Genomic DNA, 144,179 nt, shown 5'->3' with positions numbered 1-144,179 from the left:
TTACTAATCCTAAAGCTGGTTGTGTGACACTGTATCTTTAAATACTTTCATACACATTTTGCAGAAAATTACCTGTTTTGTTAAGGTCTCTGTCTCTCACTCACACACACACACACCATCACAGTCTACATGATATGAAAAGCAATTCTCAGCACATCAGTAGAACTATCTGCATATTGTACATGCATATTGAATTAGACATACATGCAAATCCCACAGCTGTAAAATTGTTAACACTTAGACTCTGATAAAGACATTTTATGGGCATGTTCAAACTCCTTCCACAATCTTCCCAATCTTCTTCATTGGGAATTTAAGCTTCGTGATGATTGATTTGTGCAATAACGTGTCAGTAAATAATCCAGTTTGGAAAAGATATAAAGGTTCAATATGGTCTTCAAATTGTGGTCCTTGATATTTTATCTAAGGTTGTTTGTGCTAATGTGGCAATGATGCTTTTCTTTTTCAGTAACAGTTCCACTGAATCCTATGGCCCTTTTCCACTACCCTTTTTCAGCTCACTTCAGCTCGCTTCAGCTCACTTCAGCCCGACACGGCTCGCGTTTCGACTACCAAAAACCAGCACGACTCAGCTCGTTTCAGCCCTGCTTAGCCCCTAAAACTCGCACCGTTTTGGAGTGGGGCTGAAGCGAGCCAAACCGAGCCGAGTGAGGCTGGGGGCGTGAGCAGACACTCCCCTGTGCACTGATTGGTGAGGAGGAGTGTCCTCACATGCCCACACACGCCCCGCGAGCGCGCTGGGATCTGTAAACACCGCAAACCCGGAAGGAGAAGAATTACGAATTACGAGAATTTCTGAAGCCTTATGCGCCTCGCCTCATCTATACGCTCTTGCCAGTATCTGTCCGCGTTGTCGGTGGCAACAAGCCACAGAACCAAGACCAGCAACACTAACGACTCCATGTCCTCCATGTTTATTGTTTACTATTCGGGTCGTGAGACTACCGCTTAAAAGATCACTGATGTCACTGTTTGCGCTGCTTAACGACATCACCTGACGTCCACCCACTTTCGCTAACTCCACCCAATGTGTCCACCCACTTCCAGCCAGCACGGTTCAGCGCGGTTGTAGTCGAAATGCAACTCCAACAGCCCCGCTCAGCCCGACTCAGCATGGCACGGCTCAGCCCGACTCAGCCGCGTTTGTAGTGGAAAAGCGGCACTAGTGTTTCCTTACTCCTTATGCCAGTTAGTGTGTGTGTGTGTGTGTGTGTGTGTGTGTGTGTGTATACACACACGAGTATAAAATAATATTTTTTCTCTTTTTTCAATCCTATGTTTAGCACTACAGTACAAGTTTCACTCCTTGTCACTGATTATTTTGTTAAAACATTGAATCAATGTTAAATATAAATCCTCAGTTTATTGTTTGTGTGCCAGCTTCAGCTGCTGTGAGTACACAATGTCATATCGAACAGAGAAACGAAATAATTCACAATAGTTCTTTCAATTTTAATAGATTTAAAATATTCAAAAATTCATGTCATTCTGAATAATAAAATCTGTTCATAAAAGCGCTTATAAAACAAAAAGCTCTGAGCAAATACAGTGGTGCTTGAAAGTTTGTAAAACCTTTAGAATTTTTTATATTTCTGCATAAATATGACTGCGGCAGCGGGGGCGTGGTCAAGCGTCGGTCTGTGAATGGAGGGCGGAGTCAGGGAAGGTAAGTGGCGGAATCACTGCATCTGATGGGAATTAACCTGTGTTTGTGTGTCTTCCCCAGTGACCGCGCCCTATAAGAGGAGAGGGAGAGCGGAGGGAGTTTCTCCCCAACCTGGATACTGGTGTGCGTGCGTGTAGTTTAAGCTGAAAAGCTAAATAAAGAGTCTTTGAGAAGTCAGTTCTGGCCTGCTGTGCTTCTGTGCTCCACCCACCTAGAACACTTGTTACAGTGGTGCCAAAACCCAGGAAGGAGCGCAGGAGTGAACAGCCCCATGGAGTCCTCCCCCTTCAAGGACTTGATCCATGCCCTCGCCACGGCCCAACAGAACCAGCACCAGGCCCTGGTCGCCCACCGGAAAGAACAGGAGCAAAGGTTCGAGGCCCTGGTGTTGGCGCAGCAGGAAGACCGCCAGGCGTTCCGGCACCTACTCGCGTCAGCGGGGTCCACCACCTCCACGGGCCCTCCCCACCTCACCCTTACAAAGATGGGCCCGCATGACGACCCCGAGGCCTTCCTTGCTCTTTTTAAGCAGGCAGCAGAGGCGTGGGGTTGGCCGGTGGAACAGCGCGGCGCACCTCCTCCCCCTGCTCACGGGCGAGGCGCAGCTGGCCGCGCTACAGCTCCCCGCCGACAGCTGGCTGGTCTACGTGGACCTCCGCAAGGCCGTCCTCCAGCACATGGGTTGCACTCCGGAGCAGCAGTGGCAGTGCTTCCACGTGCTACGCCTGGAGGAGGTCGGCCGGCCGTTCGCGTTTGGCCAGCAACTCCGGGACGCCTGCCGCCGGTGGCTGAGGGCCGACAACCGCGATGCTGAGGAAATCATCGATCTGGTGGTGCTGGAGCAGTTCGTCGCTTGACTTCCGGAAGGGACCTTGGAGTGGGTCCAGTGCCATCGCCCAGCGTTGCTGGATCAGGCCATTGAGCTGGCGGAGGACCATATGGCGGCCGTTCCAACGGCAGGACAGCATGTCTACCCCTCTCCCCTCCTCTCTCTCTCCCCTCCTGTTCCTATCCCTCGCCCCATTCCCCCGCCGTGGAGGCGGGGGCCGGCTCCACCCCAGCCGGCCCGCCGCACCCACGGTGTCCTACCGTTTCCTACTTCCGTGTCTGTGTCTTCCCCCCTCAGGTGAGTGATATCCGGAACACTGGTGCAGAGAGAGAGCCTGGGCCGGTGTGCTGGTGCTGCGGGGAGCCGGGGCACCTCCAGCATCAGTGCTCGGCGATGGAGGTGGGCGCAGTGGTCCAGATCCCCGACATGCCAGGAACCACCCTCCATCGGGCCGGAGGATATCGCTTTATTTTAGTTCTGGTGGACTATGCAATCTCCCGAGTTGAAATCCCCAAAGAGATTCTGACTGATCAAGGCACTATGTTTATGGCATGCACACTGCGCGAACTGTATGGGTTATTGGGAATCAAGCCGATCCGCACCAGCGTTTATCACCCACAAATGGACGGCTTGGTCGAACAGTTTAATCGCACCCTCAAAAACATAATTAAAAAATTTGTAAGCGAGGACACGCATAACTGGGATAAATGGCTCGAGCCCCTGCTTTTCTCAGTGCGAGAGGTCCCACAAGCCACCACGGGGTTCTCCCCGTTTGAATTATTATATGGGCGTAAGCCGTGTGGCATCCTAGATGTGCTGCGGGAAAATTGGGAGGAGGGACCTTCCCCGAGCAAAAATGAAATTCAATACGTTATTGACCTGCGCGCAAAACTCCACACACTCACACACCTAACCCAGGAGAATTTGCGGCAGGCTCAAGAACGTCAAGTCTGCCTGTACAACAGGGGCACGCGCCTTAGGGAATTCACACCGGGAGACAAAGTACTCGTGTTATTGCCCACGTCGAGCTCTAAATTAATCGCCAGGTGGCAAGGACCCTTTGAGGTCACACGGCGAGTTGGGGACGTCGACTATGAGGTGAGGTGAACGGACAGGGGCGGGGCATTACAGGTATACCACCTCAATCTGTTAAAATGTTGGAGTGAGGAGGTCCCCATGGTGCTGGTGTCAGTGGTTCTAGAGAAGGCGGAGCTGGGGCCGGAGGTTCAAAAGGGAAAAACGGCATCACCCACCGCTCCGGTCCCCTGAGGAGCCCACCTCTCACCGACCCAGCTCGCGGAGGTTGCCCGGTTGCAAACAGAATTTTCTGACATGTTCTCGCCCCTGCCCGGCCGCACCCACCTCATAGAACACCACATTGAGACGCCCCCGGGGGTGGTAGTGTGCAGCCACCCTTACAGACTGCCCGTACACAAGAAAAAGGTGGTTCGGGAAGAACTCGAGGCCATGCTCGAAATGGGCATTGTCGAGGAGTCCCACAGTGACTGGAGCAGTCTGGTGGTCTTGGTTCCCAAGGCCAACGGGTCGGTCCGGTTCTGTGTGGACTATAGAAAAGTCAATGCGGTGTCTAAATTTGACGTGTACCCAATGCCTCGTATTGACGAGTTGCTCGATCGACTAGGCATGGCTCGTTTTTATTCGACACTGGATTTGACAAAGGGATATTGGCAGATCCCCTTGACTCCACTATCCCATGAGAAAACAGCCTTTTCCACACCGTTTGGCTTACACCAATTCATCACACTTCCATTTGGGTTGTTTGGGGCGCCTGCTATGTTCCAGCAGCTTATGGATGTGTTGTGTTAACATGTGTTAACATGTGTTGTGAAGATCAGACTTTGATAGATCCCTGTTCTTTAAATAAAACAGGGTGCCCACTTACACCTGATTGTCATTCCATTGATTGAAAACACCTGACTCTAATTTCACCTTCAAATTAACTGCTAATCCTAGAGGTTCACATACTTTTGCCACTCACAGATGTGTAATATTGGATAATTTTCCTCAATAAATAAATGACCAAGTATATTTTTTTTTGTCTCATTTGTTTAACTGGGTTCTTTTTATCTACTTTTAGGACTTGTGTGAAAATCTGATGATGTTTTAGGTCATATTTATGCAGAAATATAGAAACTTCTAAAGGCTTCACAAACTTTCAAGCACCACTGTAGGTGCCAAGTTTAGTGAAGATCTGTCGAGAGTTTGTGTTGATAAATGTAACTTGAAAGGCACTGAGGGAAGGGATGGGTGGATGTTGTGCCCCCCCCCCCCCCCGCCCCCCCCAGGGACCTCCCTGGGGCCTGTACATGAATTTTGTTTATAGCTGCAAAATTTCGGATCATCCCCGGACCTACTTGCCAAAGTTGGTGAAAATCTGTCGAGAAATGGTGACGTTAGCTCAAGACAAACAAACAAACAAACAAACAAACAAACAAACAAACAAACTGTGCCACTTATTACAGTATATAGATGGACACATCCATCAAAAAATACACAAATTAACCAAAAGAATTTTAATTTTGAAGCAGTTAGCCATTTTGACAACGCATGTCAAGTTGGTGGGAAAACAGTGTTAGCGACGTCATTGGCGTTAAATATCGGGAATTATTATACATACAGGACACTATTTAAATGGAAAAAAAACATGTATTCTATTCCCTTCTAGTGGGTTTCATTCATTTGGTTTGATAGCATGCAATATTTTTTTTATCATATCACTTATCCTACGTGTATTACACCACTCTCCCTAATGGAGAATGAGTGTGCATTATTCTTACAATATTCCACATTGTTAAGACAACATGATGTCACACGTCGAAGTGCATGCAAATATCCAATCACAAAACTTTTCTGCTGCGCATGTGCAGAACCATTTCTTTGTCCGCTGGGAAAGAGAAAGACGAGGGTTATCCAGTGCTACTGCTAGGATTAGCTATGCTATAATTAAACACTAAATAAATAAACAGAAAACTGAAACTAAAGATGCACTGAACACCCGAAAGACTACCAAAACTTCATTATATATTCTTCACACATATTTACAAGTGAAAAACATACCAACTGACATCAAAAAACTGGAAAAGAGACACGTCAGAGACATAAAACTTCTGTGCTAGCAAGCGAGTGTGACACTTTGTAAACAAACATGGCCACCAAGTTTGCTTTGTTAAAAAATGGAAGATTATGAGAGAATTTTGGCTGCCAGGTAGCTCTGTTGTGTGTAGTTGTCAATGTTGATTTTAAAAGTAACAAAGTAAATTACACAGGGAAATGAATGCTTAAGTATGAGTGAAAAATACTGTGTCAAGGGTGCATGGAAAAAGAGTCTGGAGAGAGAACTCTTAGTCTCTCGGTTGTTAGCCTGTGCTACTTGCTCTCAATAGCACTGCTTTATTAGCATTTGCTAAAACTACTGATGAATGAAGGTAAAAAATATTCATACAGCACACCAAATATTTGGGTAAAATGTCTCTTCGCAGAATTCACCTTGACCAAACATTTTTGTTTACCATGAACAAGCTTCTGGCAGAATTCTGGTTGGATATGTCATGACTCTTCATGATAGAATTGGTAGAGTTCAATTTAATTTGTTTTTTTTTCTTGGCATGGACTCAACTCATAAGCACGGTCCATATATTTTCAATAGGGTTGAAGTCAGGACTTGTTTTAAGCTTAATGTTAGCCTGCTTTATCCTCCACAACCAGCTCTGATGCATGTTTGGGTTCACTGTCCTGTTGTAACTTCCAAGTCCCAAGTTGTGTTCAAGTTTATGATGGTTTATGCTGAAGAATTCTGAGGTAGTCCTCCTTCATTATTCCATCCACTTTGTGCAATGAACCAGTTCCACTGGCAGTAAAACAGCCCCAGAGCATGATGAACCTACCACCACCACCAGCTGGTACAGTGTTCCTCTGTACATCATGGTCATTGTGGCCAAACAACTGAATCTTTGTCTCATCTGACTATACAGCTTTCCTCCAGAAGGCTTTTTCTTTGTCTGTGTGGTCAGCTTCAAACTTCAGTTAAGCTTGAAAGTGTCAATTTTGGAGCAGGGGGTTATTTCTTGGATAGCAGCCTCTTAGTCCATGATGATGTAAAACTCACTGAACTGTAGACACTGATCCATCAGCTTCCAGTTCATGGCAGGGCTGTGCCATGGTGGTTCCCAGGTTGTTCCTGACCATCCAAACCAATTTCCTTTCAGTTGAGGATGACAGTTTGGGTTTTCTTGAAGCAAAGTGGCTTGGCAAAGTGACTACACCTCACAATAACTTGGATACAATTGTTTGAACTGATCTTGGAATTTGCAGTTGTTTAGAAATGGCTCCAAGAGAAATTCTGGAGTTGTGTACATCAGTGATCCTCTTTCTGAGGTCTGCACTGAGCTCCTTGGACTTTCCCATTGTATTGCGTGATCAATCCAATGAGTGCTGTAAACAAATCCTTTTTATGAAGACACAGAGAAGCTACCAGCTGTAGTCAATCATGATCACTAACAGGAAGTTAAGAGACCTCGGCCTTGGCAAGATAAGAGACATTTTGGAAGTTTCAGCACCTCTGAATTAATAATCTAAGTGAGCATATGTAAATTTTTGACCCTGTATGTATAACTTTGACCCTGCGTTAATTTCAGAAAACCCAAAGAAAATTAAAACTTGTGCACCAAATTCTTCTAGTTTTTTTTAAAATTAAAGATGTATGCTGTACACATACCACATAAGATGTATGCTGCCACAGAAAAAGAACAGTTCAAAGAAATTACTGAAAGCCCAAATATTGCCATGACATTCATATCCAAGATGACATTCATGTCACTGTATGTAAACTTCTGACCGCAACTGTACATGTATGTTTCCTATTCACTCTAATTAATGAATAATCCAAAGTTGAAGATGGAACTTGGCTTTCTCTATATTTATTCAGCTTATTAAAATTGCACATGGAGTTTGCCTCAAAAGGTTTTTTATTTTTTTTGCATCAATCAATCCTGTTTCAAACAAACATTTGACTTTAAGATAAAAGGCAATCCTGGGTTTGATCCCCAGGATTGGCAGAAAAAATGTGAGGGGAGTTGAGTGAATGAACAGCACTTTCCCCTCCCCGTATATGAGCAATTCCAGCGTTATGGACGTGACACTTGAACTCAAAATGGCAACGAATGACCCAGTGCATGTTTTATTGTCTCCCAGTATTTAAACAGGTGTTGCATATTTTAAGGCTGTACCATACTGGAGAAGTGATAGAACAAGAACAATTCCCATAGTACATCTAGGGCATGCCAGAAAATGCCAATAAAAGATGCGTTATGGATGTGACAGAAAAAGTATCACTTTTCTTGGGTGACTGTACATTTTTATCAAACTCTGTGAAATTGTAAACCTAATGTCGAAATGGAGATATCCGTTTGATGGAGGGGTCCAAGGTGAATATTAAAAAATCTTTGTTTAAAATATTTTGTATTTCATGCAGAGTTTCGGAAGGAAAAGTCAGCGTTATGGATGTGACGAAATTCCGTTATGGATGTGACGCGTCTGAAATGGACATGGCATATGTTTAGAAAATCAGCAATTTAACCACCATAACCCTTTGAAAAACTCTCTAAATATCAGCTAAAACTATCAAAGTTCTTAAATAATATTTAGGATGGCTATTGTTTTGCTGTTTTGTGGATTTTTGCATACATTTCTGTGGCTTGTGGGAATAATATAGAATTGTACATCATCAAAGTTGATTTTAGCTTGGGTTTTACATTATAAGAAAGAAAGACTGACAGTGACATATTAGGTTGGTTACAAATTGGTTCAACTTATTCACATCTGTAAAATACAGGCCTAGGTGAGATCTCTGGGAGTGGTTTTGATGTATTACATGTTGCTTTATTTTTGCATGGTGAGGTTGACATTTACATGGAATTGCCCATATCATGGCTGAAGTGCCCTTGAACAAGGCATCTAAACCCCAACTGCTCCCCGGGCACTGTAGCATAGTTGCCCACTGCTCTGGGTATGTGTGTGTGTGTGTGTGTGTGTGTGTGTGTGTGTGTGTGTGTGTGTGTGTGTGTGTGTGTGTGCTCCCGTGTGTTCACTGTTTCAGATGGGTTAAATGCAGAGGAGGAATTTCCCTGTTCTTGTGTACAACCTCAAGTCCAAAAAAGTTGGGACGCTGTGTAAACTATAAATAAAAACAGAATGTGATAATTTGCAAATTTTGGAAACCCTATATTTCATTGAAAATAGTATAAAAACAACATATCAAATGTTGAAACTGAGAAATGTTATTGTGTTTTGAATAATATATGCTCATTTTGAATTTGATGCCTGCAACACATTTCAAAAAAGTTGGGACAGGGGCATGTTTACCGCTGTGCTCAATCACCTCTACTTTTAACAACACTGTAAATTTTGGGAAACTGAGGAGACCAATTACTGTAATTTTGAAAATGAAATGTTGTCCTATTCTTGCCTGTTATACAGTTTCAGTTGCTCAACAGTTCGGGGTCTCCTTTGTCATATTTTGTGCTTCATAATGTGCCAAATGTTTTAAACGGGAGACAGGTCTGTAGTTTAACAGCCGGACTCTACTTTACTATGGAGCCATGCAGTTTTAATATGTGCAGAATGCGGTTTGGCATTGTCTTGCTGAAAGAAGGAAGACCTTCCCTGAAAAAGATTTTGTCTGGATGGCAGAATATTGCTCTGAAATGTGTATATATCATTCAGCATTAATGATGCTGGGCGGCACGGTGGTGTAGTGGTTAGCGCTGTCGCCTCACAGCAAGAAGGTCCGGGTTCGAGCCCCGTGGCTGGCGAGGGCCTTTCTGTGTGGAGTTTGCATGTTCTCCCCGTGTCCGCGTGGGTTTCCTTCGGGTGCTCCGGTTTCCCCCACAGTCCAAAGACATGCAGGTTAGGTTAACTGGTGACTCTAAATTGACCGTAGGTGTGAATGGTTGTCTGTGTCTATGTGTCAGCCCTGTGATGACCTGGCGACTTGTCCAGGGTGTACCCCGCCTTTCGCCCGTAGTCAGCTGGGATAGGCTCCAGCTTGCCTGCAACCCTGTAGAACAGGATAAAGCGGCTAGAGATAATGAGATGAGATGAGATTAATGATGTCTTCCCAGATGTACAAGCTACCCATGTCATGTGCGTTAATGTGCCCTCATACCATCGCTGGCTTTTGAACTGTGCACTGATAACAAGCCAGACGGTCCCTCTCCTTTCTAGCCTGGAGAATGTGGTGTCCATGATTTCCAAAAAGAATTTCTAATTTTGATTCGTCAAACCTCGGGACAATTTTCCACTTCGCCACTTTTGTTTAAGTCGTTTGCCACTCCACTTTATTCTCGTGGGTTCACATGCCGCTGCCGTTATTATCCCCTTATCACGAGTTTGTTGGTCTTCCAAAATGGCGCAGGGTCTGTTTACTTCCGGTTTCGGGTGACGTCAGTGAAAGGGGTCTATATGTGTTCACAGGAAGTCAGTCGAAAAATAGCACATAGCACAAATTAGCATGTTTTGCAAAAGTATAACAGAAAAGGAGCTACTGAGGAGGGGGAGAAACAGGAAGGACATTCAGACAGTGGTGGGAGTGAAGTTGTGTGTAACAGCATTTTTCCTGCCTATGAAACACTGCAAGAGCCCTAGAGCATGAAAAATTAAGCAATTTGTAAGAAAATTTAACGACTTGTTACACAGAGTGTTTAAATGTTATGCGAATTGGTTTCTACATGTTTTAAAGGTTGTTTTTTTTTTAAATGTATGCATAAGTACACACACACACACACACACACACACACACACACACACACACACACACACACACACACACGTAGAGACCCAGGGGAAACCTGATCCCAGGATCAATAACTGTTGGGGGGAGAAATCAATAGGATCCAATGAGTGCATGAAGGAAAAAACAAAACAATACACTAATAGAGAATTCAGTAGGTCATAGGCTCATTAGCAAACATAGGAAAGAAAAAGAAATTGTCTGGCTCAGAATAAGAAGCAGCATCAGCACTAGCAGACTAATGATCATTACACTTACGTATGCTTTAACAATAGGGACCTATGAGCTGAAAGCCCAAAAATGATAAACCAAGAACAAAATACACCTTTTTGTGCTTGGATCTCCTAAATTAAAGATTGTAGCATTTTATATTTGTGTTTATTTAACCATATTATTATAGCCTTGGTAACTTCAGCATCAGACTACAGCATGACTGGGAAGGAAGGGGCATCTAGCCTCATGCTACTTTACTGCCTAAGCTGCTAAAGCAGATTAGCGTTGGACAAAAAAGTGATGCCATCTTTGTTGTTGGATATGTAAAAGGACATGACAGCAAGATAGCATAAGTAGCATTAGTGCATTCACATTATGTAGTGGTTAGCACTGTCACCTCACAACAAGAAGGTTCTGGGTTTGAGCCCAGTGTTTGACAGGGGCCTTTCTGTGTGGGGTTTGCATGTTCTCCCCGTGTCTGCGTGGGTTTCCTCTAGGTGCTCCAGTTTCCCCCACAGAGACATGTGGTTAGGTTAACATGGGGCAGCCATGGCCTGAAGGTTGGGCTAAAGTGCCTTGAGCAAGGCACCTAACCCCCAACTGCTCTCCGGGCACTGTAGCATAGCTGCTCACTGCTCTGTGTGTGTGTGTGTGTGTGTGTGTGTGTGTGTGTGTGTGTGTGTGTGTGCGTGCGCGCACGTGCGCGCACGTGCTCATTGCTCACTTGTGTATGCATGTGTGTGTTCACTGCTTCAGATGGGTTAAATACAGAGGAGGAATTTCACTGTGCTTAAGTCTGTGCTGGAGTGTACGTGTGATAAATAAAAAGCTTCTTGTTTACAACCAAAATATGGACTTTTTCCCAGTGTGTCTTAAATGAGGTCTGTGTGTATTAATGTGTGTGACAGAAGTGATGGTAAGCATCATTAATCAGTAATCAAATATTACAATACTAATCAAGTACTGTAAAGTCATACATGCAGACTCTAATAATAAAATAATAATAAAAATACCACCCCAAAATTTCCTACTCCATGGCCTATCTGTAGTACAGATCTATAGATACAAAGATACAATGATACACAGTCACACAAAGGTATGGTGCAAATCAATCACAGTTTGGCTGGCACAGTGGCAGTTCACTGAGGATTTGACTGAAATAGGGAATATCTGCATACCGTTTGTTTGTGTGTGTGTGTGTGTGTGTGTGTGTGTGTGCAGGGCCGCTGACAGCTTTGGCTGGGCCCGGGACAAAATGCTCTGAATGGGCCCCCCCGGGCCAACCCCCCCCCCCCCCCCCACACACACACACACACACACACCTCTCTTATCCCAGTCTCTACTCACGCGATTGGGGTGCTCTTGAAGGAGCAGCGATGGACGGGGGATTTCGGGCAGGGCTGGGGGCGAACATAGTATACTGTGCGTGCGTACTGTCCAGTGTGAAAAGCAGAGAAGAACACACCGCTCAAGAAACGGCGGGATATGATTGCGGGCTAATGTGAATATTCTTAGCTTCAATCAGATATATGAAACACAATGTTATTAAGCCGTTGTGGTTATGAAATGATTCAGTGCCCTGTGCGTTTGATATAGTGTTCAGTGTGACTTGCTCTCCCCTCGTTTGTAACATGAATTGCATGCCGTGCGTGCCTTGGTTGGGGTTACTTTACGGGGCTGGAAAAAGTTGGCTGTGTCTTACCTGGCTCAGCTGCCCCATTGCCTTTGCTAGTACCTGCTGCATCATCCGAATCTTTTTTAAAATATTTATGCAGTGAGCCCCTGAGTCTCTTGGTTTCTTCCTCTCTTTTTCTCTTTTCTTTTCTGTGCTCCTGACTTGTGCATGTTGGCAAATGGCACGCACGCTGATTGTCGAAGGGCTACGATCGAACGATGTCGGTTTTTTCCCCTTAAAGGTGGAGTACGAGATTTTGGAATAACGGTTCCCGCAAGCCATATTTTGAAAAGAAACACGCCCGCCCTCGCCATGCTCCCACCCCCCGCGTCTCCACCCCCCTCCCCCTTATAAAGCCTGAGAAAGTCAGACTTTATAATGGGTGTCTATTGCGTTACACACCAGTCGAGCTCATTAAGTTAGAGTGTAGAGAGCTTGGAAAAATAGCTCAAACTTTCTCATTTAAACTGTGTTTTCAGCCCCAATTTTCACTCCACACACATAATTTCTCAAAAAGTAGTAGCCACACTTGTCCTGATTCACACAATGTGTCTACCTACACGATAGGACTTGCAGTTTTTGAATGAGAAGCCTGAAAGTGAGGAGAGGACAGCTGCCCAGCCACATAGACTCCCATTATAAACTTGGCAGAAAAGTCACTCGTTTTTAACTCGCTCTAGTGACCTCATTTTTTTACACTACAGACAAAAAAATTACATCAGTGGGTTCAGGAGAGCCTTGTGGCGCTCACTGTGAAAGAAATTTGTGAATATCTCCTTCCGTTTTCGTGTAAATCCCCGTTGTTTGGAGGGAGCGCACTGAGAAAATCCTGTGACACTCTGCTCGCAGCGCGCGGGTTGGGGGAGGGGCTGCTCGCTCTCTCACACACACACAGAAGGGATGGGCTGAAAGAGTCAGACCAAACCATTTTTGCATTAGGGGTGGTAGGGGGTTCTTGATGCCTTTTTCAAAGACAATAAAGGCAAAAGATCTAGAAATCATTTATTGAATGCAAATATAGCACATTTCTCCCCCAAATCAACACATTTTGAAATGAAATAAGATAATCGCAACTTCATGAGACCCCAGTTCTGGGCCCCCCCCATTCCTGGGCCCGGGACAACATATCCGTTTGTCCCCCCCTGTCGGCGGGCCTGTGTGTGTGTGCGCCAGCATATTATTAGAGGCTGTATCCCTGGACAAGACAGATTCGAAAAACACAGGGAACCGAACTAGACCTGCCCTCTCACCTGTCAACCAAAATACATGAGCACACATACAGATATACAGAGACAGACAGATGTGCGCGCACGCACGCATGCACACACTCTCTCTCTCTCTCTCTCTCTCTCTCTCTGAAACCCCCTTTCCTGACACTTTCACTCAACAAAAACCCCAAACCACATCCATCAGACTGTGGTTTGACTGTGTGTTGACTGGCTCCTAATTGCTCCAGTGTGCACCTTCTGCCTTCCTTTATACCACAGTCATCTCTCACAAATTCATTCATTAGATTTGAAGATTAATGTTTGAAAGCATTTGGGACTTATCTCGTGTACCATCTGAGCTTGTTCCATTCTGTTAATCTTTAGCTCGACAGAGCGCTTTGTGCTTTTACATTTTGGACTTGTTCACTATTGCATTAGTGTAAGAATTATTTGTTGGTGTGAAGCAAGATGTTCTATTTCATCTGATATGCAGTCTAGTAATTTAACCATTTTAACCCTTTCACACTGAGATTACAGCACTTTGCCTTTTTTTTCTTCTGTATATTGTACATTACAATATTAACACAACTTCAGTGACTGAATCAAGTCAAAATAGGAGCAGTGCAACTTCCCCAAACTAACAGCTTCTAAAATGTTTGTAAAATTCTCACTCATTATGGTAACTGATAACAGATTTATATAGCGCCATTTCCATGAGTTCAATAGTGCTGGAATAATCCTTTCTTACAGCTGAATAGCTGAATAATGAAGGACACAGCTCAACATGGCCAAGTCAAAGGCATACAAAGGTGCCGCTGGCAGCCGCCGTACTACTCATGCTCAGATATTCACACCTATGGGCAATTTAGAGTAGCCACTTAACCTAACTGCATGTCTTTGGACAGTGGGGGAAACCAGAGCACCCGGAGGAAACCCACGCAGACATGGGGAGAACATGTAAACTCCACACACAGAAAGGATTCGAAACCCAGAACCTTCTTGCTGTGAGGTGACAGCGCTAATCACTACACCACTGTGCCGCCAAAATATGACAAATATGGAAGATGAAGACTGAGCCATGAATGGAAATACACCCCTCCCCCATGACATGAGCAAATGGAAGTCATAAGCAGGCATTAAAAGAAAAAACCAAAATGAGACACATGGGGAAAAGTTTAAAATAGTGAATCAGACTGCTGTACAGACACTGAACACATTACTTAGCAAGCAAAACTGAATGCCAAGCTTAATGTAAGGCCTATAGTGTGAACTGGATGAGAAGATTACTCCATACTGACATTTGCCTGTGACTGTCACCAAGGATGTGCTAAAGCCTGATCAATCATCCTTACGCATAATAACCCGAGTGACATAGAAATGCACAATTGTCCTATTTATTACTCATAAACCAGAACCACTGACAGAGCTGAGCCAAGCATAAGCTCAGTTTCTGTGTTTAAGCTTTGGGAGATTATACTGTGAAACTAAGAGGTAAAGATGTTCACAACATTTAATCATTTAATTAGCACACAGATAATGATTGACTATAAATAAAACTATAATATTGAGCTATGTTAATATGAGTATATGAGCTATGTTTAAATATATGCTGCTTATTGATGAAACAAATTCTGGAGCTGTCATAAAACCCCACATATCAACACCAAATACTTAACCATTTCTTGGTGTGGTGGTACTGCCACCTTAGGGTTACAAGCTGTAAATGCAATTAGTTCTTTGAAAGGTTTGTTTAAATAATATAATATAATATAATATAATATAATATAATATAATATAATATAATATAATATAATATGAGACATAAGAAACAGAAAATTTGTCTGGTTTTGTACGCCATCTGGTGGTTATTTTATAAATGACATGAATCAGAGTCTGTTCCTGAACACAGACTACGACATTAACATGTGCTTTCATTTCTCCATCTAGTGGCAGGATATTAAAATTGCAACTGAATGAAATTAATTCTCTGGGGACATCGACAGCATCTTTATTTATTTTTCATTTATATACAGAATGTATATATACAGTACCAGTCAAAAGTTTGGACACACCTACTCATTCATAGGTTTTTCTGTATTTTAACTATTTTCTACATTGTACAACAATACTAAAGACATCAAAACTATTAAATAACATATGGAACATATATGGAATTATATAGTAAACAAAAAAAAATGTGTTTAAAAATGTTTCATATTTTGGATTAATTGCTTATGGTGTCCACGCCGCCATGAGCCCCTGTAATATATATGCACTGTGTGTGTATGTGTGTGTGTGTTAGGTTGGAGGGCATAAGTAGGATTTTGTTTTATGACCCAAAAGGTCATAAACAGTACTGCACCGATGTCTGGTTAATGGTTTGTTTGTTAATTGCTTTTCGAAGATATTATAGACGAAGTTTTCCTTTTAGATAATTCATTGCCTTATCCAGTTTATCTTAAAGGTATTTTGCATTGAATTTCTCCTATGTCTCAGAGGTTTTCAAAGGTTATTATTATGAATAATACATAACAAATGCTTCATTTGCACCCTTAAAAATAAAGACATTTTAAAATACAACAATCTTTTTGTTGTAGGTAGGTGAAGAATTTTCAGAAACAAGAGGGAAAACCTAAACTAAACGGGGCAAATATCCAAATACCAAAAAAATATCCCAAATACCAACCGTAAAAGGACCGTATTTGTTTGTTGTGCAAAATAACGGTGATCGCACGAATCACTTAAGCCCCAACATTTTCCATGTAGGCTACTTTTAACAAGAAAGTTAAAACAAATGGTCATACCTTCCTTAACCTTTTTAAAGATAGACACATTTTGTGGGTGGTCTGAAACTATCAGTCAGTTGTTATTTACAGAATATAACATATCATTACTGAGTTATAACATGTACTTACATAGTTACAACATAAAGTAATTGCATGATAACTTGTACTTATAGAGTGTTAATTGTCACTAATATATAACACATAGCTACTGATTAGCTGTAAAAAATAAATCAGGCAGTCATTCAGAATAAACACCAAAAAAACACCAACAAGAAAAACCGCTGCTACTGCATTTGGCCGCTAGGTGGAGCCACATCAACAGATTCTGTTCTGAGATTCAAAGCTTCACTTTGAATTGATAAAGAATCTTGATAAAGAATCAAGTCCTGCATAAATGTTCATTTCAAACTGGCTGAGTAAACATTAGTTGATCTCATTGAGATGTATTTTCCACTTTTGTGCAGATAGATATCAACTGATCTCTAATATCTCATATCTCAGGAGGCCGTTTGGGGGTTAATGCTCATCACGTCTCCACATGTCTCTGTCTGGGCAAACAGTCCTAAATGTCAGCCACCATCACCTGCTGTGAAGTGGTCCTACTGTATATGAGCCTGCTCTGACCCTGATATTCCCTTTCATGTCAGAGGATGTAAAGAGTGGTGAGAGACTGAAATCCCCCTGAAATCAGTTTCCTGAAATACCCTGTCTCTCTGTCTCGCTCTTTTGTCCATCTCTGCCTGATTCCATCCTAATTACATTTGACTGACACTACTGCAGGTAGTTCATTAGTGGCAAAGCATTAAAAAAAATCTTTTTCATGTGTTGGTACTGCTGAATAGTAATAAAAACAGCAGTAACAGTAATACTGATAGAGATGAACAGTACTAACATTAACAGTATTAATAGTAGATAATAAAACAAAAAGAAAACACATTTTAACATGATTTATACCAAAGCATTGTTGAATTTCTGAATCTGATTGGTCAAAAGGTTTTGATTAATTTTTTTATAGCAGCAGCTTTGCCAGTTATTGTTTCAATACTAACATCTAATACAAATGGACTTGGGCTACTCGATGTCTAACAGTGTATTTAATTAAGTGTATTAAAACATTATTTACAAAGTAAACCATATAAGTATTGCTCTGATGAAGCTTTCTGCAAGAACATCCAAATCAGTATTTTGACAGGAAAGCCTTACATTTTGCAGTTGGTCAGTAAGAAGGTCCTGGGTTCGAGCCCAGTGTTATTAGAGTCCCAAAAGGGTCTAATTTGAATATATAGAGATAGAACATTTATATGGGTTATATGGTTCTATGTAGAACCTTTAATGGTTCCCCCAAAGGGACAATCAAAGAACTTTTAACAGTTCAAAATGTTCTAATAGTGTATAGTCAAGTGCAAATATTGATTATCATAGGTATCAAAAATAAACGGAAAAAAATTCCGAATCAAATAAAGATGGGTTCTGAAGCATAGCAAAAGTATGTGTCCCCCAACACACACACACACACACACACACACACACACACACACACACTTAGTAGACCCTGTTTTAGTGGGCACATGAATTAATTGTGTTTAATCCAAACTTCAGTAGCCTACAAACAAGTCGGCCTGTATATAACATTTCCATAGACCTAATATGTTCAGTGAAAAATCCAGAAACACAAAGCTCTATGGCTCTATTGAATAGCCAGAGTGGTATTATTTACATTTAAGTAGTTGGATAATATTCATGAAATAAATCTCTACTGAGGAGGCCTGAAGAACTTATTTTACAGTTAATGAAGTTGCTGCTACAGAAGCTTCTTTTGACAATGTTTTTTTTTTTTTTTGACAATTTTACCTTAGATTTTTAATGGAATCATTTGCACTGAACAGTGTAGATAAGTAGGGCGTGGCAGGAACAGGGAGTGAGTTTTCCACACAGGAACAGCACATGGCACTGTGCAGTAAGGGTTGCAGCAGATCCCCATCCATGTAATATTTATCATATTTCTTCTTCTTTAATTTTATTTAAATTTGGTATTAGCTTTTCCATTTCATATGGATGAAAGTTGAGAGAATGTATTTACATTTTTTGCAATAAAGATGAAAAGCACTTCTCTTTGTAAGTGTAAGTGTGAGAGACAACATACAACATATCCTTTTCTCAAGTGTTAACTAGATCTTATTATGCCTGCCCTTTTCAGTGGTGATGACAGACTTTGTATTTGGTTAGAATTTCTCTCTCTCTCTCTCTCTCTCTCTCTCTCAATGCGCATGTGCGGTGCGAGTGGGCGGGTTCGGAGCGTGTGTGAGTGAGTGCTGGAAGTTTGTGGCCGCTGTGCCACAAACTTTTTCTTTCTCTTTCTATCTTTTTCTATCCTTGTATGGTGTTTTTGTGAGTTGGTGTTAATAGTTTGCTGAATTTTGTTTGTTACCTAAGGCGTCTGCTTCCTTTTTGGAGGTATGGCTGCTGAGGGTAGACACGAGGAGCGTTTTGGCTACCTCACAAGGAGGCATGGTGTTAAGTTGGATACTCCTTTCTCTGTTGAGAAAATCAGTTTAGCTGTCGGTGAATTCATTGGTCATGATAACATTTTATCGGCATCTCGTATGAACAGCGGAGTGGTGTTGTTCCTTTCTGAGGTTAGTTTGGTAAATGACATGGTGGAATTGGGGTTATACATTGATGAGGTGTTTATTCCTGTTTTACCTTTCGCAAGCCCTTCAAGGAAGGTAATTCTTTCTAATGTCCCCCCATTCATTGGAAACGATGTGCTTGCAGAGGCCCTATCACGTTATGGAAAATTAGTATCTCCCTTGAAAATGATACCGATAGCTATCAAATCTCCGCTTTTAAAACATGTAGTGTCGTTCCGAAGGTTCACCTACATTATCTTGAAAGACAGTAAAGAACTTGAGCTTTCTTTGAATATTAAGGTGGATGATTTCAATTATATGATTTACGTAACCACTAAGACTATTAAATGTTTTGAATGTGGTCAGCAGGGGCACCTGGCGCGAAGCTGTCCTGAAAAGACTAAGACCAATGATGAGAATTCTACTGAGGGTATCCCCAGTAAAGAACAGTCTCAGGAAGCAGCTAACAATGATGAAACAGTCGAGGACAGTGTAGGTGAGATGCAAGGAGCAAAAAAAGCTTCCGATCAGGTTGAGACATCAGATGGTGCCCCAACAGATCCAAGCGCTGAGGCCGAAATGCCCACAGATTCACAGAGTAGCTCGGATTTGGCAGAGCAGATCTTTAATGAAGTCATTGGAGAACAACATCCTCCTATGGAAACTGAGAGTGTTTTTAAAATACCGTCAAAGAAAAGGGGTCGAGCCCACTTGGGTTCAAAAGCGAAGAAGAAAAGTCTTTCAATTGAAGTGTCGGATGCTGAGAGTGAAAGTGATTATGCGTCGGACTGCAGTGTCAGCTGTAGTGTACGCGCAAGTGGTTTCTCTCAACAGAATTATACTGTCAAAGATATTAAAAGTTTTCTGTTTAAAACGAAACACGCTAGAAATGTCAAGATTGATTTTTTTGCAGATGTTGAACAGTTCATTGCTAAGACAAAACTGTTTATGTCAAAGGGAGGATTTACTGATCAGGAGGGTTACCGTTTAAAGAAGATTTTAACTAAGCTAAATGTTCATCTAGGTGACAGTGACGCTAAAAGTCAGTCGTAACTTCTTTAGCCTTTATGATTATCATGTGTACCAAGTTTAATTTTTTATACTTTCTTATGTGTGAATTTTTAATTGCTTCGTTAAATTTAAATGAAGCAAGAGACCGTAATAAGAGAGCTGTTGTTTTTGAAACCCTTAAACAAAAGAAAATTGATATTGCTTTTGTTCAAGAAACGCACACAGATACAAGTAACTGTGCGGACTGGGCAAGTGAGTTTACTGGTGTCACAATTTTGAGTCACAACACCTCTAATAGTGGGGGTGTTGGCATTCTGTTTAGTCGTGATTTCATTCCATGTTCTTATGAAGTTGACAAAATTATTAAAGGCAGACTTTTAAAAGTAAGAGCCTTATATGATAGCAAGCCTTTTGTTTTTGTTTGTGTGTATGCACCTACCAATGGCACTGAGCGTATGCTTTTTCTTCAAACTCTAGAAAGTGTACTTAAGACCTGTGACTGCCAAGACACCTTACTTATTGGGGGAGATTTTAACTGTACTGAGAATGGTATGGATCGTAATCACATAGAGCCTCACATGCCTTCTCGTAAAAAAATATGTTAAATTTTAAAAGTGTACAATCTTGTAGATATTTGGAGGAACTTCCATTTAATTCAGAGGCAATACACATGGGTTCACTCTTATAATAACATGCTTTCTTTGGCAAGGCTGGACAGATTTTATGTTTTCAAGCACCAGCTCAACTTTTTTAGAAGCTGCAATATTGTTCCTGTTGGTTTTTCTGATCACTGTATGGTAACATGTAAAGTATTTATAAGTACTGTAAAACCAAAGAGTGCCTACTGGCATTTAAATACCAGTTTATTGCAAGACACTCATTTCAGTGATGTTTTTAAGTTTTTTTGGGGTCAGTGTATTCTGGGGACAAAGTATTCTTTTAAATCAATACAACAGTGGTGGGACTTTGCCAAAGTCCAAATAAAGATGTTGTGCCAACAATACAGCTTCAATGTCACGAGAGACATCTCCAATCGAATGGTAACTTTAGAAAAGGAGATACTGAAACTTCAAGGGGTGTCAGATATGACAAATAATGTAACAGAGACTTTAAAAGCAAAAAAGAATTTACTGGTTGAATTAATGGGGGTCAAGGCTACAGGAGCTCTGGTCAGGTCACGTTTTCAGTTGATTGAACTTATGGATGCACCCACTAAATTCTTTTTTAATTTAGAAAAGAAAAATGGTCAGAAAAGGCTGATGCAAGCCTTGCACTCAGAAGATGGCACACTCTTGTCTGAAAATGCAGACATTCGAAAGCATGCACGGTGCTTCTTCAAGGACTTATACAAGAGTGAGATCACTTATGAGCAGGTTCCTGACAATGGTTTTCTGAAGAATCTACCCCAGGTTTCCAGCACAGCCAGTACAGACCTTGGAAGGGTGCTATCCCTTGAGGAATTGACTACTGCCCTCCAAAATATGGAGGGTGGTAAGGCGCCGGGTCTTGATGGGTTACCAGTTGAATTTTACAAAGCTTTCTGGCCTGAAATAGGTGCAGATTTGCTAGAGGTTCTGAGTAACAGTTTGGCCAATGGGCGGCTGCCTCACAGTTGTCGGAGAGCTGTTATAACGCTGCTGCCAAAAAAAGGGGGATCTCAGTGACATTAGATCATGGAGACCTATCTCTGTCCTATGTGTTGAGTACCGGTTGCTCTCTAAAGTTCTGGCCAATAGGCTTAGCAAAGTGGTGGAAGAGGTCATTCATCCTGATCAGACCTACTGTGTGCCCGGCAGGTTAATTCATGATAACATTTGTTTTATCAGAGATATTGTTGACATTGGAAAGCGCCTGAACTTGGATTTTGGCCTTGTTTCAATTGATCAAGAAAAAGCTTTTGATAGGGTTGAACATAATTATTTATGGAATGTTCTGTCTGCTTTTGGTTTTAATCCTGGTTTTATTAGTTACATAAAAGTCTTATATTGTGACACTGAAAGCATATTAAAGGTTAATGGTGACTTGTGTGCTCCTTTTAGGGTTTTCAGAGGCATCAGACAAGGCTGCCCCCTGTCTGGTATATTGTATTCCCTAGCATTAGAGCCACTTTTGGTAAAGCTGAGAAATGACATAGAAGGGGTAAAGATCCAAAATTGTACTTTTACTTTTAAATTATCAGCTTATGCTGATGATGTGGCAATACTTGTTAAGAGCCAGAGGGATGTGGATGCCATGTTGAGAGTATTTAATGATTTTAGAATGTTATCCTCTGCCAAAGTTAACTGGGGTAAGAGTGTGGCTTTGTTGATGGGGAACTGGAATGATGGTTCACCCACATTACCTGAGAATCTGGCTTGGTCCAAAGATAGGTTTAAGTATTTGGGGGTATTTATTGGGAATGACGACTTTATGCTGAAAAATTTTGAAGGTGTTATTCAAAAAGTTAAAGGCCGTCTTACTAGATGGGAATTTTTAATGAATAATTTGTCTTATAGAGGGAGAGTGCTCATAATTAACAACCTGGTAGCATCATCCCTCTGGCACCGGTTGGCATGTATAGATCCTCCAGCTAATGTACTTGCAAAGATCCAGTCTGTGTTGGTTGACTTCTTTTGGAATGGCTTACACTGGATTCCACAGAGTGTACTGTTTTTACCAAGAGAGGAAGGTGGGCACGGGCTGGTTCATTTACAGAGCAGGACTGCTGCTTTTCGCCTACAATTTATACAGCGGCTACTAAATGGAACAGTGGACAGTAGCTGGAAAGCCGTAGCTTGTGCCATGCTTCGGACTTTTGAGGGGTTGGATCTAGATAAGACTTTCTTATTTTTCTTTATTCTTTATTTTTTCATTATTTTTCAGAATGTTGATCAAGTGTCTAAATGTTTACGAGTAAGGTCAACCCGAGTAGTATCACATCTTCTTGGCAAATGGAAGAATCTGTTTACAGAGGATGAAATGAGATTGTTATTTGACTTTTCCATGGGTTTTATTGCACCAAATGACTCTGATCCTGTCCCAAATGTTACGGTGTCTGCAGAGGTAGATGATACCTCAGGCACATTATTTAAGCCTGAACTTTTGTTATTTCTTGGTTCTAACCTTGCCTCTGGTAAGACATTATATAAACTGTGTGATGGTTTTGAACAAAAAATATCTTGAAAAGAGAGTTGACACTCCTTGGCGTGCAGTTTTACAAGTAACAGAGCAGGTTAAACCACAATGGAGAGCTTTTCACAAGTCACCATTACCTAAGAAGTGTGGGGATTTACAATGGAGGATTCTGTATGGGGCAGTGGCAGTTAATTCTTTTATTTCAGTTTTAAACCCAGATGTTAATCATCAGTGTCCTTTTTGTAGCATAAGGGAAACCATTTTCCATGCCTTCATGCAATGTATGAGACTGAAGCCTCTGTTTTCTCTTTTGGAAAGAATATTTGGCTGTTTTAATGAATGTTTTTCAATGGTGATTTTTATTTTTGGTTTTAAATATTGCCAGAAACGCAGGTTTAAATGTCAAGTTTTGAATTTTTTGCTTAGTCAAGCCAAATTGGCTATATATGTAAGCAGGAGGAACAAAGTTGAATGTGACTCAGGGTACAACATTACAATGGTGTTTAAGACATTAGTGAAATTGAGGGTTTTAATCGATTTTCATTTTTATCGTGAGATGAAGGATCTTGGGTCTTTTGAGAAAATATGGTGTTGTAATGATGCTGTATGTTTTCTCAGGGAAGGTGCTGTTCACTTTAATAGCCTGGTAGAAGATGTGTAGCTTGGCAGAGTGTGTTGTCTCTGGTGGAGTTGTGAGCCTTTTATCCTAAATGTTTTAATTAAAAAAATATATATTTTACTTATTTGTCATTTGTAAATATTGTTAAGAGCAATTCCAGCGTTATGGACGTGACACTTGAACTCAAAATGGCAACAAATGACCCAGTGCATGTTTTATTGTCTCCCAGTATTTAAACAGGTGTTGCATATTTTAAGGCTGTACCATACTGGAGAAGTGATAGAACAAGAACAATTCCCATAGTACATCTAGGGCATGCCAGAAAATGCCAATAAAAGATGCATTATGGATGTGACAGAAAAAGTATCACTTTTCTTGGGTGACTGTACATTTTTATCAAACTCTGTGAAATTGTAAACCTAATGTTGAAATGGAGATATCCATTTGATAGAGGGGTCCAAGGTGAATATTAAAAAAATCTTTGTTTAAAATATTTTGTATTTCATGCAGAGTTTCGGAAGGAAAAGTCAGCGTTATGGATGTGACGAAATTCCGTTACGGATGTGACGCGTCTGAAATAGACATGGCGTATGTTTAGAAAATCAGCAATTTAACCACCATAACCCTTTGAAAAACTCTCTAAATATCAGCTAAAACTATCAAAGTTCTTAAATAATATTTAGGATGGCTATTGTTTTGCTGTTTTGTGGATTTTTGCATACATTTCTGTGGCTTGTGGCAATAATATAGAATTGTACATGATCAAAGTTGATTTTAGCTTGGGTTTTACATTATAAGAAAGAAAGACTGACAGTGACATATTAGGTTGGTTACAAATTGGTTCAACTTATTCACATCTGTAAAATACAGGCCTAAGTGATATCTCTGGGAGTGGTTTTGATGTATTACATGTTGCTTTATTTTTGCATGGTGAGGTTGACATTTACATGGAATTGCCCTTAAATGATTCTGTACTCTTGGAATTATTTTGTAATTAAAAGAAGTCTAAAAAAAAAAGAAGAAGTCTCTCTCTCTCTCTCTCTCTCTCTCTCTCTCTCTCTCACACACACACACACACACACACACACACAAACTAATGACCCTAACCCATAACTACATCATCGCTTGTTTATTGCAATGCATTATGGGCGATACCCGGGGTCAGCTCCACCGTATTGTGTACTTTCATCTTTGTTAAACACTGCATTGTTCTGTCTAACCGGTTTTAACCATGCCTAAAGTGAATTGCTGTGCACCTAACTGTGTCTCCACAACAAAGAAAACACTTAATTTGAGCTTTTATCAGCTGCCAGTTGAGAAGAAAGAAATGGATAAGTTTAATCCGCAACTAAAACCTTTGAACTGAATCAAAATGGACAAGTGTTTGTAGCTTACATTTCTCTGGTGGGAAAAAGAAAAGAAAGAAAGAAAGAAAGAAAGAAAGAAAGAAAGAAAGAAAGAAAGAAAGAAAGAAAGCACAACTTTATTCATCACACACTTGTGAAATTCCTCTCTGCATTTAACCCATCTGAAGCAGTGAACACACATGCACACACACGTGAGCAATGAGCACACACACATACCCAGAGCAGTGGGCAGCCATGCTAACAGCGCCCAGGGAGCAGTTGGAAGTTAGGTGCTTCGCTCAAGGGCACCCCAGCCCAAGGCTGTCCCATATTAACCTAACTGCATGTCTTTGAACTGTGGGGGAAACTGGCCTGTATATTAAGGTCACAGTTTAAGATGTACTTAAACTGTGACCCAGCAATATTTCCATGGTCCGTGGAATGGCCTTCAGTTATAGAAGATTATAACAATTAACACTGTTCATCATCTGAAACTAGTGATATTCCAAAGCCTGTAAAACAAAGAAGCATTCTTCGGTCATTGCCTCTCAACATGCCAAAGCACTCGGCAGCCGAACGAGCTTGTCAGACCGATTAAACTCCCAAACTACGAAGGGTTCTCTTTCAGGTATGTAGAATGTTCAGTGTACCTCACTAGCAGCATTTATTGAAGAAAATGCATTTATACTGAACATGACACAGCAGATCAGTGGGGTTCCACATTTTTTTGTAATGTTTCCTGATATCAAGTTTTATTTAATCAATCACTCATTTATCACTCAGACCGTTATTCCATGAATCCCTGTGAGAGCGCTGCTCCGCGCCAATTCCCGATATTCAGGTAGATTTGTTTTTTCAATAAAGTTTAGCTGGTGAAATATACGTCCTCAGACATTCTGAGATTTGATGTTGCTGTTGTACAGTGTCTACCACACTGTACAACAACAACATCAAATCTCAGAATGTCTCAATCTCAGTCTAGACTCTTACCTTCTCACCAAGCTTGATTTGGATTCCTATTTTCATGCAGTAAACCCTCGACATGTTATCCACCTCTTTAAATCACCAATTTCATTGTCTTCCATGACAGAGCACAGCAAACTCACTCCTCTCACATCACTCTGATGTAAAATAAATATGACATCTGTCATATCACTCAATTATTGACCCCGGCTATCCCCCACAATGCATTGAGGTAAACAAGTGATGACGTAGTTATGCTTGGGGGCTATTGCCTTGGTAAATGCTTTAGCACATAAGATAATTAGGAATTATCTTATTTTATACTGCCTCTTTAAAAAAAAGACAAGGACTGTCCAAAATGGAAGTTCTGTCCCTATATCTATGGCCATGGTGTGTTTACACCATGATTAAGTCGAACATGGAACAGTTTCTTGGATTAAAGGAATACTCCGAATACTCCAGCACAACATAATCTCATGCTAACATTTCTGATTATGTCACATTTCACTGAAAAAAAAAATATTCTAAACATGCATAAAATAATTATTAGGGCAGTTGTTTAACTCCTGTGATGACCTGGCGACTTGTCCAGGGTGTACCCCGCCTTTCGCCCGTAGTCAGCTGGGATAGGCTCCAGCTCGCCTGCGACCCTGTAGAACAGGATAAAGCGGCTACAGATAATGAGATGAGATGAGATGAGTTATTTAACTCTGTCAGTAAATGCCATGTCAACTCTGCATTAAACATTTAAGATGAGACAGCCTTGCTAAATCTGTTCTTCTATATATCCACCTTTGCAACACTAGAGCAATACAGTAGAATGTAATTCAATTTATACGTCATGTATGAGATTTTGAAATTCACTTGGATCAGACCCACTCTCTCTCTCTCTCTCTCTCCACACACACACACACACACACACACACACACACACACACACACAGAGTTGTGGTCAGAAGTTTACATACAGTGACGAATTTCACCTTGGATATGAATGTCATGGCAATATTTGGGCTTTCAGTAATTTCTTTGAACTGTTCTTTTTCTGTGGCAGAATGATTGTACAGCATACATCTTTAATTAAACAAAAAAACCCACTAGAATTTGTTGCACAAGTTTTAATTTTCTTTGGGTTTTCTGAAATCAGCACAGGGTCAAAATTATACATACAAGGTCAAAAATATACATACAGCATACCGAATATTTGGGTAAAATGTGTCTTCGCAAGATTCACCTTGACTAAACCTTTTTGTTTACCATGAGCAAGCTTCTGGCAGAATTCTGGTTGGATATTTCATGACTCTTCATAGTAGAATTGGTAGACTTCAATTAATTAATTAATTAATTAATTAATTAATTAATTAATTAATTAATTTTCTTGGCATGGATTTGACTTATAAGCACGGTCCATATATTTTCAATAGGGTTGAAGTCAGGACTTGTTTTAAGCTTAATGTTAGCCTGCTTTATCCTCTCCAGCCAGCTCTGATGCGTGTTTGGGTTCATTGTCCTGTTGTTACTCCCAAGTCCCAATTTATGCTTTTTATGCTGAAGAATTCTGACGTAGACCTCCTTCTTCATTATTCCATCCACTTTGTGCAATGAACCAGTTCCACTGGCAGTAAAACAGCCCCAGAGCATGATGAACCTACTACCACCACCAGCTGGTACAGTGTTCCTCTGTACATCATGGCCAAACATCAGACCAATTGTGGCCAAACAACTGAATCTTTGTCTCATCTGACTATACAGCTTTCCTCCAGAAGGCTTTTCCTTTGTCTGTGTGGTCAGCTTCAAACTTTAGTTAAGCTTGAAAGTGTCAATTTTGGAGCAGGGGGTTATTTATTGGATAGCAGCCTCTTAGTCCATGATGATGTAAAGCTCACTGAACTGTAGACAGTGATCCATCAGCTTCCAGTTCATCAGCTCCTTAGCTCCTTGGACTTTCCCATTGTATTGTGTGATCAATCCAATGCAAGGGCGGGTGGTGCATAAGGGCGATTGGGCGACGCACTGCCAAAACGAAAAAAAAAAAGTTGTTGTTTTTTTAAACAAACTTTCACCAGTGCTGCTCTAGGCCATTTTAATCTGTCTCTGGGTATCATTGTCCAATCAGGGTGGTCTTGCTTCTAGAGTACCGCCCCTTTTGGGGCGATTTCAGTCACGTTGAAAATCGCCCAAGAGTTCACTGATAGAGTTCCATGTTAATATATTTTTTTTCTCCTAACTGACACTTCACTGCAATCTCTATGGGTTCCGAGGGGGGGCTTGCCCTAACGTGCTTACGTCACTGCGAAGCACGGCAAAGTTGCGTTCAATCTGCTCAGTTTCTGAGGTGAGATGGATGTGGAAAGCAATTCAGTGCGGTCCTTAAAAGAAGTTCCATTTAGTCAGCGATCAAATCGAGCTAAATTGGCAACAAAACAAGCTGGACCCCCTCGACCAAATCTAAACATAAAACAAATTTCGACAAAGGGGGGAAATCATATACTCAAGGTTTTACTTCAACATGGTCCCAGTGCAAATCCTGGCGAGCTGGCTGCAAGGACGCCTCAGCGGTTTTCCGCTACCCCTGCTTACTTTTCCACCCTGGAGGTGGCTCCACGGACAACACTGCTTGGACGGTCACTGGAGTTTCGGACATGCATCATTTGTCGGAGAAAATAAAAAAACACGAGTCATCAAAGATTCACATGGGCAGCTGCCTGAAATTTTCGGCTTTTGGGAGAGTGAACATCGCTACACAACTGGATGAGGGCTACAGGCTAGCAGTTCGCCGCCACAATGATGAGGTGAGCAAGAACAGGCACATATTAAACTGGCTCATCCAATGCGTGAAATTTTGTGGAGTGTTCGAGTTAGCTCTCCGAGGCAAAGACGAAACTGAGGGCTCCAGTCACCGTGGTGTTTTTCTGGGTTTGGTTGACTTTGTCACACACACACACACACACACACACACACACACACACACACACACACACACACACACACACAGTCACAGAATCAGTTAACTTTTGATGTTTTCAATGTGCATTTTTATATTTGCCACACTTTGCTCTGAGAGTTAGCACTTTGGTAATATCCTTGGTAAATACCAGTAATTGCAAGATCTAAAGATCCACTCATCTATTTATTCAACTGCTATGGTTATGCTAGCCAACTATTTACAATGTTTTGTTACAGTAAGTGCACTTTCCTGTTGTCCTTAAGTTGCACAGTCTGTAAAATTCTTGCTAGTCATGAAGTTTGAAGTACAAAATCTATTTACAGAACATTCTGTAGAACAGTACTTTCAAGATTGGCAAATAAATATGTATTATTTTTTAAAAATATGGTTTCCTTTCTTATTTAGTTGTTGGACATATCTTTTATAAATATATCATTCACATTATACAATATTGAAATAATGTGAATAGTGAATAGGGCGTAATTGGAATTGGTCATTGTGGAGTCAAACTATTCCTCGATTGTGAATGTTGTTTGCAACTTTACACCACAGCCTATAGCTTAGGTAGCTACAGGGAAAAGATTTCTATAATGTGCTGCCATCTAGTGGACAGAAGTGGCATGGAACTGTGATATGCAGAGAGAAAACAAAAAAGTCAATAATGTCTGGCTACCTATAATGTACCTGTTGAATGAGTCACCTTATGACATTATTGGATAATTTGCCCCTCCTGAGAAAATTTTCAGGACCCGCCACTGATCCAATGAGTGCTGTAAACAAATCCTTTTTATGAAGGCACAGAGAAGCTACCAGCTGTAGTCAATCATGATCACTAACAGGAAGTTAAGAGACCTCGGCCTTGGCAAGATAAGAGACATTTTGGAAGTTTCAGCACCTCTGAATTAATAATCTAAGTGAGTGTATGTAAATTTTTGACCCTGTATGTATAACTTTGACCCTGCGTTAATTTCAGAAAACCCAAAGAAAATTAAAACTTGTGCACCAAATTCTAGTGTTTTTTAATGAAAGATGTATGCTGTACAATCATTTTGCCACAGAAAAAGAACAGTTCAGAGAAATTACTGAAAGCCCAAATATTGCCATGACATTCATATCTAAGATGACATTCATATCACTGTATGAAAACTTCTGACCACAACTGTATATATACATAGATTGATAGATAGTTAGTGTGGTTCTGATCCGTGTGTGTGTGTGCGCGCACGTGCGTGATGTCTGGTTAGCACTGTCGCCTCACAGCGAGAAGGTTCTGGGTTCAAGCCCAGCAGCCGACAAGGGCCTTTCTGTGTGGAGTTTGCATGTTCTTCCCTTGCCTGCCCGGGTTTCCCCGTGGTGCTCAGGTTTCATCGAAAGACATGCAGGTGACTCTAAATTGTCCATAGGTGTGAATGGTTGAGAGGAGAAAACCTCTATAATAATCCAGTCAAAGGCAATGGGAAACTACTATTGTAATGTTTCCTAGACCCTCTGATGGCTTAAGCTGTCAGAGTGGCCATGTCACTGGATCTGAGTGACTTTGACAAGGGCCAGATTATGATGGCTAGATGACTGGGTCTGAGCATCTCCATTAATCTCAGTTTAGTAGATTTAAAAAAAAGTCTTCAGAAATGCTATTTGAAATATAGCACTTCAGTATTGTCTGTGTGTATGGTGTTGCACACTGTGTGCAACAATCAGTGCTGCTTTCTCTGCCCTACAGCACCATACCTTTCATCAGAAAATGTTTATACTGAACTAACAGCCAATACAAAAACCTTAGTTTTCTGCCAACAAATGTTTAATCAGTAACAAACAGTACATAAAGCGATAATAAGGTTTATATGAAGTACAGTGAATTTCTTTGGTCCTTTGCCCAGAGGTGGAAAGAGTACTAAAATATTATACTCAAGTACAAGTACTGTTACTCTGATGAAATTTTACTTAAGTACAAGTAAAGTTACCAGACAAAAAATCTACTCAAGTAAAAGTAAAAAGTAGATCATTTAAAATGTACTTTGAGTAAAAGTAAAACGTTACTTTTAACAATGGGTGTTTTCTGCCTCCATTGTGTTGTGCAAAAATGAAAAAGAAGAGGAAACAAGGATATATGTACATCTCAACCCAGATGTTTTATTTAAAGGAAGTGTATCAAATTGAATGCTTAGGATAATACTGCATTAAAACTGAGACAAACAAAAAAGGTCAATACACACAGTCATGTCGTTTACATCGCCCTGACCATACACAAAGCATTGTACACGAAATATGAAAGTGAAATGTTGCACCGAAATCTCGTAGCTTGCCTGTGTGCACTGTGTGTTATTGAACAATTCAATTCAAACATTATTTGTTTTGCTTAGTATTCCTTTCTGGCCTGTTGGATGTAGAATGGTAGGAGGACTGATCACGTCAGGTTGGCGAGCTAACTTGCTTGCATGATTAGCCAACCGAATAACAGACTAGTTACCGTTATGTTACAGTACCAATAGGTTGCTACTTCAACATTAGCAATGCCATCCACTATTTTTGGAATATAACCAGCCTATTGTCGGTTTTACTATGGAAAGGAAACATTATGATCAGGGGCGCAGATACGTTTTTTGAACTGGGGGGGACAAAAAACTGGGGGGGACAAAAAACTGGGGGGGACAAAGCTGCCAGCAAACCAACCCCAACCCCGATATGCCTGTCAAACTTGTTGTGGGTAACCATAGCAACCAAGCTCGAGCTCGAAACCTGTGCAGTCTGCGCAGCTCAACCAACCGAATATCAGTCTTTGTTTTGTTTTATGTGAGTTGTTGCAACTATGTATACACTGCTGTGCACCTCAATAAACCGAATGGTAATTAGTCTTTTGATTTTTCTGTGAGGTTTGCCTTATGCAAAGAAAGACAGCATAGACGTTTTTTCCTCCCTATAAGTGGGGGGGACCGAACGAGGTGAATTTAAATCTGGGTGGGACGAATCCCACCCGTCCCACCCTATATCTGCACCCGTGATTATGATGCCAATGACAATAATTACCTCAAGATGCTTGTGCAGATTAGACGTCGAATTTTTGTATGCCGCAATGGTTGTCTTCTTGGGCACACAATCTGCATTGCATAATGAAACCGTCACCCCTTTTCTCTACGAAGCTGAAGTGATCACGTATGTAGGGCCAGGGGTGCACTTCATTACTGGAAGAAATTGCGTTTTCTGCAGGGTCGTCCACCACAGGTTCCTCGGTCTCCTCCATGTCCGCAGGGGCACTTTATCAACACCCGTGGCCCAGGGGCTAGGCCCCTCATAGGCTACCTGTCAACCCTACCCTTACCGTTGGCCAGGAAAACACTCTTATTTTATTTGCAATACGTGTCAAGCATTTACAGTGTAAGCGCGTAATTAGCCTAGAAGCCTACGATAGGTTACGTTTGGCTCAGTGTAGCTGCGCAAGGCCCATGCTCACATCGCTCAACACATCCGACCACAGAGGGAGAGAAGAAAGCGCGCATTATCATTACAGAGCCAGTTCTGATTATTACCACGGACAGGACAGTGATACTGCGTAACTTTCACGCAGGGGCATGGCCAGAGATAACCACACAAGCGCGCGTGCGCTAATGTAGACCTATGTGTTGTAAACATAAAACACACACACCTTCAGACAAGTCCTTTTAAAAAATAAAATACATAAAAATAGCTCGGCGGCATGAAAACAAACATTCACTGCAAGACAAGGTGCCCTAGAATCGCCATCAGTTTTTAAATATCTATATGGACTTTGTTGTCAGGATTGCACAGCATGAGATATCAAAACTGTACCCAGATACAGGCTTCAAGTTCAGATATTGCATTCCAAATGAGGTATCCACAAGAGAAATGCATACGAAAGCACGAGCATCAGGAGAGGGTTGCATAACAGAGATTCTATACGCAGATGATCAGGCCATACTCGCTGGATCCATCGAGGAGCTTCAGAATATTCTTCAGTTGTATGATAAGACCTACACCCGCTTTGGTTTACAAATATCATATGTCAAAACAGAAACAATGGCTTTTAACGTCAATGAGGATATCAAATGTAAACCAAGTATCATTTCCCTTGGCGGCACTAATATTAAAAACGTCCGCACCTTTAAATATCTTGGTTATAATGTCAGCAACTGTGATGAATCCTCACACTTCCTGCATGCTAGGATAAGTGCTGCATTCATGAAATGGAATGAACTGAAACACGTTCTAACCGACCACCGAATACTACTAAAAACCCGTATAAAGTTCCTAGTGGCATGCGTTCGATCTCGTCTCCTGTACAGCACACAGGCATGGCAACTATCATCCAGTGAAATTCACAAAATTGAGGTAGTGTGGCACGGCTTCCTAAGGAAAATGATTAAAGGTGGATATAAACGAAAGAATGCCCCTGACCAAAAGAACACTACAAATGAAGATATAGACTGGAGCTACAAGATGTCCAATGCTGACCTCCGGAAACTGACAGGAACCCAGGATATAAAACTATCCTGCTACGTACAACAACTAAAATATATTGCTCATGTTTGCCGGATGGGCAATAACCAAGTGCAAAAGCAGCTCCTGTTTGACAAAAATGGTTACAAATGGACGAAATGGGAAAATCTGCTGGGCATAGACACCCAACAGATAAGACATATGATGATGGACAAATCAAACTTTGAGCAACTGCTGCAACTGCTACAGCAGAAGCACCCCTAGAGAGTTTAACTTTTGACAGGGGAACATGATGATGATGATGAAGGTACTTGGCTCGGCGGCCACATGAAACGTAAACACCATGGACAGCGGCCAAACTCATAACTCTACAGACCGAAATACACGAAACCAAGTCCTACTAGGGTCTATTTTACCGATCTGTGTTCAAGCATCATGCAAGTCTTCCTTCTCCTTGAATAAGACCGTGCATTCAACTGCCTTTTTGACATGACTGCATCGAAATACCACTTGCAACAATATTTCACACACTCCATCAAGAAAAAAGTTAAACATGATGAACACGGGCACACTGTTTTGAGCATACGATTTTTTAAAAAGAAACTAGCTACATCAAAGTCCTTCAATAAACCCATCCTTTAGCGCAAATGAGCTTAACCTAGTTCAAAGCATGACGCTAGCAGTAGCTGCATAAGGGGCAATTCCATGTAAATGTCAACCTCACCATGCAAAAATAAAGCAACATGTAATACATCAAAACCACTCCCAGAGATATCACTTAGGCCTGTATTTTACAGATGTGAATAAGTAACCAACCTAATATGTCACTGTCAGTCTTTCTTTCTTATAATGTAAAACCCAAGCTAAAATTAACTTTGATCATGTACAATTCTATATTATTGCCACAAGCCACAGAAATGTATGCAAAAATCCACAAAACAGCAAAACAATAGCCATCCTAAATATTATTTAAGAACTTTGATAGTTTTAGCTGATATTTAGAGAGTTTTTCAAAGGGTTATGGTGGTTAAATTGCTGATTTTCTAAACATACGCCATGTCTATTTCAGACGCGTCACATCCGTAACGGAATTTCTTCACATCCATAACGCTGACTTTTCCTTCCGAAACTCTGCATGAAATACAAAATATTTTAAACAAAGATTTTTTTTTAATATTCCCCTTGGACCCCTCTATCAAATGGATATCTCCATTTCAACATTAGGTTTACAATTTCACAGAGTTTGATAAAAATGTACAGTCACCCAAGAAAAGTGATACTTTTTCTGTCACATCCATAACGCATCTTTTATTGGCATTTTCTGGCATGCCCTAGATGTACTATGGGAATTGTTCTTGTTCTATCACTTCTCCAGTATGGTACAGCCTTAATATATGCAACACCTGTTTAAATACTGGGAGACAATAAAACATGCACTGGGTCATTTGTTGCCATTTTGAGTTCAAGTGTCACGTCCATAACGCTGGAATTGCTCTAAGGCAAAATTGTGTGGGCCTTTCGTCAACAACAAGCCACGGCGGGCAAACATTAATAATCAAGCGTCCTTACCTTAAAACGTTGTCTTGACCACAGAACTTCTCAAGTATTTCACTTAAATCCACACGGGTTAACAACACACCCAACACAGCTAGCGAGAAATGTGGATCTGCGCTAGCTTTGTATTGCTATTCCCCTCAGTATGCTTACTCTGTCTGCTGCCCGAACTGTGAACATTATAGGCTACAATCTTTTCATCAATTTCTTCAGTAGATGCCATTTTAGACATTTTATTATCCCCATCGAAATATGCTATTATACTAACAGGATTAGAACTCAAATCACACGACACGTATTCAAATCACAACTGATTTATTTTACTGTTGGACAGATCATAGCATATCTAGCCTAGCTGCACATAGCCTAGCTGCTGGTAGGCTGATAACTGATAAGTAGCTGATATTCTGAACAGATTGGTGATCCTTACCTTAAAAAAGTCTGTGACTTTAGGCAACCATTCTATCATTACCTGCATCTCTCTCTTTTTTTCCTTTTATGCGCCCCGCTAACATGTGAACGCTTCATCTTTCAAAGCCTCTAAATTTGTGTCTCAGTAGTCTGCAGTCTGCAGTCTTTGGCGCGCTTTCGTGCGTGACGTTACATTTTGTTACATTTTATTCTGGTACAGTTGTGGGTGTTCATTTCGCGAACCACATCCACCATGTCTCTTACAGCAGGCTACTGTGCGCTCATTTATTTCTAACCTTATTTCTAGCCGTACATTAATGTAGGCCCACGATTCCGACAGTTTATTATTTTATTAGTATTACAAGGCCCCTGATTGGCTGTGGCCCAGGGGTTTGAGCCCCCTGAAGCCCCCCCCCCCCCTTAAAGCGCCGGTGCATGTCCACCATCGTCTGTGTGAGACTCGCGCGCGCGACAACTGTCCTTCCCGTGATTCATTTCCAGAACGCATTTCCCCAGGGGCGTCAGAAGCATTTTTAATGTGGGGGGGGACACACTGGCGGGGGGGTCCTCCGCCAGAAAAATTTTAATTAATTTTCAACAATAAGTCCTCATTCAACTAGTCCATATATTCATCAGCCTGCTTTTAAACCCACCGCTACGCCTAAGATAATGAGATGAATGTGACACAATTTATCACCAACAATGACTTTATGGGTGCATTTTACTTTTTATTTTGTGTTTTCTATTTAGTTTTAGATGTAACACAACATGCCACTGGGCCAAGCAATAGTGACACTCAACTGTATGTTTAAAAATAAGAATATTCATAATCTCATACAATGAACAGGCATGACATGGCATCATGCAAACTTCATAACACAAAATCACACTGTGTCAAGCAATGGTGACACATAAAAAATAACTTCACACAATGAACAGGTGCAATTTTGTTCACCACCAACAGTGACTTTAGTGGGTGCATTTTACTTTTTTTCCGATTTAGCGATACTCATAACAAAAATGGCATGGCATCATGCAGTCTTCATAACACAAAATTACACTGGGTCAAGCAATGACACAAAAGAGAACTTCACACAATGAACAAGTGCAGTTTTGTCAACCTACATGCAATGGTGGTACTACAGTAGCATTTACAGATTAGTATAACAAATAGATTTATAGATATAACTCCTTCTTACATTGGTGCCACCACAATTTCTACCACTTCATAACTTTTATCCCCCTTTCCTTCACAATCCACCTGGAATAACATCCATCTCTCTCCATCGCTTTCCTCTCTACTATTCCTTCCCCATACACTGATTTCCCATCTTACTTTCCAGAAAACTGCCAAAGACCAGACAAAACAAGGAATCAATAAATATCATCAGAGCAGACTTGACCTCATTCTTGGCATTACAGTAAGGCAGGCCTACTGGGTTTGAATTAAATGATAGCTAATGTTAAGCTAACTGATACATCTCCTAACATTGACTAGCCAGCTAACTGCACTAACATTTCCATTGGGACAAAAAAACCTGTCCTGTGGGGAAATTTTGACTGACTTTCCGCTTCTTTGTAAAGAATGTCCTTATGTCCATTGTGTCTGGGAGCAAATACTGCAAACAATTCATCATCAATCAAGAATACCCCATTAGGCTAAGCTTATTTCACTGTTTAGTTGAATATTAATTTAACGTGTCCTAGGGTTAATTTTGAGGGCATATAACAAAAGAATAAGGCTTTAGCAAAAGCTAGACATTGTGAGGTTGCAATGGGGATGACGTCACCTCCTCCACTTTCCAGCAGCTGCACCAACATTTCTGTGCTCGCGCTGAGATTCACTTCACTCGCGCGCGGTGAGTTGTTGTAGGGAACGCCCGGAAAACCCGGAGTGGATTTTCAGTGGTCTGTGTATTCTCTTATCGATCAAGTGGAATGGATTCTTTCACGAAGCAATAGAAACGGCGCTGGGTGAACTCATATTTTATGTTAAATGTGGGGGGGTCCAAACGAAGAATTATGAAATGTGAGGGGGACACGCCCCCTTCACATTCAATGGTGGCGACGCCCATGCATTTCCCCTTCTCCGTTTTAGCCTTTTTTTATTTTTTATTTATTTATTTTTTTTACTCAGTAACGGTTGTGATGTAAAATGTACCGAAGTACACTACTTAAAAGAAAACATACTTAAGTAAAAGTAAAAGTACACTCTTTAAAAATTACTTGAAAAAGTATAAGTACACAAAAAAGCTACTCAAGTACAGTAACGCGAGTAAAGTAATTCGTTACTTTCCACCTCTGCCTTTGCCATAAATGTCAAACTTCATTTGAATAGTAATTACACAAGCATTGTGAAAAGACGAGCTCTAACAGTGGTGCAGGGTCAAAATCCAGCAGGCCAAGCCACAACGTTGCTGACATTTGCATAAGACTGACATACCGAATAGAGATAATTGACACACGTTCTTAGAATACATTTAAAAACTGAAAGATATAAATGTTAATTGGTCCATTAACCTTATCCAGTAACCTGATACCATTGCATAAATGAATAATTTATAATGTATACAATATGACCGCCTCCCAAAATCCAACCCCTCGTCCTCGTCGTGGGAGGTGGAAACAGATGGAGTAGGGTAGCCCATACCATCAGCACACCGAAACATCTGGCTAACGGGGCTCTGGTGAAGCTGCTGTGACAGGCCCAGCAAGCCGGCAGAGAGCTGAACTCAGATTGCTAAAATTCACATAAGGAGAGGAAAAAGGATGGATCAAAATGGACAACGACCTGGAAATGGAAAAGGACAACGAATAGGACAAAGGGCTCGGATAGAGAAAATCAGAACATGGAACACTTGTGGCTTAAGAGATAAAGAACCAGAGATTGTAGAATTTAAGACACAGCATAACATCACAGTCATGGGTATAGCAGACTGCAGAAGAAAAGGAAGAGGATGCAAGGAAATCCACTCTAACTATGTCCTCATCTGGAGTGGAGTTGGACAGGACCAAAGAGCAAGGCATGGCATAGCGTTCATCCTGCACCCAGACACTGCAAAGAACCTGACCGACACAGTATACATCTCAGAGAGGGTGATTAAGATCACAATCAAGGAGAAAGACAGAACTACCAGCTACCTACAAGTCTATGCCCCATGCAATGACTCCTACACTGACCAGGAAAAGGATGACTTCTTTGAGGAAGTATCAGACTGTCTTTCCCAAGTGCCAGATTGGGAGGAAGTAGTTGTAATGGGGGACTTCAACGGCAGGGTAGGGAGAAGGAGAGACCCCTGGACAAGACACCTAGGCCCCCACAGCGACACAAAAACAGAATGTAACTATAACGGACACCAGCTCCTGAGCCTCTGTGCAGAGCATGACCTGGTCATAACTAATACTCTCTTCCAGCACTGTCCCAGCCACACTCAGACATGGTACAGATGGAATGACCTGACTACATCATCCCAGATTGACTTCATCCTCACCAGAGCGTCCAGGAGGAACATGGTTCAAGATGCCCAATGCAGGACTTGACACTGACCACCGACCAGTTGTAATGTGGATAGATGGGAAAATACCCAAACCACGCAGAAGGAAGATGGTACAGGAGGAACAGATCAACTGGCACAAGTTCAGGAAGAGCATGGACATCCAGGAAGAGACAAGAAGGATGGTTACAGAGAGCCTGGAATACATTGATGCCAATAGCATGACAGCAAATGAAGCTTGGTGCACTTTTAGAGACACCCTCCTCAGTATCGTCAGGAAGACTTGTGGGACCAAGAAACCCAGGAAAGGACAGAGAAAGGCCACAGTATGGTGGAATGAAGAGGTGAAGGAGGCGGCAAAGGAGAAGAAAAGACTGTACAGGGTTTGGGTGAAATCACACACACAGGAGTCACACACACACCATGTCAACTACAGGCTTGCTAGAAGGAATAGTAAAAGAGTGGTGAAGATCACAAAGGATACATCCTGGAGCACCTATGGCAGGAAGCTTACCGACCTGTGCAAACAATCACTGCGGGAGGACTACAGGAGCATCAGAGCTATGCGTCTGAGAGATGAACCCTTTAACCCCTCCTCTGTGATAGATGATAAAGATGGCAATCCACTCTACGAGGATAATGAAATCAGGCAAAGATGGGAGGACTACTTCAGGGAACTACTCAACCCTGTTGACAAGAACAACACCTCTGCACAGTTCAACCCCAGATACTCGGAGCATGAAGAACCCAACATACTGGAGGAAGAGGTCAGAAGAGCTGTGATGTCTAGCCCAAAGAACAAGGCTGCAGGGGTTGATGGAATCATCATAGAGGCCATCATTGTATGCGGAGAGGCTGGCATCAAATGGCTAACCATGATTTTCCAGAAGGTATGGGAGGAAAGATGGGTTCCAGATGACTGGCAGAGGGCAGTTGTGGTGCCTATCTGGAAAAGGAAGGGGAGCAAGAAGGACTGCAACAAATACTGAGGTATATCCCCACACAGGCAAGATCTTCACCAAGATCCTGGAACAGCGCATCAGGGCAATAGTAGAACCACAGCTGAGCGAGGCCCAGCTTGGATTTAGGAAGGGAAGAGGATGCATGGATGCAATCTTTGCTCTCCGACAGCTCTGCGAGAAAGCATGCGAATACCAGAAGCATCTCCACCTCGTCTTCATTGATCAGGAAAAGGCATTTGACAGGGTTGACAGGAACAAGCTATGGGAAGTACTGGAACTCTAAGGAGTGAAAGGACAACTCCTCGACAACATCAGGGCAATCTACCTCAACAGTCAAAGTGCAGTGAGGACTACAAGCGGTCTCTCCAACTGGTTCAGTGTGCCATCTGGAGTGAGACAAGGCTGTGTTCTCTCACCACTGCTGCTCATCGTCTACATGAACAAGATCACCAAAGATGCTAATCTGGACCCATTGTCCCTGAACGAACTGCTCTTCACAGATGACCAGAGCATCATAAACAACAGCAAGGTAGGGTTACAACAACACACAGACAGCCTAAACACAGAGTGTGAACACCACAGGATGAAGATTAACATTGAGAAGACAGAGGTCATGGCTGTAGGACGCACTCCAAAGAAGCTGGATATTTCCATTAATGGACAGCTGCTCAAGCAAACATCAGAGTTCAAGTACCTGGGAAGCATCTTCTCTGAGGATGGAAAGTTGGACAGGGAAATTGAATCCAGAACAGAAAGCTAACATGGTTAGCTACCAGCTGGCCCCCCTTCTCAGGCATCCGAACATACCCATGGACACAAAAGCAAGCCTAATCAACACCATCTTCATCCCCACCCTTACCTATCAGTGCCAGACCTGGACTCTCAAAGTCCAACAGAGGAAACTCATGACATGTGAGATGAGGTGCCTACAAAGAACAGTAGGGAAAACCAGAAGAGACAAGATCAGGAATGAAGTGATCAGAGGAATGGTTGGTGCCACAAACATCCAGAAATACATTGCACACAAACAGATCAAATGGTTTGGACACCTCACCAGAATGTCACCTACCCAACCAGCCCTGAGAGCCTACAACACCAGAGGGTCAGGCCGGAGAGCTAGAGGACAACCACACCGCCGCTGGATTGATGGTGTGACAGAGACTCTGCGCACCATTGGCCTGACACCCCAACAGGTGACGCGTCTAGCACAAGACCGTCTACTCCATCTCCCCGCGACACCCCCGTAGAGGTAGCAGCGGCTGGATAAAGTACAACCCCGATTCCAAAAAAGTTGGGACAAAGTACAAATTGTAAATAAAAATGGAATGCAATGATGTGGAAGTTTCAAAATTCCATATTTTATTCAGAATAGAACATAGATGACATATCAAATGTTTAAACTGAGAAAATGTATCATTTAAAGAGAAAAATTAGGTGATTTTAAATTTCATGACAACAACACATCTCAAAAAAGTTGGGACAAGGCCATGTTTACCACTGTGAGACATCCCCTTTTCTCTTTACAACAGTCTGTAAATGTCTGGGGACTGAGGAGACAAGTTGCTCAAGTTTAGGGACAGGAATGTTAACCCATTCTTGTCCAGTGTAGGATTCTAGTTGCTCAACTGTCTTAGGTCTTTTTTGTCGTATCTCCCGTTTTATGATGCACCAAATGTTTTCTATGGGTGAAAGATCTGGACTGCAGGCTGGCCAGTTCAGTACCCAGACCCTTCTTCTATGCAGCCATGATGCTGTAATTGATGCAGTATGTGGTTTGGCATTGTCATATTGGAAAATGCAAGGTCTTCCCTGAAAGAGACGTCGTCTGGATGGGAGCATATGTTGCTCTAGAACCTGGATATACCTTTCAGCATTGATGGTGTCTTTCCAGATGTGTAAGCTGCCCATGCCACACGCACTAATGCAACCCCATACCATCAGAGATGCAGGCTTCTGAACTGAGCGCTGATAACAACTTGGGTCGTCCTTCTCCTCTTTAGTCCGAATGACACAGCGTCCCTGATTTCCATAAAGAACTTCAAATTTTGATTCGTCTGACCACAGAACAGTTTTCCACTTTGCCACAGTCCATTTTAAATGAGCCTTGGCCCAGAGAAGACGTCTGCTCTTCTGGATCATGTTTAGATATGGCTTCTTCTTTGAACTATAGAGTTTTAGCTGGCAACGGCAGATGGCACGGTGAATTGTGTTCACAGATAATGTTCTCTGGAAATATTCCTGAGCCCATTTTGTGATTTCCAATACAGAAGCATGCCTGTATGTGATGCAGTGCCGTCTGTTGCCCGAAGATCACTGGCACCCAGTATGATTTTCCGGCCTTGACCCTTATGCACAGAGATTCTTCCAGATTCTCTGAATCTTTTGATGATATTATGCACTGGAGATGATGATATGTTCAAACTCTTTGCAATTTTACACTGTCGAACTCCTTTCTGATATTGCTCCACTATTTGTTGGTGCAGAATTAGGGGGATTGGTGATCCTCTTCCCATCTTTACTTCTGAGAGCCGCTGCCACTCCAAGATGCTCTTTTTATACCCAGTCATGTTAATGACCTATTGCCAATTGACCTAATGAGTTGCAATTTGGTCCTCCAGCTGTTCCTTTTTTGTACCTTTAACTTTTCCAGTCTCTTATTGCCCCTGTCCCAACTTTTTTGAGATGTGTTGCTGTCATGAAATTTCAAATGAGCCAGTATTTGGCATGAAATTTCAAAATGTCTCACTTTTGACATTTGATTTGTTGTCTATGTTCTATTGTGAATACAATATCAGTTTTTGAGATTTGTAAATTATTGCATTCCATTTTTATTTACAATTTGTACTTTGTCCCAACTTTTTTGGAATCGGGGTTGTAAAGTAAGTACAATATGACCGCAACATAGGAATTCAAAGGAAATGTATGCAAATGTGTTCTGCAATGCTTATGAGTCTGAGTGAGGAGGAATAATAATAATAATAATATAGTCAGGGCAGCTTGTATCATTGGGCTAGCAGGGCTAAGACCCACCTGTCTTTTGTGAGTATGCAGGCACTTACGGCTGTATGTGCAGCAGAAGACAGCTTTAGGATAGTGAACCAAGCCAAATCGAGAGACAGGAATCAAGGTCAGTAAACACACTAGGCTTGGGTGATCAGCAAACAGAATATCAGGGGTAAACAGAGATCGAGGAAACGAGAAACACTAGCAAAGGTCAGAATAGTAGAAAGGCAGTCAGAGAGATAACAAGGCTTGGTATGATCAGTGAACCGGAACGGTACTTCGCATTGAGTGCTTGTGTGACTGGTGTTTATATAGAGGGGCAGGTGATGAGGAAATAGATGTCAGCTGTGTGTTAGAAGGCAGGAGACAGAGGGCACTGTGCGTTCTAGGAGTTGTAGTTTGAGCTGTCCATGTTTGTAGTCAGCTCTTCACCAGCGGGTTTACTGACAGAGCCCCCCTGAGGAGCTACCTCCAGGAGCTAAAGTCTTTTGGGGGCATCCTTGACCTCTAGGTGCTGGTTTGCTGGGATGCTGAGCATGGTAATCCTGCCTGAGCAGCAGGTTGAGGATGTCTTTGGACTTTACCTAACTCTGTTCCTCCAGTCTGTATCCTTCTCAATCTACCAGGTACTCAATCTGGCTGTCTCTTTGCCTGGAGTCGAGGATCTTGTTGAACTGGTAGATGGGTTCTCCGTCAAGGTTCAGAGAGGGATGGTCTAGAGTGGGTGTGTTCTCGGACAGCGGACCTGGAATGACGGGTTTAATATTGGATACGTGGAAAGTGGGAGAGATTCTGCTGTGCGGTGGAAGTTCTAGTTGGTAAGAGACATCATTGATGCATTGTAGTACCTTGAAGGGTCCGATGTAACATGGCTGGAGCTTCTTACAGGTTTGTGTCTCTCATAGGTTCTTTGTTGCCACCCATACTTGATCTCCCGGAAGGTATGTGGGGGTCTCTCCTCTATGACGATTGGCATAGGCTTTGTATTTTGTGCAGACAACTTCTAGTCACTGGTGAACCAACTCCCAAACAGTTTGGCTGCATTTGAACCATTCATTGACTGCCTGGACTTGACTGGGTGTGTCGTCCCAGGGGAACAAGGGTAGTTGGTAATCGAATATGCACTGGAATGGTGTTAGCTGAGCTGCGGAATACTTCAGTGAGTTCTGCGCATACTCTGCCCATGGCAGGAAACATGCCCAGTCCCCTTGGTTGTGCATACAGTAGATCCGTAGGAAGCAGACGATCTCCTGGTTGGCCCGCTCTACCTGCCCATTGGACTGGGGGTGGTAACCTGATGTGAGGCTAATGGACACTCCCAGTCCCTCCATGAAGCATGACCAGAACTTGGATGTGAACTGGGGACCTCGGTCACTTACGATGTCCTCAGGGATGCTGTAGTAGTGGAAGACTTTCTGATACAGGAATTCCACTGTTTTGGCAGCAGTGGGAATGCCTGGAAGAGGGATGAGCCTCAAGGCCTTCGAGAACCGGTCTATGGTGACCATGATTGTGGTGTTGTTTTGGGATGCAGGAAGGTCTGTGATGAAGTCGATCACCAAGTGTGACCATGGTCGCTGTGGGACAGGTAGAGGCATAAGTTTGCTGGCCGGAGGAGCTTGGGGAATCTTGGCTTGTGTGCAGTCAGAACAGGAAGCGATGAAATGGTTGATCTCGGTCAACATCTTGTCCCACCAGTACCTATTCTTCAGCATTTGGTAGGTGTTGGGGTGACCAGTGGCAGGAGAGGAGTGCACCCAGGTGATGAGTTTGCTGCATAGATGTCTGGGCACAAAGAGAAGACCAGGTAGGATGTTGTTGGGAGTAGTCTGAGGTTGAGACTTACGAATTTCACTGTCCAAATCCCATGTGATGGATTGGATGAAATGTTGGGGTGGGATGATGGGTTGGGGTTCTGTGTCTCTGGGTGATGGATTTACAGCCCGGGACAGAGCATCCGCTTTAGTGTTCTTGGACCCTGGTCAGAAAGAGATAGAGAAGTTAAACCGGGTAAAGAATAGTGCCCACCTGGCCTGACGTGGATTCAGCCTCTTGGCCTTCTTGAGATACTCTAGGTTCTTGTGGTCGGTTAAGATGGTGAATGGATGAGTTGCTGTCTCTAGCCAGTGTCGCCACTCTTCTAGGGCTAGCTTGATGGCCAGCAGCTCATGATTGCCCACATCATTGTTCCTCTTGGCAGGGGTAAGCTTTTTGGAGAAAAAGGCTACTGTATGTAGTTTTGGCCTTTCTCCAAATTGTTGGGAAAGGATGGCTCCAACTCCTGTGTCAGAGGTGTCCACCTCTATGACAAATGGCTTTGTGGGGTCTGGATGTTGGAGAATGGGAGCCGACGTGAATGTGGCCTTGAGCTGGTTGAAGGCTTCTTCCACCTGAGGATTCCACCTAAGGCACTTGGGACCCTTTTTCAGGAGGGTGGTCAAAGGTGAGGCCAAGGTGCTGAAGTTCCTGATGAATCGGTGGTAAAAGTTGGCGAAACCTAGAAGCCTCTGGAGGTCCTTGACTGACTTGGGTTGCGGCCATGAGGTGACGGCCGAGACTTTGGCTGAATCCATACTGACTCCTTCTGAGCTGATGATGTAGCTCAAGAAGGAGATCTTGTCTAGGTGGAATTCACACTTCTCTGCCTTGACGTAGAGGTGGTTTTCAAGCTGTTTTAGTATGGCTCTGACGTGGCTTTGATGACTGTGGAAATCTGAGGAGTAAATCAAGATGTCATCTATGTATGTGATGTACTTTCCCAGCATGTCCCGCAGTACGTTGTTGATGAAACTTTGGAACACGCTCAGAGCTGAAGATAGTCCATACGGCATATTCGAAGTGACCAGTGGTTGTACTGAACGCTGTCTTCCACTCGTCACCTTGTTTAATCTGGATCAAATTGTAGGCACTTCTGAGGTCCAGCTTGGAAAAGATCTTGGCCGGTCTGAGTTCCTCCAGAGCTGCTGGTACCAGTGGGAGAGGATATGGGTACTTGATGGTGACCTCATTTAGCCCTCGATAGTCAATGCAGAGTCATAGTCCACCTCCTCGTTTCTCTACAAAGAAGAAGCCGGCTGAGGCAGGAGATTTCGACGGCCGGATGTAACCTTGTTTGAGAGCTTCTTGGATGTACTCCTCCATGGTGGCATGTTCTTTCTGGGAAAGGGGATAGATGCACCCTCATGGTGGTGCTGTGCCCAGTACCAGTTCTATGGCACAGTCATAGGGTCTATGCGGTAGTAGCCCGCAGGCCTTCCCCTTACTGAAGACCTCAGAAAGATCCTGGTAGCAATCAGGAACATTGTCCATGGAGGCTGGAAGTGGGTTCTCTACTGAGGTAGAGGAGATGATGAGTTGAGGACAAGAGAGGCAGCTCTGGAAGCACGTAGGTGACCACTGGAGTATCTCCTTGTTCTGCCAGGAGATGAGGGGGACATGCAATTGTAACCAGGGGTAGCCAAGGATGATATCATGGTGATCAGTGGTCGTGACATACAAAGATATCAATTTGTGATGGAGGGCTCCTACTTGTATTTGAAGTGGCTGTGTGGGAAGTAACCAGGCCATTACCTATGGGTCCACCATCAATGGTCCGGACACTAAGCACGCTCTGCAGAGAGGTGACTGGCAGGTGGAACTCCTGTATGAGAGCTTTGCTGATGAAGTTCCCCTCTGCTCCTGAATCTATGAAGGTGGACAGCACATGAGTGGAGGATGCCAATTTCAGTAATACAGGGATTTTGAAGGACTTAGAGTGGAGTTTTCTCACCGGACTTGGGGATGAAGTGGATCTCTCGGTGGAGGTTACCCGGACAGGTTGAACTGGACATTGCTGGAAGTTGTGATCGGCACTTCCACAGTAGTAACACAAACCCTCTTTACTCCGTCTGGCACGCTCAGCGCGAGACAACCGTAAGTGAGAGAGTTCCATGGGTTCATGGTCCTCTGGAGGTGGGTTTGGTTTCTTATCTGTGAGGAGCGAAGGCCAGTGTTTCAACAGCTGTTCCAGACGAATAGCCAGTATGATCAAGGCATCCAGCGAGAGGTTCTCATCCCTGCATGCCAGCTCACTGAGGATCTCAGGGCACAACCCCTGGTGAAAGACCGCTTTGAGTGCTGGATTGTTCCATCCACTGGGTCCTAAAATCCAGGGTGTATTCAGAGATGCTTTTAGTGCCCTGTGAGCTGGTGAGAATGCCTTCCATGACTTTGATTCCCTCGAGTTTGTGGTCAAAAACCTTCTTTAAGAGGGAGACAAACAGTTCATATGACCCCGTTGGCTTTCCACCTTTGTTCCAGACAGCCATAGCCCAGCAGAGTGCTTTGCCGGAGAGTAGAGACAGAAACTTAGTGATTTTATGTTCTTCTGGGATATCCGGCATGGTGGCGAAATACAAAGAGCATTGTAGCAAGAAGCCCTTACATGTGGCGGGGTCGCCAGCGAACTTTTCCGGTGCAGGGAGTTGCAATGCCGGGCGAGAAGGAGATTAGGTGCACACTAGGAGGGCCTGTGACATAACCGTTGTTAGCTGTGCCATCCTGTTTTTGAGATCGGCGAGCATCTGTTGGTGTTCTCCTAGCAGTTGCCCCTGGGCATTGAGAGCCATCTGCTTTTGATCCTCTGCTACATCCATGATGGCAAAGTATCCTGTAAGTACACAGGCACTTACAGATGTATGTGTGCTGGAAGACAGCTTAAGAATAGCAAACTGAGCCAAATCGAGAGACAGGAATCAAGGTCAGTAAACACGCTAGGGTCAGGCGATCAGCAAACAGAATATCAGAGGTAAACAGAGATCGAGGAAATGAGAAACACTAGCAAAGGTCAGAATCAGGGCCGGAGTGGGCCCCTTTTTCAGCCCGGGAGTTTCATGCCCAAACCTGGCCCACTTTTTCCATGGAGGAGGACTTTGAATAATTGAAACAGCAGCTTGCTCTTACAATGCCTTTTTATTGATTATAGTTCAGGCATACGTTGGTAAGTTAACAGAAAGCACTTCACTTAAACAATATGTTTAATTCAAATTTAAATCAGATAAATATTTAAAAGGTAAAAAATGTGATAAAGATGAAAACGTATTTGCCTTTGTACAGAAGCAATAATTTGTAATTAAAATAATTTGAAATTAAAATTGCATTTTTCTTCCCAATGCTCTATTGTTATTGTTTAGATTTACACTAAACTCTTAAGTAGCTTGACTACATGCATACCTACAGCATCAAAAGCCTCTGAAGCACTGCACTGGTTTCTGCAACTTTATTAATAATGGTGTCATTGTCTATAGACATGAGAATTTCCTTCTCTGTGTACATTAACATGAAGGCCTCCAAGAGTTTCTGAGACAGTGAGCTTCGTAGCCTATTTTTCACGCATTTTAATGCAGAGAAGCTCCGCTCGCATGCAACCTGAGTGCTTGAAAGGGTCAACAGAAACTTATATGCCAGCCCAATTACATGGTAAGCATCTGTAAGGAGGTTATACTGTGAGAGGATCAGATAAACACAGATGGCACAGTTTTTGCAAGAAGAGCAGGTCCTACTCTCAAGTTCAAACACTGGCTCCACATTTGACAGCCCACTATCCTCCTCAATTGTCTGTGTCACCTCTCTTCCTGTCCTGACAATGTAATCCTCCAGAGGAGACTTTTTCAATCTCTCCCACTGGGATGCCAGACTATACAGCTCTCCATGCAATGTACTAACAGTTGCTCTGTCATCAAACCTCAATAGACAATTGCTAATCTCTTGGAGTGCTGTATTGGGGAGTCCATTTGCCCTTATGCCTGGAAAATTTTTAGGGTCAAGGCAAGCAAAATCTGAGGCAAGCTTTGCATTGGCTGAAAACTGCCTATCTATGCTGCTAACAACAGTGTCCAGAATTACATTATGGACCTTGACCTCAAATGCAGTATCAGGTGAGGCTACTGGAGCATCTTCCAGGAGCTCTCCTGGCATTCTTTTCTTTTTTCAAACACATTTTTTGTGGAAGTGCAGTCTCCACAACAAGCTCACTGTCTGCCTCCTCCAGTTTCTCATTGGCCTAACTCACAAGCACATCAGCTGCTCCTTTAACTCCCTCAAAGTCCCTGACATATTTATTGAGCCTATCCTCTGTCCCCTCGACCAAACACTGAGCTGACAAAATATCCATCCCATGCATCTGTAGATATCCATCCCATGCGTCTGTAGACTCCCTCAGAAACACTGCCACATCGTTAAGTATTGAAAAAAGTGATGCACTTTCAACCATACTGCCTGTTGTGTCTGCCAGGACTAGATTTAAAATATGGCCATAACACCAGACATGGACCTGTGTAGGAGACTGCTCAGAAAGAAATGCAGAGAACCCCTGATACTGTCCCTGCATATTGGCAGCGCCATCAGTGGAATTGCCCACACATGTGCCAATATCAATGCTGAGCTCATCTAAGGTCTGTTTCAATGCCTCTGCGAAGTACTTTCCTGTGGACTTTTCACAGTCCACCACAGCAACCAGCCTCTCATGAATGACATCTGAAACATATCTTATGATAGCACACTGGTCTGTTGAAGAAACATCCGAAAACATGCCTGCCTCTCTAACCTCATCTGCAATCATGCTCTTTATCAACTTTTTGAGAACATCCACAACTTTGTTGACTATGTCCTTTGATATAAGAGTCACAAGAGAACCCCCACCTTTTGCCCCAGCCCCACTGTCATGATGTATCTTGCTTTGCTCAATACTAATGTGCTGCTGAAGGCACATATCATACCGGCTCAAAATAATTAACAACTCTAAAAAGTTGCCATGATTTACTGCAGTGTTTTCTAGAGTATAAGTGTAACTTCTGGTTACAAGTTCGGGCCAAAAGGCCAGACTACGCCACCTAAGGCCCCACCCCTTAAGATGTGCATTAAGTCAAAGAAAACTCCCACACAAATCTGTATGTATATCAGTAATGAACAGAGACTTGCACTCCAGTGACCGGGCAATGTTTATTAAAAATCCATTAATATCAAGAACACATTAAGGTATAACAATTCTTAGAACCATACACAACCAATCATTAGCTGTATGAAAGTGACTATAGGGTACTGGTAGTTACAAATAAGAAATGCAACCCATTAAAAAAAACTAAAATAGGAACCAACAGTCAATGAGTGGTTAGCTGGTAAAGGAGGAAAGGCCAGGTTAGACACAGCAACCAAGTTACATGCTCAGCTATTTCGGATTAGTACACTCACAAAGGGCTATAAGCAAAGCCTCAAATAAACAAACAAACAAGCATGCTAATAACTAATTCACCTCAAGCAATGCAGAAGAAAAAGGAACAACCAAGCATCCCCCAACCAGCACCACATTCATTGAGTCTGTTGACACAAAAAGTAAGTGATTATAGACACATACAATTTGGCCTAATACGCAATTAAAAATAGACAGCCAATACCCAAACAAAGATTAATAGCACTCAACAGAAGACATTGCCCAGCCATAAGCCATACAACAAAAACCAAAGAAAACAAAATAAACAAAACAAAAAAAGGTAGGCAAAACAGCAATGGCAACTCCGTAGTCAGTGTCCATGGTAAATGCTCCCCCCGTAATCAATGCCCATGGCAACTGCAGGGATACAGCCAACCTGCTATATGAAAAGTGCTTTGGGTCACAATTCATATCACAATGATACCATAAAAATACCAGTCACTATTCATAAATACTCACACTGCAAATCAATGCCCATAACGAACGATCTCACAAACATCAGCTCCCATGGTAGGTACTCACACCAAAAAAAATACAGAGGATGCCAGCGACTCGCTAGGATCCCCGTTAACCTCTGCAGCCTAGAGCAAGTGAAAGGACAAATATAGAGGATGCCAGCAACTCGCTAGGATCCCCGCTAATCTCTGCAGCCTGGAGCAAGTGAAAGGACAAATACAGAGGATGCCAGCGACTCGCTAGGATCCCCATTAACCTCTGCAACCTGAAACAAATGAAAGGACAAATACAGAGGATGCCAGTGACTCGCTAGGATCCCCGTTAACCTCTGCAGCCTGGAGCAAATGAAAGGACAACGCGCAGCCCTACTACGTGTCACTTCCTAAATTTATTTTCTCCAACTAGCCATCATAAATTAATCAGTCCAACTATTGTCAGGTGCATACGGAACAGTAAACTTGCAACATGGCTGCAACATCCTAATCAACAACTACTACGGTCAGGTGTTTATAGGGAAAAATGTGAGGTACGCGCGTGTGTGTGTCTAAGGAAGAATATAAATTAAAGCCGCAAGCGGCCTCGACGGGCCCTCGTGCCAGCGGCCAAGGGGGGCGGGGGCATGCGTCCCCGCGAAATACCTTCCACAGCCTCTGCAGCAAGAGACATTACTCCCACAATGGCGACAAAGCACAGAATTGGACACATGGCAACAATAGGGTCTCGCACTGTACGGTGCTCGGGGCCTAATAATAATAATAATAATAATAATTAAAGCCGCAAGCGGCCTCGACGGGCCCTCGCGCCAGCGGCCAAGGGGGGCGGGGGCATGCGTCCCTGCGAAATACCTTCCACAGCTTCTGCGGCAAGAGACATTACTCCCACAATGGCGACAAAGCACAGAATTGGACACATGGCAACAATAGGGTCTCGCACTTCGTGCGTTGTCGACCATGGCAAGCACCTCAATAAGGGTCTTGAAAAGAGTTTGCTTGCCAAGTTTGACAAATCAGAAGCTGCAATATCATTTTTGCCATAATCAGCACCCCCAGTGGTGAAAGTGCACAAAATTTGGCGTATATGTCAGGTGAGCTATGAAGAGTTTGCGTATGAAGTTTGATGACAATTGAGTAAATAGAAGATGAGATATAGATTTTTGAAGAATAAATTTTTTGGTTTTTCCCATGTCAGTAGGTGGCGCTATGCTGTACATGAGCGATTATGAGTTGGAAAAATAAGTGTCTACAACAGCAACGTACAATCACAAGGTAGTGGTGTGAAGGAAAAGCATTATGGAATTATTTACCAAAAACCCGGTTTGGAGCAATTGCGTCGGCCAAAAACAGCGCCCCCCATGGACGAAATTTCCCAAAATGTGGTATACATGACATGGGAGGTAGTAAGAGGGTGGCCGTGAAGTTTGACCAAATTTGAGGAAAGATTGGATTTTTTGCCCAAAAATAGCGCCCCCAGTGGCGAAACGTCACAGAAATTGGGTCACATGTCAGAAGCCCAATGAGTGATATGCGTGTGAAGTATGAGCAGTGATGAGCAATTAGAAGATTTGTAATGAATTTTTAAGCATGTAAAATTCTGCATTGAAAAATGATTGACGTATAACTTCTGAACGGTTTACCCTACGTGAAATGTATTTAGCAACTTTTGTCAGCCATGTCTGAAGATGATGTGTATCAATTTTGGTGACGTTCCTATGAACGGTCTAGGAGGAGTTGCGCCGTCATCGTGGCCATGCATTTCGCACAAAAGTGAAATTACCTCACTTCCTGTAGGGCGTGGCCAATGCATTGGCATTACATTTTTGTCCGGCTTGGTGAGATACATATGCGTACCAAAGGGCATGCCACTACTACAAACTACAAGGCAACCAGGCACCTTAATGCGAGAGGCAAAAATCACAACACGTTAGGGGGCGCTATAGAGGCCCTGAGGCCCGCCGGGATCTGGGCTTCTGGTTCTCAGTAGCGGTGGCAGTCTAAGAAAAAGGAGCCAAATTTCGAGCGTTGTCGACCATGGCAAGCGCCCCAATAAGGGTCTTGTAAAGAGTTTGCTTGCCAAGGTTGACAAATCAGAAGCTGCAATATCATTTCTGCCATAACCAGCACCCCCAGGGGCGAAAGTGCACAAAATTTGGCGTATATGTCAGGTGAGCTATGAAGAGTTTGCGTATGAAGTGTGATGAAAATTGAGTAAATAGAAGATGAGATATAGATTTTTGAAGAATAAATTTTTTGGTTTTTCCCATGTCAGTAGGTGGCGCTATGCTGTACATGAGCGATTATGAGTTGGAAAAATAAGAGTCTACAACAGCAACGTACTATCACAAGGTAGTGGTGTGAAGGAAAAGCATTATGGAATTATTAACCAAAAACCCATTTTGGAGAAATTGCGTCGGCCGAAAACAGCACCCCCCATGGACGAAAATTCACAAAATGTGGTATACATGACATGGGAGGTAGTAAGAGGGTGGCCGTGAAGTTTGACCAAGTTTGAGGAAAGATTGGATTTTTTGCCCAAAAATAGCGCCCCCAGTGGCGAAATATCACAGAAATTGGGTAACATGTCAGAAGCCCAATGAGTGATTTGCTTGTGAAGTATGAGCAGTTTTGAGCAATTAGAAGATGTGTTATGAATTTTTTAGCAGGTAAAATTTTGAAGTGAAAATTGATTGACGTATAACTTCTGAACGGTTTATCCAACGTGAAACGTATTTAGTAACTTTTGTCAGCCATGTCTGTAGATGATGTGTATCAATTTTGGTGACATTCCTATGAACGGTCTAGGAGGAGTTGCGCCGTCCTCGTGGCCATGCATTTCGCACAAAAGTGAAATTACCTCACTTCCTGTTGGGCGTGGCTAATGCATTGGCATTACATTTTTGTCCGGCTTAGAGAGATACATATGCGTACCAATTGGCATGCCAGAACTACAAACTATATGGCAACCAGGCACCTTAATGCGGGAGGCCGAAATCACAACGACTTAGGGGGCGCTATAGAGGCCCTGAGCCCCGGCCAAGTTTGGGCTTTTGGTTCTGAGTAGCGGTCGCAATTCTCGGAAGTGGTGCCAAATTTCGTGCGTTTTCGCCCATGGCAAGCGCCCCGAAAATGGCCCAACAGCGGAGAAAAATAAAGAAGAAGAAGAAGAAGAAGAAGACGGAAGAATAATAATAGTGAACTCTTACAAGAACAATAGGGCCTTCGCCCATAGGGCTCGGGCCCTAATAATCCTTCAAAAACAATAGGGTCTCGCACTGTACGGTGCTCGGGCCCTAATAATAATAATAATAACTAGAAACTATACGCCAAGCAGGCACCTTAATGCGGGAGGCAAAAATCACAACACGTTAGGGGGCGCTATAGAGGCCCTGAGGCCCGCCTGGATCTGGGCTTCTGGTTCTCAGTAGCGGTGGCAGTCTAAGAAAAAGGAGCCAAATTTCGTGCGTTGTCGACCATGGCAAGCGCCCCAATAAGGGTCTTGTGAAGAGTTTGCTTGCCAAGTTTGACAAATCAGAAGCTGCAATATCATTTTTGCCATAACCAGCACCCCCAGGGGCGAAAGTGCACAAAATTTGGCGTATATGTCAGGTGAGCTATGAAGAGTTTGCGTATGAAGTTTGATGACAATTGAGTAAATAGAAGATGAGATATAGATTTTTGAAGAATAAATTATTTGGTTTTTCCCATGTCAGTAGGTGGCGCTATGCTGTACATGAGCGATTATGAGTTGGAAAAATAAGTGTCTACAACAGCAACGTACAATCACAAGGTAGTGGTGTGAAGGAAAAGCATTATGGAATTATTTACCAAAAACCCGTTTTGGTGCAATTGCGTCGGCCAAAAACAGCGCCCCCCATGGACGAAAATTCCCAAAATGTGGTATACATGACATGGGAGGTAGTAAGAGGGTGGCCGTGAAGTTTGACCAAATTTGAGGAAAGATTGGATTTTTTGCCCAAAAATAGCGCCCCCAGTGGCGAAACATAACAGAAATTGGGTAACATGTCAGAAGCCCAATGAGTGATTTGCTTGTGAAGTATGAGCAGTTTTGAGCAATTAGAAGATTTGTTATGAATTTTTAAGCATGTAAAATTCTGCATTGAAAATTGATTGACGTATAACGTCTGAACGGTTTACCCTACGTGAAACGTATTTAGCAACTTTTGTCAGCCATGTCTGTAGATGATGTGTATCAATTTTGGTGACGTTCCTATGAACGGTCTAGGAGGAGTTGCGCCGTCTTCGTGGCCATGCATTTCGCACAAAAGTGAAATTACCTCACCTCCTGTTGGGCGTGGCTAATGCATTGGCCAGACATTTTTGTCCGGCTTAGTGAGATACATATGCGTACCAAAGGGCATGCCACTACTACAAACTACATGGCAACCAGGCACCTTAATGCGAGAGGCAAAAATCACAACACGTTAGGGGGCGCTATAGAGGCCCTGAGGCCCGCCTGGATCTGGGCTTCTGGTTCTCAGTAGCGGTGGCAGTCTAAGAAAAAGGGGCAAAATTTTGAGCGTTGTCGACCATGGCAAGCGCCCCAATAAGGGTCTTGTAAAGAGTTTGCTTGCCAAGTTTGACAAATCAGAAGCTGCAATATCATTTTTGCCATAACCAGCACCCCCAGGGGCGAAAGTGCACAAAATTTGGCGTATATGTCAGGTGAGCTATGAAGAGTTTGCGTATGAAGTTTGATGACAATTGAGTAAATAGAAGATGAGACATCGATTTTTGAAGAATAAATTTTTTGGTTTTTCCCATGTCAGTAGGTGGCGCTATGCTGTACATGAGCGATTATGAGATGGAAAAATAAGTGTCTACAACAGCAACGTACTATCACAAGGTAGTGGTGTGAAGGAAAAGCATTATGGAATTATTTACCAAAAACCCGTTTTGGAGAAATTGCGTCGGCCAAAAACAGCGCCCCCCATGGATGAAAATTCCCAAAATGTGGTATACATGACATGGGAGGTAGTAAGAGGGTGGCCGTGAAGTTTGACCAAATTTGAGGAAAGATTGGATTTTTTGCCCAAAAATAGCGCCCCCAGTGGCGAAATATCACAGAAATTGGGTAACATGTCAGAAGCCCAGTGAGTGATTTGCGTGTGAAGTATGAGCAGTTTTGAGCAATTAGAAGATTTGTTATGAATTTTTTAGCATGTAAAATTTTGAAGTGAAAATTGATTGACGTATAACTTCTGAACGGTTTATCCTACGTGAAACGTATTTAGTAACTTTTGTCAGCCATGTCTGTAGATGATGTGTCTCAATTTTGGTGACATTCCTATGAACGGTCTAGGAGGAGTTGCGCCGTCCTCGTGGCCATGCATTTCGCACAAAAGTGAAATTACCTCACTTCCTGTTGGGCGTGGCTAATGCATTGGCATTACATTTTTGTCCGGCTTAGTGAGATACATATGCGTACCAAATGGCATGCCACTACTACAAACTATATGGCAACCAGGCACCTTAATGCGGGAGGCCAAAATCACAACGACTTAGGGGGCGCTATAGAGGCCCTGAGCCCCGGCCAAGTTTGGGCTTTTGGTTCTGAGTAGCGGTGGCAATTCCCGGAAGTGGTGCCAAATTTCGTGCGTTTTCGCCCATAGCAAGCGCCCCGAAAATGGCCCAACAGCGGAGAAAAATAAAGAAGAAGACGGAAGAATAATAATAGTGAACTCTTACAAGAACAATAGGGCCTTCGCCTAGGGCCTTCGCCCATTCGGGCTCGGGCCCTAACAAGGAAGTGAAAGCAGCAGTCCCAGATGCAACAACCAACCAGTAAGTGACACAAGACACCCACTGGTTACATAAGCACTCTCTGCTTTATCTCCTCTGTAACTGAGGCCACATTTTCCTATGACTTTAACCACATCTACTATGCGTTCCATTACCTGACGCTTCTTTTTCACCTGCTCATGATGTAAAGATATTTGTTTGCCTGCCAGAAGGCTTTTTACATCTGCCCCTTTAGCCATCAGAAAGTAAGCATCAGCACTATCCCTGTGGATCTTACTTTCCTCATGCTCTCCAGTGCGCTGATGAATATGTTTCCATGCTTTCATACCACCCTTTATGAGTGGATTATCAGTTGCAGCAGGTGCAAATGCCAAACAGACAGAACAATACAGTGATTGTGTTTTTTCACTATACGTCAACCATTTGCGGTTGGTGCCTTGCTTGTTATAAAACGCTTTAGTCACTGTAGGGAGTTTTGTGGGTTGCTGTGGATGGTAACTGAAAAACATTTGTAGATCCTGTCTTTGAGGATGAGCAAAATAATCAAAATCAGTCTCCTCATCTACACTAGCAGCTGCCTGAATCTGTGGGACCTCCTGCTGCACTGTAGTCCGGGAGCCAAAGGCCCAAATTTGGCTGAACCTGGCTTCGTCGGTTAAAGTTTTTTTTTTTTGCTGTTTGTTGTTGTCCAAGGTCTACTCATTAAGATAAGAGAGGGTGCCCGGTGATATCCCTTGGGCAATTCCGGATATTGGCCCTTTATTGTTGGATGTGCTGCAGTCATAGCCTAAATTCTGACATTTTGACATTCTTCACTTTATGTTCACCAAAGTCTATATATCATACTTATTTTTGTGTTTGTTAACATAATAGGATGAGTTTAAGGCCTGGGGGTGGGGTTCCAGCCATGGTTGGGGGTGTGGCCATGCAATTGGGGGCGGGGCTTATACCCAAAAGCCCTTTATTACTCTATTACTTTGGTTGTTAATGCGAGCCTTAAATTATTAGGCATACACTCCATTGTCATCCTTGTGTTTACTTCTGCAGGGGCATATGAGGGACACAATTAGCTAATTCAAGCCAACTTGTGTAGCTATCTTGCTAACTCTGTCAATCACACTGCCCCCAAAAGATCACAGCACGCATAAGCTAAGCAGAGAAACTATTTGACTGTAATCATGAAAGAGCAGTGACATGTACTCACTGCTCACCAGTGAACTAGACCCATAGTTTCACAACACTGGCTAGCACACCCAACTCTCACCTAGTAAATGCTAGTCACTGATTTTTTTAAGCTAATACATTAAGCTAATAGATTGCTTATTTTAACGATATTGACTGTTGAAATAGTAATGTCCCTGGTTCCCTAGTAAAATTCAGGGCATTGTCCCCGATTATCATCTCAAAAGTCTGTTAACCTTACCCTCACCCCCACTCCAAACCACACTGCTTGTGGACTGAGAGTCATGTGCACTAGCCAGTCCACTGACTAGCACGACTTTTAAAACGTTGGGCAGTAAGGTTTCCTTAAGCTAATACATTAAGCTAATAGATTGCTTATTTTTACGATATTGACTGTTGAAATAGTAATGTTCCTGGTTCCCTAGTAAAATTCAGGGCATTGTCCCCGATTCACCCCCACTCCAAACCACACTGCTCTTCCACTGACTAGCACGACTTTTAAAACGTTGGGGAGTAAGGTTTACTTAACATTTTCCTCTGTACTAGCTGGCATCCAGTACATAAGCATATTTTTACAGACACTAAGCAATGGCAAAGGGTTTAGAGGGTTTTTTTTTCATCTGAACTCTTAGTTCTTTCCTTAAATAGTTTTTGTGTTTTGTGTGTGTGTTTGCATACTGTATGTAATTATTTTACATAATTATTGCTCATTAGTGTGTGTGCATGTGTATGTGTGTGCGTGTGCATGCATGCATGCACGTACATGCTTTATGTACTGTAGTTCTTGTATCAAAATTGTTAATTTTGCAAATTTATGAAAGGGTCAATTACATGTTTGACTAATTTGAATGACAGTAAAGTGTGAATACTGTACAGCCAATTTGGTTAATTGAAAATCAGTATCTTTTGCTATTCTTGTGTGTGTGTGCGCATGCTGTATATGCCATTTTGCATGCTTGATATATTGCATACTGTAGTTTTACATAGTGGATCACTGGTGTGAGTGTATATGCATGCTGTATATAGTTCTATTGCATGCTGTATATAGTTCTTTTACATAGTGGATCACTGGTGTGAATGTATATGCATGCTGTATATATTTCTATTTCATGCTGTATATACAGTAGTTCTTTTACATAGTGGATCACTGGTGTGAGTGTATGCATGCTGTATATAGTTCTATTGCATGCTGTAGTTCTTTTACATAGTGGATCACTGGTGTGAGTGTATACATGCTGTATATAGTTCGTTTACATAGTGGATCATTGGTGTGAGTGTATGCATGCTGTATATAGTTCTTTTACATAGTTATTGGTCATTAGTGTGTGTGTGTGTGCATGCTGTATATAGTTCTTTTGCATGCTGTATAGTTCTTACATAGATATTGATCATTATTTTGTATTAACTGTAGAGTTTATGTAATACTTGTATAAAAATCGCTAATTTGGAAAAGTTATGAAAGGGTTAATTAATCCACATTTGATGTATTTGAATGACAAATATAGAGAAAAATGTGAATACCTATCAGATACAGCCAACTTGGTGCATTTAATATCAGTATTTACACTGATATTATTTTTTTTGTATTTTCTTCCATTATTTGGGCATATAGGGCATTAAAGGGTTAATATATTAAATTGCCCAAGGGATATCACCGGGCACCCTCTTAAATCTTGAAGAGCTACCTCAAATCTATAAGATAAAGCAAAAAAAAAAACTTTAACCAAAAATTCCGGGTCCGACCCCATGGCTCCCGGACTACTGCTGCTGTCTCACTGGACTCTTCCCTCTCAGCATCTGACTCACCTGTATTATATAGCATATAGAGCATATACACTGTGATCATGGACAGAGATAATTATTGATTAAACAATGTTTACCTGTTTCAATTGGGCTGATTTTAAAGCATTTTCATCATTCTGAATATCTGGGTACTGGGTATCATTTAGAATCTATCTATCACATCTGTTCTGTGTGCATTTTCTTACATAAAATAGTTTTTTTTAGTTGATTTTTATTCTCTCTACCTGTTGCCTCTGTAGTCCTGGCCTCTCCATGCCTACTTGGTTCACCAGCAGGATCAGACTGGCTTATCTGCTGCTCTGAGGTGACAAAAACATTTCATTAAGGGTTAGCCTATTTTGCTGAATAACGTAACATGCTTGAATTTTTTTCCCCCACAATTTAGCCTATATTGTGATTGTGTAAAATTGATAGTGATTTAGGCTATTTGTCTCCATTTGTTAAAATAAATTAGGCTATCGTGCTGACATCTTTCTGAATGTCTGAACAATTTAACATATATTTATCATATATCTCTATGTTATCTTTTACATTACAAATAACTATCTTAGTTTAAATAAATAACTGTTAGACCATCCTCTACCTGTCCCTTCAGTAGTCATGGCCTCCTCGGGATCATCAGTAGCGTCAGAAGGGGTTTGCTGCTCTGACACTACAGAAACATTCCATTAATGAGATGCTATTTAATGGGAAATTTGGTCTCTGCATTTATTCCAATTGTGAATTAGTGAAATGCACACAATGAACACACAGTGAGGTGAAGTACACACTAAATTATACCTCTAAATTATGTTTATTATTGTCAGCTTGAAACTGGATATTTGTGATTAATGGTGTGTATTGGGCTCTACAAAATAAACTATGCTAAATTGACATTGCAAACATTGTGCAATGGCCTTACACTGACAGTAGGCTACAAAATTATTTCCATATCTCTCTTTACCGGCTGCAACTGAGGTCTGTCCTCTGGAAAACAGGTCTGTTAATTTCGCACATTTGGCAGCATCTTCTTCCAACGCCTTTCTTCTTTTTGTCCTGGCCTTTTTGGCTCCACCTGGCCTCTTCCTGCCCTCCATCACCACTGACTGACGCTTCGCGTTATTCTGTTGCTATATTTAATTTTACTGCTCCAAAAAAGACGACTCGTGGGCCCAACCAACTTAAACATTTGGGAGGGGAGAATTCATCAGATGGTAGAACCCATCTAATCTACTGCGCTGTAGAGGATGCACTGTCAGATGAATGGAGAATGAATGCATAGTTGAATGGAGAATGAATGCAAGAAGAAGATTAGATAAGTGTCAAAATTATTTTTTCCATCCAACCGGCCCAAATTTGAGATTGACCTGAGCCGGCCCATCGGGAATCCTCCCAAATCTCCCGATTACCCACTCCGGCTCTGGTCAGAATGGTAGAAAGGCAATCAGAGAGATAACAAAGCTTGGTATGATCGGTGAACCGGAACAATACTTTACATTGAGTGCTTGTGTGACTGGTGTTTATATACAGGGGCAGATGATGAGGAACTGGATGTCAGCTGTGTGTTAGAAGGCGGGAGACAGAGGACACTGTGTGTTCTGGGAGTTGTAGTTTGAGCTGTCCATGTTTGTCCATGTCTTTACTGACATCTTTCAAAGGTAAAAGAAAAATCAATATAGGATTTCATATGTTGGGCATTTACATCAGCTTTTCTGTGGTTAACAAACATTTTAAAGAGGATTATTTGTGATTTTTTTTTTTAAACTGTAACAGCACTGCTAGCGGTCATACAAAAAAAACATACAGAGCCTGTGGGCTAACTGAAACGAACCCAGTGCTGCAGGCAGAGATACTCTCTGCTGTAGGTACGTGCAGCCAATCAGCGACAGTTATGTTACATGATTACACAATGTAATACGCCTACCTTGTTTTGAGTTGCAATGGGCTGATATATCCTAGCCCCTTTTCATGACATTTCTATCATATGTCACCAGTAGGTGTGTTCCAGACTCAGTCACAGGTGTAATGAACATAAACAAAGTGGATTATTTACTCTGTCATTATTTATTTTCTGCTAAAATATGCTTTTAGGATAAACTTAAAGTTGATAGAATGAGCACACATTGTGTAAAAAAACAAAACAAAAAAAAACCCAAATCACAAAAGTTTTTGGTTTGAACAAAAGGGTGACAACTTTTCTGTCTAATGTGTTTGATAGTCAGATGAAACACAGTTCAGATTCAAATGCTAAAAGTTATACATCAACTTTAAATGTATATTTGTGATATATTACTCACTTTGCCGCCTCAAAAAATTACCACCAGCTGCCACTACTACTACTACTACTAATAATAATAATAATAATAATGTGTTGCCAGGAAAAACAAACCTTGCCCGGTAGCACTTATGATGAATATGAAGGAAGATATCGCGAAAAAAATAGGTACCCTATAGGTACATGTGGCTACTGCTTATAAATAAAACTGTTTTCTGATACCATGTCCATACAGTAAATATAGCATATATATCTACTCTGTGAGGCAGTAGCCACAAAAATGAAGCATAATCCAAAAATGAACAATTTAAAAATCACAGAAGTAAAATATACCAAGTGTCTGTACTTTATATTATTCTACTCTTACCTCTTACAGTTTTTGAAACTGAAACCTCCGAACCGAGACTGACATACACACACTGTTGCCATGACTGAAACTCTTATTTCCCGGAAATGGCTTGACGCTAGAGCTCAGTGGAACACACTTTCCCTCTGTAATAAGCATAAACATGTCTGAAAGCGATTTCTTTAGTCTAGTCCATTTATTTCGAATGGTGAACCGAATTGTATACACTCACTGGCCATTTTAATCAGAACACGTGTATGCCATGCGCAGTGTGCGATTGTTACACTCTTACATTCTTACAGCACGATGACATAGTGGCTAGCACCTCTATATGAGGTAGTAGCCACAACAAAAATGATTTTGACCTTTTTGGTGACCTTGACCGGATGAACCTCAAAATGTTGGAGGTTATCTTTAAAACCAATGCCCATCTATCCTGAAAGTTTCATGAAGATTGATCTAGCCGTTTTCCCGTAATATTGTTAACAAAAAAACAAAGAAACAAAGAAACCAGACCGAAAACAATACCTCGCCCTCTGGTGGACTCCGTCCCGGGTGAGGTAATAATAAGAATAAGAATAAGAATTTGTGCATCATTCTAGGACAAGCTGCCTATTTTGGGTTTGACTTGGAAATCAGACTGTTACTCCACATCATGATACAAATTATCCAGTGACATTTAGAGCAACCACAGACAGGAAGAGGTCTTTGAATAAATGTGCAAGTTCTATTTGGAAGCTCATGCACTGAATTCATTTTCTTCAAAGGCAACATTTGGGATCCTAATAGCCTTTTAATTTGAAGTAGCCATATTGCCAGTTTAAGCCCTTCCCTTTTGCACTCAGAATAGCAGAAAACACACTGCACTGGAAAGCAATATTAATCTAATTCTTTTTTTAACATAAATAAATAAATAAATAAATAGTATACTAAAGTTATCCACTTTAATCAATATGAGTAATCAAATTATCACACAGTGCAATAGTGCTTATGCAATTGTCTTCTTGGGTTATCAGAACACTAGGTCTTAGAGACACTGCCTTGTTCTTTAAGATTAAGACAGGCTGCTGTTCGTGCAGTGAAGTGGAGAAAGGAGTGAAACTACCTATCAGGTTATGTGTATTGGTGCAAATCAGTTGGTTTCTAAGCATTCAGAGAGAAAGAATGTTGTATGCACTGATTGTGTGTTGTGTGTATTAAGTGTGTGCGGTGGGGGCATACGGTACATTGCTGTCTCTTTGTAAAGGTTAGGTATCATTGCCGTTGTCTACTTATAAGTTATGAAGTTGAGAGAGAGAGAGAGAGAGAGAGAGAGAGAGAGAGAGAGAGTGAGTAATGGCAACTTGCACCTCACTTTTAATTCTAATAATTAGCAAACATGGTACCCATTCACACATTGGGAACAGTATAATAGCATGTAAAATAAGTATTATTATTATTATTATTATTATTATTATTATTATTATTAGTAGTAGTTGTTTTGTTCGTAAAATCAGTTTTAAAAATAGCCAATCTTCATGTTTCTTTTTTTTTTCTGTTGGAAATTGTTAATTAGAGCTCATGGTGCACATTAATGCTTGCATCATTATTACAGCTTAGAGTAATGTAATTACGATGCTAAGCCTCTTATTGGCTGATCTATCTCACTGACGAAAGCAGTTTTTAGAACCGCGAGCTACTTTAAATGCTCCACTGCACACTATCCATCACAACCTGACAGACTCATTTTACACATCTGTGAATCACTATAATAATATTTACGCCTTGATATTGCTGAGATGTTGTAAAAAATATAAAGATAAAAGAATTCTAATATACTGAAAACTAAAGTATGATATAAAAAGGTATAAGCCTCAGCACAAAGATGAGAGAGAAAGAAAAAAAATACCCTCTTTCTCCCCATGATGATGTTACCCTGAAAAATCTCCTAATTATTTCAAAACTTTCATCATTAAAGTTTTATAGATGGTACTGACTGGCTGTGGGGAATAATGGCATGAAGTGAAGTATGACCGAGAATTAGGTAAGAGAAAATTCATGAAGTCCTGCATTCATTTGTAATTTCTCATGAGCACACACACACACACACACACACACGTTTAAAAAATATCTCCTGTCTTGCTTTCAGTTATTATATTTTATGAGTAGAATAATGATGAGCTTTGAGCTGTCACTACTCATTAGAAGTTTTCTGAGTCTTGGAGAGCAAGGCACATCTCTCCAGACTCTAGACTGAGGTGAGGCAAAAACAGAGGATAAGAGCTTGATTTAAAGTGGAGATCATCCACCACAGAAGGCACAGCAGCGGGGCAAGTAGCTTGGTGCCTCTCAACTCCTGGAACCTTTTGATCCTGAGTTCAGGTTACTTTCATTTTGATTTTTCACATGTTCTCATTGCATCCATGTGGGTTTCCACTGGCTTCCTCCCACTTTCCAAAAATATGCCAGTCGGTGGGTTGGATATGACAAATTGCCTGAGATGTAAATGCAAATATGATGTCTATCCTGACCAGGAGATATTCCCACATCAGGCCCAGTGTTCCCAATACAGTCAGAATAAATGAAGGAATAAACGAAAAATACAGCATAAAAACAGACAGCCGTACTAAGAAGTGGGAAAGAATTCTGGGAAATAAATATAGCAATTTTCCTAAAGTGCAGTGGATGTCATTAGAAGATGCAATCCTGGAGTTCATGCTGCTGCAGCAACCTACTAACATACTTACTAACATGTGTGCTGTTTCTACTACTACTACTACTACTACTACTATTACTACTATTATTGCTGCTGCTGCTGCTGCTATTACTACTGCTACTACTGCTGCTGATCTTGATCCTGATGTTGCTGATGCTACTACTGCTACCACTACTATGACTACTGCTGCAACTACGGCTACTACTGCTGCTGCTGCTGCTACTACTACTGCTGCTGCTACTATTACTACTGCTATTACTGCTGCTGATCCTGATGTTGCTGATGCTACTACTGCTAATACTACTATGAATACTGCTGCTGCTACTACAATTACTGCTGCTGCTAATACTATTGTTACTACTACTACTGCTGCTGCTACTATGACTACTAGTACTACTGCTGCTGCTACTATGATTACGGCTACTACTACTGCTGCTGCGAATACTGCTACTACTAATACTAATACTGCTGCTGCAGCTACTACTAGTGCAATTCCTACTACTGCTGCTGCTACTCCTACTACTAATGCTGCTGCTGCTGCTACAACAACAACTACTACGACGACGACTACAGCTATTCCTGCTGCTGCTAGTATTATTTCTGCTTCTATTACTACTACTAATGCTGCTGTTGCTACTACTACTACTGTTCTTGCTCCTGTTGCTGCTGCTACTACTACTACTACTACTAGTACTACTGCTGCTGCTGCTGCGACGACTACTACTACTACTGCTGCTGCTATTACAACAACTACGACTACTACTACTACTACTACTGCTGCTGCTGCTACTTCTACTACTACTACTGCTGCTGCTGCTGCTGCTACAACAACAACTACTACTACTACTACTACTCCTGCTGCTGCTAGTATTATTTCTGCTGCTATTACTACTAATGCTGTTACTGCTGCTACTACTACTACTACTACTACTACTACTACTACTATTGTTGCTCCTGCTGCCGCTACTACTTCTGCTGCTGCTGCCGCTACAACAACAACTACTACGACGACTACAGCTATTCCTGCAGCTGCTAGTATTATTTCTGCTCCTATTACTACTACTAATGCTGCTGTTGCTACTACTACTACTACAGGTAGTCATCGACTTACGACTGCGTTTGGTTATGACTGACCGGTCGTAAACCGATCTGGTCGTACGTCGGCCTATGTTAAATGAACTTAAGTATATTGTGATGTGTAATGATATTGTAATCATCTTAAAGTCTTATTTTATCAACATTTTCTTATTTCATTACCTTGGCTCATTATTTGGTTTAAGTCAAACACTGCATACTACACTGCGTACAGTACAATTCGTTTAATATGTGCAAAACAAAAAATATGAAATACAGGTGTGAAAAATAGAAATCATTAGTTTGAAACATTCCAAAATACAAATGTAAAACATAGCAAAATACAAAATTTAGTGACCGCTGGCATCACTGGTGCTTGGCTGTGGGTCGTCTACGTCATCATCAGCTGTTGCAGCACTCGGGCTGGCGGGAGCATTTGCTCGTTTCATAAACCAGGAGCTGGGGCGGAAACTATATGACGGAGTGCACGAGGGAGCACGAGAGAGACTACAAATGTGCCTGAAGCTGGGGCGGAAACTGTATGATGGAGTGCACGAGGGAGCGCGAGAGAGACTGTGCATGTGCCTGGAGTTGGGGTGGAAACTGTATGACGGAGTGCGCGAGGGAGCGCGAGAGAGACTGCGCATGTGCCTGGAGCTGGGGCGGAAACTGTATGATGGAGTGCGCGAGGGAGTGTGAGAGAGACTACGCATGTGCCTGGAGCTGGGGCGGAAACTGTATGATGGAGTGCGCGAGGGAGCGCGAGAGAGACTGTGCATGTGCCTGGAGCTGGGGCGGAAACTGTTGTACGCAGTGAGAGGTGCTGCCGGGAGCTGGGGTGGAAACTGTCGTATGCTCAGCTAGCTCAGCTGGGAAACGCTTGCCAGTCATAACCAGACGGTCATAAAATCGATCGGTCGTAAGTCGCATAGGTTGTAAGTCGACGACTATCTGTACTACTACTGTTCTTGCTCCTGTTGCTGCTACTACTATTACTACTGCTGCTGCTGCTGCTACTACTACTACTACTACTATTGTTGCTCCTGCTACTGATACTACTATTATTACTACTACTATTACTACAGCTACTACTACTGCTGCTGCTACTGCTACTACTACAACAACTACTACTACCACTACCACTACTACTCTGCGGCAGCGGGGGCGTGGCCAAGCAGCAGTCTGTAAATGGAGGGCGGGGTCAGGGAACGTAAGTGGCTAAGTCATTCCACCTGCTGTCAATAATGTGTGTGTGTGTGTGTTTGTTACAGGGATGGAGCATAAAAGGAGAGAGAGAGCAGAGAAAAGGAGCTCTCTCCCCGACCACAATGCATGTATGAGTGAGTGACTGACTGAGTGAGAAAGCAAGCAAGCAAGCAAGCAAGCAAGCTGAAAAGCTAAATAAAGTGGTTTGGCTAACATCAACTCTCGCCTGCTGTGCTTCTGTGCTCCACCCACATCAGGAATTGTTACAGTGGTGCCAAAACCCAGGAGCACAGAAGGGAACCACCCCATGGAGTCCTCCCCATTCGAAGAGCTCATCCTTACCCTCGCTACCGCCCAGCAGAACCAGCATCAAGCGCTGATCACCCTCCGGAAGGAGCAGCAGCAACGCTTCGAAGCCTTGATGCTGGCCCAGCAAGAAGATCGCCAGGCGTTCCAGCACCTGCTCGCGTCAGCAGGGCCATCGGCCACTGCTGCCGCCACCCTCACGAAGATGGGACCGCAGGACGATCCGGAAGCATTCCTCGCTCTCTTCGAGCAAGCAGCCGAGGCGTGGGGGTGGCCACAGGAGCAGTGCAAGGCTCGCCTCCTTCTGCTCCTGACTGGCGAGGCGCAGCTCGCAGCGCAGCAGCTCCCTGCTGACAGCCGACTGGTCTATGCTGACCTAAGGAAAGCCATTCTGCAGCGGCTCGGCTGCTCCCTGGACCAATATTATCAGTGCTTCCGGACGCTGGCACTGGAGGAGGTCGGCCGGCCATTTGCATTCGGCCAGCAACTCCGGGATGCCTGCCGGTGGTGGCTGAGGGCGGAAGACCACGATGCAGACGAGATCATCGATCTGGTGGCACTGGAGCAGTTTATCTCTCGACTTCTGGAAGGAACGGCGGAATGGGTTCAGTGTCACCACCTGGCGTTGCTGGAATGAGCCATCGAGCTGGCGGAGGACCATCTGGAGGTGGCTCTGACAGCAGGCAGATGAGGCGTCTCCCCTCACTTCTCTTCTCTCTCTCTCTCTTGTCTCTTGTCCCCCTCTCCACCCCGTTCCCATGCCACGGAGGCAGCGGCTGGCTCCTCCCCAGCTGGCCCGTCACACCTGTGGTGTCCTCCCATCTCCCTCTTCTGTGTTTGTGTTGTCTCCCCCTTAGGTGAGTGACACCCATAACACCAGTGCAGAGGGAAAGCCTGAGCCGGTGTGCTGGCGCGGCGGGGAGTCGGAGCATCTCCAAAGTCAGAACTCCGCAAGGGAGGTGAGTGCTGTAATCCAGATCCCCGACGCACCAGAAACCGCCCCCAAGTGGGCCGGAGCGTATCGCATACCGGTGAGTATTCAAGGGGATACATATCACGCTTTGGTGAATTCCAGGTGTAATCAGACCTCAATTCACCAAAGCCTGGTGAGGCACTAGGGAGAGCACAAGCGGTGAAAGTGTCGTGTGTGCATGGGGATGTTCATCATTACCCTCTAGTGTCCGTCCATATTCTATCCTGGGGTCAAATGCATAGAATAAAGGCGGCAGTAAGTCCCCGTCTTACCCACTCGTTGATTTTGGGTACTGATTGGCCAGGATTTAAAAAACTAATGGAATATTTAACACATAGTGGGTCCTGCCCTCGTAGGTCATGGGAAGATTGGCGGGAGAAGCTGTCACAGAGCTGTCTACGTCAACACCGCATCAGAGTGAGGAGCAGCCCGCTCCTCCTCCCTCTCTCCGGGATTCCCTTGGGGATTTCCCATTAGAGCAGTCGCGAGACGAGACTCTGTGGCATGCGTTTGACCAAGTGAGAGTAATCAATGGTCAAACTCTTCAGCCAAGCGCGGCACCGACCTTCCCCTATTTTGCCATTATTAAAGATAGATTGTACCGAGTGACGCAGGACACTCAAACTAAGGAATGAGTAACCCAGTTGTTAATCCCAAAGAGCCGTATGGAACTCGTATTCCATGCGGCTCACTTTAATCCCATGGCTGGACACGGGGCAAGACAAAACACTAGCCCGAATAATGGCCCAGTTCTATTGGCCAGGGATTCACGGGGATGTCCGTCAGTGGTGTGCGGCATGCCGTGAATGCCAATTAGTAAATCCCGCAGCCACTCCAAAAGCGCCGTTGCACCTTCTTCCTCTAACTGAGACCATGTTTGAGCGAATTGGGATGGATCTCATCAGGCCATTAGATCGGTCAGCATGGGGATAGCACTTTATTTTAGTTCTAGTGGACTATGCAACGCGATATCCGGAAGCAGTGCCTCTCCGCAATATCTCAGCACACAGTATTGCAGAAGCACTCTTCCGCTTTATCTCCTGGGTCGGGATTCCAAAAGAAATCCTGACAGACCAAGGCACTTCGTTTATGTCACACACACTGTGCGAGCTGAACGGGTTACTGGGGATTAAGTCTATCCACACCAGTGTCTATCACCCACAAATGGATGGCTTAGTAGAGCGATTTAACCAAACACTCAAAAACATAATCCGCAAATTCGTAAGTGAAGATGCACGTAATTGGGATAAGTGGCTCGAGCCTCTGTTGTTTGCAGTACGAGAGGTCCCGCAAGCCTTCATGGGGTTTTCTCCCTTTGAATTATTATATGGGCATAAGCCACGTGGCATTCTGGACATGCCATGGGAAAACTGGGAGGAGGGACCATCACCAAGTAAAAATGAAATTCAGTATGTTCTTGACCTGCACGCAAAACTCCACACCCTCACACACCTAACCCAGGAGAATTTGTGGCAGGCACAAGAACGTCAAGCCCAGCTGTATGACAGCGGCATGCGCCTTGGAGAGTTCATGCTGGGAGACAAAGTGCTCATATTATTGCCCACGTTGAGTTCTAAACTAGTTGCCAAGTGGCAAGGCCCTTTGAGGTCACACGGCGAGTCGGGGACGTCGAATATGAGGTGAAGCAAACGGATAGGGGCAGGGCACTGCAAATCTACCACCTCAACCTTTTAAAACGCTGGAATGAGGGGGTCCCCATGGTGTTGGCGTCAATAGTCCCAGAGAAGGCGGAGCTGGGGCCAGAGGTAAAAAAGAAAACATCTCAGACCACTCCGGTCCCTTGTGGAGACCACCTCTCCCCGGCCCAATTCACGGAGGTAGCCAAGTTGCAGAAGGAATTTTCCAATGTGTTCTCACTCCTTCCTGGTCGCACTCACCTCATAAAACACCACATTGAAATGCCCCCAGGGGTGGTAGTGCATAGCCACCCTTACCGATTGCCCGAACACAAAAAAAAGGTGGTTCGGGACAAACTCAAGGCCATACTCGAAATGGGCATAATCGAGGAGTCCCACAGTGACTGGAGCAGCCCAGTGGTCCTGGTTCTCAAGACCGACGGGTCGGTCTGGTTCTGTGTCTAAATTTGACGCATACCCAATGCCTCGCATTGATGAGTTGCTTGATTGGTTAGGCACTGCTCGCTTTTATTCGGCACTGGATCTAACAAAGGGATATTGGCAGATCCCCTTGACTCCTCTATCCCGAGAAAAAATGGCCTTCTCCACACCGTTTGGATTACACCAGTTTGTCACGCTCCCTTTTGGGTTATTTGGGGCCCCAGCAGCTTATGGAAAGGGTCCTCCGCCCTCACGCTGCCTACGTGGCAGCCTATGTAGACGACATTATAATTTACAGTAATGATTGGCTGCGGCACCTGGAACACCTAAGGGCCATTCTAAAGTTGCTGAGGCGAGTGGGCCTCACAGCTAACCCAAAAAAGTGTGCGCTTGGGCAGGTGGAAGAATGGTATCTGGGGTTCCACTTAGGCCATGGGCAGGTACATCCCCAAATTAACAAGACCCCAGCAATTGCGGCCTGCCTGAGGCCCAAGACCAAAAAGGAGGTGAGACGGTTCTTGGGGCTGGCTGGCGATTATCGGAGGTTTATACCTAATTATTCGGACGTCACCAGCCCGCTAGCCGATCTCACTAAAAAGAGGGCTCCAGAGCCGGTCCAGTGGACGGAGCAGTGCCAACAGGCCTTCTCTGAGGTAAAAGCTGCACTGTGTGGGGGGCCACTTTTACACTCCCCTGACTTCTCTCTCCCCTTTATTTTGCAGACTGATGCATTGGACAAAGGGCTGGGGGCTGTTTTGTCCCAGGAGGTGAAGGGCAAGGAGCGCCCTGTGCTGTACATCAGCCGGAAACTCTCGATGCGTGAAAGTAGGTACAGCACAATCGAGAAGGAATGTCTCGCCATCAAGTGGGCAGTCCTCGCCCTTCGATACTACCTGCTGGGGCGCCCTTTCACTCTCTGTTCGGACCACGTGCCCCTCCAATGGCTCCACCGCATGAAGGATGCCAATGCATGGAACACCCGTTGGTATCTCGCCCTCCAGCCATTTAAGTTTGAGGTGATCCACAGGCCGGGGGCACAGATGGTGGTGGCGGACTTCCTGTCCCATCGGGGGGTGTCAGCTTCAGGCCGGACAGCTCCCCGGCCTGAGTCAGGTGGTGGGGGTATGTGGCAGTGGGGGCGTGGCCAAGCAGCAGTCTGTGAATGGAGGGCGGGGTCAGGGAAGGTAAGTGGCTAAGTCATTCCACCTGCTGTCAATAATGTGTGTGTGTGTGTGTGTGTGTGTGTGTGTGTGTGTGTGTGTGTGTGTGTGTGTGTGTGTGTGTTACAGGGATGGAGCATAAAAGGAGAGAGAGAGCAGAGAAAAGGAGCTCTCTCCCTGACCACAACACATGTATGAGTGAGTGAGTGAGTGAGTGAGTGAGTGAGTGAGTGAGTGAGTGAGTGAGAAAGCAAGAAAGCAAGCAAGCAAGCTGAAAAGCTAAATAAAGTGGTTTGGCTAACATCAACTCTCGCCTGCCGTGCTTCTGTGCTCCACCCACATCAGGAATTGTTACATACTCCTGCTAGTATTATTTCTGCTTCTATTACTACTACTAATGCTGCTGCTGCTACTACTACTGCTGTTGCTACTACTTCTACTCCTACTACTACTACTACTTCTGCCATTGCTGGATGACTAATTCTGCTGCTGCTACTACTACTAGTACTACTACTGCTGCTTCTGCTGCTAAAACTACAACTACTCCTACTACTACAACTACTTCTATGCTGTTACTGTTGATGCTACTACTACTACTACTACTACTACTGCTACTATTGGTGCTCCTGCTGCTGCTGCTACTACTACTAGTACTACTACTGCTTCTATGCTGCTAGTATTATTTCTGCTTCTATTACTCCTATTAATGCTTCTGCTGCTACTCCTACTACTCCTACTTCTATGCTGCTACTCTTCATGCTACTACTACTGCTGCTGCTGCTACTACAACAACTACTGCTACTACTACTATGACTCCTACTGCTACTACTACTGCTTCTATGCTGCTAGTATTATTTCTGCTTCTATTACTCCTATTAATGCTGCTGCTGCTACTACTACTACTACTACTACTTCTATGCTGCTACTCTTCATGCTAGTACTACTACTACGACTGTTGTTGTAGTCCGGGAGCCAAAGGCCCAAATTTGGCTGAACCTGGCTTCATCGGTTAAAGTTTTTTTTTTTTTTGCTGTTTGTTGTTGTCCAAGGTCTACTCATTAAGATAAGAGAGGGTGCCCGGTGATATCCCTTGGGCAATTCCGGATATTGGCCCTTTATTGTTGGATGTGCTGCAGTCATAGCCTAAATTCTGACATTTTGACATTCTTCACTTTATGTTCACCAAAGTCTATATATCATACTTATTTTTGTGTTTGTTAACATAATAGGATGAGTTTAAGGCCTGGGGGTGGGGTTCCAGCCATGGTTGGGGGTGTGGCCATGCAATTGGGGGCGGGGCTTATACCCAAAAGCCCTTTATTACTCTATTACTTTGGTTGTTAATGCGAGCCTTAAATTATTAGGCATACACTCCATTGTCATCCTTGTGTTTACTTCTGCAGGGGCATATGAGGGACACAATTAGCTAATTCAAGCCAACTTGTGTAGCTATCTTGCTAACTCTGTCAATCACACTGCCCCCAAAAGATCACAGCACGCATAAGCTAAGCAGAGAAACTATTTGACTGTAATCATGAAAGAGCAGTGACATGTACTCACTGCTCACCAGTGAACTAGACCCATAGTTTCACAACACTGGCTAGCACACCCAACTCTCACCTAGTAAATGCTAGTCACTGATTTTTTTAAGCTAATACATTAAGCTAATAGATTGCTTATTTTAATGATATTGACTGTTGAAATAGTAATGTCCCTGGTTCCCTAGTAAAATTCAGGGCATTGTCCCTGATTATCATCTCAAAAGTCTGTTAACCTTACCCTCACCCCCACTCCAAACCACACTGCTTGTAGACTGAGAGTCATGTGCACTAGCCAGTCCACTGACTAGCACGACTTTTAAAACGTTGGGCAGTAAGGTTTCCTTAAGCTAATACATTAAGCTAATAGATTGCTTATTTTTACAATATTGACTGTTGAAATAGTAATGTTCCTGGTTCCCTAGTAAAATTCAGGGCATTGTCCCCGATTCACCCCCACTCCAAACCACACTGCTCTTCCACTGACTAGCACGACTTTTAAAATGTTGGGGAGTAAGGTTTACTTAACATTCTCCTCTGTACTAGCTGGCATCCAGTACATAAGCATATTTTTACAGACACTAAGCAATGGCAAAGGGTTTAGAGGGGTTTTTTTTTCATCTGAACTCTTAGTTCTTTCCTTAAATAGTTTTTGTGTTTTGTGTGTGTGTTTGCATACTGTATGTAATTATTTTACATAATTATTGCTCATTAGTGTGTGTGCATGTGTATGTGTGTGCGTGTGCATGCATGCATGCACGTACATGCTTTATGTACTGTAGTTCTTGTATCAAAATTGTTAATTTTGCAAATTTATGAAAGGGTCAATTACACGTTTGACTAATTTGAATGACAGTAAAGCGTGAATACTGTACAGCCAATTTGGTTAATTGAAAATCAGTATCTTTTGCTATTCTTGTGTGTGTGTGCGCATGCTGTATATGCCATTTTGCATGCTTGATATATTGCATACTGTAGTTTTACATAGTGGATCACTGGTGTGAGTGTATATGCATGCTGTATATAGTTCTATTGCATGCTGTATATAGTTCTTTTACATAGTGGATCACTGGTGTGAATGTATATGCATGCTGTATATATTTCTATTTCATGCTGTATATACAGTAGTTCTTTTACATAGTGGATCACTGGTGTGAGTGTATGCATGCTGTATATAGTTCTATTGCATGCTGTAGTTCTTTTACATAGTGGATCACTGGTGTGAGTGTATACATGCTGTATATAGTTCGTTTACATAGTGGATCATTGGTGTGAGTGTATGCATGCTGTATATAGTTCTTTTACATAGTTATTGGTCATTAGTGTGTGTGTGTGTGTGTGTGTGTGTGTGTGTGTGTGTGTGTGTGTGTGTGCATGCTGTATATAGTTCTTTTGCATGCTGTATAGTTCTTACATAGATATTGATCATTATTTTGTATTAACTGTAGAGTTTATGTAATACTTGTATAAAAATTGCTAATTTGGAAAAGTTATGAAAGGGTTAATTAATCCACATTTGATGTATTTGAATGACAAATATAGAGAAAAATGTGAATACCTATCAGATACAGCCAACTTGGTGCATTTAATATCAGTATTTACACTGATATTATTTTTTTTGTATTTTCTTCCATTATTTGGGCATATAGGGCATTAAAGGGTTAATATATTAAATTGCCCAAGGGATATCACCGGGCACCCTCTTAAATCTTGAAGAGCTACCTCAAATCTATAAGATAAAGCAAAAAAAAAAAAAAAACTTTAACCAAAAATTCCGGGTCCGACCCCATGGCTCCCGGACTATTGCTGCTCCTGCTGCTGTTACTACTACTACTATGACTACTACTACTACTACTACTACTAATTGATGCAACTTATTTTCTCCCTGGCAAGTCATGCTTGTGTGTTATATTTCATTTGGAGTTAACATGAAACTGAAGTAGGGAACAACATTTCTCACTGTATGTTTGAAACCTTAAATATTTCCTGTATAATATTCTGATTATGGAGATTTACCTCATATTTTATCATGATGTCAGAAATTATATTATAAAATATCCATCACACTCTGGAAATTCCACAATACACTGCAGTAGCTGAGTGCCCAAACAATGGGACTCATTTATGAATCTTTTTAAATTTCATTTATGTGAATGTTGTGTGTACAGTGGTGCTTGAAAGTTTGTGAACCCTTTAGAATTTTCTATATTTCTGCATAAATATGACCTAAAACATCATCAGATTTTCACAAATCCTAAAAGTAGATAAAGAGAACCCAGTTAAACAAATGAGACAAAAATATTATACTAGATCATTTGTTTATTGAGGAAAATGATCCAATATTACACATCTGTGAGTGGCAAAAGTATGTGAACCTCTAGGATTAGCAGTTAATTTGAAGGTGAAATTAGAGTTAGGTGTTTTCAGTCAATGGGATGACAATCAGGTGTGAGTGGGCATCCTGTTTTATGTAAAGAACAGGGCTCTATCAAAGTCTGATCTTCACAACACATATTTGTGGAAGTGTATCATGGCATGAGCAAAGGAGATTTCTGAGGACCTCAGAAAAAGTGTTGTTGATGCTCATCAGGCTAGAAAAGGTTACAAAACCATCTCTAAAGAGTTTGGACTCCACCAATCCACAGTCAGACAGATTGTGCACAAAAGGAGGAAATTCAAGATCATTGTTACCCTTCCCAGGAGTGGTTGACCAACAAAGATCACTCCAAGAGCAAGGCGTGTAATAGTTGGCAAGGTCACAAAGGACACCAGGGTAACTTCTAAGCAACTGAAGGCCTCTCTCACATTGGCTAATGTTAATGTTCATGAGTCCACCATCAGGAGAACACTGAACAACAATGATGTGCATGGCAGGGTTGCAAGGAGAAAGCCACTGTTGTCCAAAAAGAACATTGCTGCTCATCTGCAATTTGCTAAAGATCACATGGACAAGCCAGAAGGCTATTGGAAAAATGTTTTGTGGACGGATGAGACCAAAATATAACTTTTTGGTTTAAATGAGAAGTGTGATGTTTGGAGAAAGGAAAAAACTGCATTCCAGCATCTGTGAAACATGGTGGTGGTAGTATCATGGTTTGGGCCTGTTTTGCTGCATCTGGGCCAGGATGGCTTGCCATCATTGATGGAACAATGAATTCTGAATTATACCAGTGAATTCTAAAGGAAAATGTCAGGACATCTGTTTCTGCTTCTATTACTACTACTAATGCTGTTACTACTACTACTACTACTACTACTACTGTTGTTGCTCCTGCTGCTGCTACTACTACTACTACTACTGTTGTTGCCCCTGCTGCCTCTACTACGACTACTATTACTACTACTACTCCTACTGCTGCTATTAAAACTACTACTATGACTATTGTCACTCCTGCTGCTGCTGCTGCTGCTACTACTACTACTCCTACTCCTGCTGCTGCTACTACGACTACAACAACAACTACTACTACTATGACTCAGTCACAAGCGGACTGCAGACACAGCATCCACAGGCTCACATCCTGATCTCTGAGGATTTTAACTATGCTTCCCTGTCCTCCACTCTCCCCAACTTTAAACAGTACGTAACATGAAGCACAAGTGACAATAAGATGCTGGATCTGTTTTATGCCAACACCAAAGAAGCATATCATACATCACCCCTCCCCCCCGGGCAAATCTGATCACAACTTGGTGCATCTCCTGCCAGTCTACAGACCTACTGTTCACAGACAATTCAGTCAATACACAACAGGTGAAAAGCTGGACTGATGAGGCTTATGAGGCTTTGAAGGACTGCTTTGGCATTACAGACTGGGATGTTTTTTGTGAGCCCCATGAGGACTTAGAGTAGACAGCCTCACGAGCTGCATCACGGACAACATAAACTTCTGTGTGGAGAACACTGTGCCCACTAAAACAGTACGATGCTTCTCAAACAACAAACCCTGGGTCACTCCTGAGCTGAAGGCTCTCCTGAATGAGAAGAAGAGGATATTCAGATCAGGAAACAGAGAGGAATTGAGGAGGGTCCAGAAGGAGCTGAGAAGAAAGATCAGGGAAGGCAAAGACTGCTACAGGAGGAGGATGGAGGACCAGCTGCAGCAGAGCAATGTGAATGGAGTCTGGAGGGGCCTTAAAACCATCTCAGGGCTTAAGGAATCCAGTAGGCAGCTTGGAGGTGAGTTGCAATGGGCAAATGACCTGAACAACTTCTTTAACAGATTTGATCAGACATCGGCCCTCCCCCCAGATCAGCCCACTGTTACTGCTACTGTCTCTTCCTGGTCATCATCACCCAGCCCACAAACCTCCTTCTCACCCTCTCAGCACCCCCAACCATCATACCTCCAGCTCAATGCTTCACACCTTCATGCGTAACACCGAGCACTCAGCTGTGCTCTTCTTTGTCCTTCGACAGAGGACAAGTCAAGAGGGTACTGAGTAAGATGAAGGCTGCAGGTCCTGATTGCATCAACCCTGGGCTCCTGAGGCATTGTGCTGACCAGCTGTGTGGAATAGTGCGGGACATTTTCAACTTAAGCCTGGAACAGGAAAGAGTGCCGGTCCTTTGGAAGATGTCGTGTGTAGTTCCGATACCAAAAACTGCACATCCCACTGAGTTAAACGGATATAGACCAGTGGCGCTGACCTCTCACCTGATGAAGGCTCTGGAAAGACTTGTTCTGGCACATCTGCACACACTGGTGGGGCCAGCTATGGATCCCCTGCAGTTTGCCTACCAGCCAGGCATCGGGGTGGAAGATGCAGTCATCTACATGCTTCTCTCTCATCTTGAAAAGGCAGGAAGCAGTGTTAGAATCATGTTCTTTGATCTATCTAGTGCCTTCAACACCATCCAGCCGACTCTTCTGAGGAGTAAGATGGAGAGCGCAGGGGTGGACCACCATCTTACCTCATGGACTATGGACTATCTCACAAACAGACCACAGTATGTGAGACTGAAGGACTGTGTGTCAGACACCATTCTTTACAACACAGGGGCTCCACAGGGGACAGTCCTGGCCCCATTTCTGTTCACACTTTACACTGCGGACTTTAGATACAAGACAACTACCTGTCATCTACAAAAGTTCTCTGATGACTCTGCTATTGGGGGCTGTATCCTAGATGGCGATGATGGTGAGTACAGAGAATTGACAAGGCACTTTGTGGACTGGTGCCAACGGAACTCCCTCCAGATCAATACAAGTAAAACCAAGGAACTGGTGGTGGATTTCCACAGGACGAGGTTCTCTTCACCTACCCCAGTGAACATTCAGGGAAAGGACATTGAGATCGTTAGGTGCTACAAGTACCTGGGTGTTCATCTGAACAATAAACTGGACTGGACTGATCACACACACGCCCTGTACAAGAAAGGCCAGAGTAGACTCCACCTGCTGAGGAGGCTCAGGGCCTTTGGAGTACAGGGTCCACTTCTGAACCCTTTTTATGACTCTGTGGTGGCATCAGCCATATTTTATGGAGTTGTCTGTTGGGGAAGCAGTATCACAACAGCAGAGAGGAAAAAACTGAACAAACTGATTAGGAAGGCAGGATCTGTCTTGGGCTGTGCACTGGACTCAGTGGACAAAGTGGGGGAGAGGAGGATGTTGACCAAGTTGTCATCCTTAATGGCGAACACTTCCCATCCACTGCAGGAGACAGCACTGGGCAGCTCCTTCAGTGACCGGCTCCTCCATCTGCGGTGTGTTAAGGAGAGATACAGCAGCTCCTTTCTCCCTACTGCTGTGAGACTGTACAACCAGCACCTCACCAAGCACAGCACCAGTCACTCCTCACAATAATGAACAATACTGTCCAGATCACTTCTACATCCATAGAAACCCCTCTGAACTTATACTGTGTGCATTGACTATCAGCATCAGTACTTTACAGCAAACTGCTAGCTACACATGGTTAAAATGGCTCTTGTGCAATATACCGACTTACTTGTGCAATACTATCTGGGTAATACTGGTAATAATACCTGTGCAATACTTACACATGCAACACCACCTTTGTAATACACTTATGTTAACTATATATCTGCAAACCTGTTAATTTATGCAAATTTGTTAATTTTTTTAATCTCTAAATTTGTAGTTTACTTCTTTTATATATATATACTGTACACTACCATTCAAAAGTTTGGGGTCACCCAGACAATTTTGTGTTTTCCATGAAAAGTCACACTTTTGTTTACCACCATTAGTTGTAAAATGAATAGAAAATATAGTCAAGACATTTTTCTGGCCATTTTGAGCATTTAATCGACCCCACAAATGTGATGCTCCAGAAACTCAATCTGCTCAAAGGAAGGTCAGTTTTATAGCTTCTCTAAAGAGCTCAACTGTTTTCAGCTGTGCTAACATGATTGTACAAGGGTTTTCTAATCATCCATTAGCCTTCTGAGGCAATGAGCAAACACATTGTACCATTAGAACACTGGAGTGATAGTTGCTGGAAATGGGCCTCTATACATCTATGTAGATATTGCACCAAAAACCAAACATTTGCAGCTAGAATAGTCATTTACCACATTAGCAATGTATAGAGTGTATTTCTGATTAGTTTAAATAGTCCGGGAGCCATGGGGTCGGACCCGGAATTTTTGGTTAAAGTTTTTTTTTTTTGCTTTATCTTATAGATTTGAGGTAGCTCTTCAAGATTTAAGAGGGTGCCCGGTGATATCCCTTGGGCAATTTAATATATTAACCCTTTAATGCCCTATATGCCCAAATAATGGAAGAAAATACAAAAAAAATAATATCAGTGTAAATACTGATATTAAATGCACCAAGTTGGCTGTATCTGATAGGTATTCACATTTTTCTCTATATTTGTCATTCAAATACATCAAATGTGGATTAATTAACCCTTTCATAACTTTTCCAAATTAGCGATTTTTATACAAGTATTACATAAACTCTACAGTTAATACAAAATAATGATCAATATCTATGTAAGAACTATACAGCATGCAAAAGAACTATATACAGCATGCACACACACACACACTAATGACCAATAACTATGTAAAAGAACTATATACAGCATGCATACACTCACACCAATGATCCACTATGTAAACGAACTATATACAGCATGTATATACTCACACCAGTGATCCACTATGTAAAAGAACTACAGCATGCAATAGAACTATATACAGCATGCATACACTCACACCAGTGATCCACTATGTAAAAGAACTACTGTATATACAGCATGAAATAGAAATATATACAGCATGCATATACATTCACACCAGTGATCCACTATGTAAAAGAACTATATACAGCATGCAATAGAACTATATACAGCATGCATATACACTCACACCAGTGATCCACTATGTAAAACTACAGTATGCAATATATCAAGCATGCAAAATGGCATATACAGCATGCGCACACACACACAAGAATAGCAAAAGATACTGATTTTCAATTAACCAAATTGGCTGTACAGTATTCACACTTTACTGTCATTCAAATTAGTCAAACGTGTAATTGACCCTTTCATAAATTTGCAAAATTAACAATTTTGATACAAGAACTACAGTACATAAAGCATGTACGTGCATGCATGCATGCACACGCACACACATACACATGCACACACACTAATGAGCAATAATTATGTAAAATAATTACATACAGTATGCAAACACACACACAAAACACAAAAACTATTTAAGGAAAGAACTAAGAGTTCAGATGAAAAAAAAAACCCTCTAAACCCTTTGCCATTGCTTAGTGTCTGTAAAAATATGCTTATGTACTGGATGCCAGCTAGTACAGAGGAGAATGTTAAGTAAACCTTACTCCCCAACATTTTAAAAGTCGTGCTAATCAGTGGAAGAGCAGTGTGGTTTGGAGTGGGGGTGAATCGGGGACAATGCCCTGAATTTTACTAGGGAACCAGGAACATTACTATTTCAACAGTCAATATCGTAAAAATAAGCAATCTATTAGCTTAATGTATTAGCTTAAGGAAACCTTACTGCCCAACGTTTTAAAAGTCATGCTAGTCAGTGGACTGGCTAGTGCACATGACTCTCAGTCCACAAGCAGTGTGGTTTGGAGTGGGGGTGAGGGTAAGGTTAACAGACTTTTGAGATGATAATCGGGGACAATGCCCTGAATTTTACTAGGGAACCAGGGACATTACTATTTCAACAGTCAATATCGTTAAAATAAGCAATCTATTAGCTTAATGTATTAGCTTAAAAAAATCAGTGACTAGCATTTACTAGGTGAGAGTTGGGTGTGCTAGCCAGTGTTGTGAAACTATGGGTCTAGTTCACTGGTGAGCAGTGAGTACATGTCACTGCTCTTTCATGATTACAGTCAAATAGTGTCTCTGCTTAGCTTATGCGTGCTGTGATCTTTTGGGGGCAGTGTGATTGACAGAGTTAGCAAGATAGCTACACAAGTTGGCTTGAATTAGCTAATTGTGTCCCTCATATGCCCCTGCAGAAGTAAACACAAGGATGACAATGGAGTGTATGCCTAATAATTTAAGGCTCGCATTAACAACCAAAGTAATAGAGTAATAAAGGGCTTTTGGGTATAAGCCCCGCCCCCAATTGCATGGCCACACCCCCAACCATGGCTGGAACCCCACCCCCAGGCCTTAAACTCATCCTATTATGTTAACAAACACAAAAATAAGTATGATATATAGACTTTGGTGAACATAAAGTGAAGAATGTCAAAATGTCAGAATTTAGGCTATGACTGCAGCACATCCAACAATAAAGGGCCAATATCCGGAATTGCCCAAGGGATATCACCGGGCACCCTCTCTTATCTTAATGAGTAGACCTTGGACAACAACAAACAGCAAAAAAAAAACTTTAACCGATGAAGCCAGGTTCAGCCAAATTTGGGCCTTTGGCTCCCGGACTAAAAGTGATCTTCATTGAAAAGAACAGTGCTTTTCTTTCAAAAATAAGGAAATTTCAAAGTGACCACAAACTTTTGAACGGTAGTGTGTGTGTGTGTGTGTGTGTGTATATATATGTCCTAAATAATAATACTATATGGGCTACTGGAACAAGACATCGATGGACGAGGACAGAAAATACGGATTTGCTGGAATGCTACTATACAAGCAATCCCAGAGAGAGGGGATACATGCAGCGAATGTGGGACCATTGGATACTTCGAAACCCACAATCAAGGCTAACAAAGAAACAGCTATTAGCCCAGTGTTCCAACATCCATAATCGAAATCTACTATCACAACTAGAGATTAATGAAATACAACAACGATGCTACGGCAAGGGGGAGCCAGGAAGACAGGTCAGCGGGGAGATGTCATCATCATCCCCACAACCAGAGATTGGGTACCAAGCCCCAACAGCTAACAGCCTCAACACAAGAGCTGCTGACCTGAGAAGGAAGATCGTGACCCAACTGGAAACCTGGAGCCCCCGACGAATACCGAAGCTGAGTTGCCAAGTACCTTCAGAAGATCTACTAGTAGATGTGAATGCTGCTCTGAAGACAATCTCCACAAGAACCATCACTGAGACCAACAAGCTGATACACAGTACAGCAACAGTAATCATGGAGATGCTTGGACACAAGGTGGGCTCGGGACATAACAAACAGTATCCACCATGGAAGAGACGATTAGAGGCCAAGATAAAGGCAGCACGGAGAGAAGTTAGCCAGCTAGCTGAACTACAGAAAGGGAACATGGTGAATAAAGGGGCACCCAGGAAGTACAACTCACTCTCCATACCAGAGGCACTCGAAACTGCCAAACAGCGACTAACAGCTCTGGCCACCCGGTTGAAGAGATACACCAAGGAGGGAGAGGCCAGAAGAATAAACAAGCTGTTCTCCACTGAACCAGCCAAGGTGTACTCTCAGTGGCAGGGGAACAACAACCGGTCAGACCCACCAAGAGCTGAGGTGGAAAAATACTGGAAAGACATATGGGAAAGAAAGGCATCACACAACACCGATGCCCAATGGTTAGTGGACCTAAGAGCTGACCACAGCAACCTCCCAGAACAAGAACCAGTAACCATCTCAATGGCAGACGTCCAAGAAAGAGTGTCAAAGATGAAGAGCTGGACAGCACCAGGCCCCGATATGATCCATACGTACTGGCTGAAGAAGCTAACTGCACTCCATGAACACCTAGCAGCACAGATGAACCAGCTGCTGAGGGATGGAACCCACCCAGAATGGCTAACCCAAGGCAGGACAGTCCTAATCATGAAGGACCCCCAGAAGGGACCCATCCCATCCAACTACCGGCCAATTACCTGTCTCTGCACAACATGGAAGGCCCTGTCAGGCATCATTGCGGCAAAAATGAGTAAGCATGTGGCTCAATACATGAGCGAGGCACAGAAAGGGATTGGCAGTAACACCAGAGGAGCCAAGCACCAGCTACTGGTTGATAGAACAGTTGCCCGAGACTGTAAGAAGAAACAGACCAACCTGTGTACTGCCTGGATTGACTACAAGAAAGCCTATGACTCAATGCCACACACATGGATACTGGAATGTCTGGAACTGTATAAGATCAACAGGAACCTAAGGACCTTCATCCAGAACTCAATGGAAATGTGGAAGACAACCCTAGAGGCCAACTCAAAACCCATTGCCCAAGTCAACATCAAGTGCGGCATATACCAAGGAGATGCGCTATCACCACTGCTGTTCTGCATAGGCCTGAACCCCCTCAGTCGGATCATCACGAAGAGCGGCGACGGGTGCCGATTCCGTAGTGGGGCAACAATCAGCCACCTGCTCTACATGGATGACATCAAGCTGTATGCCAGGAACGAGCGAGAAATAGACTCGCTGATCCACACCACCCTGATCTACAGCGATGACATAGGGATGTCATTCGGATTGGACAAGTGTGGCCGGATGGTCTCAAAGAGAGGCAAGATGATCCGGACTGAGGGGATTGACCTACCAGAGGGCAACATAGGTGATATCCAAGACAGCTACAAGTACCTTGGCATCCCACAGGCTAATGGAAACCATGAAGAAGCCACAAGGAAGTCAACCACAGCCAAATACCTCCAGAGAGTAAGGCAGGTCCTGAAAAGTCAGCTGAATGGTAAGAACAAGGTCCGAGCCATCAACATGTACGCACTACCAGTCATCAGATACCCCGCTGGTATCATAAACTGGCCAAAGGAGGAGATAGAAGCCACAGATATCAAGACTAGAAAGCTCCTCACCATGCATGGAGGGTTCCACCCCAAGTCCAGCACCCTGAGACTATACACTAAGCGGAAAGAGGGAGGCCAAGGGCTAGTGAGCATCAAGACCACGGTCCAGGATGAAACATCGAAAATCCGAGAATACATCAGAAAAATGGCCCCAAAGGATGAACTGCTAAGTGAATGTCTCAGGCAGCAGAACCCTGATGAGAGTGCAGAGGAGGAGGAGGAACAGACAACCTGGAGAGACAAACCCCTACATGGCATGTACCACCGTCAGATAGAGGAAGTGGCTGATATCAAGAAATCCTACCAGTGGCTGGATAATGCAGGACTGACAGACAGCACAGAGGCACTAATCATGGCAGCACAAGAACAGGCCATAAGCACAAGAGCCATAGAGGCCAGGATCTACCAGAGTAGATCAGACCCAAGATGCAGACTGTGCAAAGAAGCCCCTGAAACAGTCCAGCACATAGTAGCAGGGTGTAAGATGCTAGCTGGATCAGCGTACATGGAGAGGCACAACCAAGTGGCTGGGATAGTATACAGGAACATCTGCAACCAGTATGGAATAGAAGTACCCAAGTCCCAATGGGCCATACCACAGAAGGTGGCTGAGAACAACAGGGCCAAGGTTCTGTGGGACTTCAGCTTCCAGACTGACAAACAGATCCTGGCTAACCAACCGGACATAGTGGTGGTGGACAAAGAGCAGAAGAGGGTGGTGGTGATAGATGTGGCGATCCCAGCTGACGCCAACATCAGGAAGAAGGAACATGAGAAACTTGAGAAGTATCAAGGGTTGAAAGAGCAGCTGGAACGGATGTGGAAGGTCAAGGGTTGCGTGGTCCCCGTGGTAGTGGGGGCACTTGGGGCAGTAACCCCCAAACTGGGAGAGTGGCTCCAGCAAATCCCAGGAACAACATCTGAAGCCTCAGTCCAGAAGAGTGCAGTCCTAGGAACATCGAAGATACTGCGCAGAACCCTCAAACTCCCAGGCCTCTGGTAGAGGACCCGAGCTTGAGGATGACATGGATACCACCCCCCCGCCGGGGGTGAGAAGGAGATTTATTATCCTTTTTTGTATACTTAGTACTTTTCCACTACTCCTTCACTGCCTTACCTTTTTCTCTTTATATATTTTGCTGCTGTAACAATGTAAATTTCCCCTTGTGGGATAATAAACGGCTATCTTATCTTATCTTATCTTATCTTATCTTATCTTATCTTATGACTACTACTACTACTTCTATGCTGCTACTCTTGATGATACTACTACTACTACTACTACTACTATTGTTGCTCCTGCCGCTGCTGCTACTACTATTACTATGACTACTACTACTACTCCTGGTGTTGCTACTACTTCTACTACTACTACTTCTGCTGTTGTTGCTATTACTAATGCTGCTGCTGCTACTACTACTACTACTGGTGTGGCTGCTACTGCTGCAGTTACTGCTGCTACTACTACTGCTGCTTTTCCTACTACTATTACTACTTCTACTACTGCTGCTGCTACTACAACAACTATTACGACTACTACTACTACTCCTGCTAGTATTATTTCTACTTCTATTACTACTACTACTACTACTACTGTTACTGCTACTACTACTGCTGGTGTGGCTGCTACTGCTGCAGCTACTTTTGCTTTTTTACTTTTGAATATTACTGCTGCTGCTACTACTACTATTGCTGCTGCTGCTACTCCTCCTCCTCCTCCTACTACTACTACTACTATTGTTGCTGTTGCTGCTACTCCAACTACTACTGCTGCTGCTCCTACTACTATGACGACTACTACTACTACTACTACTACTACTACTATTGCTGCTGCTACTACTACTATGACTACTACTACTGCAACTGCTGCTGCTGCTACTACTACTACTACTACTACTTCTGCTTTTGCTGCTACTACTCCTACTACTGCTCCTGCTGCTGCTACTACTACTACTACTACTACTAATGGCCCTTTTCCACTACCCTTTTTCAGCTCACTTCAGCTCACTTCAGCCCGACATGGCTCGCGTTTCAACTACCTCAGAGCAGCAGGACTCAGCTCGCTTCAGCCCTACTGAGCACCCAAAACTCGCACGGTTTTGGAGTAGGGCTGAAACGAGCCAAACCGAGCCGAGTGGGGCTAGGGGCGTGAGGAGACATTCCCCTGTGCACTGATTGGTGAGGAGGAGTGTCCTCACATGCCCACACACGCCCTGCGAGCACGCTGGGATCTGTAAACACCGTAAACCCGGAAGAAGAATAATTACGAATTACGAGAATTTCTGAAGCCTTATGTGCCTCGCCTCATCTATACGCTCTTGCCAGTATCTGTTGGTGTTGTCGGTGACAACAAGCCACAGCACCAAGACCAGCAACACTAACGACTCCATGTCCTCCATGTTTATTGTTTACTATCCGGGTTGTGAGACTACTGCTTAAAAGATCACTGATGTCACTGTTTGCGCCGCCTAACGACATCACGTGACGTCCACCCACTTTCGCTAACTCCGCCCAATGTGTCCACCCACTTCCAGCCAGCACAGTTCAGTGCTGTTGTAGTCGAAATGCAACTCCAACAGCCCCACTCAGCTCGACTCAGCCCAACTCAGCCGCATTGGTAGTGGAAAAGCGGCATAATATGACTACTACTACTACTACTGTTATTACCACTAGTTCTGCTGTTGATGCTACTACTGCTAGTGCTGCTGCTGCTACTACTACTGCTTTTGCTGCTACTACTACTACTACTACTGCTGCTGCTACTACTACTACTACTACTACTACTACTACTACTTCTGCTTTTGCTGCTACTACTCCTACTACTGCTCCTGCTGCTACTACTACTACTACTACTACTACTATTGTTATTACCACTAGTTCTGCTGTTGCTGCTACTGTTGATGCTACTACTGCTAGTGCTGCTGCTACTATTACTGCTTTTGCTGCTGCTACTACTACTACTACTACTATTGCAGCTACTACTACTACTATGTCTACTACTGCTACTACTACTACTACTACTACAACAACTATGACTACTACTACTGCTGCTGCTGCTGTTCTATGACTACTTCTGCTGATATTACTACTACTAATGCTCCGGCTGGTGCTACTACTACTATTACTACTGCTGCTACTACTACTACTACTACTACTACTACTACTATTCCTATGCTTACTGTTGCTACAACCCTGATTCCAAAAAAGTTGGGACAAAGTACAAATTGTAAATAAAAATGGAATACAATAATTTACAAATCTCAAAAACTGATATTGTATTCACAATAGAACATAGACAACATATTAAATGTCGAAAGTGAGATATTTTGAAATTTCATGCCAAATATTGGCTCATTTGAAATTTCATGACAGCAACACATATAAAAAAAGTTGGGACAGGGGCAATAAGAGGCTGGAAAAGTTAAAGGTACAAAAAAGGAACAGCTGGAGGACCAAATTGCAACTCATTAGGTCAATTGGCAATAGGTCATTAACATGACTGGGCATAAAAAGAGCATCTTGGAGTGGCAGCGGCTCTCAGAAGTAAAGATGGGAAGAGGATCACCAATCCCCCTAATTCTGTGCTGACAAATAGTGGAGCAATATCAGAAAGGAGTTCGACAGTGTAAAATTGCAAAGAGTTTGAACATATCATCATCTACAGTGCATAATATCATCAAAAGATTCAGAGAATCTGGAAGAATCTCTGTGCGTAAGGGTCAAGGCCGGAAAACCATACTGGGTGCCCATGATCTTCGGCCCCTTAGACGGCACTGCATCACATACAGGCATGCTTCTGTCTTGGAAATCACAAAATGGGCTCAGGAATATTTCCAGAGAACATTATCTGTGAACACAATTCACCGTGCCATCCGTCGCTGCCAGCTAAAACTCTATAGTTCAAAGAAGAAGCCATATCTAAACATGATCCAGAAGCGCAGACGTCTTCTCTGGGCCAAGGCTCATTTAAAATGGACTGTGGCAAAGTGGAAAACTGTTCTGTGGTCAGACAAATCAAAATTTGAAGTTCTTTATGGAAATCAGGGACGCCGTGTCATTCGGACTAAAGAGGAGAAGGACAACCCAAGTTGTTATCAGCGCTCAGTTCAGAAGCCTGCATCTCTGATGGTATGGGGTTGCATTAGTGCGTGTGGCATGGACAGCTTACACATCTGGAAAGACACCATCAATGCTGAAAGGTATATCCAGGTTCTAGAGCAACATATGCTCCCATCCAGACGACGTCTCTTTCAGGGAAGACCTTGCATTTTCCAACATGACAATGCCAAACCACATACTGCATCAATTACAGCATCATGGCTGCGTAGAAGAAGGGTCCGGATACTGAACTGGTCAGCCTGCAGTCCAGATCTTTCACCCATAGAAAACATTTGGCACATCATAAAATGGAAGATATGGCAAAAAAGACCTAAGACAGTTAAGCAACTAGAATCCTACATTAGACAAGAATGGGTTAACATTCCTATCCCTAAACTTGAGCAACTTGTCTCCTCAGTCCCCAGACGTTTACAGACTGTTGTAAAGAGAAAAGGGGATGTCTCACAGTGGTAAACATGGCCTTGTCCCAACTTTTTTGAGATGTGTTGTTGTCATGAAATTTAAAATCACCTAATTTTTCTCTTTAAATGATATATTTTCTCAGTTTAAACATTTGATATGTCATCTATGTTCTATTCTGAATAAAATATGGAATTTTGAAACTTCCACATCATTGCATTCTGTTTTTATTTACAAGTTGTACTTTGTCCAAACTTTTTTGGAATCGGGGTTGTACTATAAACAATAATAATCATAATAATAATAAGTCCAAGTTCAAATTTACTATAACAAAATAAACAATATAATTACAAGTTAATGCCATCCCGCAAATGGTAAACTAACTAATTTCAGCGGGAGTTGATATATTCCATTCATAAATCAAGAAAAAAAATACAATCAATGAAGCTACTACTATTAATAACAGAAATTATGAATTTGAAAGAAATAAAAAAATGAAAAGACAATTATAACTAAGAGCTAAAATTGAATTATAATGTTAAAAAAATCAAAAGTCTGCAGCATTTATAATTTTACCTGTCTACGATTGAGAAAACATCAACATAGCTATCTTCACTTAATACAAATTCAAAAAGTGTTTTACATAAATTCAATTTTTTCTTACTTCATTTACATATATCACTCAGTATGTTATTCCATAATTTTACTCCAAATCTTGAAAAGGATTTTTTTTGTACCTCTGATTGTGATTTTTTAATATAGAAATTACCTGACGATAAAAATCTAGTACCGTATGAGTGAACATTTGAAGCAAGAGTAAATAAGTCTCATATATTAGAAGGTGCAAGCCTGTTTTCAACATCATGCATTAACTGGGCAACAAATTCTGAATAAAGAATTTAATAATAATAATAATAATAATTAAAGCCGCAAGCGGCCTCGACAGGCCCTCGCGCCAGCGGCCAAGGGGGGCGGGGGCATGCGTCCCCGCGAAAAACCTTCCACAGCTTCTTCGGCAAGAGACATTACTCCCGCAATGGCGACAAAGAACAGAATTGGACACATGGCAACGATAGGGTCTCGCACTGTACGGTGCTCGGGCCCTAATAATAATAGCGCCCTAATAAGGGTCTTGTAAAGAGTTTGCTTGCTAAGTTTGACAAATCAGAAGCTGCAATATCATTTTTGCCATAACCAGCACCCCCAGAGGCGAAAGTGCGCAAAATTAGGCGAACATGTCAGGTGAGCTATGAAGAGTTTGCGTATGAAGTTTGATGACAATTGAGTAAATAGAAGATGAGATATAGATTTTTGAAGAATAAAATTTTTGGTTTTTCCCATGTCAGTAGGTGGCGCTATGCTGTACATGAGCGATTATGAGTTGGAAAAATAAGTGTCTACAACAGCAACGCACTATCACAAGGTAGTGGTGTGAAGGAAAAGCATTATGGAATTATTTACCAAAAACCCGTTTTGGAGCAATTGCGTCGGCCAAAAACAGCGCCCCCCATGGACGAAAATTCCCAAAATGTGGTATACATGACATGGGAGGGAGGAAGAGGGTGGCCGTGAAGTTTGACCAAATTTGAGGAAAGACTGGAATTTTTGCCCAAAAATAGCGCCCCCAGTGGCGAAATATCACAGAAAGTGGGTAACATGTCAGAAGCCCAATGAGTGATCTGCGTGTGAAGTATGAGCAGTTTTGAGCAAGTAGAAGATTTGTTATGGATTTTTAAGCATGTAAAGTGTTGCATTGAAAATTGATTGGCGTATAACTTCTGAACGGTCTATGCTACGTGAAACCTATTTAGTAACTTTTGTCAGCCATGTCTGTAGATGATGTGTATCAATTTTGGTGACATTCCTATGAACGGTCTAGGAGGAGTTGCGCCGTCTTCGTGGCCATGCATTTCGCACAAAAGTGAAATTACCTCACTTCCTGTTGGGCGTGGCTAATGCATTGGCATTACATTTTTGTCCGGCTTAGTGAGATACATATGCGTACCAAATGGCATGCCACTACTACAAACTACATGGCAACCAGGCACCTTAATGCGGGAGGCCAAAATCACAACGAGTTAGGGGGCGCTATAGAGGCCCTGAGGCCCGCTTGGATCTGGGCTTCTGGTTCTCAGTAGCGGTGGCAGTCTAAGAAAAAGGAGCCAAATTTCGTGCGTTGTCGACCATGGCAAGCGCCGCAATAAGGGTCTTGTAAAGAGTTTGCTTGGCAAGTTTGACAAATCAGAAGCTGCAATATCATTTTTGCCATAACCAGCACCCCCAGGGGCGAAAGTGCACAAAATTTGGCGTAGACGTCAGGTGAGCTATGAAGAGTTTGCGTATGAAGTTTGATGACAATTGAGTAAATAGAAGATGAGATATAGATTTTTGAAGAATAAATTTTTTGGTTTTTCCCATGTCAGTAGGTGGCGCTATGCTGTACATGAGCGATTATGAGTTGGAAAAATAAGTGTCTACAACAGCAACGTACTATCACAAGGTAGTGGTGTGAAGGAAAAGCATTATGGAATTATTTACCAAAAACCCGTTTTGGAGCAATTGCGTCGGCCAAAAACAGCGCCCCCCATGGACGAAAATTTCCAAAACGTGGTATACATGACATGGGAGGTAGTAAGAGGGTGGCCGTGAAGTTTGACCAAAATTGAGGAAAGATTGGAATTTTTGCCCAAAAATAGCGCCCCCAGTGGCGAAATATCACAGAAATTGGGTAACATGTCAGAAGCCCAATGAGTGATTTGCGTGTGAAGTATGAGCAGTTTTGAGCAAACAGAAGATTTGTTATGAATTTTTAAGCATGTAAAATTTTGCATCGAAAATTGATTGACATATAACTTCTGAACGGTTAATCCTACGTGAAACGTATTCAGTAACTTTTGTCAGCCATGTCTGTAGACGATGTGTATCAATTTTGGTGACATTCCTATGAACGGTCTAGGAGGAGTTGCGCCGTCTTCGTGGCCATGCATGTCGCACAAAAGTGAAATTACCTCACTTCCTGTTGGGCGTGGCTAATGCATTGGCATTACATTTTTGTCCGGCTTAGTGAGATACATATGCGTACCAAATTGCAAGCCACTACTACAAACTATATGGCAACCAGGCACCTTAATGCGGGAGGCCAAAATCACAATGACTTAGGGGGCGCTATGGAGGCCCTGAGCCCCGGCCAAGTTTGGGCTTTTGGGTCTGAGTAGCGGTGGCAATTCTCGGAACTGGTGCCAAATTTCGTGCGTTTTCGCCCATGGCAAGTGCCCCGAAAATGGCCCAACAGCGGAGAAAAATAAAGAAGACGGAAGAATAATAATAGTGAACTCTTACAAGAACAATAGGGCCTTCGCCCATAGGGCTCGGGCCCTAATAATAATAATAATTGGAAGGGCACTCGGAGAACACAGACCACCACCAAGGACAATACTTTATTCTTCTATGATTATGCAAATCTACATCCATAACTATATTTCCAAAACTATTAGTATTATTTGCCTACCTTTTTATCCCAGAGGACTACTGGGACCCATAAATGTGGACTGTGATATGCAGCCATCAAAGTTCTACACTGGCTATGTTTTGACACTTTTGAACTTTACTGTCATCTATTGGATTGTAAGATGCATGGTATTCTTGAACACAGATTTCGCCAAGGCCAAATAATAAATTTAATTATATGAGGCTAAATAATAAATTATGACCACGAGTTGGCCTAGTGGTTAGCGTGTCTGCCTCTCGATCGCGAGTTCTACTCACGGTTGAGTCATACCAAAGACCATCATAAAAATGATACCTACTGCCGTCTGGCAAGGCATGCTGCAATATAGATGCGAGTGGGGAGTCAAACTCTTGCAACCAGAGGACTAGCCCCCCCCCCACACACACTGTAACCCTAGCTATATAATAGGCGAGAGGCCAAGAGCTACGGAAACAGAGATTGGCACCACCCTATGCGCCACATGGCGTGGGAAGGAGTTTGATTGAAATAATAAATTATATGCTATATCTCACATCATTAGTGAAAGTGGGCGGCACGGTGGTGTAGTGGTTAGCGCTGTCGCCTCACAGCAAGAAGGTCCTGGGTTCGAGCCCCGGGGCCGGCGAGGGCCTTTCTGTGTGGAGTTTGCATGTTCTCCCCGTGTCCGCGTGGGTTTCCTCCGGGTGCTCCGGTTTCCCCCACAGTCCAAAGATATGCAGGTTAGGTTAACTGGTGACTCTAAATTGACCGTAGGTGTGAATGTGAGTGTGAATGGTTGTCTGTGTCTATGTGTCAGCCCTGTGATGACCTGGCGACTTGTCCAGGGTGTACCCCGCCTTTCGCCCGTAGTCAGCTGGGATAGGCTCCAGCTTGCCTGCGACCCTGTAGAAGGATAAAGCGGCTAGAGATAATGAGATGAGATGAGATGAGACAAGCTCCAGTTAGTTCAAAATGCAGCAGCAAGAGTCCTTACTGGAGCTAGAAGATATGACCACATCACCCCTGTCTTATCCACACTGCATTGGCTCCCAATCAAATTTCGTATTGTTTATAAAATACTACTATTCACTTGTAAAGCACTGAATGGTCTCACACCACAGTACCTGAGCAAACTTCTGGTCCTTTATGATCCGCCATGCCTACTTAGATCAAAAGGTGCAGGCGATCTGCTGGTAGCTCATATAGTGAAGGCTACATTAGGAGGTAGAGCCTTTTCTTACGAAGCCCCACAGTTATAGAACAGCCTTCCAAGTAGCGTTCAGGACTCAGACACAGTCTCAGCATTTAAGTCTAGGCTGAAAACATATCTGTTTCGTCAAGCCTTTTGTTAATTTTATTAGGTAAAGGAATAGATCTGGAGGGTCCTCAGGCATAGAGTGTTTTGCTAAACTGGGATGTATGGATGCTGTCAGCCCCCCGCTCACTTGCTCACTCGAGTTTGTTGATGGTGTAGTGGCTGGCTGCTTTATGTCCTGGGGCACTCTCATGCCTGTGTTACTTTCTGGCTCTCCCCTTTTAGTTACGGTATGCTGTTGTAATTAGTTTTGCCAGAGTCCCTGCTTGCACTCAGTGCAAAATGTATACCAGTGGTCGAAATACTTTTTTCCAGTGTTCTGCAATATTGCAGAATGTCAAAATTTTGTTCTGCAATTTGGAAATATTTTCTGCAAATACACAAGCCTCCATACTACACTCTTCTCAACCTAATAATGCCTATATTTACATCATATCTCGCTTTGCAACTCATAGCATTCCTGTAATTCTTTATTCTCTCACTCTATTTTTAATTTCAGTCTTCACAGATCCTTCTCTGCAGCAAAGTTATCATTCCATGATACCTCCACAGGTCTTTCATGCCCCTCGCCCTGACACTACGGGCTACTACAACTTGAAGTATACCAACTAATTCATAAATGTACTAGTTATCACTCCCATACATTATCCTTCCACACAACATACTAATAAAGGTATCACCACAATAAAAAATAGAACACAACTGTTCTTCAAGAAACAAAATTCATTTTCATGTTACACGTCATGTTACGTTTTGCCAAGATTAAGTTTCTAGCTTGAACAATAGATTGTTACCCAAAATGTACTTCATTCACAGTAGTTTTAAATTGAAAGCAAGGTTTCAATTCTACACTCTGTTACATCTTACAATGATGCAAAGAATTGATGCCATTAAGGAATAAAACCCAACTGGCAAATGGAAAGACATTTGGGTTCATTGTGTTTGCCTGGCTTCTAAAGTGCAAGGTCATGAACTGAACTGAGAACTACCGGTACTGCAGGGGCTTCACTGCTCTAAACTAACAATAGAGAACTGGGTACAAACTAATCATGGCAGAACTGAGAGCTACAGAACTACTGAGAGCTACAGAACTGAACCTATGAGCTTTGTCTTACAGGGCAACTGTTTTACTTTGTGCTAGTCTGCACCACAGGCAAAACAGCACTAGTAAAAAAAAAAAAAATAGAACATGTACACAAAACATGTATTAGTGTAGCTTGGTATGAGAAAACAAAATATTCAAAAGTATCTATGAATAAAGGTAAAATAGTGTTGCTGTCTTCAAAAGGGATATAATATCAGTATAATTTTGCATGATTCAACAATACAATATATACAAACCTATACAATTTACCAATATATATGTATGCAAGATAAGAACTAGTCAGCAGCGACCATCTTCATTTTTGACCCCTCGCGGACGCACGAACTGTTGCTGTTGTTGTTGGAGTCACGCTGGCTACTGGTTTTGCCGAGATACAACAAAATCGTCCTTGTTTTCTTGGCGTTTTTGTCGGACTCTTGCCCTGAAGAAACAATCCTCTTCTTGGGAGCCATGTTTGTTGTGCTGCATTGAATCCTGGGAGATGCATGGCAGAAACTGCCGAACACTGCCGAGGTAGTTGTCGGGTCCTCCTGGCGGGTATTAAAAGTGTCGAAATCTTACATCGGAAAATGGAAACTGCCCTTATTTGGTTGTCATCGCCTTTCGTCGGTATTATGTCAATATTGCTCAACTTTGACCTGGAAAATGCCGTCAGGTTCGCACGGCGCAGGTTTCAGTTTATTTACAGCGCCGCTAGTTTGCTAAATTGAGAACCATTGAATCCCGAGCCTGATTTTTTCATTCTGCAAAATTGCAGGTTGTTTAATTTTTCTTCTGCAATCTTGAAAATCATTCTGCAAAATGCAGACTGCAGACGGGTATTTCAAACACTGTATACTGTTCTTACTCATCATGTGACATTGGGCATATGTAACAACCTGTGTTCCCCCCCACCCCACTCTGTCTCTCTCTCTGAGTTACATGTCAATCCTGAGATCAAGATGCTGACCTCTTCTGCTCTTTGGACCTGCCTGATCCATCCTGATGCTCTATGTCTGGTTGTAGTCTCATCACTTCACTTCTGTGGAGGACGGCCCCAAATGGACAGTCGAAAGTCGCACTTGGAAGATGGTTCTAGACACTAGTAATGCTTTTATGGCTGAGGACTACAGTTGACCTGCTAACTTTAGGACTGCAGTTGTCATGAACAGGTTTGCACTCAAGTTTCCATCAATGAACAGTTTATAACATCAACAAAACAGACTTCATGTTAAAACTGTTAAAAATGGAACCCGGATGCAAGTAGCTGAGTAGCCACGTTTTGCTGGAGCTCCGGCACACACCCGCTTATCTTTCGATATTAATCATTCATTCTCAACAATCTAACTGTTAATACGGAGTATCGACTCCGTATAATGTCTTTGGAGCATTTTTGGGGCAATTCGACCGGCAAAGTGCCTCCAAAACAGGCTAAGAAGACCATGGCGGAGAAGTCGCTGCCCTGCCAAGATGGCGATAACGCAGGCGACACACCTGAACCATTGCAAAAGTTATGGAGGTAATGACGGCTAATATCACCAGTGTGATTGACAACAAACTGGATCGTATGCTGCACAGTATTAACAATAACATATCCCAGCATCTTAATGAGATTGGTGTCCGGTTTGATGAAGCCGAGGGGAGGATATTAGCAGTGGAAAATACTGCGGTCGAAACAGAGAAGCAGGTCGCTAGCTTAACCAAGTCAGTTAAGGAGCTAACAGAGCGTCTTCAGGACCAGGAAAACCAAGGTCGCCGAAAGAATCTGAGGATCCTGGGACTATGTGAGAATGTGGAGGGCAGCGACACGGTGAAGTTTATGGAGCAGTGGATCCCCTGGATCCTGGATATTGAGACTAAAGCAGATTGGATAAAACTGGAGCGGGCCCACCGTACACCCAGCCCTACTGCATCGAAGCTGCCCTGTGCTATAATAGTCAGATTCCACAACTTTTCCGACCACCAGAGAGTCATGGAGGTTGCACGATGCAAAAAGGAGGTTCTCTTCGAGGGAGGCAAAATATTTTTCTTCCAAGACTTTGCAGCAGCGACACTGAAATGGAGACGGGAATTCGTGGCTGTTAAAAGGGAGCTGCAGAACATCTCCGGAGCTCGCTACGCCATGCTGTATCCAGCTTCACTTAAGGTCACGGTGAACGACTCCACTAAAACATTCCATACTCCAGGTGAAGTGTCTGCCTATATTGACTCTCTAAAACTGTCATAGATGCATCCATTGTGGTGAGTGTTATCATCGCCAGATTCAACTTTTCTGAGTGGGGCAGTTTGCCTGTTGCCCTAATAATGTGAATGTTCTCATATGTTTTCTAGGAGAGATGGGATGTTGTGTTTTTATATTTAACTTGTGTAGGAAGAAGCCTGATGTCCTGTCTCACTTGGCAATATTACTTAAGGTTGTTACATATGTTCTATAATAATTCTTATTTATTGTTTTCTTTATTGTTTTATATAGGCGGTCTCTATCAAATCAAATCAAAATCTGTTATCAAATCAAGATCAAATCAAAATCTCTATCTGTTATGATTGTGGATAAAATCATATTTATGTTCTTATGTGTGTAAGGGTGTGCCTCCTCTGAGCCGATATGTTTGCATTTTTCAAAGGATTTAGGGTCCATTTACCTCAGAGATTCTCTGTTGGTATTAGTTTATTTTTTAACCTCCTTTTGTTTTTTTTATTCCAGGACTTAGTAAAGGTAGCTGTATATAGTTTTTACAGGGGTCTGGCCATGGCCTCATACTGTTCTAAATCTGTATTGAATGTTAAGGATTATTACTTATGGAACAGTTTTTACCCCAATTGGGATAATGGCTAAAATGATGAATAAGAGAGACAGTATCCACATAATCCACAGTAATAGACATATTAATAACTACATTTGATGGGGGCTGATATAAAATTTTGCTCTTGGAACGTGCAAGGAGTACACCACCCAGTTAAAGGAAGAAGATTCTAACATCTCTGAAAAAGGAAGGGGTCTACAATTTATTGTAGATAAATACTGGCAAGATGTAGATAATCGACTACATTTAATTTTTGACATTAAACCTAAAAAAGACCCTGTGTGTCTATTGTTTGGACTAGCAGATACACAACTTAAAAGTGCACATTCCAAAAGACTCTTCTCTATTCTCACTTTCTGTGCAAGGAAGAACATATTGCTGAAGTGGATAGACTATAAATCCCCCACAATAGCTGGATGGCATAAGGTTATTTTTGATATGTTACCCATGGAATACTTAACATACAGGTCCAGATGTATGACTGAGGTTTTCTATAGAATCTGGTCCCCATTCCTGACTTATATTGGTACGAGACTAGCTACCATTGTGTTGAAGGGCCTGGTCGACTATAAGTGAGAAAATACAATATGGATCAACACATAGCGGGTTACATGAGTTTTTATGCACTTGATGTTAATGATGCTGCTGTGGTGGAATGTAAGAACAGGATGCTGTCTTCAGGGGGATTCCCCCCACTCTTATTTCTCTATATATGATTCTTTTGTTTATGCATGACATGGCCTCACCCCCTGTTGTTCTTGCTGTTATGGTTGTTTTTGTCTAAGACAGCGTTGTTTGTTTGTTTGTTTGTTTTTGTGGCTGTCTATGTTGGTTTGTGTTTGTATGTATATAAGTATGCATGTATAGTTGGCTACTCATAATGATATGTATATGTGAAGGAACAGAAACTGTACTTCTTTATTTTTGTTACACATGGCAGAATCTTCCATTCATGTTTCTCCAGCTTATTGTTTTTATGTGAAAAACTCAATAAAGATATTAAACAGAAAAAATTGTTAAAAATGTTATAATTATGCTATCTGATATCACCCAAATGAGGATGGGTTCCCTTTTGAGTCTGGTTCCTCTTGAGATTTCTTACTCATGTCGTCTGAGGGAGTTTTTCCTTGCCACCATCGCCAAAGGCTTGCTCATTGGAGATAGACTAGGGATAAAATTAGCTCATGTTTAAAGTCACTAAAATTCTGTAAAGCTGCTTTGTAACAATGCCTATTGTTAAAAGCGCTATAAAAATAAACTTTACTTGACTTGACTAGGCTCCAGCTTGCCTGTGACCCTGCACAGGATAAGCAATTATGGAAAATGGATGGATGGATGGATGGATGGATGGATGGATGGATAATCTCATCTCATCTTCTTATCTCTAGCTTCTTTATCCTGTTCTACAGGGCCTCAGGCAAGCTGGAGCCTATCCCAGCTGACTACGGGTGAAAGGCGGGGTACACCCCGGACAAGTCGCCAGATCATCACAGGGCTGACACATAGACACAGACAACCATTCGCACTCACATTCACACCTACGGTTAATTTAGAGTCACCAGTTAACCTAACCTGCATGTCTTTGGACTGTGGTGGAAACCGGAGCACCCGGAGGAAACCCACGTGGACACGGGGAGAACATGCAAACTCCACACAGAAAGGCCCTTGTTGGCCACGGGGCTCAAACCCGGACCTTCTTGCTGTGAGGCAACAGCGCTAACCGCTACACCACCGTGCCGCCCCTGGATGAATGATAAGGCTAGGCTGACACTTGCACGATTCCGTGGCACGCATTGGCACGACTCGAGTCATGCCAGTGCGCAAACTAGTTGTAAACTGGCATGAAGTGTGCGTAAACCCGTCGTGACTGCATGCCATGTCGGGACGAGAATTTTGAAATGTTCAAAATTTTGGTCACGACAAAATTTCGCGACCGGGTCGTGAACTATGTGCAAACTGTTCGTGATCTCGTCGTGAACTCGTTGGGACGATGCGGGAGGATGCGTGCCAGTGCGTGGAATTGCGCGCCATGCCACGACTGTCACGAACTGCCACGAATAGTTCACGAACAGCTCACGTCGAGTTCACGAGTAGTTCACGACATGTTCACGAATTGGTGTGCGTCGCAGCGTGGCCGTGCCTTCCCACTGACACGGTCACGCATTGATGGCACAGACAGTTCACGACTAGTTTACGCACTTCACAAACAGTTTGCGCATGGCACGAGCAGTTCACGACGAGTTCACGAGCAGTTCACGAGCAGTTCACGACTACTGCGCAACAGTGGCGCTCGTGTCGGTGCGGGGGTATATATAGGGCTTCCCGGACACTTCTCGCCATTCGCAATTTTTTTTCTTGCTTTTTTCTTTAATGTCTTTTATTTTCTATTCCTTCATGACTTTTTTTTTGGGGGGGGAGTTTCGTTTCTTTTATTTCAAAAATGGAACAACTGTGGATGCAGCTCATGAAGTTACTACCATTCTTTCTTGCCAAGGGACAGCACCAGCAGGGGACATGTAGTAATGTGACAGGTAGTCTCGCTGATCCTTTGCATCCTTCTGGGTATGATGGCCGGTTAGAGGCAGCAGCCCCTGCAGGTGTCGGTCAGTCCTCCATCCACCAGGGATCAGATCATGTGTGTCCGGATCTTCGCGGTCCACTTCTGAAATTGCGTGTGGGTATCTGATGAGGATGAGGTTGTGCATGACACAGGCATGCCCAAGTCGGCACGACACCGTCTGAATTGCACAAACTCGTCGTGCCAATGCGGGAAGTGCGTAAACTATGCGCAAACTATGCGTGAACTCGTCGTGCCAGTTCGTGAATGTGGATGGGCACGCATTCGTGAACTCGTCGTGAACTATGCGTGAACTAGTCGTGAACAGTACGGGAGCCTCCCAGTTCATGCCCCAAAATGGCACGACTTGCCACGACAAAATCGTGGCCAAAAGTCGTGCAAGTGTCAGCCTAGGGTAATAATAATAATAATAATAATAATAACAATAATAATAATGCAGATGAAATTAATCCTGTGCTAATATTTGATGTATAGTATGATACATACTGTATGAATATACATTGCTCTCCACAATTATTGGCACCCCTTGTAAAGATGAGTAAAATGGGTTTGAAAAAATCCACCTTTTGGTGAAGTAGCTTCATCTCACACTGAAAAAAAGAGAAAAATCCAACCTTTAACGGAAATAAATTTATTCAGAGAAAAACAAATCCCGCATCAAGAAATCATTATTTTCAACAAAAACACGTGCCACTATTATTGGCACCCTTAAAAATTATAGTGAACACAATGTAACCGTAGCATGTTTCCCATTTAAATTGTACATTTTTTAATTGATTGGAGTGTGTAGGAACTTTCAAGCTGTAATCCATGACTTCCTGATTAACTGGGGTACAAATATGAGGTGACACAGAGGCCAAATTCCTTTACCCATCCATCAACATAGATAAGATAAGAGAACACACAAACCAAATGAGAGAGAAGTGTGTTTACCTTCATAAGTCAGGTAACAGTGATAAAAATATTTGTGTCTGTCTACTCATCTAGCTATTCTGTATTTATGACAATATACAGTATGTATTAATACAAGACTTCATATTCATATCATTGGTACACCTAATTTGGTTTTGCAGAGAAAAAACAGTTTTCCATTCCACACAACGTGCCTTTAACATGCACACCAATAATCCAATCATTACCTGTGTTTTGCAGTTATCACATTATTTAAATGTTTGTCTACACAGTTGTGGCAGTGGGGGCGTGGCCAAGCGTCAGTCTGTGAATGGAGGGTGGAGTCAGGGAAGGTGAGTGGTCATGTCACTACACCTGTTATCAATTAATGTGTGTTTGTGTGTCTCCTTCAGTGACTGCACCCGATAAAAGGAGAGTGAGAAGGGGAGGACGGGGCCGAGGGCTCGATGATAGCCTGTGTGTGCGTGCGCGCGTGTGAGAGAGTGAGAGGTTTTGAGCCCTATGCTGAAAAGCAAAAATAAAAGAAACACACTTTAAATGCAAATAACCGCCTGCCGTGCTTCTGTGCTCCACCCACATCAGGGTCTCTCTACAGTGGTGCTGAAACCCGGGAAGAGTGCAGAAGGGAACAGCCCCATGGAGTCCTTGCCGTTCAAGGACCTGATCCATGCCCTCACCACAGCCCAGCAGAACCAGCATCAAGCACTGGTTGTCCTCCGAAAGGAGCAAGAACAACAGTTTGAAGCCTTGGTGCTGGCCCAACAGGAGGACCACCAGGCGTTCCAGCACCTGCTCGCGTCAGCGGGGCCCACAACTACCACTGGAGCAGACCCTCCCCACCTCACCTTAATGAAGATGGGTCTGCACGACAACCTGGAAGTCTTCCTCACACTCTTTGAGCAGGCAGCGAAGGCGTGGGGTTGGCCGGTGGACGGGCGAGGTACAACTGGCCGAGCGGCAGCTCCCCGCCAACAGCCGGCTCGTGTACACGGACCTTCAAAGAGCCATCCTCCAGCATGTCAGCCACTCCCCAGAGCAACAACGGCAGCGCTTCCACTCGCTGCGCTTGGAGGAGGTCGGCCGGCCGTTCGCGTTTGGGCAGCAACTCCGGGACGCCTGCCGGCGGTGGCTGAGGGCAGACGACTGCGACGCCAAGGGAGTGATTGACCTGGTAACACTGGAGCAATTCATCACGCAACTTCCTGAAGGAACAGTGAAGTGGGTCCAGTGTCATCGCCTGGCGTTGCTGAACCAGGCAATCGAGCTGGCAGAGGACCACATGGCGGCCGTTCCGACGGCAGGATAGCGTGTGTCCTCTTCTCCTCTCTCTGCTCTCTCTCCCTCTGCTTCTCATCCTCGCCCCATTCCCCCACCATGGAGGAGGGGGCTAGCTCCCCCCCAGCTGGCCCGGCGCACCCGTGGTGTCCTCCCGTTTCCCCCTTCCTTGTCTGTGTCTCCTCCCCCTCAGGTGAGTGATGTCCATAACACCGGTGCAGAGGGAGAGCCTGGGCCGGTGCGCTGGCGCTTCAGGGAGCCAGGACATCTCTAACATCAGTGTTCTGAGATGGAGGTGGGTGCGGTGGTCCGGGTCCCCGATGCGCCAGAAACCGCCCTCAATCGGGCTGGAGCATATTGAATACTGGTAAGTGTCCAAAGGGATACGTATTAGACTTTGGTGGATTCCGGCTGTAACCAGACCTCAATCCACCAAAGCCTGGTGCAAGGTGAGGCATTGGGGAGAGCACGAATGGTGAAGGTGTTGTGTGTGCATGGGGATGTTCACAACTACCCTTTAGTATCTGTCCACATTCTATTTCGAGGGGAAAACATAGTGTAAAGGCGGCGGTTAACCCTTGTCTCACCCACTTGCTAATTTTGGGAACTGATTGGCCGGGGTTTAAGGAGTTAATGATGCACATAGTGAAGAGTGGGTCCTGCAGTAATTCATCTGGGGAAAGCCCCGGAGTAGCATTGGCGGGAGAAGCTGTCACAGAGCCATCTATGTCAGCACTGCATCAGGGTGATACGTGGAGTGAGGAGCGCCCCACCCCTCCTTCCTCTCTCGGGGATCCCCTTGGGGATTTCCCGTTAGAGCAGTCACGAGACGGGACTCTGCGGCATGCATTTTACCAAGGGAGAGTAATCGATGGTCAAATTCTCCAGCCAAATGCGACGCCGGCCTTACCCTACTTTGCTCTTATTAAGGATAGGTTATACCGAGTGACACAGGACACTCAAACTGGCAAAAAGATAGCGCAGCTATTAATTCCAAAGAGCCACCGGGAATTCATATTCCAGGCGGCTCACTTTAATCCCATGGCCGGACACTGAGGGCAGGATAAGACACTAGCCCAAATAATGGCCCGGTTCTATTGGCCAGGGATTCACGGGGATGTCCGTCGGTGGTGTGCAGCGTGCCGCAAATGCCAATTAGTAAATCCTGCGGCCACTCCAAAAGCGCCTTTGCATCCTTTCCCTTTAATCAAGACCCCTTTTGAAAGTATTGGGATGGATCTCGTCGGGCCATTAGCTCAGTCAGCATGGGGATATCATTTTATTTTAGTTCTGGTGGACTATGCAACGCGATATCCAGAAGCAGTGCCTCTCTGCAATATCTCAGCACACAGTATAGCAGAAGTACTCTTCTGCTTTATCTCCCGAGTCAGGATTCTGAAAGAAATCCTGACAGACCAAGGCACTACATTCATGTCATGCACACTGCACGAGCTGTATGGGTTACTGGGGATTAAGCCTATCTGCACCAGCGTCTATCACCCACAAACGGATGGCTTAGTAGAACGGTTCAATCGAACTTTCAAAAATATAATTCGGAAGTTTGTAAGCGAAGATGCATGTAATTGGAATAAGTGGCTCGAGCCCCTGTTATTTGCAGTACGAGAGGTCCCACAAGCCTCCACAGGATTTTCACCGTTTGAATTGTTATATGGGCGTAAGCCACGTGGCATTTTGGACGTGCTACGTGAAAATTGGGAGGAGGGACCTTCACCTAGTAAGAACGAAATTCAATATGTTCTTGACCTGCGTGCCAAACTCCACACACTCACTCACTTAACCCAGGAGAATTTGCAGCAGGCGCAAGAACGTCAAGCCCGACTGTACGACAGGGGCACGCGCCTTAGGGAGTTCACACCAGGAGACAAAGTACTTGTATTACTGCCCACGTCAAGCTCCAAATTGGTCGCCAAGTGGCAAGGGCCCTTCGAGGTCACAGGGTGAGTCGGGGATATCGACTATGAGGTGAGGCGAATGGACAGGGGTGGGGCATTACAGATTTACCACCTCAATCTATTAAAACGTTGGAATGAGGAGGTCCCCGTGGCGTTGGTGTCAGTAATTCCGGAGAAGGCGGAGCTAGGGCTGGAGGGTCAAAAAAGAAAATTGACATCGCCCACCGCTCCAGTCCCCTGTGGAGACCACCTCTTCCCGACCCAACTAACAGGGGGTAGACCAATTGCAGAAAGAATTTTCCGATGTGTTTTTGCCCCTGCCTGGCCACACCCACCTCATAGAACACCACATTTGCCCCTTTTCCACCAAAGTAGTTCCAGGGCTGGTTCGGGGCCAGTGCTTAGTTTGGAACCGGGTTTTCTGTTTCCACTGACAAAGAACTGGCTCTGGGGCCAGAAAAACCGGTTCCAGGCTAGCACCAACTCTCTGCTGGGCCAGAGGAAAGAACCGCTTATGTCAGTGGGGGGCGGAGTTGTTAAGACCAACAACAATAACAAGACCGCGAAAGATCGCCATTTTTAAGCGATGAGAAGCAGCAGCTGTACAAATGCGAAGTCATCCATTATTATTATTGTTGTTGTTGTTGCTGCTGCTGCTGCTTCTTCCGTGTTGTTTTTGCTTCGATATTCACGCCAAGGTTTATGCAAACGTAGCAACGTAACTGACGTATAGAGAGCGTGCACGTGATGTCACGAGGTCACGTGATATTTGTTTATCTGCCATTTTGGACGGCAAGGTCGCGCATAGAACTTAGACAAACCCGTTCTAATTATCAAGTGTGTGGGAGTAGATCTTTCGAGAATGGTTATATCTTGTTCATTTGGTTGTACCAATAGACAGGGCCAAAAGGAGGGCCTGTCATTTTATAGATTTCCCGCAGACGAGGAGAGACGCGCAAAATGGGTGTCCGCTGTGCGAAGAGAAAACTGGAACCCCAGTTCTACCAGCGAATTTGTAGTGAACACTTCATATCAGGTAGGTGTAATCTTCTAATTCAATACTCCTAGTACATCTGTTAAGTTGATTTTCAGATTGAATGATAACTGCATACTTAGAAACTAGACAGAACAGTGTTTGTGGCCATCGGTCCGTTTGATCTCTAACGTTTAAAATGGCTATGCCTAGCCCTACTACCCTGGCCTAGTCTATGACAATGTTTTATCTTTTTGGCTCATATATGCTTTTGAAAGGCCAATCCATAGTAGGGATGGCGAAAACTAAAAAAAAATCTTGACCGACCACCGAGCCTCATTAGCTGGTTAAAGTCGGTTAACCTATGAGTTTAAACAGGGATGCAAACGGCGGATGCCGCCTTTTTCATGGCTGAATCGGGCAGATCCGATTTTTTTCTTTAGGGGGGGCGTTGGAGTGTCTGAATAATTTCATCAGAGTAAATTCTGTATTAAAATTACTAAATAAGCGATAAAACATCCTGCATAATCTATTTATGATAAACGTCTTAATGCCACTTACCCGTGAGGTTATCAAGTAGACATTCTTCTTCGGGACCTTCCAGAGGTATAGCTGAGATATCCATCCCGCAACAAAATATTTATAAGCTTCCAGGCTCTTGTACGCTTTGAGGGCTTTGCCAGTGTAACACGATTCACGATTAACGAGAAAATTGTAAATGTCGTGGTAGGCCAGATTGGGCAAATCGCCGACACCGCAGCTCCGAATTTCCCTGAACAAGGATTGCAGCAAGTTGTACGGATCTGCAATCCCCAACCTGGAACACTTTTTCACGTAACGCTGCCTCACGTCACCTTCAAGATGCTGAACAAACTTAGACAAGTAATCGCGCGATGTAGATGGGATATTTTCCAAATTTTCTTGGGGATTACTCCCTGGATCCATTACACTCACGCAAGGTAAACAATCCTGAAGCTGTCCAATATGGCGGAGTAGGTGGAGTAAACACGGACAGGTCACGTGACTGCACATCCTCTATACAGCGACGTAATGACGTATACAGCGATGTAACTGATGTATACAACGACGTAATGACGTGGCTTCCCTTAGCACCGCGAGCTATGGAAAAGCAAACTGGTTCTCAGCTGGCTCGCAAGTTGAACGAGTTGTGAACCAGCACCAGCACTGGCCCCGAACCAGCCCTGGAACTGATTTGGTGGAAAAGGGGTAATTGAGACACCCCCGGGGGTGGTAGTGCACAGTCGCCCTTACCATCTGCCCGAAAACAAAAAAAGGGAGGTCCAGGATGAACTTGAAGCCATGCTCGAAATGTGCATAATTGAGGAGTCCCACAGTGACTGGAGCAGCCCAGGGGTCCTGGTCCCCAAGACCGATGGGTCAGTCCGGTTCTGTGTGGACTATAGGAAAGTCAACGCGGTGTCTAAATTTGACGCGTAACCAATGCCTCACATTGACAAGTTGCTCGATCGATTAGGCACTGCTCGTTTTTATTCGACACTGGATTTAATGAAGGGATATTGGCAGATCCCCTTGACTCCTCTGTCCCGAGAGAAAACAGCCTTTTCTACACCGTTTGGCTTACATCAATTCATCACACTTCCTTTTGGGCTGTTTGGGGTGCCCGCTATGTTCCAGCAGCTTATGGACAGGGTCCTCCGCCCCCATGCCACCTACGCAGCCATGTATCTGGATGACATTATCATCTACAGTAATGACTGGCCGCAGCACCTTGAACACCTTAGGGCCGTCCTAAAGTCACTGAGGCGGGTGGGTCTCACAGCCAACCCAAAGAAATGTGCGATTGGGCAGGTGGAAGTACAGTATCTGGGTTTCCACTTGGGCCATGGGCAGGTGCGTCCCCAAATTAATAAGATGGGAGCGATTGTGGCCTGCCCGAGGCCCAAGACCAAAAAGGGGGCGAGACAGTTCCTGGGGCTGGCTGGCTACTATCGGAGGTTCATACCTAATTATTTGGACGTCACCAGCCCGCTGATGGGTCTCACTAAAAAGGGAGCACCAGATCCGGTCCAGTGGACAGAGCAATGCCAACAGGCTTTCTCTAAGGTGCACTGTGTGGGGGGCCACTGTTACACTCCCCTGACTTTTTTCTCCCCTTTATTTTGCAGACAGATGCGTCGGACAGAGGGCTGGGGGCCATTCTGTCCCAGGAAGTGGAGGGGGAGGAGCATCCCATGCTGTACATTAGCCAGAAGCTGTCGATGCGGGAAGGCAGGTACAGCATGATTGAAAAAGAGTGCCTAGCCATCAAGTGGGCGGTCCTCGCCCTCCGGTACTACCTGCTGGAGTGCCCTTTCACCCTCTGTTTGGATCACACGCCCCTCCAGTGGCTCCACCGCATGAAGGATGCCAATGTGTGGATCACCCATTGGTATCTTACACTCCAGCCATTTAAATTTGAGGTGGTCCACAGGCCGGGGGCACAGATGGTGGTGGCAGACTTCCTCTCCCGTTGGGGGGGAGAGTCGGCTTCAGGCCGGGCGGCTCCCCAGCCTGAGTCGGGCAGTGGGGGTATGTGGCAGCGGGGGTGTGACCAAGCGTCAGTCTGTGAATGGAGGGCAGAGTTGGGGAAGGTGAGTGGTCGTGTCACTACACCTGTTATCAATTAACGTGTGTTTGTGTGTCTCCTTCAGTGACTGCACCCGATAAAAGGAGAGTGAGAAGGGGAGGATGGAGCCGAGGGCTCGATGATAGCCTGTGTGTGCGTGCACGCGTGTGAGAGAGTGAGAGGTTTTGAGCCCTATGCTGAAAAGCAAAAATAAAAGAAACACACTTTAAACGCAAACAGCCGCCTGCCGTGCTTCTGTGCTCCACCCACATCAGGGTCTCTCTACAACAGTATGCTGCGATAAATGGAATTAAGAGTGTTATCAGATTTTAAGAAATCTGGGAAAACACCTAGATTTTAGCCCATATAATTGGGTTATAAAGTACATGCACAGTATATAAAGGATTTTTCTATGTCTATGGGCATGTGCAAAGAGAACCGGAAAAAAAAAAACATGCTTGACATCATCTTTGTCAAAATATTGTGAGCTTGAGTCAACTGTGGTTCCAATCAACTGACATAAAGTGACTGATTAAAGACACGTATGTTATTTTTTTTCTACTTGGCTGATAAAATACAAGCAATTTAGTTGAAAAAAAAAACTTGATTGAAAAAACTACCACCATACAACTGAAAATTAAGCTAATAGGTCATTCCTTGTGTCAGTGAAATAAATGTGATTATTGATTAATGTAGACTTAGTATCTTCCAATTATCAGATTACTTTAAGTGAACATGTTGTTGAAATTATTGCCAAAATCAGACATTTGTAGTTATGAGATTATTTTGTACTTTTTACTGCACTCACAAACACACCTGCAAGTACCCTGTGATCACTCCCTGTGATCTACTGAGCACATACTTTAAGTTACAGGAGGTAAAAGAGATCAAAATGATCGAGACAGGAAAATCTGTGAAGTCTTTCATGGCATGGCTGTCTCATTTCAAAAATTGTGTGAACTGCTGATAGTGCATTAACCCTAAAAATATTAACAGTTCCAGCTTTGTTTATCAACGATATATGCTGGAGGTGGCAGGTCTGAAAAATCTGATTTTTTTCATGTTGCTCAATTTTATTCAACAGCTTCCTGACAGTCATTTTGCACCTGCCAAACAATCACAGGGGATTCAGTATCATGCTCTTCTCCTTGCACTTATGGCCCCCGTCTCACTGTAGCCATGGCAACGCATGCCCCCTGCATATGACTGGCCCGGGTGGCACTCAGCCTGGGAAATCATGCTAATAAATAGCTTTATGCTAATGCATGGGCAGGCGGCAAGTGGAGCTGCCAATCCTTATACACTGATTAAATTTCCATCACATGCAGGGACAGAGCGGCCACTTGGTGACCTGCTTCTCATGCCTTCATTTCTGTCTATTTCCACCAATACTTCTTGCACTCTCCACACCCAATTAGCAACCTGTGGTGCTATGTGGATAGTCTGACAAGTGCAGAGCCTACTCATGAAGGCCTTTCTGCCACATGCATAATTTGCACTTGGCATTGCAGATAACATACCTTGGCCTCCCTCAGCCTGTCCAGGAACCTCTGTATAAATAGTGATGTCTAGTGAGACACTCACACGCATCTGTTGTAGCTCAGTGTTCAACAGGTACTCTGCTGGATCACAGACACTGCATACTAACCAGCCACTGAGCACAGAGGAAGAGACGCCAGTCATCATTTCAGGTCCAGTAGGGCATCTTCTCGCTCTTTCTCAGAGACACTGCCTGTTTCAACAAGCTGCTACGCAAGCTAATGATCTCCTCAGATGGCCCAGTCATCTTTATAATCTCCCTCCTGCACTATAAAGTAAGAATAAAAAGAGAATTATTCTTTCTCCTTGTACACAATACATCCAGCCCTGACTGCAGCAACAACTGAATTATAAAACTGAGGGATAAAATGCATCCAGTGCCAAATGCGTACTCTAACTTCTCAGTTAAACATCTGACACCATCAACCCACTGCTGAACTTTGAACACTGCTGAGTTATTTTTTTGTGCTGTGTCCCTCACTACTAGCCTTTTCCAGCATCCATTCAACCTTTTGAGCACACTGATTCAGTGTCAGGGACAAGTGGGAGAAAGATAAAAGGTTAAAAACAAAAAGTACACACATACTCAAGAGAACATACACACATTATCCTTTTTTTAGATTCCTTTTGCAAATTCTGAGCTGATTGCTCAAATTCCATGCTGAAAGTTTAAGATTGTTCATATTTTGATCAGAATGTTCAAAGTCCATGCTATTTGCTTAAATTTTGAGCTGATTGGTCATATTTTAATCTGACTGTTCAAATTGCAAGTTTATTGCTCAAATTTCAAGATGATTGAATAATTCCAAACTACAAAAAAACAAGTACATTTTTTAAAATTTTGAGCTGATTAGTCAATTTCAGACTAGAATTGTTAAAATTCTGAGAAGAATGAAAAAGCAGATTGTTTAAATTCTGAGCAACATTTTTACATTCTGAACTGACTGTTAAAATTCCATGTTCATTGTTCAAATTTCCAACTGAGTCTTCAAATTCTGAGCTGATTGTTTAAAAATTGTTTAAAGCAAAATATTTACATTCCAATCTGATTGTCAAAATTCCAATCTGACTGTGCAAATTCCAAGCTGATGGTTCAAATTCAGTGCAGAATATTTGAATTCCAAGCTTACTGTTCAAATTCTGTGCAGACTTTAAATTCTGAACAAAATGTTTACATTCCAAGCTGATTCTTAAAATTTCAAGCTGATTGTTCAAATTTGGAGCAGATTATTTGAATTTTGAGCTTACTGTTCAAATTCTGTGCCTACTTTAAATTCTAACAAAATGCTTACATTCCAAGCTGATTCTTAAAATTCCAAGCTGATTGTTCACATTTCCAGCTGATTGTGCAAATTCTGAGCTGACTGTTCAAATCATAATACTTCAGTTCCAAGTTGACTGTTCAAATTCTAAGCTGATTGTTTAAATTATCAGCAAAATGTTTACATTCCTAGTTGATTGTTAAAATTCCAATCTGTCTGTGCAAATTCCAAGCTGATTAAGTTTGGGGCTGATTATTCAAATTCAGAGCAGAATATTTGAATTCCGAGCTTACAGTTCAAATCCTGTGTTGACTTTAAATTATGAACAAAAGGTTAAAATTCCAAGCTGATTGTTCAAATTCCAAGCAGAAATTTAAATTCTGATCTGATTGTTTAAATTCGAAAAAAAAAGTTCAAATTCTGAGCTGATTATTTAAATTCAGGGCAAATTCCAAGTAGAATGTTTACATTCTGAGCAGAACATTTAAATCACTGCTGTGGAATTATACATAGTTGTAATGGTAGCTGGAAGAATCGTACAGTAGTGCTCTAAATAATATTCCAGAAATAGTAGCACCTCTATAGGGACTAATGCTGGGAGTAGGTGTCAAACTATTTTGAAATACAACCCCGATTCCAAAAAAGTTGGGACAAAGTACAAATTGTAAATAAAAACAGAATGCAATAATTTACAAATCTCAAAAACTGATATTGTATTCACAATAGAACATAGACAACATATCAAATGTCGAAAGTGAGACATTTTGAAATTTCATGCCAAATATTGGCTCATTTGAAATTTCATGACAGCAACACATCTCAAAAAAGTTGGGACAGGGGCAATAAGAGGCTGGAAAAGTTAAAGGTACAAAAAAGGAACAGCTGGAGGACCAAATTGCAACTCATTAGGTCAATTGGCAATAGGTCATTAACATGACTGGGTATAAAAAGAGCATCTTGGAGTGGCAGCGGCTCTCAGAAGTAAAGATGGGAAGAGGATCACCAATCCCCCTAATTCTGCGCCGACAAATAGTGGAGCAATATCAGAAAGGAGTTCGACAGTGTAAAATTGCAAAAAGTTTGAACATATCATCATCTACAGTGCATAATATCATAAAAAGATTCAGAGAATTTGGAAGAATCTCTGTGCGTAAGGGTCAAGGCCGGAAAACCATACTGGGTGCCAGTGATCTTTGGGCCCTTAGACGGCACTGCATCACATACAGGCATGCTTCTGTATTGGAAATCACAAAATGGGCTCAGGAATATTTCCAGAGAACATTATCTGTGAACACAATTCACCGTGCCATCCGTCGTTGCCAGCTAAAACTCTATAGTTCAAAGAAGAAGCCATATCTAAACATGATCCAGAAGCGCAGACGTCTTCTCTGGGCCAAGGCTCATTTAAAAGGGACTATGGCAAAGTGGAAAACTGTTCTGTGGTCAGACGAATCAAAATTTGAAGTTCTTTATGGAAATCAGGGACGCCGTGTCATTCGGACTAAAGAGGAGAAGGACGACCCAAGTTGTTATCAGCGCTCAGTTCAGAAGCCTGCATCTCTGATGGTATGGGGTTGCATTAGTGCGTGTGGCATGGGCAGCTTACACATCTGGAAAGACACCATCAATCCTGAAAGGTATATCCAGGTTCTAGAGCAACATATGCTCCCATCCACACGACGTCTCTTTCAGGGAAGACCTTGCATTTTCCAACATGACAATGCCAAACCACATACTGCATCAATTACAGCATCATGGCTGCGTAGAAGAAGGGTCCGGGTACTGAACTGGCCAGCCTGCAGTCCAGATCTTTCACCCATAGAAAACATTTGGTGCATCATAAAACGGAAGATACGACAAAAAAGACCTAAGACAGTTGAGCAACTAGAATCCTACATTAGACAAGAATGGGTTAACATTCCTATCCCTAAACTTGAGCAACTTGTCTCCTCAGTCCCCAGACGTTTACAGACTGTTGTAAAGAGAAAAGGGGATGTCTCACAGTGATAAACATGGCCTTGTCCCAACTTTTTTGAGATGTGTTGTTATCATGAAATTTAAAATCACCTAATTTTTCTCTTTAAATGATACATTTTCTTAGTTTAAACATTTGATATGTCATCTATGTTCTTATTCTGAATAAAATATGGAATTTTGAAACTTCCACATCATTGCATGCCGTTTTTATTTACAATTTGTACTTTGTCCCAACTTTTTTGGAATCAGGCTTGTAGTATATAGTATTCTCTTACTTTTTTGAGTACATACCAGAGCCGGCCCATGGCATAGGCAATATAGGCAAATGCTAAGGGCGCTGCGTCCATCCAGGGGCGCAGAAACGGGGGGAGAAAAATTATGACTTGCACTATTCTGAAAACGAGTCAGCATTATGTCTTAGCCTAATTTAATTGTACAGCAAAGCATGTAGTCAGGGTGCGATTTGTCAAAAAGAGCGGGGTGGGGTGGGGTGGTGGTTGTTAATCATGAAACAATAAGCGCTCAACAGTGGTTTGCCCTGTCTATTGAGGTTTTTCACCCACGTGACCAAGTCATGTGAGGCTGCCATTTTGGACATCACGGCTCGAATCAGTTTTAATGCAAGGAAGGTGACAAACGAAAAACATAAAAGAAAAGGGAGCGAGATGCAGAAAACACCTTCACTATCCAGCGACGTAGGGCATTTACAGGGCGAGCAGAGGGAGAGGCATTTGCAAAAATTGAGGTTAGCAGGCTTAGAGAACAACGTTTACCTGCTTCCACCAGGATTGTTCACTGACATACGGAAGTACACGAAGCCCTCGTCTTTACCTGACTTCGGCCCACATAATTTGTATACCTATGTCGTTAAAAACCCATCGCCATACACAGGTATTGATATGAAAGCGTATAAGAGTTTGGATACCTACAAATATTTTGTGTCAGGCTGGGTAACATGCCTACATCAGCGGGTCGTCCCTGGAGCCGGTGGTTGCCATCTTATTACAGCTAAGGTTTGTTCACATTTTCATTTACTTTCGGTCCTCAGGATAAACAAAATGTTATTAAATGTCATTGAAATAACTTCTTAGTCTGTTGAGACATGGCCCGTTATAAATTTGCTGTTACCAGGCAATGACCAAGAACTGTATTATTAGGGTCGGTGTCTGTGTTGTAGCAGTGTACTAGCAACTAGCTGTTAGCACTAGCTAATGTCAACAACATCATAGCTGGTATGTTACTGTAGCAATGTTTACGTTCAGTCATTTGGATGACTGTTAAAACCTTTCAGTCTCAAATTTTTCCTTTACTGTATTTACTAGTTTACTGTAATTATGATCTGGCAGCTATTTACACCGGATCCAGTGTAAATAGCTGCCGGAGCGCGCTCCGGAACCTCGGCCGGAGCACTCCGGGAGCAAGCCGGAGCACGCTGCTTAATTTGAGGGGGAGCAAGCCGGAGCGTGCTCCGGCAGCTATTTACACTGGATCCGGTGTAAATAGCTGCCGGATCATAATTACAGTAAACTAGTAAATCCAGTAAAGGAAAAACTTGAGACTGAAAGGTTTTAACAGTCATCCAAATGACTGAACGTAAACATTGCTACAGTAACATACCAGCTATGATGTTGTTGACATTAGCTAGCTTGACCTTCAAAATGGCGGACACCGGGGCGTCAAGTGACCCTGTGACGTCAAGTGAAAAACCTCAATAGTGTGTCTTCGGGCGCGCAAGTGCGCATCCGCGGCTATTCTCTGTTTTGGCCATGTAATAGCCTAAGTGTTGTTGGCTAAAGAGTGTTTTTGCATAACGTAGATAACTGACATAGATCTGTTGCTTGTTTTGAATATGGCTGCACTTGGAGCAGTCTGTCGGTGTCGTTGAGCAGTCTGGGCTGAAGTAAAGGTCTTTTATGCACCAAACACGTTTCGCAGCGAGATATTCCAATGGTGCCTGGCACGTTTTTTTTTTTTAAATAAAACAAAGTTGCTTTGTTGATCTGTGTTCTCATTAAAATGACAGTCTAGCAGATCATTCAAGCAACCATGTTGCGAAGAGCTTCCTGGAGGAAAATATAATAAATGCGTTGAAAACAAGAAACAATCTCAGTGCATCAAGACTGCAGGGAAATGAAACAAGCACTCAGATGTGTTCTCTTTACCAGCACCGGTGATTGCTATAGGCGACCTAGTGTGCCCAGGGGCGCCAAGGGCGACCAAAACCCCACCAAAAAGGAGGGATGGAGTTATTGAATGGAGATGTTACCAAGTGCATCAGTGGTGTACAGTGTTTTCAACCACTGTGCTGCCGAACTCTAGTACCGCGGAACACTAGTGTGCCGTGAGAGATCACCAAGTGTACCGTGGAAAATTATAGAATGACTGTATATTGTAAATATTGGCAACAGCGTTTTAGTTTCAGTCAACATTTTCTATTGGTGATGTGCCTTGAGATTTTTTCATTGAAAAAAGTGTGCCCTGGCTCATGAAAGGTTGAAAACCTTTTTTACAACACCTCTGATGCGGCTGGGGATGTAGAAATACGCGCTCCTTACCTCTGCTGTTACACTACCTGTGACAGAAGCTTCTGCTGAAAGAAGCTTTTCAAAATTAAAACTGCTGCAGACATACTTAAGGTCAACATTGAGTCAAGAACGTCTGAATGGGCTTGCTCTGATGAGCATCAACCAAGAGATCTCAAGAGAAATATCATTTGATGATATTATCAAGGAATTTGCCATTAGCAAGACCAGATGAGTCCCATTGTAATGTTACTTCAATAACAAAGTACCCATAATAGCACTTTTGTTTGAAAATACAGCCCATTGATGTCCTAACAGGGTGCTTAAGTTTGCACAATTTAGAATTGTAGAATTTTTTATTCATTTAATTTGTTAATTCTTCAGAGATGACTTAACTTTTAATAGCAAAAAAGAAACTAAAAATAATTTCTTGTTTATTGTCCATGCACTACACTTTGAACAGGGTGCAGAAGAGTTTTTGCCCATTATATGGAGATATGTATTGAATTTGTGTGGTCATTTTACTTTGTGACACTTTATGTGAATAATGATAACAATAATAACAATAATGAAAAAGATAAAAATGACTTCTTGTTTATTGTCCATGCACCGTACATTGTTTAATAGTAATAGAATAGAGTGATTAGATTAAAGTGTTATTTAGACGTTATTAGAGGTTTTTTTTCTTGGGGGGGCACCAAAACTCAATCTTGCCTAGGGCAGCCAAAGACCTAGAGCCGGCCCTGGTACATACACAGACTACTGGCGCATACTGATATGAAATGTGAGTTCCTTTCATGCTTGTGCCCACTATTTATGGAACCTTTCACTGGAGATGTGTAGCAAAGGTGAAGACGTCTTGGTGTCAAATGTGAAGTTGACTTGGTGTGTCACGACAGTTCAAGTGTAATTTCAGCACAGTGAAGTGTAAATAGAGGTATTGTTGTTATCTGTCCAAAGAAGCTACTTTGTTATTTGCTATATCCTTTGCTTATTAGCCTTAATGAAAGGGTACATATTTATCTGACAGTTTTAATAATGTTTTGATGCCATATTTAAAATTAATTTGCATCCATTATCGTCTCGTCTCGTCTTCTTCCGCTTTATCCGGGACCGGGTCACGGAGGCAGCAGTCTAAGCAGGGAAGCCCAAACTTCCCTTTCCCCAGACACCTCGGCCAGCTCCTCGGGAAGAACACTGAGGCGTTCCCAGGCCAGCCGAGAGACATAGTCCCTCCAGCGTGTCCTGGGTCTTCCCCGGGGCCTCCTCCCAGGGGGACATGCCTGGAACACCTCCCCAGGGAGGCGTCCAGGAGGCATCCGAAAAAGATGCCCGAGCCACCTCAGCTGATTCCTCTCAATGTGGAGGAGCAGCGTCTCTACTCCGAGCTCCTCCCGAGTGACTGTGCTTCTCACCCTATCTTGAGGGAGCGCCCCGCCACCCTGCGAAGGAAACTCATTTCGGCCGCTTGTATCCGCGATCTTGTTCTTTCGGTCATTACCCAAAGCTCATGACCATAGCAAATTAATTTATAGCATTTAAATTAATTAATTAATTAATTAGGCATTAATTGCTATTTTTATCACCTTATGTTGCTGCATGATTGTTACCAAAACATCACATTTATTTTTAAATAAGAAAATCTCATCTCATCTCATTATCTCTAGCTGCTTTATCCTTCTACAGGGTCACAGGCAAGCTGGAGCCTATCCCAGCTGACTACGGGCGAAAGGCGGGGTACACCCTGGACAAGTCGCCAGGTCATCACAGGGCTGACACATAGACACAGACAACCATTCACACTCACATTCACACCTACGGTCAATTTAGAGTCACCAGTTAACCTAACCTGCATGTCTTTGGACTGTGGGGGAAACCGGAGCACCCGGAGGAAACCCACGCGGACACGGGGAGAACATGCAAACTCCACACAGAAAGGCCCTCGCTGGCCACAGGGCTCAAACCCAGGACCTTCTTGCTGTGAGGCGACAGCGCTAACCACTACACCACCGTGCCGCCCTTAAATAAGAAAATATTAAATAATTATTAATCTTTATAAGATTATGAATTTGTGTGTAAATGGGCATGAGGTTATGAGTAGATTAATCTGTAAATTTATACAATGTGAGGATTATGAGCTATAGCTATCTCAGTTTGTAGAATTTTGTTCTTCAAATTCACTCTCCTGTCCCAAGGGAAAAGTAAGTGTGTGTGTGTGTGTGTGTGTGTGTGTGTGTGTGTGTGTGTGTGTGTGTGTGGCAGGGGGTGGGGGACACGACTACTGCCTCATAACAACTTAATTAGTGTTAAAGTGTGAAATATTAATTGATTGGCAAAATGGCATTTCACTGCAGAACTCTATACAATTTCAGAAAGAGCAAATCATTTCTCTCTCTCTCTCTCTCTCTCTCTCTCTCTCTCTCCTATTTTCTCTAGGAACATACAGGCATTTAAAATCAGAATTAATTAATCATTGTTGCTCCGTGGTCACAATCTAAAACAATGGCTATACATGAAAATATGTGCAGAAAATAATATATTAATCTTAATGTCATGAATAACACATTCTGCAAATTATTCTGTCTATAACACATAGCTGAAAGATGAAATGCCTTGGATAATTTGACCTGAACAAGGGAGAATAACCAGGGGAGTTGTAATTATAGTACATTAAAGAGATGTATGTCTATAATTTTTTAAACTAAAATGTGAATGAAGACATGAGTTTAAAAGGTCAGTAGAAAATGCAAGTATTTAGATACAAAATATTATTTTCTATTTCGTAACAAGAAATTTCAAATAGCTTCCACTAATACTATACGGTGAGCATTGGATGTTCTCCAACCTGGTTTTCAGCATGGGTAAAGGATTCATGTGTCCAGTAGGGGGTATACTTCCAGTGGTCTATGTCTATAGACCCCCTGCACATGATCTCATGCATCACGTGATAATTACACCTGGGGGTCAAACAGACACCGTTTTTCGTGTAAGCGAGGTTTAATCTATCTTCAATATGGTTCACTTTTGCACTGTTTTTGGTTGTTCAAATCGTTCAAATAGAGAAATAGATAAAAGGTATCACCGTCTCCCTGCTATGAAGAAAAATGTTAAGAAATGCTTCAAGAACAATGAAGAAATGAATGGTTAAAGAGAATACGACAAGATGAGCTAAGCCTGAAAACTCTAGAGAAACTCACGATTATATTTTAAATGTCTCATCTCTCATCTCATTATCTGTAGCCACTTATCCTGTTCTACAGGGTCGCAGGCAAGCTGGAGCCTATCCCAGCTGACTACGGGCAAAAGGCGGGGTACACCCTGGACAAGTCGCCAGGTCATCACAGGGCTGACACATAGACACAGACAACCATTCGCACTCACATTCACACCTACGGTCAATTTAGAGTCACCAGTTAACCTAACCTGCATGTCTTTGGACTGTGGGGGAAACCGGAGCAAACCCACGTGGACACGGGGAGAACATGCAAACTCCACACAGAAAGGCCCTCGCCGGCCACGGGGCTCGAACCCGGACCTTCTTGCTGTGAGGCAACAGTGCTAACCACTACACCACCGTGCCACCCTATTTAAAATGTATTTTTTAAAAATAAAAAGTCGGAAGTGAGTATGGAAGAATTTGCTTAAGTATCTCATTTTATTTTTTTCTGCTCACATTCGAATTAACTTCGAAAGTGTTTGATTTTCTTACAGGTCAAACAGCTTCCTTATTCCACACAGAAAACTTGGACATAACTCAGTAAAAACCCAACAAGGAGCGACGTGCACGATATATTCTGAAAGAACAGAAAATGTTAAGAGCAGAGAGTGCTGAAGCTTTGTTTCTGTTATCAGAGGATCCCAGTTCTGTGCAAAATGTCACCATGGAGCCAGAGTGTAGTAATGAAGCTACAGTTCGAGAGTGTTCTACACACAGAGACTGAACTTTACAACAGCTGCCTGCATGTGAAATGGAAATAAATCAACTTTGGCAGGAAAAACTATTTTGGAAAAAAATGCTATTGTCTGTTACACACTTACCAACCTGTGTGACTCAGTTGTGCTTTTTGAATAGAAAATAAATTAAGAAGGAATTGAACATTAACCATTTAGAGGTAATGAGATGAGATGAGATGAGATTATGATTACTATATGACTACAGCTACAACTGGAATGTGCTGATTCTGTTAGTTTGTAATTATTGTACCATCTACTATTAGATGAAATTAAAATAAAATCTTACAATATTGTTTGAAAGTCTAGAGCAAGATATTTTGTTATTTTGCAAATAATAACACTTCAGATAGTTTTAACAATAAGTATAATTATATAAATGATAGAGTGAAAATAGCTGTGTAACTAGATACCCTTGGGGCTGTTGAGACATATACCCTTTTTCAGCTCACTTCAGCCCGACACGGCTCGCGTTTCGACTACCAAAAAACAGCACGACTCGGCTCGCTTCAGCCCTGCTTAGCCCCTAAAACTCGCACGGTTTTGGAGTGGGGCTGAAGCGAGCCAAACCGAGCCGAGTGAGGCTGGGGGCGTGAGCAGACACTCCCCTGTGCACTGATTGGTGAGGAGGAGTGTCCTCACATGCCCACACACGCCCCGCGAGCATGCTGGGATCTATAAACACCGCAAACCCGGAAGAAGAATAATTACGAGAATTTCTGAAGCCTTATGCGCCTCGCCTCATCTATACGCTCTTGCCAGTATCTGTTGGCGTTGTCGGTGACAACAAGCCACAGCACCAAGACCAGCAACACTAACGACTCCATGTCCTCCATGTTTATTGTTTACTATTCGGGTTGTGAGACTACCGCTTAAAAGCTCACTGATGTCACTGTTTGCGCTGCTTAACGACATCACGTGATGTCCACCCACTTTCGCTAACTCCACCCAATGCATCCACCCACTTCCAGCCAGCACGGTTCAGCACGATTGTAGTCGAAATGCAACTCCAACAGCCCCGCTCAGCTCGACTCAGCCCAACTCAGCACGGCACGGCTCAGCCGCGTTTGTAGTGGAAAAGCGGCAATAGAGGGTCGGGAATATCATCGAGCCCACAGTTCAGGAAGGAGTCATTTGAGAGTAAATGCTTTGGCTTTCACAACATTCTGTTTCCAAAAGCTGATGTCAGGAAAATTTATTTACACAAAGAAGGTTTTCTTGTTTTTGTAGTTTTTCTTTTTTAAACTGGTCTTCCGTGTCGGGACTTTTTGGAAAAAAAGGTATATTCCAACATGTAGCTAATGCTAATGCTAGGCCTCAAATCTGCACCATCACTCCAGTCATTTAGAGGAATTTTGTACAGATCATAACTACTAATAAACTCTAATTTCCACATATATCTATCCTTCACTTCTTTCTGAGTAAGGTTATTCAAGTAATCTGGTATGAGAGCTTTTTTTAGCTGTAGTTTTCTTCGGACAACAGCAACAGACGCTGGACATCTTCACTTGGCTTCAGGATGTGAAAAGTATGTAAACAAAGATTGCTTGTTCCCCAGGTCTAGGGTAGCGACAGTTGCTAATGTAAATGTGATGTCAGTGCAAGGGGTCTATACAGTATTAGAGACTATAGGAGCCTTTCATGTGACATCACTGTAACTGCGGATTTGTTTATGTGGCCATGTGTTTGACAACAACCGGCACAAGTGTGCATGAGTGATTCTAAGTCCAATTCAGTACATCAACAGATAAACTTGTAGAATTTACATCTAAAAGACAAATGCCATAGACCTGTAGTGCTTTTGGATGTAATAACAGATGTGGAGATAAGCCTGGTTTAACTTTTCACCACTTCCCGGCAAACCCAGGAAGACGAGAAAAATCCCAAGCGGCAGTTAAACAGGAAGACTGGATGCCAACAAAACATTCCCGTGTGCGTGGAGAACATTTTATATCAGGTTAGTATGAAAGCTCTGTGAAACATTAAAATATATATCTTGATGTGGGCTTTGAATGCGATATATTTTATGAAACCTAATACTTGCCTAGACTAGCAGCATGTTTGTTAAGTACTGATAAAGTAAACAAGACTAAACACTATAAAATATGCTAGATCTCAGCCCTGGCTTGCTTATTACTATTAGAAATCCATGTTTGAGCTTACATTTTCATAATATTATGACATATATGACATATAACAATTATGACAATCATGTTTTATCTCTGCTCATTTTAATGATGTTTTATGTTTTTTTTCTGTGTGGCAGTTCGTGTAAATGGGTGGAGCACAGAAGGACGGCAGGACAGAACTGAGAATACAAAAAACTCTTTTATTCAGCTTTTCAGCTGTCAATACACACACGCACACTCGTCAGCTATCTGCTGTGGAGAGACTCCCTCTGCTCTCACTCTCTCTCCTTAAGAAGGGCGCGGTCACTGGGAAGACACACAAACACATCAATTAAAAACAGGTGTAATGATTCTGCCACTTAACTTCCCCGACTCCGCCCTCCTGTCACAGACCGATGCTAGGCCACGCCCCCGCTGCCACATACCCCCACCGCCCGACTCAGGCCGGGCAGCCGTCCGGCCCACAGCCGACTCCCCCCCCCCCCCCCCCCGACGGGAGAGGAAGTCCGCCACGACCATCTGTGCCCCCGGCCTGTGGATCACCTTGAAGTTAAAGGGTTGGAGTGCCAGATACCAACGGGTGATCCGCGCATTGGCATCCTTCATGCGGTGGAGCCACTGGAGGGGCGCGTGGTCCGAACAGAGGGTGAAAGGGCGTCCCAGCAGGTAGTACCGGAGGGCGAGGACCGCCCACTTGATTGCCAGGCACTCCTTTTCGATGGTACTGTAGCGCCCCTCACGCACCGACTGCGGCTAATGTACAAGACAGGGCGATCCTCCCCCTCCACCTGCTGGGACAAAACGGCCCCCAGCTCTCTGTCCGACGCATCCGTCTGCAACATAAAAGGGAGAGAAAAGTCAGGGGAGTGTAAAAGTGGCCCCCCACACAGTGCAGCCTTAACCTTAGAAAAAGCCCGCTGGCATTGCTCCGTCCACTGGACCGGATCTGGTGCCCCCTTTTTAGTCAGATCAGTCAGCGGGCTGGTGACGTCCGAATAATTAGGTATAAACCTACGATAATAGCCAGCCAGCCCCAGGAACTGTCTCACCCCCTTTTTGGTCTTGGGCCTCGGGCAGGCCGCAATCGCTGCAGTCTTGTTAATTTGGGGACGCACCTGCCCGTTGCCCAAGTGGAAGCCCAGATACCGTACTTCCACCCGCCCAATCGCACACTTCTTCGGGTTGGCCGTGAGACCCGCCCGCCTCAGCGACCTAAGGATGGCCCTCAGGTGTTGTAGGTGCCGCGGCCAGTCATTACTATAAATAATAATATCATCCAAGTACGCGGCTGCATAGGTGGCATGGGGGCGGAGGACCCTGTCCATCAGCCGCTGAAACGTAGCAGGCGCCCCAAACAGCCCAAAAGGAAGTGTGACAAATTGGTGTAAGCCGAACGGTGTGGAAAAGGCCGTTTTTTCACGGGATAATGGAGTCAAGGGGATCTGCCAATAACCCTTTGTTAAATCCAGTGTCAAGTAAAAACGAGCCGTGCCTAGCCGATCGAGCAACTCATCAATACGAGGCATTGGGTACGCATCGAATTTAGACACCGCGTTGACTTTTCTATAGTCCACACAGAACCGGACCGACCCGTCGGCCTTGGGTACCAAGACCACCGGGCTGCTCCAGTCACTGTGGGACTCCTCGACGATGCCCATTTCGAGCATGGCCTCGAGTTCTTCCCGAACCACCTTTTTCTTGTGTTCGGGTAACCTGTAAGGGCGGCTACGCACTACCACCCCCGGGGGCGTCTCAATGTGGTGCTCTATGAGGTTAGTGCGGCCGGGCAGGGGTGAGAACACGTCCGAAAACTCGGTCTGCAACTGGGCAACCTCCGTGAGTTGGGTCGGGGAGAGGTGGTCTCCACAGGGGACCGGAGAGGGACGTGATGCCAATGTTCCTTTTTGAACCTCCGGCCCCAGCTCCGCCTTCTCTGGAACCACCGACACCAACGCCACGGGGACCTCCTCGTTCCAGAGTTTGAGTAGGTTGAGGTGGTAAATCTGTAGCGCCCCACCCCTGTCCGTTCGTTTCACCTCATAGTCGACGTCCCTGACTCGCCGTGTGACCTCAAAGGGTCCTTGCCACTTGGCGACTAATTTAGAGCTCGATGTGGGCAAGAGTACGAGTACTTTCTCTCCCGGTGCAAACTCTCTAAGGCGCGTACCCTTGTCGTACAGGCGGGTTTGTCGTTCTTGGGCCTGCCACAAATTCTCCTGGGTTAGTTGTGTGAGTGTGTGGAGTTTTGCGCGCAGGTCAATAACATATTGAATTTCATTTTTGCTTGGTGAAAGTCCCTCCTCCCAATTTTCTCGCAGCACATCTAAAATGCCGCGCGGCTTACGCCCATATAGTAATTCAAACGGGGAGAACCCCGTGGAGGCTTGGGGGACTTCTCGTACTGCAAAGAGCAAGGGTTCGAGCCATTTATCCCAGTTACGCGCGTCCTCACTTACAAATTTCTTAATTATGTTTTTAAGGGTGCGATTAAACCGTTCCACTAAGCCGTCCGTTTGTGGGTGATAAACGCTGGTGCGGATCGGCTTAATACCTAATAACCCATACAGTTCCTTCAGTGTTCGTGACATAAACAAGGTGCCTTGGTCAGTCAGAATCTCTTTCGGGATTCCAACTCGGGAGATGACGCGGAAGAGTGCCTCCGCAATACTGCGTGCTGAGATATTGCGAAGAGGCACCGCTTCCGGGTATCGCGTTGCATAGTCCACCAGAACTAATATAAAGCGGTACCCTCGTGTTGACCGATCTAATGGCCCGACGAGATCCATGCCAATTCTTTCGAACGGGGTCTCGATTAACGGTAGAGGGCGCAAAGGCGCTTTTGGAATGGCCGCTGGGTTTACTAACTGGCATTCGCGGCATGCCGTACACCACCTACGGACATCGCCGCGAATCCCCGGCCAATAGAATCGGGCCATTATTCGGGCTAGTGTTTTATCCTGCCCTAAGTGTCCAGCCATGGGATTAAAGTGAGCCGCCTGGAATACCAATTCCCGGCGGCTCTTCGGAATTAAAAGCTGCGTGACTCGCTCTTTCGTTTGAGTGTCCTGCGTCACTCGGTATAATCTATCCTTCATAATCGCGAAGTAGGGGAAGGACGGGGTGGCGTTCGGCTGGAGCGTTTGACCATCGATTACTCTCACTTGGTCAAAAGCATACCGCAGAGTCTCGTCTCGCGATTGCTCTAACGGGAAATCCGCGAGGGATTCCCCAATAGAGAGAGGAGGAGCCGGCGGCTCCTCACTCTGGCGCGGAGATGACGTAGACGGCTCTGTGACAGCTGCTCCCGCCAAAGCGACACTGGGACCTCCCCCTGTCAAATGGCAGGACCCACTCTTGACTAAGTGTGTCATTAAACCCCGAAATCCCGGCCAATCCGTCCCCAAAATTAAAGAGTGGGTAAGGCGAGGATTAACCGCCGCCTTTACTATAAATTTTTCCCCTCTGAAAATAATGTGGACCGACACTAAAGGGTAGTTGTGAACATCCCCGTGCACACATAACACCTTCACCAATTGTGCTCCCCCCAATGCCTCGTCTTGCACCAGGTTTTGGTGGATTGAGGTCTGATTACAGCCCAAATCCACCAACGCCTGATATGTATCCCCTTGGATACTCACCGGTATGCGATACGCTCCGGCCCGATCGAGGGCAGCTCCTGGCGCGTTGGGGATCCGAACCACCGCGCCCACCTCCATTATCGAGCACTGCTGTTGGAGGTGGCCCGGTTCCCCGCAGCGCCAGCAAACCGGCCCGGGCTTCCTCTCTGCACTAGTGCTCTGGGGATCACTCACCTGGGGGGGGGGGGGGGGGAGACAGACACAGAAGGGAGACATGGAAGGGCACCGCGGGTCCGGCGGGCCGGCTGAGGTGGCACTGGCCCCCGTCTCCGCGGTGGGGGAATGGGGCGAGGAGAAGACACAGGAGGAGGGGAGAGAGAGAGAGAGGAGAGAAGAGAAGAGGTCATCTGCTGTCCTGCCGTCGGGACAGCCGCCAGATGATCCTCCGCCAGCTCGATTGCCTGATCCAGCGACGCCGGGCGGTGGCACTGGACCCACTCTGCGGTTCCTGCTGGTAGACGCGCGACGAACTGTTCCAGTACCACCTGGTCGATGAGTCCCTCGGTGTCGCAGCTGTCGGCCCTCAACCACTGCCAGCAGGCGTCCCGGAGTTGCTGGCCAAACGCGAATGGCCGGCCGACTTCCTCCAAGCGCAGAGCGCGGAAACGCTGATGATGTTGCTCCGGGGTGCGTCCCACCCGCTGGAGGACGGCCCGGCGAAGGTCCGCGTAGGCCAGCCGGCGGTCGGCGGGGAGCTGTAGCGCGGCCAGCTGCGCCTCTCCCGTTAGCAGGGGGAGGAGGCGCGCCGCGCGCTGTTCCACCGGCCACCCCGAGGTCTCTGCTACCTGCTCAAAGAGCGTGAAGAATGCCTCGGGGTCGTCCTGCGGGCCCATCTTCGTGAGGGTGAGGGGGGAAGGGCCCGCAGCGGTGGAGTTGGTGGACCCCGCCGACGCGAGGAGGTGCCGGAACGCCCGACGATCTTCCTGTTGCGCCAGCACCAGGGCCTCGAACCGTTGTTCTTGCTCCTTTCGGAGGGCGAGCAGCCCCTGGTGCTGGCTCTGTTGGGCCGTGGCGAGGGCGTGGATCAGGTTGGCGAAGGTGGAGGACTCCATGGGGCTGTTGTCTTCTGTGCTCATGTCCCGGGTTTCGGCACCACTGTGGCAGTTCGTGTAAATGGGTGGAGCACAGAAGGACGGCAGGACAGAACTGAGAATACAAAAAACTCTTTTATTCAGCTTTTCAGCTGTCAATACACACACGCACACTCGTCAGCTATCTGCTGTGGAGAGACTCCCTCTGCTCTCACTCTCTCTCCTTAAGAAGGGCGCAGTCACTGGGAAGACACACAAACACATCAATTAACAACAGGTGTAATGATTCTGCCACTTAACTTCCCCGACTCCGCCCTCCTGTCACAGACCGATGCTAGACCACGCCCCCGCTGCCACATTCTGCCTTTTGAATGATGTTTTTACCTTGTAGTACTTTGAGATTTGTTAAATGTAAAGTGTGTTACAAATAAAATGTATTATTATTATTAATAATAATAATAATAATAATAATGGCGGCACAGTGGTGTAGTGGTTAGCGCTGTCGCCTCACAGCAAGAAGGTCCAGGTTCGAACCCCGTGGCCGGCAAGGGCCTTTCTGTGCGGAGTTTGCATGTTCTCCCCGTTTCCGCGTGGGTTTCCACACAGTCCAAAGACATGCAGGTTAACTGGTGACTCTAAATTGACCATAGGTGTGAATGTGAGTGTGAATGGTTGTCTGTGTCTATGTGTCAGCCCTGTGATAACCTGGCGACTTGTCCGGGGTGTACCCCGCCTTTTGCCCGTAGTCAGCTAGGATAGGCTCCAGCTTGCCTGCGACCCTGTAGAAGGATAAAGCGGCTAGAGATAATGAGATGAGATGAGATAATAAAAATAATAATGTTTTTTTTCTTTATTGGGAATTTCCCATAACATTCTGGCATGCACAAATCCTGCCTTGAAATATTGGTACATTGTCATTCTTGTACACCATGTGCTTATCATCCAGTCTTCTTTTTCTTGTTTCCTCTCATTGTGGTGATGAAGGAAGCAGACACAACAGTCGTGGTGGCTGTCCTCAGTTGGATAAGCAAGCTGTTATGGTCACTGTTATGACCACTGGTGCAGAGACCAGCTTAATCTTTGAGTACAGCACAGTCTAGGTGGGAGCAGAACAGTAGTGTAGTGGTTAGCACTGTTGCCTCACAGCAAGAAGGTTCTGGGTTTGAGCCCAGTCACCAATGGGGGCCTTTCTGTGTGGAGTTTGCATGTTCTCCCCGTGTCTGCATGGGTTTCCTCCAGGTGCTCCAGTTTCCCCTACAGTCCAAAGACATGCAGGTTAGGTTAATTGGTGGCTCTAAGTTGACCTTAGGTGTGAATGTGAGTGTGAATGGTTGTTTGTCTCTGTGTCAGCCCTGTGATGACCTGGCAACTTGTCCAGGGTGTACCCCGCCTCTTGCCCATAGTCAGCTGGGATAGGCTCCAGCTTGCCTGTGACCCTGCACAAGATAAACGGTTACAGATAATGGATGGATGGATGGACATTCTAGGTGAGTTATCATACTAATTTCAGAGATGAGGACTTTGTACACATCACTTTGGCCTTTGTCAAAGTGTTGGATTTCTATATGTTTATTTCTTAATTCCTGAATTTTGTTCTTAAAGTTAAGAGTTAAAGCGATTATAAAAAATATTGAGAGCATTAGCAACACAATATCTGAATTAAAGCTATCCAAGATGACTTGATTGTTGCTCTGCAGGATTGGGAGGCCCGTTTGAGTTTTTATATTCGCCCAGGCTGAGTCTAGGTTATTAGCAGCCATTGTGTTTTCTAATTTAGTTTTCTAATCCTGTTTTGCTTTGACAATTTTGATTTTCAGTTCCTGTGACTTGGTCACTCATGGTTTATTGTGAGGGTAGACTTTAACATGCTTGCAGGGAATGATCAACAGTTACCAGAAATGTTTAGTTGCAGTTATTGCTGCACAGGGGGATCACACCAGATACTGAAAGCAAAGGTTCACATACTTTTGCCACTCACAGATATGTAATATCAGATCATTTTCCTCAATAAATAAATGACCAAGTATAATATTTTTGTCTCATTTGTTTAACTGGGTTCTCTTTATCTACTTTTAGGACTTGTGTGAAAATCTGATGATGTTTTAGGTCATATTTATGCAGAAATATAAAAAATTCTAAAAGGTTCACAAACTTTCAAGCACCACTGTAAACGTCTGTACTTTTGTAAGCCTTTAGCATCTCTAGTGTATTTAGAAATCCCAAATACTAAATAGTTCAGGATGTTGTAGTGTCCCAAATCTGGTAGCTGGTTTGCCATACAGTGGAATAAATAAAATTTGTGGGCAAATTAAGAAGAACAACCATTTATTTTTGTCACATGTTCACTCAAGCACAGTGAAATTCCTCCTCTGCATTTAACCCATCTGTGGCAGTGGGGGCATGGCCAAGTGTCAGTTTGTGATGGAGGGCGGGGTTGGGGAAAATGAGTGGCCATGTCATTACACCTGTTGTCAATTAATGTGTGTGTGTGTGTGTGTGTTTGTTTGTTGCAGTGATGGTGGAACATAAAAGGAGGGGGAGAGCAGAGAAGAGAGCCCCCCAGAACCAGAACACAACTGTGTGTGTGTACTTGCGTGTGAATAGCTGAAATAAATGTGTGTGTGAACATTATCTCCCACCTGCTGTGCTTCTGTACTCCACCCACATCAGGGAAAGCGTTACACCATCTGAAGCAGTGAGCACGTGCACACAAGTGAGCAACAGAGAGACAGCGATGTAGAATGAATAAAAAAATAAATTGATAACTTTATGGTGGGTTAATTATATGGATCTGTGATGCCTGCATGTTTCAGCTTTTGGATGTAGCATGATCTGCTGGTATAATATATATTTTTAATAATTTCAAATAGATTGTACTGACTGCAGTTGTCTCGATTTTTATTAATCGACTATCACGGCTGTGTTTCTTTTTTGCCTGGCAATACGGCAGATGCTGCGTGATAAACAGAAATCAATGACATCAGTGAAAGGCCCCTATAAAAGCATACAAAGTACCTTTTGCATGAGACCTACTAGCCCTTTTCCACTGCATGGTGCCAGTTCAACTCAAGTTTTGGATAGGATCTGGTACTTTTTTTGGTATCACTTCTGTCAAGGTTCCAAGCAGATGAGAGGATACCAAAAGGTGACATGGAAACACAGCAGAATACTGATTAGTCAAAGAACATTACTATCACTGTGCAAGATAGGCTGTCCTAAACAAGCTAATGGTTGCATTCCAATAGCAAGGGTCCCTAAACTGTATTCCCTACTCCCTACACACAACACAGGTTATTGTTAAGGTTGGCGAGATGTGGTGAGTTTGGATCCAAAAGCAGAACACAGACCAGAAAATCCAATAAATAAAAAATGATTGAATTGAAGTCAAAGAGTAAACAAACAAAAATAGCAAAGTAATCCAGACAAAAAAACGAGGCAGGCAAGGACAAAAATGCTAGCATGAAAAAGCATGAAAAATAGTCCTGACAAAAAACTGGAGACAACAAAAAATGTAGCACAAAAAAACATGAAAAAAAAGGTAAGACGTGAGTGCAAAAAACTGTGGCAATGAACAAGCAAAACAGAGAGGAAAAATCCAAGAAGCAATAAGAGTGCAGAAAGTAAAGTCCTTCCCATGCCATGTGGTGCATAGGGCAGTGCCGATCCCCATTTCCGTAGCCCTCGGTCTCTCACCTATTACATAGCTAGGGTTACAGTGGGGGGCTGGTCCTCTGGTAACTGCGAGAATTTGACTCCCCACTCGCATCTGTATTGCAGCGTGCCTTGCTAGACGGCAGTAGGTACTATTTTTATGATGGTCTTTGGTATGACCCGACCGTGAGTAGAACTCGTGATCGAGAGACAGACACACTAACCACTAGGCCAACTTGCGGTATAATAAGGGTGCAGAGACGGCGTTAAAAAACAACGAGATGTTCTGGCAAAGTCCCCTTCTGAGAACGGCGTTTAAATACACAGAAAACCAGGAAGTGAATACAGGCCAGATGGAAGTCCCGTCCCGGATCCGGATTAGCGCTGAACTGGGAGATAATAAATCTCTGGAGTGGATGTCCGGGGCGGAGCATGACAGTTATAGAATCCAAAAGGTCTTCACAGGGAATTGGATTGCTAAAATGGTTTCATTTGGAATGCAATGCAACGTTCTCAACAGCAGATAGCATTGAGGTTGTGCCTTGGTTATATTCGTTGTGTTCTACAAGACAGCAGTTGGAGGTAATGTATTTAGCATGCTAACACAAACAACATTGTTCAAAGTAATTGTGCATTCTCTAGGCACTCTTGAAATAAACATATTGAAACCTCCATGGACTGTGGGTAATGTGTTTTAACTTTTTTATGTATCCGTTGATTGTTATTAAACCCCTCATGCACTTTCAATGCTCAGGGGTGGGTTTCCTGATCATGTTGCACTTTTGGGCTAACAAATGAGTTTAAAGACTCTCTTAAGCAACAAACATTGTCTCTGTACATGGCTTTCCCGAACACACTCATAAGAAGGACTCTTAAGAGCAACTTTGGTAAGAGCTTCTTTGCAATGTGTGTCCCCGCTAATGCATTAATAGTTGCTAAATCTAGTCAGTGACGTCACATGGCATTCATTTTTAACGAGAAACCAATGCAATATAAAGTGCTTAAAATACAACCCCGATTCCAAAAAAGTTGGGACAAAGTACAAATTGTAAATAAAAATGGAATGCAATGATGTGGAAGTTTCAAAATTCCATATTTTATTCAGAATAGAACATAGATGACATATCAAATGTTTAAACTGAGAAAATGTATCATTTAAAGAAAAAAATTAGGTGATTTTAAATTTCATGACAACAACACATCTCAAAAAAGTTGGGACAAGGCCATGTTTACCACTGTGAGACATCCCCTTTTCTCTTTACAACAGTCTGTAAACATCTGGGGACTGAGGAGACAAGTTGCTCAAGTTTAGGGATAGGAATGTTAACCCATTCTTGTCTAATGTAGGATTCTAGTTGCTCAACTGTCTTAGGTCTTTTTTGTCATATCTTCCATTTTATGATGCGCCAAATGTTTTCTATGGGTGAAAGATCTGGACTGCAGGCTGGCCAGTTCAGTACCCGGACCCTTCTTCTACACAGCCATGATGCTGTAATTGATGCAGTATGTGGTTTGGCATTGTCATGTTGGAAAATGCAAGGTCTTCCCTGAAAGAGACGTCGTCTGGATGGGAGCATATGTTGCTCTAGAACCTGGATATACCTTTCAGCATTGATGGTGTCTTTCCAGATGTGTAAGCTGCCCATGTCACACGCACAAATGCAACCCCATACCATCAGAGATGCAGGCTTCTGAACTGAGCGCTGATAACAACTTGGGTCGTCCTTCTCCTCTTTAGTCCGAATGACACGGCGTCCCTGATTTCCATAAAGAACTTCAAATTTTGATTCATCTGACCACAGAACAGTTTTCCACTTTGCCACAGTCCATTTTAAATTAGCCTTGGCCCAGAGAAGACGTCTGCGCTTCTGGATCATGTTTATATACGGCTTCTTCTTTGAACTATAGAGTTTTAGCTGGCAACGACGGATGGCACGGTGAATTGTGTTCACAGATAATGTTCTCTGGACATATTACTCAGCCCATTTTGTGATTTCCAATACAGAAGCATGCCTGTATGTGATGCAGTGCCGTCTAAGGGCCCGAAGATCACTGGCACCCAGTATGGTTTTCTGGCCTTGACCCTTACGCACAGAGATTCTTCCAAATTCTTTGAATCTTTTGATGATATTATGCACTGTAGATGATGATATGTTCAAACTCTTTGCAATTTTACACTGTCAAACTCCTTTCTGATATTGCTCCACTATTTGTCGGCGCAGAATTAGGGGGATTGGTGATCCTCTTCCCATCTTTACTTCTGAGAGCCGCTGCCACTCAAAGATGCTCTTTTTATACCCAGTCATGTTAATGACCTGTTGCCAATTGACCTAATGAGTTGTAATTTGGTCCTCCAGCTGTTCCTTTTGTGTACCTTTAACTTTTCCAGCCTCTTATTGCCCCTGTCCCAACTTTTTTGAGATGTGTTGCTGTCATGAAATTTCAAATGAGCCAATATTTGGCATGAAATTTCAAAATGTCTCACTTTTGACATTTGATTTGTTGTCTATGTTGTATTGTGAATACAATATTGGTTTTTGAGATTTATAAATTATTGCATTCCGTTTTTATTTACAATTTGTACTTTGTCCCAACTTTTTTGGAATCGGGGTTGTATGTTAATATATCGTATCATCATTAAGCATTACATATATAATGTGGCAATTAATAATTGAAACTATTTTACATTTTTGGTCAATAACATTTTTTATTCCATATGTGTTTTTCAATTAAATGAACAAACATTCACATGAAAGAATGAGCAAATAATAAGCTAAATAATTAAGTAAAATGTTTTCTCTGTACCTGCTCATTTAATTTTTACCCAACCAAGAGCTTAATTTTCCTGATAAACCGGCATGCAGCTGAGTGGTATTTGGCATGTGCAATGGAGGCAAAGAAAATGAGGAAGTCTGCATTTACTAAACATGTCTTGTCTACTTTGCTGTATGTAGTGGAACAGCATAAAGAAGCACTGTTCACCAAATCCAAGAGCCACTCAGAAAATAAAAATAAGAAGCAGTTGTGGAAGTCCATCGCTGCGAACCTCAGTACTTAAAGCATTCATTCAAGGAGTGAAGAAGTGACAGAACTTCTTCAGCCAAGCAAAGAGCAGGGGAGCAGAAGTGAGGAGAGAGAGGGGGAAAGGGTGACCGGTGGTGTCATGTCCACTGTAGCTCCCTTGACCCCAGAGGAAGAATGGGTCCTTGCAACACTGGGTCAAACAGCCACAGAGGCATACCTGGAGGTATTGATGTCTGTTGCCCCTTTTCCACCAAAGCAGTTCCAGGGCTGGTTTGGGGCCAGTGCTTAGTTTGGAACCGGGTTTTCTGTTTCCACTGACAAAGAACTGGCTCTGGGGCCAGAAAACCCGGTTCCAGGCTATCACCAACTCTCTGCTGGGCCAGAGGAAAGAACCGCTTACGTCAGCGGGGGGCGGAGTTGTTAAGACCAACAACAATAACAAGACCGCGAAAGATCACCATTTTTAAGCGACGAGAAGCAGCAGCTGTACAAACGTGAAGTCATCCATTATTATTATTATTGTTGTTGTTGTTGCTGCTGCTGCTGCTTCTTCTGTGTTTTTGCTTCGATATTCGCGCCAAGGTTTATGCAAACGTAGCGACGTAACTGACGTATACAGCAACGTAACTGACGTATACAACGACGGAACTGACGTATACAGGGACGTAATGACGTGGCTTCCCTTAGCACCGTGAGCTATGGAAAAGCAAACTGGTTCTCAGCTGGCTCGCAAGTTGAATGAGTTGTGAACCAGCACCAGCACTGGCCCCGAACCAGCCCTGGAACTGATTTGGTGGAAAAGGGGTATGTGAGAAGGCGGTATCTATACCATCACCTGACTCCCCCTCCCCAGACCACAGTGGCTTCCCACCCCCCATGGCTCCTCGTCCCCTGTACCCTCTCGGCTGATCACTTCTCAGGCTGCAGGCAGCCAGAGTCCAGCTGGCTGAGATGGTGAGTGCAGCTGCTCAACATTGAGAAGGAGTGGTTCCAGTTACTCTGAGACCTGCATGACCAAAGGGAGTGACACCAACAGGAGCAGGTCTTTGTGGTCATCACTGCTGAACCTGATCTGGCATGTTTGTTTGACTTGGCCAGAATTGCAGCAGTAGGGTGGCCAGTTCCTTTCTGCGCATGCGCAGACAGACAGACGGACACACACACACACACACACACACACACACACACACACACACACCTATGAGCAATTTAGAGTGGCCAGTTAACCTGACTGCATGTCTTTGGACTGTGGGGGAAGCCGGAGCACCTGGAAGAAACCCATGCGGACATGGGGAGAACATGCAAACTCCACACAGAAAGGCCCTCGTCAGCCACTGGGCTCGAACCCAGAACCTTCTTGCTGTGAGGTGACAGTGCTAACCACTAGACCACCATACTGCCCGGATGGGCTTTAAACAGGCAAAACTAGACCTGCTCTCGAGACAAGTGGCGCTTTGGAGTGGATTTGCTGGAGTGCATCCATGATTATTTCAACTGTTCTCCACAATGCCAAGTTGGCAGTGTTTTTCCTTATATATACACAATGTTACAGGTGCAGCAGTTTGTCTAATTTATGACACCAAATTAGATAATCACTTGCCTATGAATGGATTTAAATTTGATTAAAATGTAGTGATATCAATGTGATATTATATTTCATTTAATACATGTAATTCAATAACATATTGAAATATAGCCATAATGTTGTGTATATTTATTGAATAATTAACTCAATGTACTTGTGATTTACAAGAAAAATAATTGAATACAGGCAGCATATTCAACACCAGTCTCCACCCATTGATTGTAAGAGTCCTTCAGAGATGCATTCTGTATATTCAGCTGTGAGCAAGATCTTAAAGTCATTCTTTGTTGTAAAAGAGTGATCCAGGACCATTGTAACTTCAGAGTGAACTAAAGTACTACTTTGGCTATGACCGTGTTCGGGAAAACTGCACTAGCATGAAGATGGTTCTTAAGAAGCAGTTAAAGATGCTGTTACAGGTGCGTTAAGAGGCTTTTGGGAAACCCACCCCTGATCTCTTGTGCTGAATGGTCTCCCTATAGATAGTTTTCACTGATGTCACGGCATTCCGGGTAACGCCCAGCAGCCGCCATCTTGCGGGGCAAACAAAACGGACCATCGCCACTACCGGCTACGTTATCTCGGACGAATTTATGAAGTTATATAGTCAGTTTTCTAAAATAAAGATCAATGTCGGCAAAATCAAGCAAACAGAAGTATATAGATACATTAGACGACATCTCGACAACGGTATGCAGCCAAACTGGCCTTGATTGGGGGAATTGACGAAGTGGACAAAGATGCATTTTCAAGTGACTATGCAGGGCTGCCAAAGCCTGCTCCAAAGCCTGAAACTGACTTCATCAAACTTTAAAGGCTGTCTGATATATACAACTTTATATATTCACAGCACGCCTTTTGGCGGATGCCGCCTGAATCACGCAGATCCGATTTTTTTTTTTTAGGGGGGGCATTGGAGTGTCTGATTATAATTTCAAAGTAAATTCTGTATTAAAATTACTAAATAAGCAAATCCGTTACAGTCCATGAAACAGGAAGTATAAAGATGAGAAAAAAACAGTTTAAATCGGAAAGCTGCGCACATTTGTGCAGTCCTGCACACCGCTCGGGCTGCGCAAATGTGCGCAGCTTTCCGATTTAAATTGTTTTTTTCTCATCCTTATACTTCCTGTGTCATGGACTGTAACAGATTTGCTTATTTAGTAATTTTAATACAGAATTTAATTTGAAATTATAATCAGACACTTCAACGCCCCCCCTAAAAAAAAATCGGATCTGCGCGATTCAGGCGGCATCCGCCAAAAGGCGCGCTGTTTGCATCCCAAACACAAATCAAATCATACAGAATAGACCTAAAATGTTTTTCAAAAATGACCCTTGTGTGAGTGAAGTGACAAGTGTCAAATAGAAATGTGACAAACGAGCGATATTAAGTGTACATTACAATGTACTGTAAACGTACACTCAGCGGTTCCAGTTAGGCATTCTCCAGAGATTGTTTACATGATGTTTTGGTTTCCAAAAACAAACTTAAACAATTGATTGTTTATTTAAACAACTTAACACTTATAAAATGATCGGAGCAGACTTTGCTGTGTTTGGAAGGTTTATAATCCTTGCGGTTGATTCTCGCAAGCCATAGATTTCTCCTTTGTATGCTGAGTTTGTTTGCTCACCTTCGTGCTCCCGTACAGTGGGAATTCCATAAAAGCTCCGCTTGACTTCATCATTTGATCTATTACGACAGCCGTGACTACAACAGGTGTGCACCATTGCTAGCTTTAAATAGCCTGCTTGGGTTCTTTTGAAGACTTTGTACTCACGCGTTACAATGTGTGCTCAGTCACCCGTACGGTAAGCTTGACCCGCAAGATGGCCACCACTAGGGAATCCCCGACTCTGTGACGTCATGTGAAAACTATCTATAGTTAGCATCTCTTAGCTCATTAGCTAGCATAAAAGCCACTAAACATTATTAAATATTTGAAGGAACAATAGACCCCTTGTGCTGTCCTCACATTTATGTTAGCAACCATCACTACCCTAGACCTGGGGGACAAGCGAACTTTGTTTACATACTGTTCACACACTGAAGCCAAGTGAAGATGTCCAGCGTCTGTTGCTGTTGTCCAAAGAAAACTACAGCTAAAAAAAGCTCTAGTACTGGATTACTTGGATAACCTTAATCAGAAAGAAGCAAAGGATAAAAATATGCAGAAATTAGAGCTTATTAGCGGTTATGATCTGTACCAAATTCCTCAAAACGACTAGAGTGATGGTGCAGATTTGAGGCCTAGCATTAGTGTTAGCTATGTATTGTACTATACCTTCTTTTTCCTGAAGAGTCCCGACACAGAAGAGCAGTTTAAAAAAAACTACAAAAGCAAGAAAGCCTTCTTTGTGTAAATAATTTTTCCTGACAGCAGCTTTTGGCTTCAGAATGTTGCAAAAGCCAAAGCATTTATTCTCAAAGGACTCCTACCTGAACTGTGGGCTAGATGGTATTCCCAGCCCTCCATGTCTCAGCAACCCCAAGGATATCTAGTTACACAGCTATTTGCACTCTATCATTTATACATTTATACTTATTATTGTTAAAACAATATCTGAAGTGTTATTTGTAAAATAACAAAACATCTTGCTCTAGACTTTCAAATAATATTGTAAGATTTTATTTTAATTTTATCTGATAGTGGATGGTACAATAATTACAAACGCTAACAGAATCAGCACATTCCAGTTGTAGCTATAGTCATATAGCAACTATAATCACCCTTGTAATAATGATTTCAATAAATGGTTAATATTCAGTTTTCTCTTTGTTTATTCTTGATTCAAAAGGCACAACTGAGTCACACAGGTTATAAGTGTGCAACGGACAGTAACAATTTTATCCAAAATAGTTTTTTCTCCTCTCGTATTCTCTTCAACCACTCATTTCTTCATTGTTCTTGAAGAATTTGCTTCTCTTTGTTAACATTTTTCTTGATAGCAGGGAGACGGTTATACCTTTAATCTATTTGAACTATTTGAACAACCAAAAACAGTACAAAAATGAACCATATTGAAGACAGATTAAGCCTTGCTTACATGAAAGACGGTGTTGGTTTGATGTGTGATGTCATGCGCAAGGGGTCTATAGAGAATGAAGAATTTTTAGCTCTGTTTGGGTTTTTATATATTTCACACCAACTGAATGATCTATGGGGACAACAAAGGCGACAGAGCAAATATAAAATTTGTCTCCTTGCTGTGACAAAACAGCCACATACTGAGAATCAGCATCCGTTTCGATATCCTCCATTGTTCCTGCATGTGTCACACTGAAGATGATGTCATGGTAGTTTCATATGGCATCGCTATGATGACCAGCTATGTTTATTTGCAGTGGAAAACAAAGTATGTGATACCAAAAGAGTGTAGAGTCGAGTTGAGCCTGTTACCATGCAGTAGAAAAGGCCTATCAGAACTGAGGTACACAGTCCTGTGAGTATTATGTGGTAAGTTGTAGTAAGTTGTGGTTGTTGCTGTGGTGATTCTGCCATCTTCACATTATCCATGTGCTGATAAGATCTACTGAAATGAAACTACTTTAAACGTGTTCCATTTCAAATAGCCATTCTGAAATATATTTTTAATTTTTATGCTTTGTAACCACTTTTATTCCGGTTAGGGTTGCAGTGAATCTGGAGCCTATCCCAGGAACACTGGGCATGAGGTGGAACTGAATGTGATGCCAGTCTATTGTAGGGCACCATTCACACAAACATTCACACCCGAGGCAATTTAGCAAACCCAGAGGAACCCATGTGGAAATGGGGAGAACATGCGCAGACACTCCACACCAACACTGGAGCTGTGAGATGTTGTTAAAAAGTATTTTCAAACATATAATGGCATGCGAGTTGGATTTATGTTTTGTTTCAACTTGTTCCTCCTGTTAAAGTCACATCATGGGTTGATTTATAAGCATATCAGTAATCACTTACTTACTAACTTTATCTAAATTAGAAAGGTTTTAGAAAACAACTGTGTTGTGTGTGTGTGTGTGTGTGTGTGTGTGTGTGTGTGTGTGTGTGTGTGTGTGTGTGTTGTAACCCTGTCATGGCATATAGAGTGCTTTTGCATATTTAGATGAGTGCTCTAAAAGTATAGTAATTAATTAATTCTCACTAATCTCACCAAGCAGAAAATCTAATAAAAACATGCGATGTGCAAATGAGAGTGCACAGCTGAAAATTCACACCTGGAGGGTCCGTACAGTTCACAGTAGTAACTTATGACCAGCAAACTCGTTCAGAGAGAAGGTTGCTACTAGCTAACAACTACTTTGTTGAGTGTTGAGTGAAGCACAGAGAACTGTTATATTGGATTTTTTTTTTTTTTTTGCTGATGATGACAGACTCTTTCTGGAGCACAACATGCAGTTAAATAGCTTTAAAAAATACGATTCAATCACTAAATGCACTCCAGGACTTTTGATCTAGATATTTGTTGTCGACCTAAAGCAAATTTTGTTAACTGTCAAACATGATAATTGAAGTCTATCTTGTAAATTATATCCTGATAGTTTCCTCATATACATAATTTCTGTTATCTATTTTTCTTAACAGGGAAAAAGACTAATAGACTAAACCAGTCAACATAATGTTCTGCCAATCTCATCATTTCTCATCAAATAATCTGATTTTCTAAATGGAAACATGGATAAAGTATCGTAATATTAACTTGAACTTTCTTACCTCTTACCCTTATTGTTTTCTCTGGTGGCAGCATGGTGGTGTAGTGGTTAGCACTGTCACCTCACAGCAAGAAGGTTCTGGGTTTTATCCCAGTGGCTGATGGGGGTGTTTCTGTGTGGAGTCTGCATGTTCTCCCTTGCCCCTTTTCCACCAAAGCAGTTCCAGGGCTGGTTCGGGGCCAGTGCTTAGTTTGGAACCGGGTTTTCTGTTTCCACTGACAAAGAACTGGCTCTGGGGCCAGAAAAACTGGTTCCAGGCTAGCACCAACTCTTTGCTGGGCCAGAGGAAAGAACCACTTACGTCAGCGGGGGGGTGGAGTTGTTAAGACCAACAACAATAACAAAACTGTGAAAGATCACCATTTTTAAGTGACGAGAAGCAGCAGCTGTACAAATGCGAAGTCATCCATTATTATTATTATTGTTGTTGTTGCTGCTGCTGCTTCTTCCGTGTTTTTGCTTCGATATTCGCGCCAAGGTTTATGCAAACGTAGCGACGTAACTGACATATACAGCGACGTAATGACGCATACAACGACGTAACTGACGTATACAGCGACGTAATGACGTGGCTTCCCTTAGCACCGCGAGCTATGGAAAAGCAAACTGGCTCTCAGCTGGCTCGCGAGTTGAACGAGTTGTGAACCAGCACCAGCACTGGCCCCAAACCAGCCCTGGAACTGATTTGGTGGAAAGGGGGTACTTGTGTCTGCCCGGATTTCTTCCGGGTGCTCTGGTTTCCCCCATAGTCCAAAGACATGCAGGTTAGGCTAATTGGTAGCTGTAAATTGACCATAGGTGTGAATGGTTGTTTGTCTCTATGTGTCAGCCCTGCGATAACCTGGCGACTTGTCCAGGCTGTACCCCGCCTCTCACCCATAGTCAGCTGGCATAGGCTCCAGCTTGCCCATGACCCTGCACAGGATAAGCAGTTAAGGATGATGGATGGATGGATGGATGGATGGATGGATGGATGGATGGATGGATGGATGTTTTCTTTGGTGAGGTAAAAATGAATCTCTTCCTGTCTGTCTCTTCCAGTGCAGCAAGGAAAATAAGAGGGTTTTTTTCATGCCACAAATGCTTTAACCCAGGGGTGGGCAATTATTTTTTCCATGGGGCCACATGAGAAACAGAAAATTTTGTGGAGGGCTGGACCAAAAGGCTGAACTAAATTCTGCATAATATTAATTGTATTTCTTTATATAAAGCAGTAAATAACATTGTTTTTACAAGCTGCTAAGACTGGTAAGAGTACGGAAAAAACGAGGTTGCCTTACAAAAAATGTCATTTACTCAATCAAATTTCCCAAAACAATGATTAACAAAATGTGAACGTTTGTACCATTTTTTTCAGTCACATTCACCCCAAAACACAATAAAGACATCACAATATTGTCTTTCTACTCCAAATGTCAAGCAAGATACATCATATTATAATAATGATGCCCACATTTGTAGTCTAATCACCTTATTTGGTGTTTTTCAGTTTTTTATTTGTTCAGTGAGAGAAATCTAGTCTCTGTTGGTCTTTAACGAGTGCATCAAAGTCAGGTTAAATGTCTGAGGTGGAGATGCGAAGCACAGCTGACAGATGATCATCGGTGAGAGAGGATCTATGCCTGGATTTGTTAAACTTCATCACTGAAAATGTTTGTTCACATATGTAGGTAGAGCCAAAGAGAACAAACATCTTCTGAGCATGTCTCCTCATGTTTGGAAACTTCTCCTCCTTGAGAGAAGAGTAAAAATCCAGCAGTGTTCCTGACTTAAAGTGCTCTGCCAGTATCGCATCAGACTGCAGGTCAATGAGTTCCAGCTGAACATCACTGGGTGCATTATCCACATCACAGGTAAAGGGACAGGAAATCATCTGCATTTCACCCTCCATTGTTCTGAAATCTTCAAATCGCCTTAAAAACTCACCATGCAGTGCTCCTAACATAGTTGAGTACCTGTGGAGGTGGTCAGCTGATGGTGTGACTTCCTTCAGGGTTTGCATGTGAGTGAGATCGTTGCTCTCCAGTTGCCTTGAAAGAAACTGCAACTTTGTCATGAATGCCTTCACCAGGCTGTGCATTTTGTGGACACAAAGGCCCTTGCCTTGCAGCTTGGTGTTCAGTGCAGTCATCAATACGGTCACATCAACAGCAAATGCAAAATCTGCCATCCAGTCCTCATCTGAGAGCTCTGGGATGCCTTTGCCTGTCTTCTCACAAAACTCTCAGATCTCTGTTTTCAGGTCCCAAAATCTTTGTAGCAGTTTGCCCAGGCTGAGCCATCTGACAGCTGTGTGGTAGCTGGTGTCACTGTGTTCAGTCTCATACTCCTCTAACAGTGCAACAAACTGCCTGTGATTTAGTGCTCGTGCCCTGATGAAGTTTACTGTTTTTGTAACAACATCAATTACATGGTTAATTTTTAGCACTGACCTGCACAACACATGCTGATGTAAAATACAATGCAAAAATACCACTTTCTGATCTGCGTTGATTTCATTCACTTTATCTTGCAGACGTTTCAAAAGTCCAACATTTTTACCCATCATATTTGGACAACCGTCCGTTGTGACTCCTGCCAGTCTGTCCCATTTCAGTTCCAGTTTGTCCATGCACGCATTTACCTCCGTGAATAAATTGCTCCCTGTCGCCGTCCCTTTCAGTGAGCGCATTGCTGCCAGCTTCTCCGTAATCTTAAAGTCCTTTATCCCACGGATGAATACGAGTAACTGGGCTGTGTCACAGACATCACAGCCAAAGCCAAGGAAAAAAAGTCAAAACTTCTTTTTGCAGCTGTCAAAGTCAAAGCTTCATGTTGCAGCTGAAGCTCCAGATTTCCCGCAATGTCCTCGATCCTTCTGGTCACGGTTCGCCTGGACAGCGGGACTTGCTCAAATGCTTGTTTTTTTCAGGACATATTAGTGCTGCAGAGTCCACCAAGCACTCTTTCACAAATTCCCCCTCCGAGAATGGCTTACTGTTTTTAGCGATTTTGTGAGAAAGCACAAAGCTGGTCTTGGTTGCTGCATCTACCTTTCTTCTTTTTGTGGACATTTTGGGGGCTAAAGTCTTCTTGTGATCTGCTCACAACAACGTCCATTCGGTGTAGGTATCAGATCTACAGATCGGCTCGGGCTCCGGCGCCTGCTGGTGATGTCACACTATGTGATTGGCTGGACCGTTTGAAGGATGACGTACAAGTTTGTGGTTGGTCTGGACAAATTACGGAAGTAGTTATCGTGGGATTAGGTTTCATGGGATTTCATGTCATGTTCATGTCGTGCGCATTGCGTTTTTGTTGAACACAACTTTAAAATAAAAGCAATGCACATTCAGTCCATGCATGAGGTAAAATTAGAAAATCCGTTTATTTTGTAATTTCTAATTAACCTTACGCGGGCCAGTCAGAATGAACCAAAGGACCAGATGCGGCCCGCGGGCCGTAAAATGCCCAGGTCTGCTTTAACCCAAGTTATCCTCTCATAATCACAGGTTGCAGACATGAGACAAAGCATCTCAAAAAGTCATTGGATATGTTTCTGCAGAATAAGAAGCAAAGGGTTAATGAGTTCCATTTTGGGGAAATTTATCAGCGTGAAAGTACCGGTAGCAATTGGCATTCAGCAATTTCTTTAGTTAAAATAAAGGTCTACCCTGAAACGTTAAATATGTTTATAATGAGATATTTTTGATGTGTTTCATGATTCTGAGGAGAACATGCTGGCTGTTTAAAAAACAACCCCCCCCCCCGCAAATTCAACTGAGAATTGCACTAGAAAATAGACACCATTGAAAACCACATGTTACTAATAAATAATAATATGCAGGTGATTCAGTATTTATTTTACCTTGATGCAAATATAAAGGACAAAATGATTTATATCTGAGTCATTCAGAGCTAATTCCAATACATACATAAGTACAGTAGCTACTATTAGTGTACATCTCTGTTCATTTCTAAGTATTCATGTCTGTACACATGTGCAGTCTTGTGCTAGTACTTCTGTACACATATGCATGCCTGAGACTGCTTCTTTTTTCACATTTTTGTTGCAAGTGTTCTTTTTGGTTGTGTCCTTTTTTTCTTCAGCTTTAATTTTTCTTTTTAAATTTACCCATTATATTGCTTTTGAGACTAATATTTAGCTTTGTTTCTTATGCTAACTATTTCAATGCAATTAGTCTATATCTCAAATGACTTATTATTTATTATATCTGCTCACTGCATACGGTATAACCCAATAGAATTTTAATATCTACTGTATGTAGTGCATGATATGTCCAACAGAATTCTATTTGAGATTCAGCCAAAGAAAAAGTATACTTCTGATAAATTCTTGTAGAATATTAAATGCAGAGTTTTCTTTTTTGCCTTTGAAAAATGTAATAATATTTGGATTTTGAGTGTGTGTGTGTGTGTGTGTGTGTGTGTGTGTGTGTGTGTGTGTGAGAGAGAGAGAGAGAGAGAGAGAGAGCACATATAAAGCTCTTGGGCAGTGACTAGGGAATCACACTGATTAGAATAAGAAAGCACAGGGCAGATGTTAGAGAACAATTGAGTGGACTGCTCGCCTACAGGCCACCCAAGCAATGAGCATCTGTGCGTGTCTGACACTGAGAAATTAATGAACTCAGTAGCAGTGTCAGAGCATGAGGAGGACGCTTCAGGGGCATGACCCTGTTCCCTGATCCCCACGTCATCAGCGCACTTAACCCTGCAATCCCACTGACTTTATGCTTGTTCAGACATTTTCCCTAGTGGACATTAAATTACTGTTAACATAATATGTATGTGGCGTGAAAAAATATTTAAATTGAAAAGTAAGGAAATATGATCATGCCCATATATAGAGTGATGCAGCAGAATCTTAAAATTAAAACAACAAATATCAAAGGACACATTATGTGAGTATTAACATACCCAGTATCTATTCTACACTAATACATATTCTTCACCTGACTGAAGAACAATTACATTAATTTCAGTCATCAATAACTCTTTTCTATTAAAATGCCACCAAGTGTAGCCTGACAATAATTATGGAAAATACTGGAGGTTGCACAGTTGTCACATAGCATTATATGAACATATGTAGAAATGAATAAACCCGTCTGACTCTAAGTCACACCACGTTCCAATCTGCATTGCCAGAATCCTAAGAGTAACTGAAAAAGGTGAGGAGATATGTAATTTGCATCAGTGCAGAAAGATCATGCCAAACCTGATTTTCTTGGTTCACCAAATACACAGATATAAATGCAGACTGTGGTTTGATTCTGCATATTTTGATTATTATGTACATAATTCTACATAACATTCAGAGTGGAAGGCATTTAATATCCAACACACTGGTGCAGTTACTGAGATTTAGGTTGGGGGTGTGTTTAAGATGCAGAGATACAGCACACTGGTACTGAATGTGTATCTACAGAATATAGATGCCCACTCACACCTGATTGTTGTCCCATTGATTGAAAACACCTGACTCTAATTTCACCTTCAAATTAACTGCTAATCCTCAAGGTTCACATAATTTTGCCACTCACAGATATGTAATATTGGATCATTTTCCTCAATAAATAAATGACCAAGTATAATAATAGAATATATATATATATATATATATATATATATATATATATATATATATATATATATAAAACATCAGATTTTCACACAAGTCCTCAAAGTAGATAAAGAGAACCCAGTTAAACAAATGAGACAAAAATATTATACTTGGTCAT

Source organism: Neoarius graeffei, chromosome 25 (genome assembly GCF_027579695.1).
Source record: "Neoarius graeffei isolate fNeoGra1 chromosome 25, fNeoGra1.pri, whole genome shotgun sequence".
NCBI classification, from domain to species: Eukaryota; Metazoa; Chordata; class Actinopteri; order Siluriformes; family Ariidae; genus Neoarius; species Neoarius graeffei.
The sequence above is the reverse complement of the archived record's forward strand: the minus strand, read 5'-3'. Positions refer to the sequence as shown.